This window comes from Micropterus salmoides, unplaced genomic scaffold (assembly GCF_014851395.1).
Source record: "Micropterus salmoides isolate LMB-PRFRI ecotype aquatic unplaced genomic scaffold, ASM1485139v1 Ms_hic_scaffold_4, whole genome shotgun sequence".
NCBI lineage: Eukaryota > Metazoa > Chordata > Actinopteri > Centrarchiformes > Centrarchidae > Micropterus > Micropterus salmoides.
This window is the reverse complement of record NW_024043372.1, coordinates 37,299,770-37,443,948: the sequence shown is the minus strand read 5'-3', so window position 1 is coordinate 37,443,948 and position 144,179 is coordinate 37,299,770. Positions and strand designations below refer to the sequence as shown.

At 41.2% G+C, this 144,179-nt stretch overlaps 5 protein-coding genes and 1 long non-coding RNA gene across 8 annotated transcripts; 2 read left to right on the top strand and 4 right to left on the bottom strand.

Annotated features, from left to right (window-relative positions):
• Window positions 1–19,187: 19,187 nt before the first annotated feature.
• Window positions 19,188–50,518, bottom strand: phf2 (PHD finger protein 2). Of its 2 annotated transcripts, none has more exons than XM_038696532.1 (22): window positions 50,157–50,518; window positions 36,220–36,305; window positions 35,834–35,948; window positions 35,268–35,428; window positions 34,399–34,540; window positions 34,094–34,280; window positions 33,709–33,871; window positions 32,504–32,591; window positions 32,069–32,175; window positions 30,625–30,716; window positions 30,446–30,535; window positions 29,585–29,938; window positions 29,256–29,372; window positions 27,828–27,943; window positions 27,433–27,611; window positions 26,538–26,605; window positions 25,537–25,703; window positions 24,284–24,576; window positions 23,347–23,442; window positions 23,148–23,257; window positions 22,755–23,070; window positions 19,188–21,427 (listed from the first exon to the last, which is right to left on the bottom strand). In XM_038696532.1, the coding sequence occupies exons 1-22, from the start codon at window positions 50,252–50,254 to the stop codon at window positions 21,339–21,341; spliced, it is 3,234 nt and encodes a 1,077-aa protein (XP_038552460.1). In that variant the 5' UTR covers window positions 50,255–50,518; the 3' UTR covers window positions 19,188–21,338. The 2 variants fall into 2 exon arrangements, with proteins under 2 accessions (XP_038552460.1, XP_038552459.1); XM_038696531.1 differs by having other exon boundaries at window positions 24,284–24,597; window positions 50,157–50,516.
• A 1,448-nt stretch (window positions 50,519–51,966) lies between these two features.
• On the bottom strand, window positions 51,967–82,869 carry LOC119886852 (constitutive coactivator of PPAR-gamma-like protein 1 homolog). The gene is made up of 17 exons (XM_038697828.1): window positions 82,101–82,869; window positions 80,988–81,234; window positions 80,815–80,897; window positions 77,276–77,404; window positions 73,817–73,907; window positions 71,211–71,299; window positions 70,864–71,120; window positions 68,323–68,416; window positions 68,012–68,233; window positions 67,620–67,791; window positions 61,183–61,432; window positions 57,473–57,587; window positions 56,314–56,523; window positions 54,991–55,189; window positions 54,664–54,793; window positions 54,470–54,566; window positions 51,967–53,583 (listed from the first exon to the last, which is right to left on the bottom strand). The coding sequence occupies exons 1-17, from the start codon at window positions 82,572–82,574 to the stop codon at window positions 53,266–53,268; spliced, it is 3,177 nt and encodes a 1,058-aa protein (XP_038553756.1). The 5' UTR covers window positions 82,575–82,869; the 3' UTR covers window positions 51,967–53,265.
• Window positions 63,935–95,611, top strand: LOC119886854. Its single transcript, XR_005441557.1, has 4 exons — window positions 63,935–64,067; window positions 72,181–72,441; window positions 93,423–93,827; window positions 93,950–95,611. It is a non-coding gene; the product is annotated as an uncharacterized LOC119886854 (long non-coding RNA).
• On the bottom strand, window positions 89,456–106,292 carry cass4 (Cas scaffold protein family member 4). Its single transcript, XM_038697829.1, has 7 exons — window positions 106,146–106,292; window positions 93,678–94,103; window positions 92,925–93,008; window positions 92,679–92,795; window positions 90,823–92,112; window positions 90,611–90,694; window positions 89,456–90,428 (listed from the first exon to the last, which is right to left on the bottom strand). The coding sequence occupies exons 1-7, from the start codon at window positions 106,146–106,148 to the stop codon at window positions 90,012–90,014; spliced, it is 2,421 nt and encodes an 806-aa protein (XP_038553757.1). The 5' UTR covers window positions 106,149–106,292; the 3' UTR covers window positions 89,456–90,011.
• Window positions 106,293–107,102: 810 nt separating this feature from the next.
• Window positions 107,103–112,802, bottom strand: cstf1 (cleavage stimulation factor, 3' pre-RNA, subunit 1). 2 transcript variants are annotated; one of them, XM_038697335.1, is made up of 6 exons: window positions 112,674–112,802; window positions 112,042–112,261; window positions 111,686–111,963; window positions 111,404–111,601; window positions 110,812–111,202; window positions 107,103–107,814 (listed from the first exon to the last, which is right to left on the bottom strand). In XM_038697335.1, the coding sequence occupies exons 2-6, from the start codon at window positions 112,208–112,210 to the stop codon at window positions 107,555–107,557; spliced, it is 1,296 nt and encodes a 431-aa protein (XP_038553263.1). In that variant the 5' UTR covers window positions 112,211–112,261; window positions 112,674–112,802; the 3' UTR covers window positions 107,103–107,554. The 2 variants fall into 2 exon arrangements, with proteins under 2 accessions (XP_038553263.1, XP_038553264.1); XM_038697336.1 differs by lacking the exon at window positions 112,674–112,802 and adding an exon at window positions 112,535–112,652.
• A 4,443-nt stretch (window positions 112,803–117,245) lies between these two features.
• On the top strand, window positions 117,246–128,638 carry znf831 (zinc finger protein 831). The gene is made up of 4 exons (XM_038697537.1): window positions 117,246–117,745; window positions 119,229–123,576; window positions 125,073–125,326; window positions 126,202–128,638. Exons 2-4 carry the CDS (start codon window positions 119,277–119,279, stop codon window positions 127,105–127,107), a joined length of 5,460 nt encoding a protein of 1,819 aa, XP_038553465.1. The 5' UTR covers window positions 117,246–117,745; window positions 119,229–119,276; the 3' UTR covers window positions 127,108–128,638.
• The last annotated feature ends 15,541 nt before the right edge of the window (window positions 128,639–144,179 follow it).

Genomic DNA, 144,179 nt, shown 5'->3' with positions numbered 1-144,179 from the left:
AGTCACAAAATGAAAATGGGGCTTACTCAGAGCTTAGGCAAGTCTGAACAATTAGCATTGTTTTTTGTTTTTTTTTGTCAGAACATCCAGGGGTAGGAAAGGCAAAACCTGCTCCAGACGTTTGTTTGGATCAGTCCTGCGTAGCTTTCAACATACAAGATTAACCTGAATTGTTGTCATCTGAGTGAATGGAAATTGGCGGATTAGTGCCATGTTGTTTAGACTGGAATTGTCATATACAATAGACACAACAGCTGCTGCAGAGTAACAGGTCCAGGAGAATAATGTGGCATTTCCCTCTGTTGCTGCATTATCGCATTTTGCCAAGTTTCATGATTCCTTTTCTTGCTCCACTCAGAGCCAGAAATGAGCAGACGATTTCTATGAATCTTTAACAGTCCTTCAGCTCACCATTTCCACGCCTGCATTCAATTCAAAATGTGTAAGATTGTTATATGTTGTTGGCCCAGTTCCAGGAGGCCAAATAAAATAAGTGTTATTATTTCTGACTGGACGTTTGAATGGTGGCCTGAGTCCACAGCACCCAGTCTGTGTAAGTGTGTGAGTGTGTGTGTTCAGTAGGCCGTGGAGCGGCCCCTTGCTGGTCGAGGAGCTGCTAAACGGAGTTGATTAGCGCAACTGGAGTATTCAAGAACAGAGCAGCTGCTTTGATTCGGCTTGATTGCTGTTTGAAGGAAATGGCCGAGAGAGGCACTGTTCTGTCAGGAACAGTTTGGCAGACTCCAGAGGCCCCTCCCCTACTCACACACACACAAACACACACACACAGACACACACACTACCGGCAGACCTCCCACTCTCATATTTTCACTCCATATTCCTCAGCCTGCTCATCTCAAACCCTGCCATCTGAATATTAGCCGTGTGTCAAACTAACCATGAAATAATGAGAGTAATGCTCCTGACATTAGCAGTGTGACTCATGCTGGCTCAGAGCACTCGCCAACCAAAATGGCACCCAGAAACTTGAACACACAAGCAAGATTTTTGGAGCCGAGATGTACTGTACTGTTAGGACAAAACCAAACTGTTTCCGTTTCAGATGGGAAAGGGGATACAAACATTTGGATGCTTGGCTTGAGAGTCTGGCAGTGGCCGCTCAGATCTCAGCGCGTTAATGGCAGGCTTTGTGTTCTCTCCCCCCCGATAGCGATGAGCCATCCACACCGAGCTGCAGCACAACCAGCTGCCTGCAGCCAGAGCAGCTGGAAAGCATACAGCAGTGGCCCCTACAGGGCTGCATTTTCCACCCAGGATCCAAGCAGATCTGTGGCCCAGCGAGGCCGAGTGACAAAAGTCAGAGATTTGGGATTCTGATAATGATCACCTTCCAGGTCTGCCGGGCTCACTGGAAAGCTTGTTTTTCAGCTTTCTCGCTGGAACTAATTCTGAAGTGATGAATGCTATATCCCCGATAAGCCTTTTCAAGAGAAATGATCTAAGGAGAAAACGAACAGAGGGTGAAATTAATCCGATTTTGCTGAATTCAGGTGTGGCTGCTTCAATTTCCCACTAACTGTTTTCTTAATCTTTTAAAAGCAAGCCATCAAAGACGCATACATTCATATGCTGTGATGATTTTGTTACACAAAACTCCTGCTCGGATGTTTCAGCAAATAGCCACAGCCCTCCAGCACCAGTGGCGTAGCAGTGGAGCTCCAGTACTGTGTGTACTTTGTTCTGGCAGTCACTCACTGAGCTGAGACACATTATTTCTCCTTCCATGCCAAGTCTGCAGTAATGAATGTACATACATGCTGCTGTTTCCTCTGCCTCTCTCGCCGCTGTTGAAACATGAATGACTCAAAAGCATTTCAGGACATTTATCACAAAACTGCCTTCTCCCCTCAGATCCACTCAATCAAATGCCATTTACACGGAGGAGTAACATGTGGTGAGGTGAATGCAGTGTTATTGTGTAATGTCGCTCACTTTTATTTGGAAATTACCTTCATGCCCCTCAGAAAAGAAAATGTCAGGAGAGGAAACAGATTTTATACTGCACTCATTTGCACTTATAAGAAAATATCCATTATTTCCTTCTCTGTTTTTAGAAGGTCAAGCAAGAAAAACTTTCTTGTTCACATAAATTATTTGTGAAAGGAAAAATACACAGGGAGAAGTTTAAAGGGAGATGAATTTTTGGACTACTACCATTAATAGGTCTTTGTACTTATTCCGCCATGACTCCTCTAAATACGAGGCCATTTACAGCCCATTGCCAACGACAGGCAGTATTGTTAGGTTAAATATGTCTTCCTCTGCGCACGTCAAGCACACAGGACCTTCCTCCAATTTACATCATTAGACCTGGAATTATTGCTTCCTGCAGTCATGGCGGGAACACGATCTAGCGGCAAAAATGAAATTATCATGCCCAGAATGATTCATAGTGGAGAGGGGAAATGTCTTTTCATGGGCTGCTGACACGTTTTTTTTTTTATCTTGATAGAAATGTAAATTTTTTACACTTTTACACTACATTTCTTCATTTAGCTGACGCTTTTATCCAAAGCGACTTACAATTGCTATATATGTCCGAGCCATCTGACGTACGCCTCTGGAGCAACAAGGGTTGAAGTGTCTTGCTCAGGGACACAATGGTGGATGGGTAACAGTGGGGGATTGGACCCGGGTCTCTCACACCAAAGGCATAGTCTTGTCCATTGTGCCATCACCCCCCCACACACACACACACACACACTAAAAATAATTCTGACTGGAAAGGTGTGCTTTAAGATGGATCTATAAGTGTCAATAAGAGTGCAGTGAGGCAAAGGAGGGCTGGGCCATTGGAGGCAGACTGGAGGTAAATAGGGGCAGGACTTAAAAGGGTAGGTTTGTGGGTGGTTGGTTGTGGAGGGGATTTTGGGGGGGGGGGGGCACATCTGAGAGCAATCGCACCGTGTGACAAAATGCAGACATAACAGTCTGCTCCAACACTTGTTACCAGCACATAAACACTTGCCTTGGTGAGATAGCGGGAGAGGACTACGACGGTGGAGGGCTTGTGTCGATCTGTCATTTATCAACCGCTAATTAACTGTTAATTTGCCAACCTTTGGGTTCAAGCATGCAGCCAATTCATCACGCCTAACAAACAGTGTGTTCTGCCGCTCCCAAGGGGTGGTCCCGCTGCCCGCTCACACCATCCATCTGACACCCTTGCTGCACCCCACTCTGACTGCATGAATCATCTGCTGCCTTTGTTCAGCTGCACCGTGATCTTTCCAAAGATGGAGGTGACCCTTGTAACAGGAAGTTGTAAAGAGTGATATTCTTCTGTTTGTTGATTATTGCTACTCAACACATCTGAGTACTGGCATTTTTCTTCAAAGCACGTAGCATATACCATGACACAGACTATATACATGAAGTTAGCCTGATGTATCACTTTGCTGATATAGTGCAAAGTTTTTTAGGTTTCTACAGAACGGATTATTGTTTAGTTTTTTATGGCTGCTCCATGAAGTAGTGTCCATTTATTGAGATGTAGATAAACTTTGAGATGTCTGGTGTATTATTTTATATATTTCCCCAGAATTTAACCTGACACATTTGAGATTTTAGAGATTTTGAGATTATCTTAGTCTTGCTAGCAGTTGTCATTCTAATACAGTAGGTGAATACATTATGTATAATATGTTGTAAGCATATTACTGTATATGCTGGACAACGATTACAATTTTTTTTGCGCACTTTTAATTTAAATGTACTGCTTTAAACACAAAAATCCAATAACATGTGGTTTGCAAACATTGGTGTGTTCTTTTTATCAGCAGTATTCCCTTTACACAGCAGCAATAAAATATTTCTTGTAAATCTCAACTTAAACATTATTGTAATGTATCAAATCAAATATAAAACCTTCTGAACAACAGGTTAACATATACAGGTGCTGGTCATATAATTAGAATATCATCAAAAAGTTGATTTATTTCAGTAATTCCATTCAAAAAGTGAAACTTGTAAAATGTATACATTCATTCCACACAGACTGATATATTTCAAGTGTTCATTCCTTTTAATTTTGATGATTATAACTGACAACTAATGAAAACCCCAAAATCAGTATCTCAGAAAATTAGAATATTGTGAAAAGGTTCAATATTGAAGACACCTGGTGCCACACTCTAATCAGCTAATTAACTCAAAACACCTGCAAAGGCCTTTAAATGGTCTCTCAGTCTAGTTCTGTAGGCTACACAATCATGGGGAAGACTGCTGACTTGACAGCTGTCCAAAAGACGACCATTGACACCTTGCACAAGGAGGGCAAGACACAAAAGGTCATTGCTAAAGAGGCTGGCTGTTCACAGAGCTCTGTGTCCAAGCACATTAATAGAGAGGCGAAGGGAAGGAAAAGATGTGGTAGAAAAAAGTGTATAAGCAATAGGGATAACCGCACCCTGGAGAGGATTGTGAAACAAAACCCAAAAATGTGGGGGAGATTCACAAAGAGTGGACTGCAGCTGGAGTCAGTGCTTCAAGAACCACCACGCACAGACGTATGCAAGACATGGGTTTCAGCTGTCGCATTCCTTGTGTCAAGCCACTCTTGAACAAGACACAGCGTCAGAAGCGTCTCGCCTGGGCTAAAGACAAAAAGGACTGGACTGCTGCTGAGTGGTCCAAAGTTATGTTCTCTGATGAAAGTAAATTTTGCATTTCCTTTGGAAATCAAGGTCCCAGAGTCTGGAGGAAGAGAGGAGAGGCACAGAATCCACGTTGCTTGAAGTCCAGTGTAAAGTTTCCACAGTCAGTGATGGTTTGGGGTGCCATGTCATCTGCTGGTGTTGGTCCACTGTGTTTTCTGAGGTCCAAGGTCAACGCAGCCGTCTACCAGGAAGTTTTAGAGCACTTCATGCTTCCTGCTGCTGACCAACTTTATGGAGAGATGCAGATTTCATTTTCCAACAGGACTTGGCACCTGCACACAGTGCCAAAGCTACCAGTACCTGGTTTAAGGACCATGGTATCCCTGTTCTTAATTGGCCAGCAAACTGGCCTGACCTTAACCCTATAGAAAATCTATGGGGTATTGTGAAGAGGAAGATGCGATACGCCAGACCCAACAATGCAGAAGAGCTGAAGGCCACTATCAGAGCAACCTGGGCTCTCATAACACCTGAGCAGTGCCACAGACTGATCGACTCCATGCCACGCCGCATTGCTGCAGTAATTCAGGCAAAAGGAGCCCCAACTAAGTATTGAGTGCTGTACATGCTCATACTTTTCATGTTCATACTTTTCAGTTGGCCGTCATTTCTAATAATCCTTTTTTTTGTATTGGTCTTAAGTAATATTCTAATTTTCGGAGAAAATTAATTTGGGATTTTCATAAGTTGTCAGTTTTAATCATCACAATTAAATGAAATAAACATTTGAATTATATCAGTCTGTGTGGAATGAATGAATATAATATCCAAGTTTCACTTTTTGAGTGGAATTACTGAAATAAATCAACTTTTTGATGATATTCTAATTATATGACCAGCACCTGTATAAATCTGAAATAGTATTAGTATCATTTTTCTTTTATCAGGGAGCAGCAGAAACAGTTGAAACAGTTGAAACCTGTCAGAGTGAGATGAAGCGGTTGCCTCACACACCCGCTGCTGAAGTTGAATTGTCTTGAACTTTTTGTATGCAACGCACAGCACAAATTGCAAGAGAGACTGATCCTCGCTGTTTGTGACTTTCCAGAATCTATTACTGTTCATTAAATAGGACATCAACAGGAGGGAATTCACATGGCAGAGCATCCCCGCAAAACTAGATGAAGGCCTATCAGGTCAAGTTATGTGGCCTATCATTTTAACTTAAGTTAAATAGGCTACAGCTGTGTAGCGCACAGAAGTCGTTGTCATGGTTACTGTCCATAGAACACCTGCCGTTTACTCGTTGTATCACCGGAGAAGACAAGAGACTACGTTGTGATTTTAAGATCTTCCCCAGTACTAACCAGCATGCAGTGTGCAGCTCTCCACTTCACTGTGGCATCTGATCGCTTGTCTTGCTTTTGTTTATCTACTTCTCCCACACGCTGCATCCAAGTAGTCTGCTGAAGCCTCCTTCCACTGTTTGTCTGGGTGGCTGATTTGCAGGCTGATCAACATCCCACCCCCCTGTGACCCAGGGTTTGACTGGATGTGTATTCAGAGCCAGTGAGCAACGGACTTTCAAAATAATAATAATAAAAACTGCGTTAACGTGCGATAAAATAATTGTCGGCGTTGATAAATGAATGCGTTAGCGTGATAATAACGTGTTAACGTGCCCAGCCCTAGTGAAAATGTCAAATCTGAAGCTGATAGGACATTTTCAGTCATATATTTCAATCATAAAGGTCATCCCTTTCAAATGGAAAAGAAATCCTTAAAGGGGGACCACACATTTCTGCACAAAATCCCATGGCAATTCATACAGTTGTGGAGATCCGATATTTTGGGAACAAGTGGATCAGTCAGACAGATATCCCAAACCAAGTCATAGTTAGCTGCTAACATTGCTAAAACTTTAGCATTTAGTTATTAATTAAATAGTTATTAAACTGTGTCTCAGTGGAGGCTATTGTGTCCCTTCCCACCTGGTTGCAGCACAGGAAAGGTTAATTGATTTGGAAATATTCACGTCAAGACACTGAAAAATCAGCACAATGTATCAGCAGTTGGCAGCTTCAATCTAATAACATCCGTGTTTGCCATCAAATACCCATAGCCTACCAGCGAAAGCCAAATGTACTGTGCACAACAGCAAAGACAACACGCACTTACCACTCAAAAGTGATATGTGATGAAAAATGGCTCAGAATTCAGAGCCAAGTCGTTAAGTTATTCCGGTGAAAAGCTGTCAGCGACTGAAATATTTCGAATCCGGTCCATTCTGATTGTTTTCTTTGCAGTGAGACAGCAGGGATGTGTGTTGGGGATATCTGATAGTGGGTGTTCTCCTGAGTGCGAGAGTGTGTGTGTGTGTGCGTGTGTGTGTGTGTGTGCTGACAGCAGTGGCTGTTAGCAGGCCGATCTAAGTGTCTACCACACTGAGGTGACAGCACATGTCAGAGCGACGGAGGAAATGCTCCCATAAAGCATCACTGTTGACAGCTACGGCTCGGTCTGCCTGGACACCCAACACGGAGCTGTGTGGGTCACGTCTGCTAACATATACACATATACACACACGCACGCCTCGCAGATCAAACCACTAGCAGCCAGGGACACCTCAACAGGTTGCTCTTCACAAAAGCTCAGCCGTCGGTCTCTGCAATGCATTGTGGTTAGTATTAGCTGCAGCACGCACATCATACTCGACTACAGCCCGAAGGTAACATCCTCATTTTCTCCACTGACAACATGAGGCAGACTTGTTGTGCAAATGGCAAATAATTCCAATAATGAAACCAATTTTCCAAACCACTCTGTTGCTGTGCATGCTCCACTTAAGCACAATTACTCTGAAACAGAATGCGCGGAGCTAATCCATTTTAAATTAATCACAAATTAAATGATAAATCTCAAGCTTACATAAATAGAGCAGCCCAATTCGGGCTGTTTGAAATCCTAACTTCCCTGGCTAATCACCTCACGGAGCAAACACAGAGCGGGTTTGATTTCAGTCACAGTTGTTATTAGGGGAAGGTATGCCCAGAGATAGCAAACCCAAAGCTGCCCCCCACCCCACCCCCTCAGCAATTATGCTCACTCAAGCATACAAGTTGAAGCCTGGTGCCAAATGAGGTCTTTTTGCAGCAATTTCACTTCCTCCAGCAAATCTGTGAGGCACGTTTGAGAAAGGACAGACTGTTTACAAACAGCCTCTGATTGCATGTGTTAGTCTGTGAGGGAGAGGAGCGGCACACCTGTCAGACAGCTCTCACACACACACACACACATACAAACTGATCTGAAATGATGCAGGCTTTAATAAATTCTCTTGAAAAAGCTCATAAAAAGGCAGCTTTATCCACTCTGTCAGCTCCCAGGTGAAGACTTTTCCGCACCCTATTTGCTTCTGCCTCACATTGCTATTTGATGATTAACGTCTGCATAAGTAATTAATCCTCCTTACACAGAATATTTTTGAAATAGGTAAATGAGGCCTCTTTTTCCAATTTGGCTAACATATTTATATTAGGATTAAAGCGGCAGCGTTTAGCGGCTGCTGAAATACTGCCTCAGTGTGCTCTCCCTGCAGCTGCGTGCTCCAGAGCCGGGCCTGTTCAGTCTAATGTGCTCTGATAGTCCCACCAGAGGATTTCCTTACACCAACTCTCGGCCGCCGCTCACTTGATCAGGCCCAGGCCTCAGTGTGCTCATTCATCCCGTGGCCCCCGAGCATGTGTGTGTGTGTGTGTCAGTGTGCGTGTGGGTCAGCGTGTGAGAGCTCACCTCGGCGGTAATGACAACCCACTGAAAGGAGACCTGTGGTGAGCCCGGGCCAGCCAGATCTTTTCAAGATGCCTGCAATCAGGCGCTCAGGACCATGTCATTGCTGTGCCCTTCGCGCTCACACAAGCTGGTTCGAGCCCAGTTTCCTCAGACTCCAGCTCTGTGAGTGTGTGGCCTCACTGACGGGGATTCAAAGTGAACTTATTCTACTCCTGGATGCTTTTTGGCCTCTTTGCAGAACTCCAAATTTGCATACTGTTCACATTCAGCTTAATCATAACTGAGAGCTGCTGGATAATGCTTTTTTTGAACGTTCAAAGCTTGAAAGACTAACTGTGGTAAACATCAAACCCATTAAATCTGTTTTACATAATCTGACTCAGAGCAACGGTGAGGCGTATCTCTGAAGTTTATATCCTGTAACACATCATTTAGGGCCAAGTGTTCCCAACAGGTCATTAAAATCCCTATAAAAGGACAAATTGCAAATGTTTGTGCCACAGGCTGGAAAAACAGCGTTCAATCAAAGCACTTTCATTTTAATCACTCGTGTTTCCTTTGCAGTGTGGTGCCCGTGCTTTGAAACCGAAGAAACAAAAAATAAACACGCCACTCCTGGTAAAGAAAACACGGATGAATTCACCCACGCTTTGTCTGTCTGGGTTTGTCTCCCCCTGCAGAAACAGACCACTCACCCACACACACTCACACATCCAGATCAGGTATGGGGAGAAAACTGTGCTTATGCGTATATATTTTTACATGTGTTTTATAAAATTTTTGTCTAAAAAAAGCTGATGAACAAAAAACATGTACAAAAACCTTTTTTTCATTTGTAAATCTTGTAAAACACATATATGCACTTTTTTTTCTCCGTCCTCAGGTCTGCCATGTGAGGTGTTGATGCAAGACTCTGGCCATGTGTGGACACTGTGCAGGCTGCAGCCCTCTCTGTATTATTACAGCTGTAAGTGTGCCAGCCGGGGGAAATTTGTCTGCAATTCACCTGAATTATAAGCGCTAACCCAGCTCTCCCGTGGCACGGCGTAATGGTTTGTTTATTTTTGAGGTTTCGCTTTTAGCAAATCATTCCTTATCTGTCATTTGCTTATTGTCTCATTGAATAGCTCCAAAAGGGGCTGTGGCAAGGAGGTCGCCTCCACACGGTCCTGGAAAGTCCCACCTTTGCGTTTTTTTTAAACAGTCCAACTTTGGAGCAGGTAACACATCCATCCAAGTGCCTGCATGATGGGTCCTCTGCCTCACTCACTCTTGCCTTTTGTTGATCTGTCTTGTTAAGATTACCAACAAAGAAAGACTTTGAGAGAGAATAATGTCACAGTTATTCTAAATGAAAGATTCAAAATGTCTAAAAATAGCCTGTGATTATAAAGAGTTTCTTTCTGCTCGCGCTGACTGCAGCTCACATTGTTTTAGCAGCACAACTCACTCTGTAATCAGCGAGGCGGCCTCTTCAAATCCTCCACAGCAAGCCACATGAATGAGGCCATCAAGATGTAAATTATCACATGATTGTCTATAAATCATGTCAGATGATGCACAAATATGGTAAGGTGGTGAGCATCTTGACTCACATTTTTTATAGACATCTCAAATGAGCATGGGACAATGTTATGCTTGTCAATTTTCCATTACGCATTTTATTTTTTCATGTCAGTCGGAATTGTCTTGTTTCCGTAAACAACATTAAAGCATTCAGAGGGTCAACGGAGACGAGGGCGAAGGAAAAAAAAAAAAAGATGTCTAAAAACGCCCAAAGGGGAAAAAGATCATTAACAGACAAACAAATAGCCATTTGGAGGGAAGTTTAGCGGGAGTGGCACAGCGGCCAAGTGTTTCTTGATGTGCGGCTAAGTGTGTGTAATGGCCCTGCAGATGTCTTTAGCGTTCCTCCCCATTGAGATGTGGTCAGTGTGGGATGTGGAGTGGAGGAGTTTTGTTGCTGGGGTTGAGGGTTTACACAGAGCCGGGCAGCCTTACTGTTCTAAATCAGCCCTTCACACACCACTGCCTCGCTGTCAGAGCCCTATCTGCTACCACTTACTCAGAAATGCAACAAATTTACTTATAATTACTTAAAATTTTGTCGTGCTTGTAAACACTTGTGCCCTGACAGTTCATTTATTTTGTTTGATTGCTGCCGACTATTTATAGTGGAGGGCCTTCTGCATGCAGATTCCATGTGTCATCTAGATTCTGCAATAAGACAAAAGTGGCTGTGATGATTATCCACTATAGTTTCAGGGTGTTTATTTACGCTCTGAGGTCCAGGAGAATGTGGCTGTAATTGACATGTATTCGAGCTTGGGATGGCAATCCTCAGGCTCTACCGGAGTGTCTGACAGCAGCAAAGAATGTTCATTATTTTAGAAACCTGTGTTCTGTGCAGAATGATTGCTTCCCATGGTTTTCTGCTGTAGTTTGATGTCTAATGTGAGCAGATTTCTGGGAGCTGGTGCATGAACCCAAACCACATTTCAGACACAGAGTAGGTGTTAACTGCTCAGCAGTGACAAACAGCATCGAGATTTAGCTTCATGGAAAGAGTATTATAACACTTTTGGAACCTTGCAGCAAATCCACACTGCAGAAATATTTCAGTTTTAACAGCTCATTGACTCCATTTGTTTCCATAATTTTTAGTAAGCCCTTAATACAAAGCCATGTCTACAGTACTTGGGACCATTTGTCACACGTTGCATGTATATGAGTTGTGGACAGTTCAATTAAAGCTGCACTAATCCATGTTTTGATAATAATAATGGATCCTATGTGTAATGTGAAAGAGGTCACTTTTAGTAACACGTGGCTTTATGTTTTGGTGTAAGGCCCACAACAACTGATTTGGTTGCAGCTAGCAGCTATTTTCAATAAAAAGTTCACATAAACCAACTGTACACTATACTACAACTGCACAGACAATGGTAGCAACTAGCATTTAGCTGCTAATGAGCCAAATAATTTTCTCCAGAGTTGGTGGAGAGAAAATAAGAGCTAAATATTTAACTTATATTGATCAAGTGAGTAGAAACACAACTCCAAATGAATGCTCTGTGTCTGCTGGACGTGTATATAACTGATTGTTTGCTAACATGCTTAGCATTAAAAGGTTTATATTATGATTATCAGTTATGTTACAGCTGGGTGCAACAGCGTAAGAGTGACTTTTAAATCCTTTTTAGATGGTTTCATGAACTGAATAATTACAGAGGCATTAAAATCTACTATATAATACAGTGGGAATAAACAAAAAAAAAAGAAGAAAAGTCCTAAAATAAACATAGTTTCATGTGTCAAAATTTTAGTTTCTTGTTTGCCTTCCTGCAAAACAAGACCCCTGCTGAGAACCATGGATTCAATCTATTATTAGGTCCAAAAAAATCCTAAAAGTGAGAATGTGTGCTATTGGGTAGGTTATTTTTACCAAGCTTAAAAAAAAAGAAAGAAAAAACGTTTGATTTGAAAGTTTTGAATAACATGGGACTTTCTTAATCCCCTTGTAGTGAACAAATACGTTTTGCTACCCAATTAGCAACAGACAAATAAATCTGTTGGTTAAAATATGCTTTGCAGCCCACCAGTGACAATAACTGCAGCCTCATCCCGCACATCTCCGCTCCTCCAGCACATGGACAATTAAGCACAAAGAGGTGACAATGTGGCTGCTGTCCATCTCCTGAGAGCCTCCAGCGGCTGCCACGCTCCATTTCAGCTCCACAAACACACGAGCGATGTTTTACTGATTAAAGGCCTGATAGTGTGGCTGTGGATGAACAGCAGCTGCTCAGCAGTCAAACAGGGTCACTGATACTGTGGGAGTCCTGAAGGCAAGATGAGGCCAACACTTATACAACTAAATAATGCTCACAAAAATATTAAAATGCTTCACGGATTGTGCTTTATTGCAATTTCAAAGCTGCAATTTACTTTTAAAAGGCAGGCGTGTCAGAGAGATTCAACACTAACTAGTTGTAATTTGGCATGAAGGATTTGGGCATGAGTCCAGTTTGGATCATTCACATGGGACTGATACAAGGCTGCTAAAACAGAACAAACTCAAAGATTTGAAAAAAGAAAAGTGCTCACACCGTAATCTGATGATTGTGAGTCAAAGAGTTCATGCTAACTTTCTATAAAAATCATTTGAATATTACCATCATGTGCAGAGGATGCACGGTAAACGCCTCTTTCACCATGGTGGCCTCCACTCTGTCTTGTGTTCATTCTCAATGTCTGCAAGATAACTGCAACATTCATCTTCATAATAGAGCCTGGTTGAATTTGTCCCCATGTAAGGAGCCCAACTTAGCCGGGTTAAAGGAAAGCATTACAGCCAGCAGGCATGTGACCGCATAATTTCAGCCAGAGAGGCCTACGCTTCCTCTGTTTGCTGTCATTATGCCCTCAGTAAGCCACATAAAGGCCCAGCCATCTTGTGGAGACCACTGCACTCCTCGCCGCTCCGCCTGATTGGCTATTATCTAAATGAACCAATGTTCTATATCAGGGCTTTTGACTACATAACTACCCTGTTAATATTCAGAGGAAGTGCTGGAGGTCAGGGAGCTCTCAGCCGCTTGACCTTGGGGTCGGAGGAACCTGAGCCGCAGAGTGGCACATGGCAATGAATGAGCCCTAATGATTTAGATGGTATCTGTTACACAGCCCAGAGAAAGCCAATCTCTCCGGGCAATCTGGCCATGGAGAAAAAGCAGAGGTTCAAATATAAACGCCACTTGTTTCAGAGAAGGGCAATGCTGCCTCACCAGCGCAGCACGTCATTGGAATTCCCATGTAGGATGATGAATAATTACACACAGATGACCACACAGCAGCTTTGGATGCACCGCCGGTACATGCAGTGTGCGTGCAGTTGTTTAGGGAACAGAGTCCAGGAAATGCAGCGAATGATTTGGATTGTTTGTTTGTTTACTTGGTGCTTAAGTGACTTCAGCACCTTGTTAAAGAGGCCTTTGACGGTGGGGCCCGTCACAGGAGCCTCTCCAGAGGATTAGGTGAACATTTGCTTCAGTTGGACTAAAAACGGGCCCTTTGTGCAGCCGTTTAAGACACTTGTTGATGCGTGGCGCGGCTTTGAGTTTCCTTAAAATACTCCGGTAAACATCGGGCTTATGCACAGTAACAAAACCATGACCTTAAAGAGTGCTTTCAAAAGCAATTTCCCTCCCCTACTACTGCATGTAAACAGAGTAATTGTACTTGGGAGACTCCCAGTGCCAGCTGAGTGTAATTTATTTCCACGTCATCCGCAATGAAATCAGATCCACGGTACGGCAGCAATACTCTTTATAGTTATTACTAAAACCACTGCTAATGCTATTATTATTACAGTCCAACTGATATTGGATTTTTTAGGACACTGATATTTGAAGTTTACAATAATTATATAAATACTGGTCGATATTTGTTACACAGTGTTGATGAGAATTCCTTAAATTTGATTATTAGATTTTTATTTTACAAAAAATATAACACTAAGCAAATATAACAGTACATTTTTATTAGTTAACTCCACTGGAAAGCTAATTAACAAACTAACAACACAAATGTAACAAAAATACATTACATTTTAGATAAGAAAAGCAAGACTATATATAAAAATTATATAATTATTATATATAGAATATCACAACTATACTGAAATTAATTTATATCAGTTAAAATAGCCTGTTAGTAATGACTACTTCATTAATTTTTCCCTCTTGCACAGGTACTCAGTTTCTGTTCATGTGATGCAAACTGCAGGGAACCCTTTTTTCCCATCATTATGTCAACACATTGAACTCCAGTCAAATAATATGCCTTTTTTTTTTAAAAACACATCACTGATATTTCTTTGCTGCAATTTGTTCTTGACATGTATGCAGATCGTGACAAAATAATATTATTTCCCCAATGTACTGGTTGGCTTTAAAATTCTCATCAATACAACTATTAGAGGGAAGGGGTGTATTTATACTGCAATAACAAATCAGAAAGTCACCATAATCCTATTCGCACTATCACCAATGTTCAAATTACCACTGAGGGTAATAACAATTTCAGTACTAACACATTTACTGTTACCAATCTACAGTATTCTGCTCGCACTGGTTCTCATAAACAAAAATCCTAAAAATAACTGTTCAACTATGCTAACAGATGTTGCATTTGTGTGTTGCACAGTTAAATATGTTGCATCTGTTGTTTGGCTTCTATGTTTACATAAAACCTATCACAAAGTGCAGCTCATAGATGTTTATGTCAGGAGGCCTTGGTGCAGTGACAGTGTAAAACACTTCACTCACTCTCTTCTCTTTGCCCTGCGTAAGACACGCTCTGTGTTCTCTGAAATCTTCGCATTTATTTACCGTGTGCAGCTACATGTGTCCCGGAGTTGGGCCAGCGGTTGGAGTTGGATACTAAAATACAAATAATGTGAACTGAAAAAGATGCAGGAGGTCTGTTAATTAGAAAAGGAAAGCAAATGAAAGAGTCATTTACCTTCAAGGTTCTGTGGACAGATGTTAATGTGCTGCAGCTATAAAAATATGTATTACAAAGCACATGCTGAAAACAAGAAACCTGGACAATCTTCAGAGAATGCTACACATTGTTCTGCTTTCTTGTTTGTCTCAACTAGTTTGTTTTAGCTCATATTGATTAAATGCATCTCTGTTTTGCTGTATTTGTCTGTCCAACTCCCATTTATAATAACATTACATTATTCTGAAATAGATATAACAAATGTCAAGAGTCAAAGTATGAGACTGGAGTTACCACTTTGTTCACTAGGAGGACTAGCTTAGCCAGTTAGTTTCTTTTTTCTCCATCCTGATTGGATCTAGCTACAAGACTGAATTATCATAAAAACATTTCTTTACAATTACAGGAACCAGCTATGAAGAATACATAAAGTAACTTTAGCTAACGCTAGTTGTGGCTATCTCACGAGCTAAGGTTAGCTACCTCGCTGACTAGCTGTATGTCTCTTGGTGGGGATCATGCCATGTTCAGACAGCAATTACAAGCAGCCGACAGGGGGAAATGCTCATGTCTGCCACCTAGTTGTAATTCTAAATCAGTGGTATCAGGAATTTATAGCTAACCTTACCAAAACTTTGTTTTGGACTTGGCAAAAAGAACTACAGAAGTGTCAACAGACTGGCAGCAAAATGGCTGCAAAGCCAGTGTCGCAGGCAGATGAAATAAAATGCTAAATTAACTTTTATCAAGTTAATTCAGCTTATTTATTTATATTTTTAACTCAGGTGTAACGTGTTAACAATCTGCTACAAATATGTAGGCTAGGACTAAAAAGAGTTTAAAGCTATTTTTATGGTGTTAATTAAAGGATAACAGTGGGTGTAATCAGCTTGAAATCATTTTTGAAATTTAGTTTAACATTAAGGTTTCCTATTCTGTTAATAGTGCCTGAACGCAGCATCACAGGCTTGAAATTTTCTTCCGCTTAGTTACAGCTAATTTTAGCCTACTTGTTGTTTCTCATGGAGGTTTTACATTTATGGAATATTTTTATTTAGTAAAACAGTATAACAGTAAATAGTCTTTATTATATACCATTCTTACAGTAAAAAAATCTTTTTATAAAAATGTAATCAAATTTTGGTTTGCTTTCTGCTCTAATGTGACTGCTGTTGATACTGCAGCAGCGCCAGTGAGCAGTCAGTGAATAAAACAACCTTTCCACCAAGGCCTTGATCATGCTCACGTTAGTAATACTCTCATTTGGGTGGGCTCTCACTTCACTCGGGACAGTCGTTTCCTTGATTGGTGTCAAAAATTAACGATGAAGTGTTGTTTTCCAGTTTCAAAATTTCAGGCCTGCCAAAGGTTAAGGAAACACGCCACCATAAAACAGACCCTCTGTGTTTGTCTTGAAACCAGGCAGCATTTACTTGCACTTCTCAAGCTGTCGTACATTCATTTTTATGCTGAGGCAACACTGTGTTTTGTTTGACAACATTTTTTAAGTTTTAGCCTCCTCTCGCTCCATTACTGAAGGATCTTTAAGCTCTCAAATAGAAAACCTTCAGAAAAGTAACCCTTTATACACTTGCTGGAGCAGCAGTATGTCTTGGAAGTTAAACAGGCCATCCTGTGGCCAAAAAGTCTCAATTCTGATCTCAAGACAAGTCACCTGTCCAGGCAAAAATGACATTGAAATCCTACCTGCTGACTCAAATGCAAATATGCACCATGGTAATAACCTGTCAAAAAATATTAGAAATCCTTTGAAGAGTAATTTCATTGATACATTTTGGGAAGCAAACCAAAACACACAGGAAAAAGCTTGTCTATGTGTGTGTGTTTGGGGTGTCGGTAGAAGTCAGACATCTCTCTGCACTTTTGAGTTCCCTCTGAAACACCAGCAGAGGAGTTCCTGGTGGCTGACAGAGCAGTTAATCCACGCAGAGGGGAGCAGCTCCAAACAACTGCAGAGAAACACAAGTCAAGCCACTTTTCATCACCGCCACAAAAACAGGCAACCCAAGACTCTTTGTGAGGAGATCACGCCGGGGTCTCTGTAGCTTTACCAATCTGTTGGCAGAAGAATCACCGCACATTATTAATAATGACAACCCTGAACTCGGAAGAATGGGATGCTTAAAAGGCAGAGCAATGGTGGGGAGGGGGGGCATCATTGCACGGCCACACAAAGGCAAAGCTCAACCTGACATTCCTGTGTAATTAAGACATCTCTCATATGGCACGTTTCTCTTGACCACTTGGGACTCTCATACAGGACCAGAGGGTTTTCAAAGCGACCGAGGGCAGCCTCTTCACATCTGTGATCACTAAGCGAGTGCAACATGGCCATGAATGCAGTTAGACTGTAACACTCTGCAGGCATTGTTTTTAATACACTGACATTTAAATTGTGATCCCACTTGCCCTTTCCAGGGGACCAACTGCACCGGTAGAACTGACAAAGAAATGAGGAAAGAGGGGAGAAAGTGTTCAGGGGCCAATACTTAAGTAAGTAAAGAAGATATGTAGTGGATTTTTCTATATTTTTAATACATTCTCTATTTTGAGTCAGCTACACTACAAACATTTTTTTCTTCTTACAACTGAAAAAAAATAAAATAAAATAACTTTAACCTGTTTCTAATGTAATTTAATGAAACACAATAATAACTTGTTGCAAGTATTTCTAAAAATCCATGTATGTTTACTTTATTCAAGTTCCTAATTTCTAGAAAATTATTTACACAAATTACCTTGTACTGAAAAGAGAAATATTCATCCTGCACTGGCCATTGTGTTCCCAAGTTTTTGGGGGTTTTTTTTGTTTTTAGGCGCCAGATGCAAACAGAATTTAGCCGGCTAAATCAGTTGGATTTTGTATATTACACTCACATTTTGTCCATATAATCTTAATCCGTTTAAATTAGGAAATTAAATATACAAAAAGCACCGGATGTTAACAAAAATCTTGAAAAGAAAAGTGAACCACTTTTTCCTGTCAGTTAAAGCTTTTTATCTTTAACTCCACTGAAAGTCTCAGTAAATCGATCTAACTCTGCACTTTCACGTCAGCGTGTGTGAAAATGATCCTGAGAGGGCAAATGATGGGATTGATTCATTTGCTGATGTAGGAGCACTTCACATTCTTGTGTTAACAATTAGCAAACGATAACAACTCACTCTGATGCTAACCAGGGTGGAAACGTGGTGACGACCTTTAACAGCCCTGATCTCAGATCTCATTCACACACACAGGTATGATTGAGAAATTAAATAAAACGTCAGTGTGGGGAAATGCAGATTCCCATGAAGATCACGGCACACATTTTTTGTGTGTGTGAAATCAATTGGGTCCAGATGTGTTATTAGGCCAGGATTAAAACAACGGGAAACAAGCCGCATAATGTATGAAGGCTTCACCTAACTTCCCTATTAATGCAATCAGTCTTTAATTACACAAAGTAAGAGTTAATTGACTTATTTTTGTTGGAGACACTCATTTTAAATGTGCTGTAGCTAATTTTCTTATAATCTCCTCACTGATGTTCACATCCCTTCTTCCTTTCCTTTCTCTTCTGTAATTATGCTGATAAAAATCTGGATGTAATTGACATAAAAAGAAAACTCTGGAAAGAATCAAAATGTGTATTAAAGCTTATTCAAAAGTCAAATCTTTGCGGAAAATAGTCTAAATATGAGGAGCACAGTGAAACACAACTGCTCTACAATAGCGGGAACCTGTGTTTGTGGTCTGCTTGAACATTATTGCATTTAGTTAATCAGTTGCTATTTTGATAGATTTTTTTTTAACTCCATCTAGTGGCGATGACTTGCTGTTGCTTAACAGTAATACTGGCTGTCTGGGCACAGATTTTTTAGAACCAAATCAAATCTTGTGAGGCAATAAAAGCAAACAGGAGGAAATCTTTTTTCTTGACTGTCAGATCCTGCATGAATTTCAGTGTGCGTTATATTTAAACAGTGCAACACCTGGTCAGGATGGTAAAAGGGCGTCCTTGCGTAAAAAGAGTCTGACTACTTGAGAGCATTTTTACATGAATACATTTTTAATGGTGTTGACTTTGGCTTGGTTTTAATTAATGACTTGGCTGAAGCAGCTGCTAAAGCTCCGGGAGGCAAGATCCTAAAGGGAGTCCAGAAGCTGAAAGCTCATGCTGATTTTTTGTTAAAAAAAATACAGAGCCAGATCAGTTTGTGATCAGTGTGATGTTGGATTTGATGCAACTACGAAGCATGACAATGTGAAGCAGGAAAAACATGTTTAGTCGTCACCACAGAAGCCGTCACATTGCAAGTGGGAGAGGAACACATTACAAAGTAGGTTTTCCACAGTAACTGTATTGCAAAAGTAAACAAGGCTGGCAATCATATCATTCAACGACAATATGCTTGTTCCTCGGAATTTGCCATTTCTCGATGTCTTTAAAAAAGTGAGCCATGAACTCAAACAGAATCGTCTAAATACAGAAAAATATAGATTCAGGTCAAAAAGGATTGTAAATACTTACTAGTACTGTAAATAACAGTAAGGGAAGACAGCTACAACAGGTATCATCCACTGTCCTGGCACAGTGGATGCATTTAATAGGTCGGACATACAAAAAAAAAAAACCCACAACAAAGCAACACACATATTGTACAAATAAAAACCTGAAAATATGTCCCACTGACAGAGTTTGATCATCTCATAATGTATCTGAGAAGTGGACGCGTGGTTTACATCTGCGACTAAAACGGTGTGATGGAGCCGTGGACACAGCTGCTTCTAATTATAATATTAACAATAATAATAACATGTCACATTGGAAATGTTGACCATGATACCATGACATTGAGTGAAGACAGGATGGAGATAAAAAAAAAATGTTCGTGATGCCCCCAAACACACACACACACGCGCGCGCACACACACACCCAAAAAAGGAAAAACAATAATTGTCTGCTAAGTAATTTCACAAGTAGATGAAATATTAAAAACAAAACCTCTTAAGAATTGTACAAGTATAAAAAAGCTACAAACATTAATAAATTACATCACTGACACATAAACACTTCACAAGGTGCTAGTAAAATAATTCCAAAACCCTTCAGGATACTAGAGCTGGAACAAGAGGCTGGTCATAGAAACTTTAAGTGTTTTTTTTTCCTTTTACATCATTTTCCCTCAAAGCTTCGTCTCTTGTTCAAACAGAATCACAATACAATTAGCTTTGTGTATGTAAGGCCATATGACAATAAAATGTATTGTTTCTTCAGTTGTTTTCCAGGCAACACCTTTAAATCTAATGAAAAGAAAAAGTTCAAAATGACTCTCTGCTATTAAAAAAACAAAAACAAAATGAAAGTTAAAAAATTAGGACTATACTGCATATCCACATATATATTTTTATTCATGTATTCATAATTAGCAAAACCGGTAAAAATGTAGAATTAAGCCTTAAGGGGAAAAGATACAAAAAGTAGTAATTTAAAAGGCTATGTACAAGCTACATTCTATATACTGTACTGTGTGAAGCCGTCAAAACGCAGAGATGAGTCAGGTTGGTGGTGCTGCCTGTGAAAGCAAAAGAAGAGAGAAAGTATCCCCATGTAACTGCAGACCTGACATGGATGAGGCTTATCATTAGCTACAGGTCCCACGTAGTGTCAGAAATGCTTTTTACGTCCACACACCAAATCCTGTTCAGCAGGCCTCCATTACCGTTTAGTCCTATGCTAGCCAATGTTGAAGTGCGAGACACATCCTGACAGCGCTGCTGTTTGATACACTTTGTGCTTTACAGTTGTTCCGTGAAGTCCCACAGCCTATCTACGTCTCGACACGAATAAATAAATATCACCGCTGATAGTGCTCTGCAAATGTATAAGTGTTAAAATAAAGAGATAAATGCTCGAGTTGACTCCAATCAAAACCGTACTCTACGATACACTGAGAATCCCGGCTGGGAAGGGAGAAAGGAGGTGATGTGTCCATTTCAACCCGTCGATCATCAGTGTGGCAATGATAAGCTGCATCCATATATGTGTAAAATCCCCCAAACCCTGACCCAAGCGCACATGCAACTGAATACATGCAAGGGATACTTTCAAAAATCTTGGAATGACTGCAATGTACTTCTACTTCATGTTTTAGCAACCCCTGATAAACTGACAGCTGTAGTAAAATGAGACATGTTCTCTTAAAAAATATTTATAGTAGGCTCTGTACACTTTAATATCTGAAAGTTATAAAGTATAAGTAGAGGCAAAAACCTATTTGAGTGATGTTCTTCTTAGAAATCGAAAACTGCATGATATTTTTTTCCATTGTTGGCTTTAATCAGTGAACGGGGGGGTGAGGTTGGGATGGGACCCAGCTCATGAATTCCCAGTCCTACAGCAGTCTGCTGCATGCTACAGGAGGAGCTTTCCGTTTCGATGGATCTTTAAAATCTTTCCAAGTCTCTGTTTGGCTGTTGCCATGCCTTTCTTTAGCCGCTTAGCTGTGAAAAGAACAAGAACAGACAGGTGATAAGACAGGACGTCCAGCCAGAGTGTTTGTGCTGCTGCTGCAGTGATAACTTATAACTCAATGGTTTTCATCGCTAAAATCTGAACTCCTTTATGAAACAAAATAATATAAACAAAAACTAGCCTTGTCTACATGCATGTTTGCAACATAGCCTTCTTCCTCCCTGCCATCATGCTGTAGCATCGGTACGTTTCCCGGCCACCAGCTGTCGACCAGTGGAATAACGTGACACTACTGGCATAAGGAATGTGTACTGTGTCTCCTATGCTCCCTAGGAGGTCTGCTGCAATTATTACGCGATATCCTTGATTATTTGAGCTGACCTCAATCGTCTGCACAATCGTTAGATTCCACAATCAAGGAAATTTTAAGCTCATGTTAGAAATGTTGCAACAAACAGAATGCGAATTAGGTGCGTTTCCATTGAGGCAAACAAACGTCCTGAGCACGGGGTTCCAACGTTAGGAAAAAAAGACTTACTGCTATTGTGCAGGTTCTTTTGTTTCAGCTCATTTGAGACTTTCCCACCAAAATGATGACCGAGACGTGCCAATAACAGGTCTCATTATATAACAGCCAGCAGGAGTTTATCGTGTTTTTCTCTGGCCTGTAAGCGGGGGCGGTCTTTATTAGATTGTGGCGACCATGCCCCCGGCCATTATTTGAGACTGTTGTTTTTTTTAACTACAAGCTTTTATTTGAGGAAATACATTATTAGACTTATACTATACTAGTGGCATAACATGAACAGAAAAAGACAAAGCGTCTTAATTAATCGTCAACAAAAATGCCCTAGCCACTAGTGGTCAAAAATATAAAACATGTCATTTGTGTTGTAATTCCTCTATGTTACCAGTAGAGGTCCACCACATTCACAGATTTGTTAACGTTTCTTTTGACAGATTGCTTTGACTCATGTTAGGTCACTTCATTTCTGATTATAAACACTGATCATCACATGTAGTATGAACATGCATTTCTTAAATCAAAATAAGCCCGATCTATATGGCAATGCTGTTACTACAGTGAACCCGACCTGGTCAGTCCACGCACATTAAGTTAAGGTTCAAAGACTTTATCAGAGGATTTCTCAGAGTACCTTGAAAACCTTGAAAACAAGGTGAGGGTGTAACACTGCATTTATCTGAAGAGCTGCCTCGTCTACATCCATCTACAAATCTACAGTTCATTTTACATTAATTAACTCTAAAAAGATAAACATACTATGCATGCATGAAAGGCAGCAGTTGTTCATTGCTAATAATAATTAATTATTCATTGTATTCACTACGATTTACCTTTGGCGTCTGCTGACCCCACACGGTCCCCCTTCGCCATGCTGTTGCTGTTGGTGCTAGTGGAGTTGGTGCTGTTGTTGGGAGAAGACATGGACGGTCGCCTCTGGCTGAGAAAAACCCCCGGCGCCATGGGCTGTGGCCCTCCCGGCGATTTCACTGTCCCAGTGTTGAACTCGTGGTCTGTCAGGCTGCCATCTTGAGAGTCCAGATTGTGCTCCGGCGAGCTACTGTCCTGAGAGATTTTCGGGGGCTCCTCAATTACTATCGTCTTCTTTTTGGTGCTTTTCTTCTTCTTCTTGGTTTTCTGCTGCTCCTCCTATTGACACACGTTTTGTTGGCCAATACTTACAGGAATAGTCACTATAACTATGTAAAAATATTGTCATGGCATACCTGATGAGAAAGCTTTGCTGCGGCTGCGGCCAGTCCCGTTTCTATGGAGGCCACTCGGGCTCCGTCTCTCGCCGGCCGCTCCTGTCGAGGAACTGAGGGTCCTACACGAGCTGTGATGACATTGAATTAAGGGTTTAGGACACATTTACTACATAAAACTGTGAAGGGTAGAACTTTCGTTAGTAATGCAAGCATATACCTGTCGGGCTGTATGGAGTGTCGTCACTGCTTTTCCGTTTTTTCGATCTGGATTTGAAAACAGGATTATCCTCTTCGGACTCCAGCGAGGGGTAAACTAAAATCGAGAGGCGTAACAGATTATTAACATGTCATGCATGTCAGGTTTTCAATGAGAGGATGTAGAAAATGAAACACTGCCAGACAATTATATGTCACATATGTAAAGCATAGAATGTGACGTGAGTGCACTTGGTTCTGCTTTCCATGCATCTAAAATGGTGGAAGTTTCCAGTGACAGCATGCAGGACAGCTGTGAGACAGCTGCTGACGGCCCCCTTCTCTCTCCTGCTCACAGCACAGCCATTCCAATCTAGACGTTGTATTATCTGATAATTGGATGATCAAGATAAAAAATGGCCTGTTTACAAAAGAAGGCCAGTGTGTGAGAAAAGCTTCACGCTGGCCTGAAGTATTCAGAGCGAGGACGTTCGTGCTGAGAACAACTAATTAGACACTAATTAGAAGTTCAAAAAGCATGTAAAATAACAATTTGGAACTTGCGTTAATGGCTTATTAACAAGCTGGGAGGTTCCAAACAGCTGTGTTTGGATGGGGTTCACAAAGAAAACATTTCAGAGGGGGAAAAAATCACAAATTGGAGCAACACGAAAGGGCGGATTTGGAAAGGAGGCACAAAAAATAAACTTGAACCCTATCATCTACTCCTAATGAAAAGTTCCAGGCCAAATTTAGAATTAAAGACCCACATGTTGATCCACTGGGGTCAATCTGTTTTTAACTGCACCTGTTAGCAGCAGTGACAATCAGGCATGGCAGATAATTATTTTAGAATTTATTCGCTCAAAAAAATAACCGATACACTGGGCCGCCCTCTGAGAGCTTTTTAAAATTCAAATGAAACAGGAACAAGAGGCTCGTTGGCTTTTGGCGCTCACCATAATCTGAGTCCTTGAAACAGGCGTCCATGTGATCCTGGTCGTCATCATAATCCAGACTCTCAATACTGCTGCTTTTCCTGGGTTTCTTCGGTAGCCGTTTGGTGGGCCGCTTGCTGCTGTGGCTGCCGCCGCCAGCTCCTCCGCTGGCCTTCTTGCCGGCCTGCGCGCTGTGCGAGTTGCTCTTCGACTGGCTATTGTTTTTGGACTGGCTGTTGCTCCACGGCTGCTGCAAGCTGTCTGAAGACGACAGGTTGGCCATGGACAGCATGCCCTGAATGGCCTCCTGTGTGCTGGGAGATGCAGGTGGCTGACTGTAAGTACGTCAATAAAAAATACACAACAACACAGCCATTACACAGCAGTCAACACGCTGGCAGGGGTGAAGAGTGACTGAGAGAAATAATTGAAAAAGGCTTTTAAGTGGATGTAAATGTCACCAGTTGTGCTATTAAGCATCATTACCTTTTGACACCGGCAAAATATTACAAATTGTACTGAATCTGGAAGAGCCATGTAAAGCTGTCAAATCTAAATATTCTCCACAGACCTGTGATTACTTTAAGAACAGCTACATAAATATTCACACACCTATTAAGCTATTAGCAGCTGAGCTACAATAACGAGCAAAGTGACTATCAAGCAGTGATATAATGAGCCGTGGTCACTTCATTCCCCACACTCACACTGAGTTCCCTCTTCAAAGCCCCAAAACAATTTTAGAAATTAACATATTTCAGTCGATTTTTTTTCTTTCTTTCTTTCATTGCTCATTTGTAGCTTTCAATGTGGTGGAAACAGACCATCAAGAGAACTTGATCATCAAGAGCTGAACGAAACAGCAAACAGTGAAAGGCAAAGGGAAGAGCCTGGAGCCATGCAGCGTTTGATAGATTAAGGCGGGATGAAACAAACATTGACTTAACACAAACCGCTGACAGAATCTGCGTAAACTGTTGCTTCACCGCGTTAGTTGATTTTTCAGCTTTAAGCAAAGTTATAATATTCAGCTTTTTCATCCAATTATATCATCGTTGAGCCGGCCATTTGTTTGTCTCTGGGTTGCCCCATTAAGGAGTGTAAGACCTAAAGTGAATTTACAGAGAGGAAATAAGGTCCAGTGGGAGCCATTTAGAGAGTAATGGTGTGCATGTAGTGTAACCCAAGTGTGTTTAGATGTAAAGGTTCCTTTAGTGTTGAAGGAAATGGATTGAAAAAGCAGAAACTAATGACATCAGGGCTGGTCAGTCTACCTGTTGGTGCTGTAGTCGATCCCACCCACTTGTTTGCTGGCCTGCAGCAGGTCAAGAATCCCCGCAGCGCTGCCGCCCTTTTTCTTGACCTTAGAGTTGCGACTTTTGACCTCAGGCTTGGCCTCTGTGTCTATGTGCAGAGTCTCTTCATCTGAGGAGTCCACACTCTGATTTTGGAGAAAGTGAACAGAGTAAAATAGACATGAGAGACGCGGCAACAGGGGAAAGTGGTGTTGTTGACGTTTGCAACCAATTAACGTGATTTCTCTGGATTTCAGCTATTTTGGTCGTAACTCTTCTAATGACGGTCTTCCTGCTGTTTCCTTGTTTGACCTCTTCTTTGTGGTGATTTAGTTTGACTTTAATTAATTCAATTAAATTAATTTAGAAATATGCACCAAGTACATTTTGACAGACAAAACATATAATAATACAGACCTAACTTAGGACCTTGGTCACTTCATTTGATATTTCCAAACTCATTTGCATTTACACGATTACCACAATTTAAGAGACCCCAGAGGAATCTGAATACTCGGGGCAGCTGCCTACTTTACCCATTTAAAAATTCAGTCTTAGAAAGTAAGTGAGTAACTATAAGACTATTATGATATGGTTTCCAGTGACCTTTCATCAGTAAACACAACAGCATCTGGTATAAGCCCCTTTCTTCCTCTGCCACAGCTATTTCCCTCATCAGTGTGTGGTGGTCGTCCACAGCTTAGGGAGCTTCTTCTTCTGATTAACCCAGAATGCATTTTTTACATCCTTATTTAAAAATCTGAGCTCGAAAAGGAGCATTTCAGCATGCTCTTGTCCCTGTAATGCCTTGGAACCCGACTGGTTTTAAACTAATTCTGAGCTCATGGGATGTAGCTGGCTGGGCAAGTCCAATGTTTCATCATAGTATAATCACATTGCTACAATTGCTGGAAGTTTGCATCACAATATTTGATTATTGTCAAGGTCTTTATTTAAAAGTGATGTCATGTGATATGTACCTTGGCCACCAAGGGTTGGAACTTTGGTTTCTTGGCTGGCTGAATGGGGTCTCTGATGTCTGACAAAACTGGAAAAAAAATGAATTCATCATTGAGCAATAACTAAAACACAAGTTGTTAATCTAAACGTTTTAATTGTTGATACAGTAGGGCTGGGTATTGATATGTGACATCTGTGCTAATCCAATACCTGATCTCCGGTGCCCTTTGGTCAAACAATACTTAAAAAACAATACTTTATTTTGGTGAATTTAAACATGTTCTGACCTAGCCTGGTAATTAGACTGAACATCCATTTTGTTTACCTTCATTCATTCAGGGGGTTAATTTGCTTTGCTCTGTGCTAGCCCAATCACTCTCTACTGCCACTGGCATTTTCAAAGGCTGTGTCAATCTCATCCATGCTTGTCGCCATGTTTTTGTTGTTATTTTTCAGTGGCGTAGCTAGTTAGCTAATTAGCTATGTAGGAAGATGATGTCTCAAGTCTTTATCCCACCCACAAAGTTTTGATTGGACATTTGTTTTTCCAGGGGAAAATGGCCAAAAAAAACAGGGAAACTGGCAATCAATGAGCACTACAGCTAATCACTGAACAAATATGCACCCAAATGTGCCAAACTGCATCTGTACTGAATAAAGAACTTCACCTAAATAAAATATACGCTAAAGTTAAATAAGTTTCCTGATTTAGACCAGGAAATATCAGCTCATATCTACATAGCTATCTAGCTACACCCACCCAGTCCTAATAATCTAACCGAGCATTTAATACCAATTGATCCTCAATCCTATGGACACATTTTAAGTCTATAAAAAATTGGGGCTTGATACCCAGCCCAAGTTGATAGTTTAAATAAACTGAAACACTACACGAAATAAGTCCAAAATACTCACAGGACTGATCTCTCTTAACAGGGTTCTTTTTCCGCCTGATGGGGAATTCGTCAATCTTCAGCTCCCCCTCATCTGAGACGTACTCATACTCATCTCTCACTGGCTTGGTTTTGTCCTCTTTTAGGTTTTGTAATGATCCAAAAACACTTGAGTTGGTCTGAGGTTTCAGCGTCTTGGAGCTGAAAAGGAAACCACAGGACAATAATGGAGTGATACGAGGCTCAGCCAGGCACTCGCAGTGAGAAGTCCTCGAATTAGCTCTAATGGATATGGTGCTGATAGCCACATAGCTCTGTAATCACCATAATACACCACATGAGAAGGTTAACATGCTCTCCTCTCACAGGACCTTTCATGAAACGTTTATATGGCAATCACAGCCATTCCATACATACCCGAGCATTTTCTTGTGAGACATGGTAAAGCTGAATTTGTCTTTATTGCTTGACAGCGGCGTTCTGTCAAATTTGCACTCTTCCTCCATTTTCAGCAGGGAATCTGGTTTACTATTCTGTAAAGTTAAAAATTAAATAATATCAAAGAAGGGAATTAAATTAACATGATATTAAAAGACACATTGACCAAGTTGACTGAAATTAGAATATCACAGACTGGTTCATCAGCATTTTAACTGACAAGAATGAACGATCCAAGTTTAAAGATCCATTCAGTAGTTTTATATTACAAATGTCTCAAATGAAAGTGATGATGTTAATCTCCACAGATCTTATTCACTTTTTCTGGCCCGATTTAAACTAAACCAAATCTTCTAAAAGGAATGCAAAACAGCTGCCATAAAACTCACCCCTGGGCAGACTGTGTAATTTACTGAAATCCAAGAATATACATTTTCAAATATTCGCTCCTCAACAATTTTGACTCCTAAATTAAAGGCATGTGACGACGCGGTGTAAACTGAAACTGACATTTCACATCGTCTCATGCATTTCTTAAATTGACAATTACAGTACAGGCCTAATTGCCCAGCACACAGAGGAGCTGTGAACTTTTACGTGAATCAACAGTGATCACAAGGGAAGATGTGGTCTCCAGTGACCTTGGTAAACATCTAACAGGGTCTCTGCTCCATCTGCAAATGTTTGGCCTGATGTGAAGAAGCAGTTGGATGGAGATCCTTGGAGGGGCTGCAAACATTCCACAGCAGTTTGGCATTGAAGTTTCCATGAAACTAAAGCCCTCAAATGTCTTCCGTTCAACAAAATTACACTTTTGCTTAGAAAAAGCCTCCCCCTGCTGCTCTGCAATAATGATACAACAAACTTTTTTCAAAAGATGAGGGCATATGTAAATACTTAGATGGAACACAGTGGATATGGACGTGGCGTAATTCCATTAGGTAAACTCTGAGAGGGTGGATGTTTCTGGCGTAGCTCTGATGAGCTGCAGGCCTCAAATGTGCGACTTAGGCCACATCATTATTTTTGCTGATTGCTTTGAAGTGAAGTGTGCAAATCACTTTTGGATGACCCTACATTTTTTTGTTCAGCTGCTCAGCTTGTAAACTTCACAACAGCGTGAGTCTTCTTTACTAAATGCTGGCAAGCCTTCAATTTATGTGAACTTTTAAAGGATTGTGATATTATTTACTTTATTAGTAGCGACATGGACCAATAGCAACAAAACAAAAGTCAGTGGGCTCATCAAAATCTGGAGCTCATGAACATCCAAAATAGATTTTACTGCAGTCTTAACAGTTTTGATTGAATCAAAATACCTCTGACAGATGATACCTTCATGTTCTCTGGAAGCTACTTTGGCCTGTAACAACCATTAGATTAAATCATGAGCTTAAATGATCTTACCTTATACTTCCATTTGGCTTCAGTCTTGTTTTTATTCTGCTCTCTGATTTCAAACTTCTCCATGTTGTTCTGCTTTGATATTTCCTTCTCTGACATACTCAGGACATTCTTAACAGCCTGAAAAATGGCACGTATATGAAGAAAGACACAAATATTAATAGACAAATTCATCCAAGAGTAACTATGGGTTGCTTTTGCCCTTCTGCATGGTTACATCTGAGAAGCTTTCTGCTGGAAGGGATGCAAAAATAAAGTGAAACATAAAGTGAAAACTAACAAAATCATTCTACAAAAAAAGAAATTTTACAATAAGATTTCCATCTGCTCACCTTTGTCTTTTTTGGCTGGTCCATTTTACTCAAGATGTCTTTCGCATGAGACTCAAGAGCGGCGAAGCTAGAGGGTTTAGGAGGCGGCGACAACTCTTTTGCTTTCTTCGCTTTCTTCTTTCCTCCTTCCTTGACCTTCGGCAGTTTCGGGGGCTTGGGAGCCTTGGGCATCTTTGGGGGTTTGGGAGGCTTGGGGGGTTTGGGGGGTTTGGAAGCTTTCTTTCTGGCTTTCTCTCTGCTAGGTGAGGGGACGTGGGCAGGGGAAACGGGCTCTTCAGGCTCAGAGTGGGTGGATGGAGGTTCCTCCACTGGTACCTTAATGCTTGGCTCACTCTTAATGGCTTTTGTTGCATTCTAGAAATAAAAGCAGGAACTGTGTGAGCTATATGAAATAGCATAACATCATTCTGTTTTTCTGTAATAGCCATTTGTCATGATTTTTGGCATTTTGTAGGTGCATGGTCAAAAGAAAAGGACAGATTCATTGATCGTGAAAGTTGTTAGTTGGACCCCTATATAAGATTTTATTGATATCACAAAGTTATTAAAATTTTTTAAATTTTCCCAATTTCAGTTCTGGCGTCAAACTGCTGTCCAACTGTGGACCCGTCTTGTAGGAAGTACACAGGAAGTACGGGGCGTCACTTCCATTAACAAACTTTTTCCCCCCTAAGAACCTAATTCATTTAACTAAACAAAGAGGAAATATTTGTCATTTCTTACGTGTAAAAAAAGGAAAGGGGTCATACGTTGAAACCATCATTTTGTACAGAGCATTAGGTCCACCGAGTGTAAAACTATCTGGAACCTTTAGAGAATGTTTGATCATATTATATTTATGCCAAAATAAAATCAAAATACCTCTGACAGTCTGATCTCTTTGGCAAGATCCTTAATGAGCTGTGATGGTTTCATGTTCTCTGGAAGCTCATCCTCATGTTCCAAGAGGGCCTGTTATGAGGAAAACACACAAAATTGTCATTACCTTTCATAGCATCTTAGATGGACAACTGACAGCTCAATTGCTAATGTGTCCGTACCTGTTTTTTAGTCCAAGCTCTGAAAGCTCCATTGATGATTTTGGCACCATGTATCAGGTATGGGGCTGGTTGCTTATTTGCTTTATGTAAACCTTCAGAAAAACAAATCCAAATGTTTCATTCAACCATGGCGACCCTTAACAAAAAGCTTCATTCTCTGTGTCAGCAGTATAATGAAATAAAGCTTGTTTAAAGGACAATTTGGTATATTCAGTAATTACTTTATATAGGAGTATATATAGTATGTAAGTGGATTTGTGTGTTTTATATCAAACGTACAGTATTTTTATGAGGAAAAGCAGTGCAGACATTTGACATCATCCTGCCTTACCTTAATGGCATTGTCACTTTGTTCATGTTCAGTGTGATGTCTAATTTAAGATTTCTGTGCCGTAAAAAAAATGAATGGAAACCAATGGCTGCCTGAAACAGCAGGAAAAACAGAAACACTTTGACTTTCTGTCTGATGTCTGTACTTATTTGTCCTCAGTTTTTCTGACATGTTGCATCTGTGGTGCTTCCTACGTACATATTTACACCTTAGGAGTTACAATAGTGAACTGCATTTCCCATGTGTACTTGCATGAAAAAAGTTCCAGTGTGCCCTATTTGATGTTATTAAAAGCTTTTGTCAAACATTTGCCTCGAGACTTCATTTTACAGTTGCAAAATAACCTGCCAGTGCTCTCTGTTGGACAAACTATGTAATGATTTCATGAACTCCATCATTTCTATTCCAGTCTAGATTAAACTGCGACAGCTCCAGACCTGATTTATGTGAAATTATGCAAATTCAGTTTTAGAGTAGATCGCCTCTTTCATTTCAGTGTAATGGCAGAAAAGCGGTGTCTGAATATCTAAGTATCAACTGAAGTGGATTTACAACCAAAACAGGAAATTATTAAATCAAGGCAAAAATACCAGCAGCAGTGAAGTGAGTCTTTTTCCTGCACTGAAAGAGCTGACCTTGTTAAAAAGAATAATGGCATATTAATGGCAAGGCCTCGTGGGTTAGAAGTAGTGCGCACCACACACAATTGCAATCTGGCTTTAAGACACACACATACACAGAAAATGGTGGAAACATAAACAGTTGGCCCAAGCCAGCTGAGAGGAGTTTAAACACAGGCTTGTAATGGAGCAAGTGATTCTAGCTGAGCCAAACCTTTTGAAGCTAATCATCTGTGAACTCTGCGATTCACCGATTTAATGACTGAAATAATATTAAAGCATCCAGCTCCTCATCTGTGCAGCAGATATGCAGCCGTACGCTGAGTGTGCGGCTCAGAAAAAGGCATTTCTGACAGTGTTTGTGTTTTTTCTGCTTTCATGCATTCTTCAGGAGAAATGGAGTTAAATGAGGAGATGTAAGTTTACATTAAAATACCACATAGTATACCAAAAATAAAATCTATGAATACAACAAACTGATTTAGGAGTTTACCTTTGAATCGCTCGAGGAGATGTCGTCCCACATACCAGCACGCCGTCTCAAAGTTAGGGAAGGGGTTGAGAGTTTTGACCTTTAGCCGCTTCTCGATTTCATACGCTCTGAGGAGAATAACACAAGATGTTTCAGCTAAACATCGTCCTGCATTACTAACATTATTGCAACAAACTATGCAATTCACAAGGTCTTTCCAAACGTGGAGAATTCAGAAACAGCTTGGTGGAATTTAGAGCTAAAAGTCCTCAACGAGGACCCAGTGGAAACTTCTGTGTAAAATCAGCCAGTCTGCAAGTCACACTAAATCCCCTCAAAATTAGGACATGGCTGTTTTTCAGGAGGCATGGCGGATCACAGCAATTACTTCCAAACACAATGACGACAACGCAGCATGAAGGATGAATGTGTGTGCAATAAGACAGGTGTACAAACCTCATCTGCATCTCCACACTCAGGTTGTGGACGAAGTGTCCAGAGAACGCCAGGCAGTCGACTGGAGTCAGTATTGCATTGATCCACCCTGAGGGGGTAAAAAAAATCCACTAATTGTAAATAATAAAGATATTCATTAATTCGATATTTCTAATGAATGATTAAAGAAAAATCATTATTATTACTTTCTGACAATACTGTTTTTTATATGATTTCCGTATAAAAAACTTAATGTTCATTAGTCAGGTACTTCATTAGCTGGACTGACCAAAGACAGACATCACTGTCCTGTTATTTTATCCATAAAAAAGATCCCTATTAATTTTCTAGAAAAACTGTATAGCAAAACAGCATTGTAATAGGAGATTACATATAATGTGATTGTCCATATCTCCCACTACTAATGAACAGCTTCATCTATCAGAAAAGAAAAAACTTAAACCATGCATGTTATTTCCATTTGTTACTTATTGAAGGGAAAAAACAACAATACAGCACTTAATTAATTAATTAATTAATAATCAATCGAATCCTGATTTTTTTTCTTGAATTTTGTAGCTCTTAAGTTAGAAAACATACACTTGTCTGTCAAAAAAACTCAAAAACTAACTCTAACCGACATTTACAAAGTTAACAATGATATAAAAAACTGAAAAAAAGCTGAAACCAGAATATGTTTAGCATTTTTGCTTGAAAAATGAGTTCAGCGATTAATCAATTATTGACACTAATTCTTTCAGTATCACGTTATATCAAATCAAATGGAAATTTCAGTTTTCATTACATTCACTGGCACCTTCAGATTTTTTTGACTGGGGCTGCCCACGCGGGGCGCTGACTTCTGCACGGGTGGCATGCAGTACGAGTGTGGCTCACACAATTTACCATCATAATCATCTTTAATTACAGTAACATTACGGCTTCTCACATCCTGTGGTGACATTTTTTTATTTTACAAGAAGTCCTGACAGGGAAATTGTACCTCCATTCAAAAATACTCGTCCTGTCTCTGATTGGCAGATAGCCAATTATAGTTTAGGATAAAGGGCGGTCAATCAGATTGCATAGATGGCCTCGATTTACATTACAATTAGAATCTTTAGGATCAAGACAAGATATTCCCTCACAAATGAAACAGTATCATTATATTATTACATGTTCTTCTAAACGTTCAGCTGTGTTCGTGCCCTGAGCGCAGCTCTGACCTGATGGGATGAACAGAGTCTGCCCTTGCTTCAGAGTACATTTGTAACACTTGTCCACCTGGTCGGCAAAGAACATCTCGCTGTGATTGGATGATGATCTCCAGCGCTCGTACAGAGACAGGTTGGCAGAGGTGGGCTTGATGAGGAAGAAGATCTTTTCTCCCTGCAAACACAAACACAATCAGATATTCTGGCATCATCATCATATGAGAGACGGAGCTTAATATCTTCCACATTTCCTCTGGAAACATTCAGAATGAAGGAAAGTCAGTGCTGTTTGAACTGAATTCTCATCATATCAGACGACACTGACTGTCTGATAGCTTTTTGTGTTACATGGCCAACTCTGACTCAACATACTGGTCTAACCGTGAGTGTGACACACCTTTAGGACGTGGTACCAGACGGAGGCGCCCCCGCACTCAATGTGGAAGTCTGTGTAGCTGTCTTTGACACAGATGAGACAGTATTTGGTGACTTTTGGCTTCCCAAGCAGAGCGTCATCAGGCCAGTAGTTTTCTACCCAAGACAACCGCCGCACAATCTGTGGACTCTCCACTATGCTGTTCATCCTGTCCCAGAAAAACAGGAAAAAGAAAGGAACACCAGGAGTTTTCCAGCTTTAGAAGCCAAATCTCATTTTAGAAACTTCATTTCAACCTTCACCATCCTCAGATCCAGTGTGTGTACCTTGTGTCAGAGAACTCCAGGTTGATGACATTTAACACTTTCTTTCTGTTTGTGCTGTAGTAATAATCGACAAACTCTTTGAGCTTCATCTTGCTGTCGGTCTGTTTGGTGACGTCAATGACGTCCACGCCGACATCAGGACCTTAGACAATAACAGAGGACACAGAAGACACGATAAAACAAGCTGAAGGAAAACTAACCGCCTACAAGCTAAACGTTTTCTTTAAACAGGAAACTGGTTTACAAAATATGTCTGTAGCAGTATACTGTTGATATGTAAGAAGTGATCTCATCACTGAGCGCTTGTGCACAGGGAGAAGAAAGAACAGATGCGCCCCCTATTGAAAAGCAAATAGTATAGTGCATTTCTTAACTTTTGATTCTTTTATCTTAAAACACAGATATCAGATGGATGTAGTAGTAGAAGTAGAATAACAAACATTATTAGTAGATATAACAGTAAAAGTAGTATTGTTAGTAGTGGCAGGAAATGTATTATTAGTAGTAATGGTAGTTTTACTCATGTCACTACTTCCAGTAATGTTACTAGTAACGGAGTGGTATAAGAAACAGTAGTAGGGATAGCATTAATTATAGTAGTACTAGTAGTAGTACGTTGATCATTAGTAATACTACAGTATAGTAGCAGCAACAGCAGAAATATTAGTGCTGACTATTGCAGTAATAGAGGCGGTAAAAGCAACAGTTGCAGTAGTGCACTAGTAGTAGTCACAGCTGTAGTCACAGCAGTAGTAGGGGTGGTAGAAACAAAAGTAGTAATTATTATACAGCAGCAAGAATAGTAATCCTGGTAGTAATAGCAGCAGCAGTAGTAGTTACTGCAGTAACTGTCAGCAGTATTTCCTTACCGACATAGTTCTCCACATCACTGATGTAGAAGGTGGGAGCGGGCATGGACATGCCTAGGCCCTCTTTCTTCTGAGCCAGGATTGGCTCATTGAAGCCGTTCTCCTCCAAGTAATCCATGGTCAGCTGACCACCGCTTAGCTTCACCACGACATCATCAGCACTGGAAACCACACACAACCAGTGACACACTGGCTTTTCACCAATTGCAGAATTGAAATAAAGACCTGACTGTTAAACCTGTTAAACTGTCTGAGGACAGATCCTGAAAAGTTATGAGACTATGCCCTCTAGTGGAATTATTAATAAAGTCAGGAATAATATTGCCAGGAGGACAATATTTAAGAATTCCAAATGAAATATCAAGAGGCCAAATCCATATAAGCAATCATTTAATTTGATTAGAAGTGAATTCATTAAATGTGAGCCCAATTACAGATTAAGTATGACTTCAGTTATAAAGATGGTGTGATTATCACCACTTTATCTCACACTGTCACCCCGTTTATGGTGTTGACAGTTACAATAGTAATGACTTGTACAAAACATGTGTCTATAATGTCTTTACCTTGGAAATGTCCTACTGCGAAGCTCCTTTATGAAAACCTGACTGCCGTTCTGAACCGCTTTGATATCTGTGCTTTGCCCCGTGTCATGTTTGCTCCAGTTCTTTTTCTTTTTCACTAAGGAACAGAAAAAATAAAACATAATAAAACACTACCAACATCTCCACACTGCAAGAAAAATGAAAATAATTTCATTTCATATTCAGACATTAAATGTTAGATCTGTGACAATAATTTTCTGTCACGTGACGAAGAATAGTCAACAAGTTAAAGCTGAGAAGAAGTGATATAATCATACCAGCAAGGCAGCTGTTTTACTTCTTTGTCAAGAGAAGTAACTTTCAGTCAGCAACAGTCAATACAACTCACCCTGAGGAGCGCTACTTACATGTGGATTTGCCGTGGGTCTTCTCGCAGTTTGGACAGTGATATATGTCAATATCTGGAGCGTCATCTTCATCCACCCCAACACAGCTGCAACAACACAAGAAACACTTTTTAATGTTTGGGAATGTGACCCATTTTCCCACATGTAGAGGTTTGTTAGGGTTTTGAATGTCTGTTTTTGGTTCTCTCTGCTTCCCTGCAGTATAACACTCAACCTGCCTGAAAGAGAACTGAAACTTGGTTGAGTTTTATGATCAGTCACACTGACATCATGCATGCTTTTATTTTGGTCAAAGTTATAATGTTATCACTGCACTGACAGCAGGGCTGTGAAACTAGTGAGAAACGGCCAAGGTGACGTCTTCAAATTGCTTGTTTTGTCTGATCACCAGTCCAAAACCCTAAGATACTCTGTTTACAATGATATAAAACAAATCCTCACGTGAGAAGCTGGAACCAGAGAACATTTAAAGTAGGCGTGGGAATCACCAGAGGCCCCACGATGCAATATTATCACGATACTAATGTCACAATACTATATTATTGCGATTTTAAAAATATTGCGATGTATTGGAATTTATTATTTTTTTCCAACTTTAAATTGTGTCCCCAAAGGAAACCTCTTCTCAAAAGCAATAGCTGTTATTATTATAGTACCAAAAAAAGTTAAATTCTCATGTACAATTTATATAATAAAAGATCGATACTTGGGAGACTATTAATATCCGTCTACACACTCTAAATGCACAAGTATTCTATATCATAGCACTGTGGTTTACAGCGTGGCTGCTGTGGAAGGAAGTGTTGGTTGAATTGGCACAAGGCAGTTTGCCTCTGTTTGTGCCTTTCATGTAATAATCCCTTCTACATTACTATTTATTTATCTCATAACACTCTTTGTGACTGGAATGTGATCATTGGTGCATCTGTAAAAATCACAACAGCATGAGAAATATAAACTAAGGCTAGAGAGTGAAGAGAAAGCATAAATGTATGTAGTGCAGAACATGCACAGGCCTCAGTGCTGATGCAACAAATGGCATCGTGGGAAACGCATTAAAAACACAAAAATGTCCAGTTGATTGATTTGAAAACAAAACATGTTTCAAATGATGACCAGCGCCTCCCACTGTTTCTCTTTTGCACAAGCAAATTCCTCCCGTTTGGAGCCTCTGCTCCCAACTCCACTGAAGTGGGAGTTTCCCAGAATACTTCCTTTTCCCCCTGTGAACTCCACAGCTTTACTACACCGCCTACTTGCTTTCACTGAAGGCAAACACATGAGTGTGTGGAAATGCTTGTTAATGACATCCTTAAATTGGAGGCCTGGAGAAAAACTCCTGAAACTCTTACTAAACATGAAATGTGCAGACAAACATATGTTAAGACACTTTTACTGTCCGCTTTTTGTCGTATCAAAGAGTGTGGCAGTGAACTCACTTCAATTTGTTTGCTAAGTAGCAGGAAAGCCATGTTTTTGCCAAGTTAGGAGTACGGTGTTGTCTTTCAGTGTCTGAGGATTATAGAAACGTCTCACCTTGACTACAGTAAAGCTGTGGCACAGCTCCAGACTAATTCTGCTGACACGTTTCTGTCTGAGACTAAACGCACATCATAGGATCAGATTACCTCAACTTGCTCTACACTGTTGCCGTGTTGGTATCAAAATTGATTTTATGAGTATAGGGTTTATTTTTAAACCTGGGCCAGGTCTAAACCACATCTGAGTTCTTTCATCACTTTATGAGCTGCACGGCAACGTTGTCCTTGAACAGTTCAGAAAGTGACTTCAACCTTCTACCTACCTCTCTGGGGTGCAAGAGGAATGAGACGGATAAAATATCATCTGAAAAGTTCCTGCACTGTGATGATACATAAAAATTTATGTTTGTCACCGTTAGGTTTTAAAGATTTCCATCTGTACTGTTTGTCATGCCCTCTGAAGCAGTGTTTTGTATTATGTAAAGAACAAGTTTAAACAATGGGATCAAGCTAACTTTTCTGTAAAGCAGTCGCAAGCCAGCAAACAGCGTGACTTTAATTCACGACAAATCATCAATCTAAGGAGTCAAATCAGAAATGCTTCGTCAAATTACACCTCTGATCGTTTGGTGTCATTTTTATCTATTAACACAGATGGACAGTGCATTTTCTGGAGGCTTCTCGCAGGAGGTCCGACAAAGCCTGTGGAATACATTGAGAATTAACTTTTTAATGGATGATTACAAATAGATTCATTTCCTCTGTTTGCGAATTTGTGGTGTGAATTTCGAATAATAATAAGTGACAATGAAATCGAAAGTTTATCTGACATTCTGTGAGGCGTGGAGTTTGGAAGCATTAGCGTTGATCAAGCAGAGAGGGTTTAAAGAAAAAAACTCTAGAGCGATGCATTGTGGGAAGTGTACATACATACATATACTTAATGTACAGTTAATTCGATATTAATGCAAACACAATCCAGCATCTTGCTAATAGTGTACAGTGTTGTTATGACATGGAGTCATATAGGTTTAGGTGCAGTTTCTGTTACCCTCCCTGCCTTAGGGAGGAGCTATTTTGTGTTTGATATGTTCCAGGTGGTGCATAGTGGATTTTGCTGGAGGATTTGCCGTAGAAAGGAACCTGTGTGGAGGTCGAACACCCTCTCTTCCCTTTCCCCTACCTCCCCAGCCAGATGGGGGTTCCGGGGAAACTCGCCCTCTGTTGTAGTTTTTACCCAAGTGCTGGAAGATAAAAGTGTAACTGCAAAACAGTAGGGGAGAGCTGCCACTTATTTTGTTTCCTGGCCAGGGAGTCAGGGTAAGTATCTGTTGTTTTTTTTCTTTTTGCATTTCCTTTGTTGTTAGGGTTAGTTAAGCACACGCCTGTTTTCTCTGCTGCTTGTATCAGCCACTACCGGGACGGATTCAGCCCTGTACGCTCAGACTACAGGGACAACACCATAAAACAACCATCTCACAGCAAAACGTAGATTTCACATAAAAACAACAATAAAGGTTTATGTGCTGAAGCCCATCAGACCAAACAGGTTCAGATGATGTCGAGCAAAAACAAAGTGAGCATTAGTAAAGCTGGCGAAACAGAGAAAGTCACGTTAGCTCGCCGGCTAACGCTGAGCAGTGAAAAGTTGTATCGCTTTCCACATTACTTCACCAACTAACGCGACCCATGTTACTTTCCTGTGTACCACTGTTAAAGTGTTGATTTAGCCTGCAAGAAAGAATGTAACGGTAAAAAGCAAATGTGGTTTACTATCTTATAGTAATGCAGCCACGAGGAGCAAGCTGACGCTACATTAGCTCCGCCCTGCCGCTGTTCGCTTCATAACATTGAGTTTAGCCGGCCCGTCAGATTATTTTGATAGCAGAAAAATAAATAAATTGATAGCGGCTGGTGCTGAAATAGATCTGTCATGACATGACAGGCACATAAGGGGAAAAAGGCGTGCTCTTCTCTTTCTTTTGGTGTGTTGCTTGGCTGCAAGCAAATCCATAAAAATAGCAATCTGGTTTAAAAAAGTATAGATTTAAGTACTGCGTTGAGACGTTTCGATTCTACTAGATACCCATCCCTACAGCTGATACCTACAATACTCTGCCATGATCTGTGATGTCCAATATGGCTGGGAGAGACATTTCTGCTAAAGCTTGTTACTTTAAGCTAAAAGAAACAGTGGTGCAAAGAGACGGATGAAGACGTTGGACGAAGCAAGGAAGAAAAAAAAAGCGTGACGAGCAAAAGACAAGGAAGAGCTAATGTTAGCAAACTAGATAACCCACTCGGATATTGGTAATGTTACTCTAATGGTGCTTTCAGACCAAAAGTGAGGTGAGCACTGGGGGCAGTGTGTTTACATACAAAGTCAATGCAAAGACGCGGAGCACCGCGAGTTCCCGTCGTCAGGTGCAGACGGTGCAAAGGCCTTCATGTGAGTTGAAAATTTTCTACTCAAGCGAGAAAGTCGCATGATGTTGTGTCGCGATAGCCTATCAGCATTGAGATCCAGACGTCACCGACGACTTCAGAGTGTTGTGTGGAGAGTAGCAGGCAGAGCGGTGAAGTAAAACGCAGACGGAAAGCTACTAAGCTGCCGGGAAAAGCCGAGGACAGAGCCGGGAACAGCACTGCAGCTTTTGGACAGAAATATCCGTAGTCGGTCTGGATTATGCTCTGACAACTACGCCTGCGGCAGGAGCTCGAGTAAACTGCTTTTATTAAATTAGTTTTTTATTAGTTTTTGGGATTACAGCGTTGATTTATCTTCATTGCAGCATCTTAGGAGCGAACTTCCGTGCATTTCCAGTTCCACTGTTGTTGTTGTTAGCATCTGTCAGCACCCAGAGCTCTGTTGGACTACTATTATCGGTCAATATGAGCTTATTGTATTTAATCGGCATCGGCTGTTTATAACGGCAGATAGATGACAATTAAAAAAGAAACATAGAGTCAGATCCTTCACTCATGTCATGGGTGTTGCATAGTTTGCCCACCAGAGAGCGACCAGCTGCAGCTCCACAAACACCACAGAAGTTTGGAGTTTACCGGAGCTTACTGCAGCATGTAGAAACAAACATGCAGAGGGCTGTGTTAGTGGTGAGTCGGTCACGTTAATTACATGACTTTTATAATTATTATAGAAACAGACTCCATCACTTCTCATGAAAACATTCATGACTTGCTAACCCTCCTGTTTTTCACTGCACTCCCCGGCGTCCTAGCAGGTTAATGTTACGGTAGCTGGCTGTTGGAAGCTTCGCTACTGACAGACCTAACTTTAACTGTAGATTTATTCTGAAACAATGTGGCCGTTCTAGTGAACGGTTCACATTTGTCTCTAGTTCATCACTTCTAAATATTCTCTAAAAGCATGTAATGTTACAACAGCTCACGCTGCCCATTGCTAAATTAGCCACAAAGCCTATGCCGTGTTTATCAGTGGAGGAGCGCTAACGTTAATGAACCGTTAAACTATAGTTTCTGGTGTATTCTAAATATATCTGCGAGCTGCCTGTCTGCAGTTAGTCTGCATGTCTGAAATGATTAAACCAGAGTGGACATGTAAATAAACGTTAGCTGAACAAGAATCTAACACGGCTTCCTGTAGCTCCTCTTTTTGTGACATTGTAGATGTGAAACGCTGCAGTCAGAGCCGTAACGGCTCTGGTTGTAGTTATAACGTTAGTTAAATGAAATCTCAAAGTTGCAGGTCCTCGTTGTAGAGAGTCATGTGGTATTAGATGCATTCAACAGCAGCTCACTGTATCATAGACGGCATGATTTAGACAGATGATGAGAAATGGTTTCTCGTAGCTTTGGTCAGAAGAGTGCAGGTAAAGGGATCAACTAGATGTGAATATGCTACATTGGAATTATGGCAGATTATGTGTAAGGTGAAATACACATGCTCTCACTCACTCTGTTTACAGATGAAAAAGCTGCACATTCCAGCAAATATTTATTGATGCAATTGTTTACTGTTCACTTTTTGAGACTGTAATCGATTTTATTAACATAATCCATTGAAGAAAAGGTTTTATAGCCCACATACATACCAGCTTTCAGTAGTTTATACAGTAAAGGGGTCTACTATCCAAATCATTCTCTGAATCTAAATATCTGCTCATAAATCTTTTTCATATTATTGTTATTTTTTTAGATCCGCATCGGCCCCCAAAAACCCATATCGGTCAGGCTCTAATATAAACCAGACAAAACTAGACATTATGTGGAGAAAAGAAAGCAAGGAAGTTGACCTACCTAGAGAGTTCAGAAAATATTTGCCTGTATCTTTATTCCAGCTATGTTTGTACTTTACTATGAACAAGCTGGTATAGCATAGCTCTGATCAATCCGGACTCCACCCAGAAAACAAACATTTAAAAAGTTGTTGTTTTGCTGACAGACCTGACAAGGTATGAATTCATATTCAAAAATCTGAATCATATTGTAGTTATTTCAGCATCAGTTTGATCGGTTTATTGCAATTAAATCCCAGCAAAATGTTTATTTTGGATTCATATAGCTGTAGTAATCGCGAGTTGTGTTTATTCACATTATCGCATTGTGTGTGTACACTTGGCAGTAGTCCAGCGATAAAAACTTGCGAGGAAAGCGTTGTGAGGATTAAAATCACATTTGGTCTGAATACACAGTCAGTGCTCTTTCGTTGGTTGCTGTTTATCTTTGTTGGCTGGCCTGCCACCCAAGTTTCAAGCAACATTATGCTGCTGGTGGAGAGCGGAGTGCCAAATCACATAAAACCACATCTTACATATTGTTGCTGTTAAGGTTCAGTATGTAGGTTTTAGTGGCATCTAGTGGAGAGAGTTGCGAATTGCAACAAACAGCCCACAGTGCATTCACATGCTCCTTGGTCCCACTTCCGATTTGTGAAGTCTTTCTTCTGACTTCATGTGCTCTTGCATTTGAAAGTGGAATCAACATGGACGCTACTACAAAGATGTTGCTGAATTAGCATTAGTTTACTCTACATTAGGGTTGACCCCAAATAGCTGAAGATTTGAGGCTTCAATGCGCGGAGCCTGATTCGACTGTCAATCTCAGTCAAAGCTTAGCGGCAAAATGAGGATCGCGCCATTTTGGCAATATGAGGCTACTCAACTTCAGATTTTACACAGAACTACCAGATTTCTCCAAATAGTTTAATAGACAACCTATTACATTATAAATATCAACATATAATGCTGTAAATAAACATGTAGCACAAGCTTTTAAAAAATGTTTTTAAAGTGCGTGTATAAATCCAAAATTACCCTTAAGGAAGGGGGATCAGAGCGCATGTGTAGGCGTTGCGTGTATGTGTATGTGTGTAGCGGCAGAGAGACGGAGCCCCAGCTTCACGGTGTTGTGCAGAGTAGTCCGCACCTCGCGTGACGTTCGGATCACCATTGATGAACCACACAAAGAATATTATGTCGTTTTTAAATAGCACAAGACCGGTGAATGGCAGGCGAGCAGAGAGAAAATGATCAACAATAAGCCTCCTTTTAGCTGTAAATGTACAGTGCAAGTTACAGTGACTAATGAATAGAGACTGCAGCTCTCAAGGTTAAAGTGGATCTACTGTGTGTAACCACTTCTCTTCTTACTTCTAACAAACCAGACTACTACTACTTCTTCTTCTGCTTCTTCTTTTTACGTATTCAACATAGTGACGAAACGCACAGTTTGTCTACGGGCTACTGTAGAAACATGGCGGCTTGCATGTAAGGGGACCCGCAGTGTATGTAGATTGAAATGTCTCATTCTAAGGTAATAAAAACATAACGGTTCATTATGTAAGGTCTTTATACACCACAAAAAACATAGTTATGTATATTACATTTCTGTCAATAGTTAAATGTTACAAACTGGACCTTTTTTACAGTAGCCGAAAAACAGCCAGGACCCTGACCACTGAAACGCTGTGTCAGTGTGGTGAAAGCTACAGATAATCCACTAACAGTCACAAACAGAAATAACATAAGAAAGTAGATTATTTATGTTGCTAGCATGTCTTTATACGTAATAAAGATAACAATTAGTCCTATAGGCTCTTATTACACACAGTTTTGCAAACAATTTCTATATTTTTGGGTGTGTGTAATGTCAAAGACTGTAGTGAAGTAGAAAAATGACGAGGAATAGCAAGTATAGTGGGAGAAAAGGTGTAGGTCTTAGGCTACATCTGGAATAAAAATACTGCTGAACAGTGTGAAGCTTTATGCAATAGGAAGGATTCCTCTAGTACCAAGTTGTACCAACCAAATGATACATTCATAGTTGCACATTTTTGAACATACACCAATCTACTTCTTATTCTTAAATGTGGGCATTTTCCAGTGAAAATCTGTAAATCATTGTAAACAATGAGCCTTACATTTAATACAATGTAATATGTCTTTATTGGGGTTGGTCCCCCATCAAGTTCTATTTGTCCTTGGCAACAGTTTTCTATTGAATGTATTATGGGAACTGAAAAGCACTGCAAAGTCTGGTAAGACTTTCTGATTTCACAAATGGCTAGTGGAGACAGTCAAGTCTGACTAAAACCGCTGGTCTTCATAAACAGACAGCTGTGATTTTTAAATAATATGTTGATATTAGAGTTATGTGTTAACCAAGCATTCATTTTTAAATGATGTTTTAATGGAGGTCCCAACGAGGCAAAATGGTTACATTACCTGACAAAACAGAACTGCGTTGACATCATGGTGGACTGACATTGTATGCAAGTAACTACAGAGAAGGTATGAAAATGCTATGTTTGGCTATCAGTAGCTCCCATGTAACTTTAGTAGTTAATGTTGGTTGGAGGTTTCACTCCTACTTTCTTCTTCTTACATTCACGTACTGTTCCCTGATCAGCTCTGTGTTATCAGAGCGGGAATGAATGAATGGATGCTCTGCCACTGCAAACTCAGCACTTCCTGAGTTTAGTTTCTCCAGTGAACCACCAGAAGGCTTTTATTGTGAAGCAGCTACAGGAAGTGTTAACTTACCAGAGATGGAGCTTTAACATGGGAGTACAAAGCGACTAAGGTAGCGGAAAACCGTCTGGGAGTCGTCTCAAAGCAAATACAGCGACATGCACAGTAACATTACAAGCGTGTGTTATTTGCACAGTACGACATATTTTAATAAAAATACCAAAACACAAACACTGTCAGTAGCATTGTGTTTTTGCTTGGCATGACTGATAAGACCCAATCAGGAAGCTAAACGTGAGTGTCTGGGTCATCGTTTTTAAAGTCCTCCGTTTTTGTCTGTCAGCACTAATACGCTACTCTGGAGTTTTAAAAGGAAAACGGGGTCTGCAGCGTTTCCAAACTTCTCCGTTTTAAGTCTTTGGATTTGCCGTTTTAGTCTGGATGGGAGGTGCAAACATAGCAAAAGCATTTTCAAACACTGTCTCACTTTTACAGGAGAAAAGGCCTTTAAGGATGAGGAATAACTGGATGTTTGCAAATGTACATCAGGTTAACTTCCCCACCTCCACCTCTAGAGCAGGGCACAGGTGCTTTGGTAAACTTTACAATGGGATGCATCTGGAACTGTCTTAGTCAGTACATGGAGCACATCCAATGGGGCTGAAGACCCAAACTGAGATAAAACAAATGTGACTATTGAAATTCCATTGCCACTAATACACACAAATACACTAGTAATAAGTATTTGCTGTGGTAGATAATCATGTTGGGTAATTATCAAGGAATTGCTTGCAATTTATTTGTCAAACTCTACAAAGCTACCAGATGATTGTTATGATATCAAGCATACTGGCTTCAATAAAGACTCACTGTAATGAAGACTGTATGGAAGTGTTCACTATTTGTGTAGGCCCGTTCACGGTGAAATAACTATAGTGATGCCAGAAAGTGTTACTAACAAAAAACACTCAACACAACACACACTCAAAACAAACCCTGAATTTCAAATAAGGATGCAAAGATGTGACTTTCAGTTACGATACTAATACCTGGGCTTTGAGTGTCGACCAATGCTGAGTGCTGCTGATGCATAGTGTAGGAATTGAATTGAATAGACCGGCCCCCTTGTCACTGATACCCCATCCCGCTATCTGAGTCAGTTTCGGGCCAATATTAAATATCAGTATCGGATCGGTGCATCCTTAATTTTAAATGGCATGAACACATCATGGCATTCAGAAAGAGGACTGTAAAATCAAACACATCTGAGAAATATGCTCTTACCAGGAGACAAACGACAAGATCTTTAACTATATTCAGTACATTGATTCCAAAGCCTGGCAGCTAGCTGCTAACTACTAGCTGCATTAACGCACACACATAGTGTCTCAGTTTGCATTCTTCTGCTATTTTCAGTGCATAATTGCGTTCACACTGTTATGATGACGATAACACTCCACCCAGTTGCAATTCGGCATTAAAATGTTAACATTAGCCACAACATTAACATTTGACACATCCAGCAACAACATTTTCACCCCATTGGAGTCTGGCCAATGCTTAAATGTGCGGTAAGTTGAGCTCAACAGATACTGAATTTTTTAGGCTGATATTGATACTTGAGTTTTAAATTATAGCGTAGTCGTTTATAAATTTAAACACTGGCATAAACAACAGTTTCGAGAAGGATCCCATATGTTTTGTAATTAAAGAATTGTGACCAGCTCGCCTGGAATTTCATCTTTTTTTATTTAAATTTTTTTTTTTTCTAATCAGATAATGCTTGTCAATTATCACAACCATTCATCAGGGATGCTGGAAGTCTGTCACAGTTGCTGTGTGCTGACAGAAGGTCTGTCTATAGAATAAAATTATGGAACTAATGCATGAGAGACGAAAGGAGATGAAAAGGGAGAGACAGCGCCTGGATGAGAGAGAGATGTGACCCATGACCAGATCATCAGTTTATTATAATGTCGCGCAGTGAGGATACAGAAGTTTCATAGCATGGATCTGTCTGTCACTGTTAGCAGAGACTCCACTTCACACGTGAGCGCTCTCTTGCTCGTCGACACACAAGATCTCGTCTGACACTGATGAGCATAATGACTTGAAAAGTTGAACATGTTGCTAAAAAGCCCAAACCTAACTTATCTTCTCCCTACTGTCTTCTCTCTTACAGCTTCGGCTGCAGAACCTCGACTAAAGTTGAACTGGCCTTGAGGAGGACGTGGGCTGGTACATAATCAAAGTTGTTTTGTATGACAGGGTGCTCAGGCTGCCCACAGAGCCATTTCTCCCAGTGCTCCCGATGGCCAGGTCGACTATGGTTTCTTGTCTTGCTCGTTCGCTGATTTATCAAAATTTCTTTCCTCAGTTGAGAGTAATAAGAATTCAGAATATCAACAAAAAACACTGGTGTCTAAAAAAACATTGACAGGAAGAAGGCAGAGAGGAATTTGGCGAAATCAGCTGGGGCGTTGCGGGGGGGGGCTTAAGGCCACAAGGCATATTCCTGCTCTGCAACCAAGAAATGTATAGAGCAGGACATTATACATCCATCCATCCATCCATCCATCCATTATCAACCGCTAATCCTGCGTACAGGGTCACTAGGGGCTGGAGCCAATCCCACCTGACATCGGGCGAAAGGCGGGGTACACCCTGGACAGGTCGCCAGTCAAGACATTATACAGTTGAAAATAAACATTGCAACCATTGTTACAGTGATTACGATTCTAATTTACTGCAAACATGTCTTTGGCATTTCTGTACAGAACTGTTTGGTGCACATGTCGGCTGACATGTCTACTATAAGCTAATACTGGCCAGGAATATCAGTGGGGCAATTTTTTAGTTGGGCTCTAATGGTGAGCCCAATATGCTTTAGCTGTGGTTTGGTCTCACCAACTCTTGCGAATAATATCTAGCTCTTTAGCCGCAAGATGTTTGACTTCCTCACCAGCTAGTTTAGTTGCTAACTCCATATTGGGTTTATCAGAGTTTGTCTGCTGAAAACATATGCCTGCTGCTTTTGTATAAAGAGCAGTGAGACTGAAGTCTGCAATAAATTGGGGGGCCATTAAATCAAAAATAATGAACTAAAAAAGACTAAAAAGCTCACTGACCCTCTGTGGGTTTGTCATTACAAGTAACACCTCACATTAATTTAATACAATGTTAATACTGAAAAATATTGACAAATGCAGCTGACTTGCGTGCATGCTGGATTGTTCATTCAACATGGGATAAACAGAAATATATAGTAAAAACAAGACATTGTGGTTTTAGCAGCAGTTAGCTATTTCCTGATCAACAACAGCTGGGCACAAGGAGCATCTTAAAAGCCCTCTCCTGTACACTGCGACTCAAACACAGCCCAAACCCAAGATGGCTCTTGGGTGTAAATAAGAGCTTAGAAATTGTTGTTGTTCGGTTTTGATGAAGCTGAGCTAGCAGTTTCCCCCTGCTGTGTGTCTTTGTGAACCCAAGCTAAACACCTCAGACCAGTACTGCACACACATAGAAACTGATACCAGTTTTCTTATCTGACTCTGTGACAGCAAATAAGCATGTTTTCAACAATATTTGAGTTTTACATAACTACTATGCTCACCACTACATACTGTGCTGTTACTAATGTTATTCCATCTTGTTACAACTAGCGTAATCATATTTCCACACCACACAAATTATACACTTGGTATTTTTTTGTAGCTCGTCTATATTTAATAGCGATTACCGCCCTCTCCATATGAATGTGTGCTACATGTCAGTTAACCGTGTACAGTAACGTGACCCTCTAAGGCAAATACGCTGTATCTCCAGCTCATCACAACAGGGTGTTTAGAAAGCTGGATCACACCGTATTCAGTGTGCTGTTCATGTTGCCATCAGGCACGTGGATCATAACTGCGCTGACGACACACAGGACGAATAGTAGCATTACATCCCATGAACTAAGTACAACAGATCCAGTTACAACATAATATAGGTTTAAGAATGATTCTTCATTTCTGTTCACTCTAAACCTAGTTATTATGGTACAGTCTTTATCAGCTATTTATAGATTATTCTGACATCCCATTTTCAAGTAATTAGTTAAAACTATGGCTTTGAGATTTGTAATTTGATTTAAATTACCTTATTTATTCGCTAATGAAGGTTCAGCTCAGGAGCCTGAATGACTGGATTTTACTGTAAGCAGCTCATGTATGGGAAATCCATTGCAATAAAAAGTAATTATTTAACAGGGAACATAAACCTTCAGGGCATTAACACAGAATTTCCATCTCTGTACATACTGTATATCACTGTAAGCAGCACCAAGCTGGTGGAAGTTTTGTAAATATAACATCAAGAGTATACACTGAAGGATTTTTAATGGGGAAAAATCATTATACTGGTTGTTTGGCTTCTGCTGACGGGTGACTGGAGGTCATGGCGTTTCCCCAGCATTTAATTCACCACTACATAATGTGATAACGCTACAGACAGCCCGGGCAGCCAGGGGAGCATTAAAGGGTTAACGTTCAGGCGCGTAAATACTGTTCGTTGCTCTGAAGGGCTCGTTCACCAAACGAAACACGATTAACAAATGATCTATACCCCAAAAGACATCCCGAGTGCAGCCGAACACCATGAAACATGTCAAAACAAAGACTGCTGCAGGGACAGACGTGTGTGGCAACAACTACAACAACAGGAGGGAAATATAACATGATGGTAACAGGGATTTGGCCGAGATCATTCCAGTTTATGTACGTCGGGGAAAGTGATGAGCGGCTGTGGACGATTCGTCTCGCAGTGAAACAAAATGAGCAATTAGCTATAGCTCAAAGTAGTGACACACCAGCTCAGTGAATGTGTATAACTGTATTATTTTCCCCTCTAAAGCTTAAAGACATCCAATACGGGCTATTGTCAGCCATAGCTGCAGCCTGGCAGGAAGGCAGTAACGTTACGGGGCTGAGCTCAGACTCGCGTCGTGATTTCCAACCCTGCCGTGTAAAACCACTCGGTGAAAGCTGGGAGAACGGCTTGAATTTGACAACATTCACAGACAATATGAGCGAAATGTCGGCCTGAAAGCGGTTAGGAAGAGGGGCAATAGGAGAGAAGCGAGCAGCGAGTCTGCCGAGGCTTCCCCCGCTGCCTCCACCGCCCGCTCGTTACGACGGGAACGCTTTAGTTCGGGGCTATGCGGAGAGGTTAAATACCCATTAAGTGCAACTAATAGACGAAACCCACACCGAAATCACTCTATTAACCACCGTAACTTTTTATAGGGGGAATATGTTCAGTGTTATTCGTGAAAAATGTCACAACCCCGGTCGGCTATATTTAACTCCGCCTTCTTCTTCTTCTCCAAGCGGCCTCTCTTCAGATGTAGACGGGCGACTGAGAGCCACAAAGCTGTCAAACGCACCGAGACCTCGCCATTTTTGTTTGTTTTCCACAAATGCAAACCGTCACAAAAACACTACGGTGAGCAATCTGGGCTTACCTGCCGTGGAACCAGTCCTTGCAAGCATCGCACTCGATCATAAACTGGGTCACGTCGTAAGGTAATCTGCAGATGCAATATACTGGTACAGTCGCCATGTTCAATTCACAACTACGTCGGGATAGACTGGGGGGGCTGCAGGAGGAACAACGTCCTGCAAACAATATGATCCAATATGATCTTCCCCAGAAAAAAAGCCAGGGGCAGACCCGCCGGACACATGAATCTAAACGCACATCTCCATCACACCACGGCCGTGTGGTGGAAACGATGGAGCCTCGTCGTCGCAGGCTTTCCTGAAATGCATTATTATTATTATTACTATGTGCATGCCCCCTGGTGACTGTACGGCACCGAGGCGGTCATATTAGCAGCCAGAAGAAAATCTAGCCTCGATGTCGTTGCGAAAAAAATAAAAAATAAATAAATGTGAAAGTTACGTCAGGCAGCAGATTTAAATCCGCGGACCTCAAATCAGATGAATGAATGTTCGATCAATCGGGATTTTTTTTTTTTCTCACAGAACATTTGAATGCAACACATACAGACAGCCATTACATAATTACTTAATAGACATTACAACATATATATATATATATATATATAGAGAGAGAGAGAGAGAGAGAGATACATATCGAATTATGTTATATTATTAAGTATAATATTATTTATTATTATGTAGTAACAGAAGTCATTCATTTTCTAGACATTTTGGTCAAACTTGGTGACAGAGTGAAATACATGCATTACATTTTATGATTATAGTTCCATTTATTACTGATAATAAACAGCTGTTGTTTACACAAGATTACAAATTTTAGAGTAAATATTTCAAAATGTGACTGTAGGCAGAAAACTAGACTACTATACTGTAGTTCAGTTACTAAATAAAATGTACAATTTAGCTGGTTGGCTTGTCATTATTTCTAATGCTGGCATGCAATGTCTGTATAGGGAGTAGGGCATTACTGTATTCGTCACTGGAATATGATTCACTATAATCACAAATGCTTTGGTCCAGTAGATCCTTTTGCATGCTTGTATTCATTTGCAGAGGCTCAACAATACTGAAGAAACAATTTCACAGATTTTCCAATTAACTGGTTAGTCAAAGAAATCTTATTAGTCTCATATTTTCTTTGGTTGACACTGTCCCAACAGTAGTAAAGCTACGTGTTAGTATGTGGATTGATTGTTTTCAGAAAGGCATAATTTTCAGAAAATCATTACATGTTTGTATTGGTGATCGGTCTCATAATGTTGTTGCAGGTCAAGTTCCCCACACCGGTCAGTCCAGAATTTTAAGTAGCTTTCACTTACGGGTATACTTTCAAGGTTTACAGGTAAACTATGAACTAAGAATCATGTTCTTTGTATTATCATACCCAAGTTTGATGCTGTACTTAATGCTGCCTCTACTTAATGTGTACGGTAAATATATTTGACAAAAATAATTACATTTGCCTATAAAAACTCTGAGAACGTTTTGTCAATTTTTTTTAAAGTGTAAAAAATTTAATTTATAAAGACTGTAGGTTTAACTAGTTAACATGCTGTATTTTGTTTTATATTTCTTCTGTCTTAACTGGTCTTCAGCTCAAAATATACTTTACATATCCAGAAGGTAAAGCCTTACAAGCAATAATGTTGCCTGTTTGCATTTAGAGCAGATTTGCTCACTCTACTGCTTTTAACAATGGATGCAGGGAATTAAAGATGCGGAAAGTCAGCCAGTGAGCAAGGAAAAGTTAAAATATTAATGTCCACATCTGTTACAGTATGATGAGAGAAAGAAAGAAACCAACAACAATTTGTACTTAAAAGAATATAGTTTTATTAAGCATTGTAGCTAAGTTGCCTTCAAATACACCACACCACAATCCATCAACATTCAATCAAACCCAACAGCAGTTCATTCTTTTACAATCCATGAGTTAGGAAGAAACTCTGATCAACTTACATAGAAGGTAACCGATTTAGCTCTTGCGGGGGCGACTGGGGGAATACACCGTTTCTCTGATCACTAATGAAAGATGAGAGGGAGAATTCAGGAGAATTAAGTCAAAATTTTAAATGATGATTCTGGCGTTGAAGTAGTATGAGTAAAAACAACACTAAAGTAAATATCAAAATGGATTACTGGCTGACGGCTAAAGTCTTAAGTGGAAGGTCGAGCACGTTGCTGCGAAAGGGGCGACAATTTTGATTAAAGCTTTTCTAATGCAGAAAACAACCAATAACAACATAGTGTGACTACACTATTTCAAAGTGGCTATATAACTTCTTGTTTTAATTAAATGCAACAGAGTTCAATATTAAAAAAACAAAAAAAACATAATCAAGGTCAGAACAAATCTGTTACTAACAGTTAACATCTTTTATAGGCTATCACTGACATTAGCCATTTCTTTAATTTCCAAATGGTCACAGTACCTGTAAAGATGGAGGAGGACAACATGCATAATAACTACACACCTCTTAAACCATGCAGGTTTTTGTTGAAGCGGTAATGCTACAGCTCTACATTTAATTCAAGAAACCAAGTTGAGTATCAGAGTTTGACGAGATCTTTTGCGTCTAAATTTTTAGAGCCATTTCTTGAAATGTTACTTACAGCTAAATGACTGAAATGACATGGAGCTCATCTGAACTAACTGGCTGCTTAAACATGAACCAAACCCAAAGTGGGGACCAAGTGTTGCATTTTGCTTTTTCTTTATACGTTTTGTTTTCATTAAGCGGTTATACAGTGACAACACAAAATTGATAACCGTATTGTGGCAAACACATGGCGCCGAGTACTAGAAGAGTATTAACCTAGAAGAACCAAAATATTAATAACCAAAATTAAAGCTTATTGAAGCTTCAATTTACTAACGAAAAGGAAAAGTATCATTCTCATAAACATGTAGAAATCTTGGTGATGAGCGAGTGAACAACTCCTTAAACCAGCAGTGTGTCATATCTCGCGTTTACTGAGAGGGATCCGAATTTCATCTCTTTTCTTTGTCTGAGAAGAAAAATGTACATTGACTATACGCTTTCCAAATTTCCAGATATCCTAACCCTGTTCCATCTTTCATCCTTCACCCTCTCTAGAAAAATAGGCTTACTCTTCTTTTTTTAAGACGGCGGCCTCCAGGCCTTCATCTCTGTGGCAGCCGCTGTCTACATTTAGTGCATTTAAGTGAGGATTAGAATTGCACGTCTTGGAGTCACTGCTAAAGGCACTTTCAGGTTGGATGAGAGCCCTGCATTCCTCTTTATCTCCGTTCAGCTGGCCTGGCTCTTTGTCCTCCACACCGTTCTCTGTGGTGGAGCCGTCACAAGGTGCAGGAGAGGATTTCCTCTCCTCTGGCTTGGGCTTCTTTCTCTCCTTAACTGCATCATGTCCAGATGTATGAGCAGGCTTATGAGCAGGCTTACCCTTGGATAAAAAGACAAAAGGGATTTTTAACTGATGCCAAAGACAGCTACACTGCAACAGTGACTGGGAGGGTTCTTCTTTAAGTCATGGAGAAAATACAAATATGGACTGAAAGTCCTGGTAACAAACAAACCACTTGAGGGACGACAACTCATCCCATGTTGATAGCTCAAACAATGGTTGTGTATTCTGCTGTTGCACTGTAATTAAACAGTGAAAAGAGCAACAGCTGTATTTTGATCTTTGTGAAGCACAACCACAGACATGACTACTGCAGTGTCTTAAAAAAGGGACACTAGAGGTTGTTTTCCAGTTTGAGGAATTTATATTTCATTTATATTACCCTTGCCCATATGTCCTTAGACTAGATCTACTAAATGTAACATTTAAGAAGTGTTCCATCATTGTAAGCTGAGCGACACTATACTTCCCACCAGGGCAGCAGGTCTGTAGTACACCCTAATGTATTTGGTGACCCGTAATCATTCCTCTAGCACCACCATCAGGACAGAATTCTCTCAAAATCTAGTGGGCAGCCTACCATTGAAATTACTGACCACATCCATGCTTACCAGAAGATGGAGCCATTTCTTTGGGACATTTCCATAAGCTTTTCACAAGTAAAAAACATTGCAGCATTTGCAACGCTTGCGACATTCTCATAGTGATTCCCTTCCTACTTTCTCTCATCAGTTTCATCATTAGTTCGATCATTATGCCTGCTTATTTCCTAATTTCTAATAGTGCACAATCCTAGAACTACTTCATCGAACACTTCATCCACACAGTTGTGTGTAGTGCTGGTGTGGTGTGCATGTATTGGTCATTGTGACTGCATTGTGAAGGACATGTCTGCCATGTGAACAGTGATTCATCACTAACGTACCAGGTATGCTCCCTGACTCTTGAAGGTCCGAGTGTGGTACCTGCCTCCTCGACCAAACGTCCTGAAGACGGGCGTGGAAATCACACCTCTGGGACGACTACAGAAGACAGAAACAAGTCCACATGCTTTACTAATAAATAATAACAGATAGGTAATAAAGTGCATAGGAAATCTCATCTTCTTTCTGAACTTACCCTCTATTTGGTCCACCAACAGACACCACCTGGACAGGGAAGCCTCCTCTTCCTCGGCTGCGTCTGGCTCCATCCCACTGACCCACCACAGTGCCAGCTATCTCCAGCTTCCCACCCTGCGACGAGATTCCTTGAAAAACAAATGGTGTTAATCCGTGGAAGTGCAATACAAAACCTTTCGCAATCATTTTGGTTTGGTTTGGGGGGGGGGGGGGGGGGGGGGGGGGGGGGGGTGACAAGCTTAAAATTCCAAAGATGGCAAATGTATGAAATGACTTACTAATGACTTACTAAGACCAAATACAAAACTGAATGGGCTGTACTCACCAGGCATCCCTCTGCCTCTCCCCTGAGGAGGCATCATTGGGGGTGGGGGGTAGAAGGAGCCAGTGGGGGGGTAGAAAGGCATCCTGTGAGGAGGTGGAAGTGGCGGAGGTGGGAATGGAGGAGGATGAGGCGGCCGAGTAAAGTTGAGACCTTCCAGGATGCTCTGACGCATCTTCTCCACCTTGGCAACCAGCTCAGCCTGAAGAGAGACAAACCAATCAAGACCTCTGTAAACAAACAGATCATTCGTTTCATTAACACGTTCTAACCGTTTCTACAATCGTTCTACATCTTTAACCCAGATAAGATGTCAGGTGACAGACACAATCTTCTCTCGCTGTCTGAAAGAGGTTGTGCCTCTTGCTTGTAAAAATAATTACAACCAAAAACCATTTATCACGTACTATTTGTAAAAATGTGTAAGGAATAGGGGGCACCATATCACATATCAGGTCATAACTGCTGCTAACTGCCGTTAGCTAGACTAACTTAGCGGTCCTATTTGCTGACTGAGTCAGGAATGGCCACCAGAAGTAGATATCTGCAACATGATAGAAGTCTTAGACACAAGGTCAGAACTGTTACTCTTTCACATTCTGTCAATAATTTTAGTGAATTTTTAAAAATGTTTTCAGCTAACATTCTGGCCATCTCTTACAAATTGTACCTTTAGGCAATTTTTGTCTTTTCTGAAACAGTTACACAATCGGCCGTGGTTTTGTTTTACTGTGAGCAGCACTGATTGAAATTTATTTTAATACTGATTTAAATATTTCCAGTTAAGTCAGTGCAGTTATCAAATCAGAAGTCTATTGTCAGTGAAGTGTTATTTACACAACTAATTTGTAGCCTAATGTGAGAAATTATGTGTGTTGTCTTGTTATCAATGCCTAAAAATGTCACAATTGCTGTAAATTTATCTTTAGCTCTTAGGTCAGAAACTGGTTTCATGCCCGTTTGGCTCGGTTCTGTTCGACCACAGTCAGTTATGTGAACTCCACTTTAGTGTGGCCGTGTGTTCTCAACTTTGAGAAATGTATAGCAGGCTCTGTGAACCGACAGGACAGACTTTTGACCTGTATTTAATTTAGCCAGCAACAGTAACCAGAAGCTAATAGACAAAACTGGAAAAAGGAACAAATGAGAAAAGGGGGGGACCGCATGAAGTCAATAAGACGCAATGGACACAAATCTTGATCAGGAGGCAGCGGGTCTCACGGCAGGCTTTTTGTGCCACCTTTGAGAGGTTTTCTATTCATCCAGCTGTAACCCCTTTAGTCAGAGCATGTTTTGCTGACTAGTGGGTGGTGTGAATGAAGCTACCTGACCATCACAGAGGTCAATGAGCTGGGCCTTCTCCCTGTTGACTCTGATGAGTTTACTCTGAAGCAGCTTGCCATCAAAGTACATCCAGGGACAGCAGTGCTCCCAGGGAATAGGCTGTCCACATGCGTCATTGGCAAATAGAGCCATGTCCACTCCGCTCATGAACAGAGCGGCCAGCTGGACTCCTCGAGGGTCCAGGTTGTTGATCTGTAGAAGAGGAACAGACTTATGAAATGTCTAAATGAAAGGGGAAAAAAGACAATATGCTCCTCTAACAGCCCCACTGAGTATTCAGATGAATGGTGCAAAGCAAAGCACAGAGCAAGCATAAGCAGCCCATTCCCTCATGGCTGCCAAAATACAGTGGTACACAACCTAATCCAGCCAACACAAAACACCAGCAGACACAACCTAGATGTTCTGGCACAGCAGAGAGCAGACAGGGCTACACACAGACAGACCACAGGGATGAAGGCACACAGCTCGTGTGGATGGTTTACATAAACAAAGGCCAAATGAGTACAACTCGGTCCGAAACACAAAGTTGATAAACCATCCACACATGACACAAGAACCCCTCCGAGTCACTCAAAGCTATACAGAAATAAATCTTTTAGTGCAAAGCTACGGCTTCAGGAACATGCTCCTACAAAACTGTGTTTTGTAGGAGCATGTTGCTTTGTCTGCTGTAGAGCTGCAACAATTAATCGATTAGTTGCCAACTATTTCAATTATCGATAAATCAAAGTAATTTTTTTTATTCCAGCTTCTTAAATGTGAATATGTGCTGGTTTCTCTCCTCTATGACAGCAAACTGAATACCTTTGGGTAAAACATTTAAGAACGTCATCTTGGACTATGGGGAAACACTTACGGACATTTTCTGACGTTTTACAGACCAAACAACTAATCGATTAATCGAGAAAGTAATCAACAGATTAATCGACAATGAAAGTTATTGTTCTGGAGAATATAAGGAGTGTCAAGAGAAACAAGAAAACATGAAATCTGACACGGGCCTGCCAATTCTCTCAATCGAAGTAACATTTAGGGAAGTTAAATACATACAGACCAAGTAAACAATTGACAAGATGGCAGATCATGGCCTGTGTGTGTTTCTTGGACACTCCTCATATAATAAACACTACACAATCACCTTCAGTTCCTGCAGCTGGTCAGGCTCATAAAGTTTAGGAGAAAGTGCTTGGGCTAGGAAAGCGTCAAGTTCGTTACGACGCAAAATTCTTACTCCTGGCCAATGTAACATAAACCTGAAGCAAAAGACAGAAGGTTAACAGTATTACAAACACCAGGAACTGATGAGCTCTGTCTTAATAAAGCCTCACTCCCTTTCAATCCACTTCAAACTGGGCTCACTCCTCTCCTAGACAGGGAGGTCTACCTGCAGTCATGGCCAAAAATATCAGGCGCCCCTGCGTGTCTGTCACATAATGCACTAGTGTCACAGAAAATTGTTGCATTTACAAATGCAGGTATTCTCATGTTTATTTCTTTTGCACTGGAACACCACAAAAGAAAACATGAGGGGGAAAAAACATTTCACAAAATGGAGTGGACAAAATTACTGGCACTTAATATCCATTTTACACCTCTGTACTGGAATTTTCTTTTGCCAACTGCTCCAGGTCTGAGATTTGACGAGTACCTTCTCCCAACTGCTGGGAGATCTCTCCACAGGTGCTCTATGGGATTTCCATTCTCCAGTTCTTTGTCTTAAACCCATTTAAATTGCTTTTTGAAGTATGCTTTGGGTCATAGGGCCAAGTGTCGGAAAGCTGGGTCCTGCTATTGCTCCGCGGAATTCTTTAGTAGTCTTAAGATTTCATGTTATGCATTTGGTCAAGACATCCGGTGCCTGAAGCAACAAAGCAACCACAAGCATCAGTGAACCTTCACCATGTTTGACGTTAGGAACCGTGTCCTTTTCTTTAAAGGCCTCATTTTGTTTCTGAAAACAGAAGAATGATGCTTTACCAAAGAGCTTGATTTTATTCTCATCTGTCCACGGGACGTTCTCCCAGAAGGATTTTGGTTTCCCTAGGTAAGTTTAGGCAAACCCAAATCTGTTTTTTTATGTTTCTGTCAGCTGCGGGGTCCTCCTGGATCTCCAACCATAGCGTCCCTTATTATTTAGAATGTGACAGATAATGCGAGCTGACACTTTTGTATCCTGTGCCAGCAGGTCAGCCTGAATTTCTTTGGAAGTTGATTGTGGTTCTTTATCCACTATTCCAACAATCCTTCATTGCAATCGTTCCATCAATTTTTCATTTTCGTCTACATCCAGGGAGATTAGCTACAGTTCCATGGGCTGTAAGTCTCCACATGTTGCACGGAGGACACAGGAACATTAAGATGGTCTTGTAGCCTTGAGATTGTCCATGCTTTTCCAAAATGTTGGTTCTCAAATCCTCAGACAATTCTTTTCTCTTCTATCTTTTGTCCATGCTCAGTGTGGTACACAGAACAAATGTTGAGGCAACCTTTCTCCATTTTAACTGGTTGTAAGTGTGAGTTCTATATTGCAGGCACCTGTGAATTGCTACAGGTGAGTTCAATTACAAATTAAAAGAGCATCTCCTGCTTGAAATACAATTATTTCTGAAGAATTTGAAAAGGTGCCGAATCCGTTTTTAGAGTGCTGTGTGGAATGTCTCAGATTTGTTTTGTGTTTTCTCTGCTTTTTTTGTGTTGTTCCAATGCAAACAAAATAAATGAACATGAGTAGTGATATGTTGGTTTTTTTTCCCACCGATCCAATAGCCAATCATTTCTTCACATTTTTGTAAGAGATAACATTTCAATGGGCAGCACGGTGGTGCGGTGGTTAGAACTGTTGCCTCACAGCGAGAAGGTCGTGGGTTCAAACCCCGGTTGCCCCGACCTTTCTGTGTGGAGTTTGCATGTTCTGTGTGGGTTCTCTCCGGGTGCTCCGGTTTCCGTCCAAAAACATGCAGGCTAGGTTGATTGGTTACCCTAAAATTGTCTTTAGGTGTGAGTTCATCTATGTGTGGCCCTGCGATGGACTGTACGCAGGATAAGCGGTTGACGATGGATAAAGTTTCAATGCTTTGATGCTGCTGCTGTGGCTGTAGCTCTAGTCAGCTGTTCACACGCAGCAAGAATAGTCAATTGGCCCACTGGTTTGCACTTACAGAGACGCAAGTAACTCAGTCTTCTCAAGAAGAAAAGTAAGTAAGTAAAGTAAAATCAATAAAGGTCTGAGCTTATAGATACTGCTATCGAGTGTAGCATGACCTACACTCACCTAAAGGATTATTAGGAACCATACTAATACTGTGTTTGACCCCCTTTCGCCTTCAGAACTGCCTTAATTCTACGTGGCTTTGATTCAACAAGGTGCTGAAAGCATTCTTTAGAAATGTTGGCCCATATTGATGGATAGCATCTTGCAGTTGATTGAGATTTGTGGGATGCACATCCAGGGCACGAAGCTCCCGTTCCACCACCTCCCAAAGATGCTCTATTGGGTTGAGATCTGGTGACTGTGGGGGCCATTTTAGTACAGTGAACTCATTGTCATGTTCAAGAAACCAATTTGAAATGATTGGAGCTTTGTGACATGGTGCATTATCCTGCTGGAAGTAGCCATCAGAGGATGGGTACATGGTGGCCATAAAGGGATGGACATGGTCAGAAACAATGCTCAGGTAGGCCGTGGCATTTAAACCATGCCCAATTGGCACTAAGGGGGCCTAAAGTGTGCCAAGAAAACATCCCCCACACCATTACACCACCACCAGCAGCCTGCACAGTGGTAACAAGGCATGATGGATCCATGTTCTCATTCTGTTTAGGCCAAATTCTGACTCTACCATCTGAATGTCTCAACAGAAATCGAGACTCATCAGACCAGGCAACATTTTTCCAGTCTTCAACTGTGCAATTTTGGTGAGCTCTTGCAAATTGTAGCCTCTTTTTCCTATTTGTAGTGGAGATGAGTGGTACCCGGTGGGGTCTTCTGCTGTTGTAGCCCATCCGCCTCAAGGTTGTGCGTGTTGTGGCTTCACAAATGCTTTGCTGCATACCTCGGTTGTAACGAGTGGTTATTTCAGTCAAAGTTGCTCTTCTATCAGCTTGAATCGGTCGGCCCATTCTCCTCTGACCTCTAGCATCAACAAGGCATTTTCGCCCACAGGACTGCCGCATACTGGATGTTTTTCCCTTTTCACACCATTCTTTGTAAACCACCAACAACCATGCCACGCTCAAAATTGCTTAAATCACCTTTCTTTCCCATTCTGACATTCAGTTTGGAGTTCAGGAGATTGCCTTGACCAGGACCACACCCCTAAATGCATTGAAGCAACTGCCATGTGATTGGTTGATTAGATAATTGCATTAATGAGAAATTGAACAGGTGTTCCTAATAATCCTTTAGGTGAGTGTATAACGTAACGTTATGTCTCGAGAGACAAGTCATGCAATTTAAATCAAAGTGGCTTTAACTTGTAACCTACACGCAGTGTTAAAGCGGGCCCAGCGCTGAAGACCAGTTTGTTTGGCTCTAGCTGCCTGCACTGTCTGCAAGGCTCTATTCAGGCGCACCATCATGAGGATCAGAGCGACAACAACAGCAGCGGCGCATGTTAAAGCATTTTTTGATTCTTATTGGCCAAAATTTCATTTTCAGATATGATTCTGATAATGAAAATATTATCGGATCAATAATTATTGTGCATCCCTAAACATGAGAATACCGAAGCATTTGTAATTGCGACAATTTGCTGGGAGAGGTAGCGCTTTATGTGACAGACATACAGGAGTGACCCTATTTGTGGCCATGACTGTACTTTGTGTGTGAGGCTACAGTCTGCTACTCACCGTAGCACACAACAGAGCACCAAGAGGGGAGTGGGGACGTTGGCAGGGTTCAGCATAGCTGGAGTGTCGGAGCGCATGCAGGCCAGGAATGCTCTCATCCTGCGGTTCTTGTCCTCCACAGCCTTCCCCAACCACAGCTTCTTCAGGTTGGGACAGGTCCACTCCCTAAAGGGCAGAGCCTCCACCAGCTCTGGAGTGTGGGGAGACTTGCCTTTGTAGGCGGCCCACTCTTTGACCATGACATGTGTATCTGGGGAACAACATTTAAAGAGATCAGGGTTTGTCCCAGGACCTCTCCTAAAACAGTACTAAAAGTAATCAAGGACTAAAAGCACTTCTACACCAGAGTAGAACGTCCTACAAGGGCTGCCACCTAAAAATCATTGAAAAGGCTGTTTTTCAACAGCTTAGTGCTTTCTTGGCACTAAATAACTGTTTTGATGTCTTCCAGTCAGGTTTTGATCACACCACAGCACTGAGACGGCTCTTGTTAAGGTCTTCAATGACATCCATTTAAACACTGAAAGTGGCAGAATTGTCGTAGTATTATTGGATCTCAGTGCTTTCGACCACAACATATTACTAGACAGACTTGAAAACTGGGTTGGACTTTCTCACAGTACTACACTGGTTTGAATTCTACTTAAAAGGACAGGGACTACTTTGTGTCTATAGGTAATTACACATCTGAGCTAACAAAAATGACCTGTGGAGTCCCCCAAGGCTCCATTCTGGGGCCTCTTCTGTTTAACATCTACATGCTTCCACTGGCTCTGATTATGAAAAACAACAAAATATGTTACCATAATTATGCAAATGACACACAGATTTACATAACCATTTCACCCGGGGGCTATGATCCCATACGGGCGCTGAGTGGCTGTATTAAGCAGCTCAACGATTGGATGTGCCAGAATTTTCTTCAATTAAACAAAGATGAAACTGAAGTTATTGTGTTTGGAGCCAAGGAAGAACGATTGAAAGTCAGTGCTCAGCTTGAATTGGTAAGGTTAGGAACCACAAACCAAGCAAGAAATCTTGGTGTAGTCATGGACTCAGACCTGATTTAAGCAGCCAAATTAAGACAATTACAAAGTCAGCCTGCTATCACCTGAAGAATATATCAAGGATTAAAGGACTTATGTCTCAGCAGGACCTGGAAAAATTTATCCAAGCATTTACCTTCAGTCGTCTTGATTAGATATCTTGATTCAGAACACTGCTGCTCGAGCCGCTGCTCACTTACCGGCGAACTGCTACTAACTATTTTGCACAGTTAGTGGTCCTGTTAGTCAAATCTAACCTCAAGGCTCAGAGTACCGGGGAAGTATTGGTGTCGTTTACACCACTAGCAGAGGAACTTTGGATTGCTGGGAGTTAGGGGTGTCCCCAACTAAGGATTTACATACAGTCAAAAAAGAACTGTCAAGGATTGCAGTGGGGGGTGTTACACATTGTAGCTCCGCTTTAATCTTGAAAAGCATGAGAGCATCTATTCACAGCTAAACTGAGGCTTACTGTTGACACTTTTCAGCCCTGCTCGCCTGCCATTCACCGGTCTTGTGCAGAGTTGTACCTGCCGACTCGCCGAGAATTGCATGCATGTTGAGGTTCCTCATAGGTCTATTCCAAGTACTGTATAAAAACTATATAATATTCTGTGTGGTTAACCAATGGTGATAAATGATTCGAATGTCCCTCGAGGTTCTATGTGTCGATGTTGATATTTATATCATAATAGGCTGTATATCAACTTATTGGGAGAAAACCGGTAGTTTTCTGAAAAATCTGATGTTGAGCACCCTCATATAGCAAAAATGGTATGATGATTTCATAATGCCACTGCGAAGATTGGTGAGATAAGGAGTCGAATCAGGGTCCTCCTATCTAAGCATCGAATCTTCAAGTATTCATTATCACCCCTACTGGAAGGAAGAGGTTTTCAGGGCCAGGGTGGGGGACCCAGCAGGAAACGCTGCTGGGGAGGGAGGTGGGAATGAGCACCAGAACCAGAGCTGGTTCAGCGTGCAATGGAACCCGACTCAGTAACCTCCCAGTGAACACGACTGTACCAGGACTGAACACAGCTGGACAACAACGGGTTCAGTATTAGTTCTTGTGCTTTCAACAACAAGACTTGTGAGATGTTAAACTGTGTTGAAATGAAGGAACAAAGTATTTAGTCTCCTAGCTGGTTGTACAAACACATTCAGAAACATTACCGCTTGTCGTTAACTGGTGGCTCGCTGTGTTCCTCTTGTAAAATGTATGTTTTAAAAGGTCTTTATTTTCAGGTTCAAACTTGTAATTAGGGTTTCTACTATGCTTTAATGTTCAAAAATATGTATTTTTCTCATACTGTCCAGTGCTTCAGCACCTCTCTTCACCCTGCCTGAACACAACATTTTAGCTCCTGTCTCTTTAAGGCCCCTCTCCCTGAAAGCAAACTTGCATCTAATTTGTCAAATTTGTCAACAGCAGAGGGGCGGGGCCTAGCTGCACAGAGCTGAGTCAATGTGGAGATAAGGCCTGCTATGAGAGACTAGGCCTCACTGATTACTGTACAAAAACAAAGTTTCTGGCTTTCGCTCTGGTGTCCTCTGGCTCCTCTGCCTCAACTTCTGGTGATTTACGGATTTGTATGTTACCGGTTAAGGCTCATGCAGATTACACGTCTTTCAATGTCGGCTGATTGCTGTGCTATTCAGACTACACACCTTGCAGTCTTGTGGCGTCACACACTATACGAGACAACGGCTGTGTCACCCGACGCTGGTCTCCAAACCACGTTTTGTCAAGAAAACAAACATGCAACAGGAAATTAGGCGACACTACACACGAAATAGCTGTAGCAGGGATCTTCTGAGCTACAGAGAGAGCTGGAGGTGAGTAAAAAGTGTTTTATAGTGAAAAAGTAGCTGCCTGCTCCATCTGTTGCCTGCTCTCATTGGCTGGATGTGGATGTCGAGTTGGCCAACTTCTCCAGACATTTAGCATGCTAGATATTAGAGCCCGCCCGATTTATCGTTTTGCAGATATTATCGGCCGATATAAGCTACTTGCAGATAAATCGGCATTGGCGTTTATAACAGCCGATTTATGACTATTAAAAATGAAAAAATTGGATCCTTCCCTCATGTGATTAGTGTTGCATAGTTTTCCCACCAGGGGGCGCTCTGCAGCTCCTCTGTTCCAAACACTGCAGCACCACAGAACAAAACATGACCTGACTGTAGTCTACCGGAGCATGTAGTAACAGCTAGGAAGAGTAGCTCCTGGTAGCTCTCACACTCAGTGTTCACGGTGAGTTGGTCATTCATCACGTTAATTACATGACTTAAATAATAAAAATAGCCCCCATCACTTCTTTTCTGAAAACATTTATGACCAGAGTTACTAACCCTCCCACTTCTCACTGCCCTAACCGGTTTCCTCCCACGTCACAGCAGTGCATTTAATGTTACAGTAGGTGAGTGGTGGAGGCTACGCTGTTGACAGACATGACTATAGATTTGTCTCTGAAACAGTTATAGTGAACGGTCATCTCATTTCTCCCTAGTCTAGTTCTAGTATTAGATTAATACTTAGATTAGACTTAACTAGCTTTGGATAGAATTAACAGACTGCTGGTAAGGGGAGAACCTAGATGTGAATATGCTACATAGTTAAGAAAATAGAAATTGTGGCAGATTATATGTAAGGTAATAACTATTGCATGACAAAATATATATCATTTTTGCCTAAGTAGGAGAGCCCTGTTTATCATTGTTATTATTGCAATGACGTGAGATATGATATATGGTATTATTATTATTAGTATAGTAGTAGTAGTAGTAGTATTTTTTATAGTTTTGTTTCGTTGGCCCCCACAACACATATACTATTTACTTTAATGTTCATTAGTAGTAGTACTAATTTATAACAAAGCAGACATTTTTTAATGTTTTTTGTAGTTTTATACATTTGACTCTTTATCAAAACTTTAATATATTTTGCTGTAATTTTGTTCAAATTACTATTTATAACATTAAAGTTTAACGTTTCTTTTTAAACTGCATTATGTCATGGTATCTTGAAATGGTCTTAACATAGACACATGTGCGTTTCTTAAAATAAGGAAGAAAAAAAACAAACAAAGAATATTGGCCGATCGGTATCGGACTTAAAAATCCCGTATCTGTCGGGCTCAACTAGATATCTGGCTGCCGTCAGTGAGCCGTTTTGATGAGTCATGGAGTAGTTCACACATAAGTACTGGCGAGCGCCGATCAATAACTGATATGCCCCCGATCACAGCCCGATGGTCGGCAAGCTCGGCAACTTGCAAATGAGGCTTTTAAAAGTATTGTGTGAACTAGGCTTAACTTTAGCTGCTAACAGCACTAGCTGCTAGCTACTCAGTTAGCCGTGCAGCTAGCCATCCCATTGCTGATTCTGCCCAGCTCTACTTTTTAATTTTACTTTCAGCAGGAGAAGGATTAATCATAGGAAGGATGGTAACGCCGCTGTCTTGCAACACTTAGCTGCAATGTTAAAATTACGATGATGTGTTGTACTGTGACTAGGGCTGGGGTGATTTGTCGACGTAATCGATTACGTAAATACGCCGACTTGCATTACATGCATCGAAGCGTCGCTGCATCCGGTGTTAGTGGGATTCCCCCAGACAAGGTCCAACTACAAGACCACGCCTTTGACCGTCTAAATTTTGGGAGTATTTTAGACAGCTCAACGACATGCTGCTCCATGAGCTCTGAATTGGAAATAGCTTCACTGCAGCACAACTGCTGTCCACAAATACGTGAAGCAGCATGAAAACGTGAAGCGAAAGTATCCCGGAGCACTGACGGCAGCACCGCAAATCCTGTCTCCACACAAGCTCTGCACATTATCAGCACGAGGACACGTAGTCCGTTAAAATGTATTTTTAAAGTATTTCTTCTAGTAATTTCTGCCCTGCTGCTGTCATGGTAACGTAACGTTACACCATGTGTCATCTAACGTTCGGCTGTTTCAAATTTTAGGTTTATTCAACAGTCACGTATGAGCGAGAAAACAGCTGAAACTAACAGACATTCTGCACAGTCTGAATCATTCCAGTTCACACACAGATGCAGATATACATTTTAATAATAAAACTGCATTACTCAATATTGAAATAAATGTAAGAAACATTTAAAGTTTTAAGTAAAGTAGCCTAATTAATATCTGTTATTATTATCACCACATGGAAATTGGATTAATTTTAAGATACTACTATTGTCATAATTCTAATGTGCTTCATCGGGATGACTGAATAAAATATTGATTTATTGATTAGACATGTTTTTGATATTTATTTTGGATAAATTGGTATGTTAAATTGAGTAATAGGCAACTTTTTTTTCTTTAGAATACACAAAATTTGTCAGATTAATCGACAAATCAAAAAAATAATCGTTGGATTAATCGACTTGAAAAATAATTCTAACCGACAGTGGTGGGTTGGAGTATCGTACAAATACAAAAATTTTGAGCTTAAAAATAAGGTGATTAATCAATTAGTTGATTAAAACTAAAACGACAAATCTTTGGGTTATGGAATGTGGTCAGATAAAACAAGATGTGAAGACCTTGTTTTGGTTTCTGGGAATTGATAACTCAGTTGCAGCCCAACAGAAAATATATAGATTTTTTTTTAAATACTGAAGAATTCTGAATATTATGAATATGAATATAACGCTTTTAATACACTTTTCCCACAGTATTGATACTGAAAATTGCGCTTCTCTTCTCCCTGATAGCTAGTTGACACACACACACACACACACACACCGCTGCAGTGCCCACATAGCCCCGCCTCCTGTCACTCACAGTGCCGTCTTCTCCTCACTTGTCTCCTTCGCTTCAGTTGATTCAGTTTTTTTTTATTATTATGGTTATGTTTTTTTCCTGCCAGAGTTTCAACAACTCCCGCCCTACTGTGTTCTGATTGGCTAGTACTCGTCACTTGACTGTGTGACATATCCTAGTCAACCCTAACTAATCACGTCGTTTTACAATGTTCATATTGGCGCAGCATCTGACATGTATTTTAACTCATGTCCCCTTAAAGGTGGAGAAAACGTATTTCTATAATGTCACCTGGCATGCTAACTTGCTTTCAAGTCTTTGTCATGCACACTTTTTAAAAGCTGATTGGAAACTTGATTACCAGTATACCATGTCATCTCCTGCGAGCACTCAAAATTATCATTAGAGATGATTGATTTCCTAAATTAAGAAATTGATGAAACACACGTAGTCCAGTGGTACATACACTAGGAACAAAAATCACAGACTTTTTGGCATGGTGGACTAATTTCCTACTCTGAGACACTTGATAAAAGCAGGCATAGAAACCTCAGTTCTGGACTTGATACAGTGACATGAAGGAGCTTTGTAACCACAGAACTCACATTCAAGGAGGCAGTTCTTCCTCGTGGTGAATCTCTCAGCCTTCTTCCTGGCATCGGCCAGGCTGAAGAGCACTCCGTAAACATACTGACGGATAGGCCGAAACAGCTGCACTGCTGAGGGCAGGTCTTTGTTAGCTTCATCTTCAATGGTGACCGATAGCTTAATCTCTCCCTGCAAAGACAGTTACCTTAATGCTGCACAATGCCACAAACAACTCACTGTCGACACTTCAGATTCCAGTCTGTGTAGCCGGAGCTTCACTTTTAAAAAGAGACATGTGATGCATTACTTCTTTAGTTTTGCATGAACACAATTTTTAAAAAAAACTGCCATTACAAAATAAAATCTACGAGCAGCTTATTAGAATCAGTCTAGATGAGTCCGCCCTGACCTTGGTGAGAGTATGGTAGATGTAGGGATACATAAGGCCCTTCTTGTGTCTGTGCTCAGCCACCCGTAGGACCTCAGGGGCCACAGCAGGGAGAGGTGGGATGGTGATGTCCATGTGGTTCCTGGTGGGCATGGAGAGCAGGGAGGGGATCTGGGCATTCAAGCTGTGGAGACATATGGCCTGTGACCCCGGGCTCGCAGTAGGGGTAACACAGAGGTCAGCCTGAAGACAGACGGGACACATCAGGTTTTAGTTTAGTTACCTGGTGAGATCTCTGACCAGGTCTAATGTGTTCCTGGTGTTGCACTCACTTTAGTTTGGTCCCCCAGGTCTCCCTCTGGTGTGTTTTCAGAATGTGGAGTATGTCCGTTTTTCTCCCATCCTCCCTTATGGTCACTAACATGACTAAAAAAGACAGCATACATATCATTTAGTTTAGCAAACTCAAGATAAACCATTGATCACCTTTTTCTAGTAGTAGGGGTCAACAACATGCAAAATAAAATAAAAAAATCATATTGTGATTATTTTGACAGATACTCCAATATTAGTCATTATTTTAGTGGGACTTTTTGCTGGAGTCCCTTTGAAAAAAGCACGTTCCCCTATGTCTGGAGAAAACGATTTGTCTTTTATGCTGGGGCATCTTTGCAAAACCACAACATTGTGACACATTTTACCTTGCAAAATTGCAGCTTCTGTGATTTGGAGATTTCACTTCGCCATGGGATTTCGATAATATTTTGATGAATTGTTCAGCCCTACCTGGCAGTGTCCCATAAATAAGATAAACAGCTGCTACTATAGCGAACATCAAAACAACGGCATGTCTTTGAATTAGAAAGTAAGCTGAATGTCCGTGGTCAAGTCATTTCATTTAACTGACACACACATCATGGCTGGAACAGCTGGAATAGAGTTGCGTGCGGGACTGGAGTTTTTCCTCAGTGCACACACAGAACAGACAGCTCACAGAGCGTGAGGATAATCACTGAATTTAACAAAAAGATGTGTACTGGATTAGAATTTGTTACCCCACCTTAATGCAGCATTTAGATGTACAGCCACACAGAAATCATCCAAGTATTGATATTGTCTTAAATTGACACCCATTGCCCTGAAATAAATTCATCCACAGGTAGAAAATGTATAATAATGTCATGTAACAAAATGAACAGAAGAATAGCCCAGCACCACGCTGAGATACTGTTGCACCTGTGGATGCAGCGTCACACTTGAAAGAAGAGTCACAGCACTATTACTAAGATCTGAGTAGGTAAACTGCAACAGCAACATGCTGCACAAAATAAGTGAGCATTTATGGAGTGAAGTGCAGACTGACAAGAACATAAAGATTTCCACTGTTCTCAAGTGTAGCAAACACATTTTATAGATACCCGTGTTTCTGCCAAGACAAATCTTTACAGCTGTCAGGATGTGTTTAATTCAACTCTTCATGACCTTAGGTTCTCCCATTAGCTCACCAGCAAAGCTTGATTTCTGCACAAGTACTGACTTAAACCCAGTGACATCAGATCCTGTGAGCGGCTAAATGTCAAAAGAACTGTGATCCTAACCATTAGTACAGTGGTGCACGGTGCTCTCTCTCCTGTTAGAGACTTGATTCTAAATGAAGGACTGAGGGAACAAACAAAGGAAACTGTGAATGCTATCTGCAGATCTGTGTTTACAGATACACCTACTAAAATCAAGCTTCGTTGGGTATCTGGAAACACAAACCACATAGTGAATCAGAGCAGTTTTGCCATCAGAGATTAGATCCAACAGAGCAGTACAGTTACTGTGTGTTAAAAAAACTATTTTGCCAAACATAAGCTACAACAAATACAGCAAAGAAACAAAGTTTCTGGGAACAAACAGGAAATGGCAAGAAAAAAAGATTTTATGAAAGAAATAATTAACACTGTACAGCCATCTCCCAATACAGTCTTAACTGTATTTGAACTTGTTCCAGTAAAAGCAGGGATAATACAATATGTTGTCCGTGTTAAGGATGATGATTACAAATACTGTCTGTATTCAAAACTGCCTACTTTGCTTGTATGTACTGATTTGGCCTAAATGTAGTATGCACACAAAAGCAAAATCAGCAGTATGCCAAAAATAGCGGTCATACTGATTCAGATCTGCAGTATGCATTGGACCAGTCCACCTTGCGTACTGTGTCCTATAACGCAAAGCGCTACAAGATCACAATCAGGCAGTCTCAACAAGAGGCCATTGTTGAATTGGCAACAAAAAATAAAACTCAATGTTAGATCTAAGTCGTAAGTAACGTTGCCATCTTCATTATATCAAACGTTAGCTTAGCAGGCTTAGCTTAAACGTTACGCCTTTGTTATTGGTAGTAGGACAAATGCAGCTAGCTTTAATGTTACATTTGTTACAGATGTTCTCCTTACACAAGATTTAATTAGAAAGAAAGGTTAGAAGTGGTACTTACATTTATTTTCCTCCTATTGTTTACTTTCACTTTCCAAAACAGGAGACTGGCTAAGCTTTGCAAAATACATAGATTTTTCACACTGCAATACTACTATGAAAAGCAGTATGCAGTACTGCGGTTGCCGGTACTTTGTAATAGGCGGTTCCCAGTACAGTTGCTGTAATAAATGCAGGTTATATGGCTTAAAAGATTGGTCTCCACCGTTTGCAAAATTGCCCTGTACTTCACCTAAAACTTTTTATGCCAGCGTTCCTGGAAAAGACCAGATACGACTACCTGACCAACAGAAGAGGCCAGCTGGGGACCATGAACGTGACACACTGTAACAGCTAAGGAGTGTTTCCATGAATGGACACAGTAACAGGAGTATAACTGTTAAACTCACTTGGCAGTTGTGCCCGAGCTCTCTTCATTCTCCGAGGAGGAGGAGGAGGATGTGGAGGAAGCGTTAAAGAAAGCAGCCTCTGTGTTGATGGGGCTGCCGGCCTGGCCAAGGTTGATGGGAGAGGACCTCTCATACAGCGGTGTGTGCTTCCCTTCATGAGGAATGTTGCTGAAGCTGTTTTGCTCCGGGAGGTCTTTCTCCACCGAGTCCAGGGCCAGGCTGCACTCCACCAGAGGCTCTGGGTACGGGTGCTGGATCTGAAGACAGTGAGGAAAACCTTAAACATTTCATTCTCATGAAGCTGAACCACCTGCAGTATTTCACTGCTTAGTATTTCCCAGTCTTACCCCAGGTTTTACAGGCAGTGGCCCCTGTGGAATGTTGAGCACTTTTGGAGATGGCACTGCTGCAGGCACTCCCAAGTGTTTTGGTCTGACTGTGAAACAGATACACACATTAAAAAAAGAGTCAGCATATACAGTAGACCCACGAGAAGCTGGGCCTGCTGTACAGAGATGTAGTTACCAATGAGGACATGCTCATGGCAGTATTTGTTTCTGGGAATTCAGGATTTTTTAAATGTGGGGATTAGTTGAAATGAAATTCAGAATACTGTTATAGAAATCTGCATTAAAACACAAAACTGGCTCTCAGTAGGTATATTTCAAATTCAAATATTTGCAATGAGCTAAGGTGTACAGAGAGGGGTTCCACAGCCAAAAAGCAAAGAGCTGCCTTCATGTGCATACTTTTATACACCAAGCAGGAACATAGTTAGGGCTGTCACATAAAGGTCACACATAGTTCACTAGCAGCTTATTCCAATACATTTTATAGCATATATGACAGATACTGGATTTCAGGCTGATACCAATTTTGATATTTTAAAGTTTCAGAAATCAGATAATGCTATCAGAGAAGTAAAATTTTACCTAAAAACAATCTTTATATGAATTTTTTACAAGCCACATGCATTTTAAAATGTAAAAATTAGAGCCTGATGTATGACTGGATTTTTAAGACTGATAACAATTCTGCTATGGGGATTTCAAAATCTGCTATTCCGATAAATCGGCCGATATTCTTTTTTATTCTTTTTTCCTCCTTTTTTTCCCCAAACAGTGTAGTTTTGAGACCTCACCATGATAACATGACATACTGCAGTTTCAAAAGAAACTTTTTTTATTGTTATAAATAGAACTTTGAACAAATGTACAGCTGATCATGTCAGCTCATGTTGTTTTGTAACGTAAACATACTTTATTTGTCACATACACATAGCGAAATTCATCCTCTGCATTTAACCCATTCCTGAAGGGAGCAGCGGGCAGCCACTGTGCAGCGCCTGGGGACCAACTTCAGAGTGAAATGCCAGGTGAAGGCTCCAGGTGTTACTGACTGGAGCCTAACATGTTTTTGATGGTGGGGAAAATCGGAGCACCCGGAGAAAACCCACGCAGACACGGGAAGAACATGCAAACTCCACACAGAGAGGCCGGGACGACCGGGATTAGAACCCAGGAACCTTGTTGCTGTGAAGCCCCAGTGCTATCTACTAGGCCACCGTGCTGCCAAAAGGTATTTTTCTTTTTCCCAAACACACATGTTGCCAACAGGGGAGTTGTGGAGTGCCGTCAAACTATGCAACGACAACACTAATAACATGATGGAAGATCTGTCTCTCAGTTTCTTTTTTTATTTACTTATTTTTGTGAAGATCTCTGTTCTACCCATTAGGAGATTTAGATAGACAGATTTCATACAGAAGACATTTTTGAAATTACAATACGTTATAAGATACATCAACAATACAACAGGCAAAGTGAAGTTGGAGAAAGCAGGCAGGTCCCAGGCTGGCTTAGCGTACAGACCAGTCATCCACAGGTGTTACTAATGATGTTAACGAGGCTTCACCAGACTGCAGCCATGATTAAATTAATAACACCTGTATTTGGCAAATCAAAGGCTGCGTCCCAAAAGTCTTTTTTTGCTTAGGAAGGTTCCTAACCGAGTGAAGTGACCCGGAAGTATTTCAGTAGCAACCATGAGAAGAGCTGGTCTCTAAAAGCTAAGGAAAGGTGCCTCAATGCTTCCTTTCATATCTCCTTTTAGGGTACACTGGACTATCCTTTACAAAAGGAAAGGAGAGAATGGCGGCAACATTTAATGCGATGCACGTTCTCAAACCCAAACGATATAATCCGTTGACCACATTTAGCAAAATCCTTGCAACAAAGACGCACATAATGATGTGTAGCGTGTAGGCTCACGTTATGTATTGCCAGCCTTCAGCAATATCAATAATTAATTTTACTTCAGTCACAGATGCCACAATAAAGGCAATGATCACATTATCAACGCTGACCGCCACATTTGATTGTTTTTTTCCCCCCTAAGTTATGGGTAAAATCGTATTTGATCACAGAACTGCAGGCAGTGCATATAGGCCTACTAGGCTATTCGCTCAGCACCCCCTTCTGCCTACCCCACCCCCACATTTAGATGACCTGCATTAAAACAACATGGGGCGCAGTGTCAAAGATGTGCTTTTGGTTGTCCATCTTCAGAACATTGTAGTTTCATCACAGCAGGTCACATCAGGAACATCCGCCGTCGCATAATTATGTCGCCTAGAAAAGAGCAGTCGGATTCTCTTAGACCCGCGGTCCTCTTTTCCTAAGTCCTTATGAATTCTCCGTTCACATCTTTCCTAGACCTCGACATTTTCTATCAAGGTCAAGGAAAGGTGGTTAGGAAAGGAGGATTTTTTTCACTTTTCGGACACAGCCAAAATGTCTGCTGTAAGAAAGCTATAGACTTTCAGGCAAAGAACATTGTACATTCTCAACAAAAAGGGATGAGATAGTTCTCAATCTGTCTTTGTTTCTCATCTCAAACATTTAGCTAACATGTACATGTACCAATAAGTTTGCCAATGAAGAAAGAAACCCACCTAACTGTGGAGGGAATAGAGGGGGTGTGCTGGCCGCTGAGTAGTACTCCACTGCCTTCTTGAAGCGGATGACTTTGTCATCAGTGCACGACTAAGAGGATAACATTAAATGTGATTAATACACACAGAGCACAGTCAGAGGAAAGGGGTCCACAGAAGGAAAACATCTTTTCTACATTCAGATAAAGATCTTTTTCAAACAATGTTTGCCAATGACCCAGTATATGACGTTTCTATTACAGTGCACACCAATCGCAACTATGCAAATACAGCATGTGTGGTTGAAACCATTTTTAGGATGCTATATGCTAAAAGAGAAAACAAATACATTGATATTTTAGGTGGCTAAAATACAAATAACAGAAATGGTGACTCTGGTTGATTGATTAAATCCTTCACAGTGTCAACCAGCCACATTATAAGTTTTACCTATTTTCAGAGCAGCACATTTATGACTCAAATATGTGGCAATAGATTTTTCACTTCCACAAATCTCCAAAATGACAGAGGGAGCAAACATGCAGCTGCAAGCACAACTAAAAACTTTCTATTTACATGGTGTGATTGTTAAATATTTATTTACCCCACCCTGTGTCATGAACTCAGGCCTCCAACTAGGGTATGGATCATGACTAATGCTAATATCAAAACAAAGAAAAGTCATGTATAATTCCATTATTCCATGCAGAGTACAATATAATATACATGGTTATCTTAGACAGTAACGCATTGTTCTCCACAGTATAACTGTATGTATTTAACACTAGCTAGTAATAGTGCTAGATTAGATTGGCTGTCCTTGTGAGTGCAGGCATCGGCCAATTGCAGATTATCTCAAAAATGGCTGATTAATCAATCTGTCACTAGTCATCACTCAATCACACAAAATCACTCCATTTGATAGTTAGTGGAATTCATAGTCAACTTATCTCATTTATATGAAACTAAACAAATTTTTAAGCTAAAAAAAATCAGAAATTATGAATTATTTTGACTAATAGTTAAGATCAGAGGAATTTATGTTGATAGATTATCATGTCAAATTTTGGTCAGAATACTGTTTTGAAACCACTTCATCACTTGTTGTCTGTTTAAAAAGCATAATGTATAAATTATCACCCAATTCTGTGTTACACCTTCTTAGCCAACTTCTTTCCAACTCATAACCACTTGTTTTACACTTATTTTTGTCAAAAAATCTAATTTATATGAAAGTATGCCTGGGCATGCCATAAACTGGCCGTGGCTTCTTTACTGGATTAATACCAGCGAGCATCAACAGACCCAAGTATGCCTGCTGAGGTATTTGATCCATCTTTGCCGTACAAATAATGCCCCTGCTGTTTATCATGTCAGGCAGGAAAATAAGTATTTGAACACCCTGCTATTTTGCAAGTTGTCCCACTTAGAAAATCATGGAGGGGTCTGAAATTGTCATCGTAGGTGCATGTCCACTGTGAGAGACATAATCTAAAAAAACAAAAAAAAAACAGAAATCACAATGTATGATTTTGTAACTATTTATTTGTATGATACAGCTGCAAATAAGTATTTGAACACCTGTCTATCAGCTAGAATTCTGACTCTCAAAGACCTGTTAGTCTGCCTTCAAAATGTCCACCTCCACTCCATTTATTATCCTAAATTAGATGCACCTGTTTGAGGTCGTTAACTGCATAAAGACACCTGTCCACCCCATACAATCAGTAAGAATCCAACTACTAACATGGCCAAGACCAAAGAGCTGTCCAAAGACACTAGAGACAAAATTGTCCACCTCCACAAGGCTGGAAAGGGCTACGGGGAAATTGCCAAGCAGCTTGGTGAAAAAAGGTCCACTGTTGGAGCAATCATTAGAAAATGGAAGAAGCTAAACATGACTGTCAATCTCCCTCGGACTGGGCCTCCTACACGGGAGGAGCTGGTCAATGACCTGAAAAGAACTGGGACCACCGTTTCCAAGGTTACTGTTGGTAATACACTAAGACGTCATGGTTTGAAATCACGCATGGCACGGAAGGTTCCCCTGCTTAAACCAGCACATGTCCAGGCCCGTCTTCAGTTTGCCAATGACCATTTGGATGATCCAGAGGAGTCATGGGAGAAAGTCATGTGGTCAGATGAGACCAACATAGAACTTTTTGGTCATAATTCCACTAACCGTGTTTGGAGGAAGAAGAATGATGAGTACCATCCCAAGAACACCATCCCTACTGTGAAGCATGGGGATGGTAGCATCATGCTTTGGGGGTGTGTTTCTGCACATGGGACAGGGCGACTGCACTGTATTAAGGAGAGGATGACCGGGGCCATGGATTGCGAGATTTTGGGGAACAACCTCCTTCCCTCAGTTAGAGCATTGAAGATGGGTCGAGGCCGGGTCTTCCAACATGACAATGACCCGAAGCACACAGCCAGGATAACCAAGGAGTGGCTCTGTAAGAAGCATATCAAGGTTCTGGCGTGGCCTAGCCAGTCTCCAGACCTAAACCCAATAGAGAATCTTTGGAGGGAGCTCAAACTCCGTGTTTCTCAGCAAACCTGGTGAAAAACTACAGGAAACGTTTGACCTCTGTAATTGCAAACAAAGGCTACTGTACCAAATATTAACATTGATTTTCTCAGGTGTTCAAATACTTATTTGCAGCTGTATCATACAAATAAATAGTTAAAAAATCATACATTGTGATTTCTGGATTTTTTTTTTTTAGATTATGTCTCTCACAGTGGACATGCACCTACGATGACGATTTCAGACCCCTCCATGATTTCTAAGTGGGAGAACTTGCAAAATAGCAGGGTGTTCAAATACTTATTTTCCTCACTGTATCCTTTCAGTTTGCTCTGGTAGAAGCAGCTCATCTGTTGAAGCATATTCCTCATCTTCTTTACAGCTGTCCTCTTATTCTGATAAATCCTTTTCTTCTGGTCTCTCTCCTCCTCAACAGGGTTCAAAATTAATTCTAGAGCTTCAGACACAGTATAGTATGGTAGAGCACGATAGGGAGGCCTCTTTATCGTGTTGTCACAGACTAAAATGGCTAAAAGGCTTCAAAAGCTCAGATTTATAAACTTTTGTTGTAGTTTTGAAAGGCATTTCAAAGGAGTGGTAGGAGCACGTTTACAGGAGTGTACTTAGCTTTGACGTTTTGTGTGTGTGCGCAGGTGTGTTCATCTGCTGGAAAGCACAATAGTGTGATCAATTGACTTTTTGCACCACCAGGTCAAAATTGGCCAGGGAAGAGCATAAGTGTTACAAATTTGAATAAAATACCCACAATTCAATGAAAGTAGTGATAATTTTTTTTTGTTGTTTAGAGCGTAGTGTGGAACCATCCATGTCATTTTGTTGCAATTACATGAAAGAAAACCATATTTTTCAGACAAAAACATTTGAAAACAGGTCAAATTTGACCCGAAGACTACATGAGGGTATCCAGGCAGCTCTACTTTTCATACCTGTGAATGCTTGAAGATGTCCTTAGCAATGGCCTCCAAGTCTGTGATGTCTGGGATGTTGCGGACATAGTCAGCCACAGCCTTGATTACAACATCGCAGGGTGGGAGCACAAGTTGGTGGGCACGCACCTGAGGAATAACACAGACTTCACAACAGACCAACCACTCAAGCTACAGGGAACAATTTCAAATAAACCTCTTTATAGAAGTGATCACAACAACATCCTGTTGCTGTTTAAAATGCTCCATTTGGCACATCTTTCTTTCACACACTCGCACGTAAGTATTCCACGTGAGTTTTACCTTCCTGACAACCTACCTATCCTAAAATTAAAATTAACCCCAAATTGATCCAGAAAAGCATATTCATTTATGTTGTAGTTTGTAAAATCTCTTTCTCTCATCTGCCGAAAGCGTGTGTGTGCTTTCTCTTCAGTAATGTGATGCATTTCTGAGAGGATTTAAATCAAATCCTAATGTGTTCACATAGAAAGCAAAAGCGAATGTTTCGCACGCCGTAATTACATAAAGAGTCAACGCAGAGACGCAAATAGAGACCCGGAGTCACGCCAGATTCTGCTCCATCAGCAGGGAAGAGTATTTTGGGGGAAATTACATTTTGAGACTAAAAATTGGATTTATTTTCACTCTTGCTTTTCAACCTGTCTGCAGCAGACTGAATTACAACTTGTAAAATGTATTTTTGATTTCACTGTTTTTAGGTATTCTGGCCACATTTTCTGCTATTAAGCCGCTTAATGTTCAGAACCCTTTCCAGATACTGCCGAGTGTCCTAATCAGTGAGTAGCCAAAGCTACACTTGGCTTGGCACGTATTGTTGGCTGAATGACCCATAAAGAGAGATTAATAGGTTAAACAGCTGCAGCACGGACTGCAGAGCACCTTGAAATATAAGTTTTTATAGCCTCAATACTTCCATTAGTTTCATCATAGTTTTAGGATTTTATCAAGTATGAACATTAATGTATAGTGCAGTTTTGGTTAACAACATTTGCAGTGTCCATGTGATCATTTTTATTTTTTTGGTGAAGATCAGATTTTTATGTCCCAGCCAGGTTGGATCCTGACTACAGCAACCGATAAAGTCAATAAAGTGAGATTTGTGTAGTGGAAATGTGCGTTTGTATGGTTCTCTTTTTAAATATTGTTATACATATATTAGTAGCTGTCCCACCAGTAAAATGTCACAATCCTTTGGTTATTTAGTTTTTAAAATTCCCTTTTAAAGCTTTTATGACTGTATAAATATATATTTGGGAAAATTATGAGTTCAATTACTTACTTACTTTTTGAAAGACTTACTGGGTGCCACTGATGGAAAAAACGAAAAGACTTCAGGGACAGCAGTAGAAACCAGTAAAGACGTGTGGAGTCAGTGTGTGCACTGTGAAGTCCTGTTGGGTGTCATTTGGCAGTGGAACGTAATGTGTCAGTATGGTGGTAGTTCAGCCTCAGTCGGGCTCCACATGTGAATCAGTCTGCTTTCCATTTAATCACAGCTAGCGACTCAAACAGAGAATGGGGGTGTGGTTAATAGTTGGACGTAATACAATACCATGACAACCAAAAACTGAAGGCTGGAGTGTTCACTAACAATATGCTGTGTTAACATCACTACACTGTAAAGTTTAGTACACTTTACTGTCTGCCAGGAGTAGCTGTTACTTACCCATGATAGAAATGAATGTGCGCGGATCAGCTAACTACACCTGGCTAACTTCGAAACCAACAATCAGACACAGAGAGACATACAGACTGTAAGTAAATTACATGATAAATTGGTTAGCTAGCTCACAACGAAGTTTATCGGTTTGATGCTCCGACTTAACAAACATGACGGCGTGACAGTTTTTAACGAGGCATCACAGCGCGCCTGTTGGAGGATGACGTATGACTTATGGAATTACTATAGTCATACATCACACCCCCGTTTTAACAACTAAGCAACTTTGAGCACAAAATTAAGCTATTTGTCAAAAAATATTTGGCAAACTATGTGGGTAATCAACATTGTAAGGAAAATATGAAATATCAGAAATGTCAAAATACACTGGAGGGAGGCTTTAATAACAGCTGAACCATTTAAACACTGTGCCCTCAAACTGTCCGGCACTGCTGTCATGCAATGGTTTGACTCAACCATTCACCGATACATGAATATATCCTATTTCTGTACGTTGGCCATGCATGAATGATTTAGTCAAATCACTACGTCCAGCTTGGTGGCAGCTGGTGGCTAAGCTTACACTGTTCTCATTATTTACAACTTTGGCAAACCAGCAGTGCAAAAATTCTGTGTCCTTTTCCAGAAAGATCAGACAGTTTCAGATTTGTTGTAACAACTAGCAGATTTTTAGCCTTTTATGTCTATGCTGGTTACAAGTGGGCTGGGCTCAGTTGGGAAAAAGGCGATGTCACATAGTTCTGACACCAAAAGAGATTTAGCAACCTGAATCACAATCTGTCAATCATGTTTGCAGGCAATCGACAGTCAATCAAATGTTACAAAATCCAGATGAAGCAGATTAAGCCTAGTTCACACTACACGATTTTTAGCCGATTTGATGGTCGCCCACCGTCAGACTGTGATCAGGGGTAAATCAGCAGTTGATCTTCTTCTTTGTCTTTATCATTTTTATCTTTTTAATAACCAACACCAGCTGTTTCGTGTGTAGGTTCGTGTCATTTCCTGTTTCACATTTCACATGTGTTTTCTTGACCAAACGTGGTTTGGAGACCAGTGTCGGGTAACTCAGCCGCTGTCAGCTCGTGTAGTGTGTGACCCCGTCACCGATCATTCACGTAGTGTGAACGCAACAACGACTTCAAGACTCCCGTCACATGACGGCAAGTTGTGCAGTGTGAACGGCACGGCCATCGGCCAACGCTGAAAGTCGTGTAGTCTGCACGAGCCTTTAGCAGAGTTTTTAAGAGTTAAACTCTTAATAATAAGAATGTTTTTCCCAAACTGGAGAAAGCTTTAAAAGCTGAACATGTCACTGTAGACCGGAGATTATGGATGTGGTCCTGCAGTTAAGTCTTCATTAAAGGGGTCAAATGATGGACGAAGCAGAATCCTGATTTTTACTCTCTAAAATGAGTCAAGCTCCCAAAACCATGTATCCTGCATTTCCCAAATTGCAACTCAATGGCGTCATCAGGGATTCTTTACTCAGACTTGTCAACACTGCTCCAGAACCACCGAAGACATTATACAACCGTTCACAGGCTGAATTACTACTCCTCGTAAATAAACAGACCTTCGTGTATAAAACAGTTTTTTTTTTAAAGAGACTTTTTTCCTTTCTGTTTGAGAAAGTGTGGTGGTTTTCTGAGAAATCTGAGTCATTCAGAAGGCACACTGCAGGTGAAATGCACTCACTCACCTGTGACAAGAATATTCAGGCACAGTGTGTTCCACTGCAGCTGTCATTCAGCAACAATATTCACAGCTGCCTCTCAATTACGCTGAACTACCAGTCCTGTGATTATAAAGAAATAAGCATCCATATATTTACCTTCAAAGATGCTAATGGGTGCTCTGGACCAAGTAAGCTCCAGTGAAAGGCAGCCAAGTCTTCATCAGGCAGTATGTGATTTCCTATAAAACACAACACAGCATAGTTGTGTCAGTCAACTTCGTCTATACTAACAGTTCCATTTATAGTCTGCCCAGTAGTATCACACCAACCTAACAGTGATGCAAAAATGACAAAACGATTTGGGTTGAGATCAAGCTGCCGTGCCACTTCGTGCATCAGGTACTGGCTGGTGGTGAGGCTTTTGCCGTTGCGGCTCAGTTTGAGGGCGTGGGCGCTGAAGTAGTATGGGATGTTGCACAGAGCGTAGTCTGAATCATAGGCCACCAGGCCATGGAAACCGGTCTCCCTGCATAAGGCTATCACTTCCAGGTGGTGGTCCTCGATGCTCTGAACAACCTGAAGAGTGTCCAAGAAAAGAATTAGGCTTTAGATGGGAAAGCCTCAAAATAAACCTCTTACATAGACATGGTGTATTAGGCACTCGAGGAAAGGCTACAGAAACAGGATTACAAACCAGGTTCAGTTTTGTGTGAGCTACTCTTAAGTGAATAAGCCTTCCACAGCTGATTGGATACTCGACGAATTATAGGCTTTATATTTAAAATGTTATCTAGAATATGTGTCATTCATTTATGAATACTGACACCACACGCATACAATTTACGACAGAACACATCCTGTAGGGCTGGGCGATAAAACAATATTGTATTAACAAATACACTGTATTTACGTTTAATCTGTACTCCACTTAATGCCAATCCAGCAGATCGAGCATCCCAAATTTTAAATAATAGAAAGCTAAAACTGGCAAGTATTCACAATAGGCAAGTTGGAAGTATTTTGGGGCATTTTTGTTTAAATCTTTATCAAAATAGTTGCCAGTTAATATTCTGTCATCTGGCTTATGTTTCATCGTGTGACTGGTTTCTTCTTCCAGCTTCCTTCTTTTCTTTCCTCTAGGACCTGGGAAGTTCGGTAAAGTCAGCTGGTTTTGCTCCTAAGCACACACCTGGCCTTTCATTGATCATCACATGCATTCACAGTCTGAGGTAACTAAATCAGAACAGCACTAAGCATTAAAGACCAGGCCGGTGACTCCACTGCTGACACTCTCAGAGGCACTGGGATTCATCGGCAGAGTGTGGACACCGCTTTTATCTCGGGTGAAGTTGTGATGAGCAGCTAGCAGGCTAACCACGACGCCTGCTAATGTCTGGGGCGGCTCTGGTCAACAGGAATTGCCAGGCCGAGTTTTCACTCACCCCGACGCGGAACCTGAGGAGCGCCAGTCGGATGCAGTGGGCCATGCACACGGGAGGGAGGAACCACACTTTAGGCGGCGGGGTGCCCTTGTTTTGGACGTGGCTGATGATCTGCTGGGCGGTCTGCCTCTCGTTTACCTGTCGCTTGACCCACTCGTGAAGACGGCCTTTCTCCAGGGCGCCATTGAAACACACTAGTAGCTCAATGTTGCCGTTGAAGCAGGCCTTAGAGAGTGCGGCCAGGTAGCCCAGCATGTGGTTCCACTGGCCCCCGCTGACCCAGTCGGTGTAGAAGCCTCCGTAGAGCCGGTGGAGGCAGTTCTCGGCGTCCACCAGCAGTCTCAACGGACTCTGAGGGGATCTTTGCCGGCCGCCCCCAACCATACTACCCCGGGCCAGCTTCTGGAGCTCCACCGGCACCACCGCGCTGGGGCAGTGCTTTTCAATATACTCTTGGAAACCTTGAACACCCATGTTGCGCGTCTGTTAGAAAAGACGAAGTGAGTGTTTAAAAAAGCAAAATATCAGAGGATATTTAACCGAAAGGGGTTGCAGTGCGCCTCTCCCATTGACTGTGACTGAACACCGGTTTGTAGCTGTGGTTATTGCAGGAGTTGAATAATTTAGGAATTAACGTAATAAGGCTGCTATTTAGGCATCGTGAGTTGTTTTGGGGCTCATGGCTGCTAGCTGCCATGTGTCGCTTCACGGAGCCATGTCTGCGGTTGTGAGTCTACCCGGAGTGAGAGGGAGCTGGAGGGGAACACATGACGACATGACGCACAGGGATACGTGGAAACCATAGTCTGATAAGAAAGGTGGAAACCAAGAGTGTTCCGTGCTGCGTACTTCCGTATTTGCTTAATTTCAGTGGAGAGTGTAATTTCACGCAGCTAAAGCCAAAACCTTTGCTAAGTCAGTTAAGAAACGATACATGAGTTCCCTTGACAAAATTAATGTGTGTATATATAATTTCTATAAAAGTCAGCGGATGTTAATTTGTCAAAGAGGAAGTTTTATGTGATCTGTACAACCGCCCTTTACAGACAACTTTAGCTAACTCCCATGAAGGGAAGGAGTTTCATTTTTATTATACAAACAGCAATACAATAGGCAAGCACAATGTATAAATAATAAATAAAATAAAATGAGCATAAGCAAATACAGGCACATCTGTCTTTCTTTCAGCCTAAAGAAAAAATAAAGTTGTAAATAAAAGGGCCATTTTCACAGCAATAACAACTCATACTACTCATAAGAAAAAGGGCTCTTCAGTTTATAATGGCATAGCTGATTAGGATGTCGCAAAAAGTGAAACATGCTGGAAAGCACTCTTAAAATGTCCGTTTGATCAAGTTATGTTATGGAGTGAGGTTTCCAAAGGTTGGATGGGAACCATCTTGACAAGGTTGAATCTTTGGGTTTGAGGGTTTTGTTTCCTGACTTGTGGTGTGATCACACCATAGACTGTATACAAAACGGTCACACTTCTGTTTCGTACTTGCTGTCAGTGCCAAATCCGTGCCGCCTGCCAGATCCGTTCTGCACATGCGCAAAAGTGGTTCTGTCGAACCGAAGGTTACCGCAAATCTGCCCATTCAAATTGATCCAACAAATCTTTCAAATCAAGATAACAAAATGTTTTTTAATCAATGGAGATTAGACTGTTCACTATGATGTAATAGGAATATATTTAAGTTATGAAAAACCTTATACAACCGTACATTTTTAATTTCTAGCCGCAAGAGGCAATGATCGGGATCCAAGCAAGTCCTGAAAAATACAGCATTTGACATTTTTATGAGGAGAAGAACAGATGCAGATGATTTAAGAGATTAATGTGATGAAGGAATTTGGACTTTGAGATATTGCTGAATTGCAAACTTGATTTTTACAGCATCACCTTGAGATCAAAGTGTATCATTATATGCATCTGACTACTGGGTGAAAAGTTCAACCCACCTGCCACATTTTGTGTTTCCAAGTTTTAAAGTTTAAACTTCATAAACACTTTTTAGCAGAGAAAAATAACAAGACAATGTCACGGGATCCAAATAAAATAGAGAACTTAAGCATCACTCTGAACACCCCTGTTGTCAGCAAGTCTGACTTGGTCACCTGGGGATTTGAACCCTGGAACTTCAGGTTGTTAAAGTAGGTGACTTATTGACTAAGCTGCTGGTGAGAGGGTATTTCCATGCACCTTCTCGCGAGTTGAGGTGGTGACGTCACGTGTGCCAGATGTGGATAGTTTTGTCTGTTTAAACTAAAAACACTTACAACAGTCAAGATGTTGGTGAGAAAATTCTGATAACAAATCACACATCATTCTACTGGTTTTGGGTGTGTTGTCAATTATTTTGATGGCATTTGATCCAAAACTGAGTAAAAAAGAAAATGTTATGTATACTGTACAAGTTATAGCAAGATACTGAATATCACTGCAGCACTTGATATCAGCCATCCACAGAATGTCTGTCTTGATTTTGGTAGCGTTGGAACAAAGACTGATGGAGATATAGATGTTAATTGATTTAGCATATTCTGAAAAATATAGAGTGACTGACTTCTGAATTGACCATAGGTTGAAGTGAGGCAAACGTTTGTCACATATCAGTGGATGTGCTGAAAAAAAGTTCAGCTCTCTAGGACATGATTTTCTTAGATTTCTTAGAAGTTTGGACTGAGAAATGTCTAGAAATTTACATTTGTTGTAATATGCCACGCCCACTTTGAGCAATCATTCCAAAATTTTATGCATGAACTGAATAGTGACCCTAGATTGTATAGTCCGAATTTTGTACGAATCCATGCAGCAAATTACAAGGTATAAACTTTGCAAGTGTATGGAAGAATATCCCAGGACTAATCAGCAAAGCTCGAATTGAGCATCTGAACAGACGTGTCAAGTTTGGTTTCAATAGCTTAAGCCAATTTTGATTTATAGGCATTTATATAAAATAAATAAAGACAGAAATGTAAAAATGTATGGGAAAAAAAACAGATGGACATATCAAAATTCTTTTGATAACTTTTGATCAGCGACGTCCGTAGATGATCCAGTCAAAGTTTCAGGTCAAATGGCGAAACCGTCTGGGACGAGTTTGCAATAATAGATATTAGAAATCAATTTGACATTTTTAGAGCAGAAGACCATTGGAGCAAAGATGCAGATGAATCCAGAGATTAAAATGATAAAGAAGTTTTACTTTAAACAAAGCCGTTTTCAAGATAATTACCAAAACGTAAAGTTGATTGTTATAGCGCCACCATGAAGTCTATGAGTGCCATTTGGTTTTTTTTTGCAGAGCTAGCTACTAGCGCTTCCGGTCTAGACAGGGCATCTCAGACAGATGCGCCCGGGGGAATCTCATACGTACGCCGAAGGGTACCTTGTGCAATCAAATAACGCTTTGTCAGCCTTTCTGAAAGCGTCAGTATTTGAGGCCCTGAGATGGGAGACAACAACACCCGAGTAATTAAGAACAGGCACCTTGTGGTAATCTTCTTTGACAGACAGGACCACTTTTACGCATGTGCAGATAGGGATCCGACAGGCAGCACGGATTTGGTACCTACAGTGGCTAACTAGCTGTGGTAACATATCGCGAGGAAGATGACCAAAGATGACTTGTGAGAGAGTTCCTGTGTTTCCGCTTCCTCTTAGCTATCATGCTTCTGCTAACTTCAAGGCTAGCTAAAATAGCTAGTTTGCCCTAGCTACATCATGACTTTCCGGCATTTGCTATCTGGTTTAGGTCTAGCTAGCAATACTACTTCCCTTGCAGGCTTGATCACCCACAGTCAAGGTACCTACGTTGGTTGATATAGTTGCTGGCTTTTTTGTGACACTGCGTCCTAAGCAGACATCTAGTGTTACCAGTGCCCTGATGGCATAGCACACTAATGCCACTCAGGCTTTGTCACTAGCTAGGCTATAGCTGGCTAGCTGTTTCATCACCTAAGTGTGAAGTCATTCTCCAGTTACTTTTCTCTCATACTTGAGACCAAGCGGCTTAGCCTTGGTTCCCGGTCACGAAAGGTTTCATCACCGAATTGTGGTCGACCTGTTCATAAGCAGGGAAATAGTGCATAGTGTTCTCCATGACCTCCATAGGGGCGGCTGTGGCTCAGGAGGTAGATCGGGTTGGCCGTTAATCGGAAGGTTAATCCCCGGCTCCCCCAGGCTGTATGTCGAAGTGTCCTTGGGCAAGAGACTGAACCCCGAATTGACAGGCGGCTGTTCCGCCAGTGTATGAATGTGTGTGAATGGTGAATGCAGATGTTGCGTAAAAGCGCTTTGAGTGGTCGAAAAGACTAGAAAGGAGCTACTGTATACAAATATGGAGCATTTACATGGTTCTCAGTGTCACTCTCCCACTGGAGGTGGACATTTTCACTCATCCATTATAGCCCTCTAGCCTGCTCCATGTCTTCCTGCCTCTGAGGCTGTTGATGCTGTTGCCTTGTAGAATCAAGTTGGAGTGGCTGTCAAAGTGGTGGTACCAGGTGGTACTGGGTGATGTAATGGAAGGTTCACACACTGTGGCTTTCTACCTGTTGCTGTTTCCCCAGTAGGAACTGCAGGCATTTTTTGGGAAATCTTTCTTTCTGGACTGTGGGCCGAGGGGGCTCCCCTGATGGCTCAGAGGCTAGCGCTTAGTCGCCTGGTATGATTTTGCACAGGTTGTGAGGCATTGGGTAGTGCTCCCCAGATGGGGCCAGGAACACTGCCCCATCAACTGAAGTTTACAGGAGTGTCATTGGAAGAAATTGTTTGGCTACTTTGTGGTTTCCCATTTCTAGTGCTGTCATATCTCAGGGTTATGATGTCTGGTTGTATGTCTTACTCGGTGCTAGATACAACGACTGGGGGGGGGCACCATCCGTGACTTACACACTCAGGTTACACTTGGTTTCAAGCTTGATGGCATGTGGCTGGACTGTGCGACCCCCAGGCAGGCAGTTCTCAGTAGCCTGGCCACTTACTATCCTTTGCCCAGTCAGCAGTTGGGTCCGAGTTGCTATATGGACGGATTTGGGCCCAGCTGGGTGTACATCACAACCCTAACAGCCTTTTTCCTCGGGTGGTAACAAATAGCGAAGCCTGTTAGGGCGTACTACTTACGTAATAGTATTAATAATTCATTGAGTTCTATGAGTAGTGCTGAGTTCAAAAGGGAGATGAACTGCTGGTGTTATTTAGTATGGGGTTGCTATCTCATGACCTCATAAGAGGTGAGTGCAAAGATCGGTCTCTGAAAGATCTGAGGTGGAGCCTCGATGGGGTTAACCAGTAGCAGGCCTACTAGAAGGCTATGCACATACTCATAGAAATAGAGTTACCTCCAGTAACTACTATTCTTAACTCCAAACCTTTAGTGTGAACAATTTTGATAATATGTAATATTGATGTTTTGATCTGAACAATTTCCAAGTAGAGAATATTTACATTTTGGTTTTTATACTTGTATTAAATTGAAAGATGAGAGAGCAAAACACATAAATTGTATTCTGTTAATGAAAGTGACTTGATGTAAACATATATACATAGGCCTATATATTCCATTGAATGATAAATCAGTCATGAAGCGAATTCCTGTTCTGTCCTGTAGATAATCTGAAGTTCCTTCAGCCTGATTAATGCCACGTTAGAGACCGGTTGGAACTCCAGTTGAAACTTCTGACCTCAATGCGTTGCAGGTGCATGGTGGTGTGTGACGCCGAAAGTAAACGAAAACCATGGCTGACCGTGACAAATTGTGCACACAGTTGCACCCTCAGCAGTGTTTTAGGTGTTAATTAAAAGAATGGCACTGACATAAATAGCCTATACTTTACTAGTTCTGTGTACCCCTCTAGCTACATCAGTTGGTAACCCTCAAGTCAGTCAATGTTGTAGGTTACACTTCCTAATGTTTTTGCATTTTTAACAATAACTTTTAGGAAGAGAAGATGGCTTTATGAGATTCTTTACTGTAGCCAGCTACCTACTAGGCCTAACATATTTCTACATCAATGTACATGGAGAACAGGTTTTACTATATGACCGTATGTATTATTTGAATTTAAATACATGCAAATATACTTTTTACTGCTTTTTTGTTTATGGTTTACCATTTACAGTGTGTGCATCCATGGGCGCTGCCATTGTTTTGTGACGTAATTCAGCTGCTACTCATGAAGTCGGGGTACATATTTTTTCTCCCAGTTCACAAGTAGGAAATACGACTTCAAGTGGGGTTCCAGGGTAGTTTTTCTAGTTCCGAGTTGCCTGGAACGCAGCATAAGTAGCAAAAAGCATGTGATTGAAGTCATATCCCAACACTACAGCTAGAGGGCATCATACAATTATGAACTGCTTGCATGTGCATCAGTCATTCAGTAGTGGACCTCTCCTTACTTTTTTGCAAACTTTAACATTTTAGCTAATAAAGTGACAGTAGTAGTGACACAGAGCAACCATAAACCAAGGATGCAGAATAATGCCACGATTACAAGTGCCAAACCTGCTGAAGTGTGTATACTGCACACCATTTGCTTTACAAGAACTGAAAAGTTCCCATACTCAAAACTGACTCTGTGACAGCCAGACACACTTGAAGCAGAGCGGAAATGTGTGCCTCTCCGATGCTCTGCTTTAGATACATGTACAGCAGCGGTGATCATGTTATTGTACTGACACTGTGTGCTTTCTCTTTTATTCTTCATTACTGTACTGTAAACTTAACAGTGTTTTGATGTTTAACACTATTCCTTTTTGTTAAGTTTTGGTCATACTCTTGCAACCAGGATTGTAATCATAGCGACCAACCATCTGGTCGGTTTGATTTTGGTGATGCTTAAAACTGAACCTTCAAGACAGTGAATATTTGGGGTACTAAACTATGAAAAAGTGCACATTTACATTACAATTTATTAGTTAATCTATCCAGAAATACCAGATGTTTCTGATATTTCACATTGTGGCACAAAGGCAATCAAAACATAATTTTAATTAGAGAGTCAAAATACAAATAGAAAATACAAATATCAGAACTGCAACTATAAAAAAAGATATTTTGCCTTGTTTGCAGTAAATTTAGACATACAGCTTTCAAGGTTTTATTACATTGTTGGGCCGTCATACCGCCTTCAAGGTAGGGAGTAACGAGATATTTCAGACATTAGTTGTACATTGCTGTCATTGTACAGGGTTATTTTACTGACAGGACTTTCTTTTTTAAAACTGTGTGATCAATATATATATATATATATATATATATATATATATATATATATATATATATATATATATATCACATTTTCATGTAGTTTTCAGTTTTTGATATTTATATGAATAAATACAACATGTATTGTATTCAGTCTTTTATCAAGAAAAGTTTGGGAATGCATAACATATTTTTTTTAGAATATTTACATAGATATTCACAAAACGTAGACTATATCAAACTACTACCCTGGAGAGTATACCCTTCACAATAAAGTAATAAAATACATAAATCCTCATAACAAACAATATTCAGAAAATATAAAATTGTTGTAAATTATATAAAACAATTACATTTTATACTTTATATTTAAAATTACATTTTAAAATTGGCTTGAGTACAGTATCCTAAATGTGCAATTTATTTTAGAACTCCACTATGTCGTATTATTTAAGTACAAATACAACTCCATATTTGAATTGTTCTGCTTGTCACAGCGACTTTTTCTAACCAAAAAACAACACTTTAACCAGTACCTGCATTCATTAAGATAACAACATTCAGCAAAAACTAATTATCTTTTTGGCTAGTGAAGCTTGAAGGTGGCTGAATATGAAATCAATGAAAAAATAAACAGAATGATGATTAAACCACTATCTTTTGCTGTACAAACAAATCAATATGCTTGATATGCAGACTCTCAGAGGTCAAGCGATATCCGAAAGTGCTGTGCTCTTTGGGCCAGTTCCTTTGCAAACTCTTGAGCCTCGTGCAGAGCTTGACTATCCGGGAAATGCAGTGCTGCCTTCTTGGTGGCCACAGCCAGCTGCTTAAGGAGGGCACACAGGTGGTTGCTCTTACACAGGAGGCTCTGGCTGGACCCTCTACGTTGGGCCTCTCTGCACAAGGTGTCCACCAATCTCTGGCCTACCATGATCACCAGCTTACTTTGTGAGATAAATTTTTCTGGTGGCTGGCCATCCTGAAGACTGCTCACAAATCCTCCAATGGCCTTCTGGAGAGCACCAAAGTAAAGCCGGCAGTGCTCTGACAGAGGGGATGGTTGATGTTCTTCTGTGCCACTGCCGAACTGAGAGGAGTCGCGCTTGTTATCAGTCTGAGCAGTGATGAAATGGAACAAAAGGAGGTGAGGATGGCCACATATTAACATTAAATCCTGGTTAACATTATAGATGGATGTATAAAAAGAACATTTTTTTTTTTTTTCAAGAGGCAACGGTGTTTTTATCATGCTCATTAAATAGGAACAAATCTCTTGGATTAATAGAAGATACTCACCCGTGCCTTGTTAGAGACTGGTGTGACATTTTCTTTTTGTCCCTTCTGCGCGTCATTTTGATGCTTTTCAAAAGCATTCTTAGTCTAAGGAAAAGTCAATAGCAAAAACATTAGTATTAGTACGCCTTGGGTTTTCCTTGGTTACAGCTCATCATTCAGTTAACATGGTAACCTATATTATTTAGAATGACGTAAAAGATTAGGAGCATCACCTGTAGCTCTACATAGTCATTGTCGTCTTCCAGTATGTCCCCTCCTTGTTCACTTCCATCAGGACTTTTCTTTGTCTCTGGATCTTTCTGAGGGACTCTGAACAGAAGCTTGCCATTGGCATTGATGATGGACACTAGGCGCTTGATGTCCTCTGGAACAGTGCGCGCCACCATAACAAAGCGCTCCAGTTGGTCAGGTATCTGGACCTGCCCCGGGTCCTGACAAAGCGTATTGAGGGGCCAGCCAGCCATGTTCAGAGCACTAACTGTTTGTTGTAGGATCATACCTGAGTCTTCTACGATGGACAGCTGTTTATAGAGCCTTGTCTTAAGGTTGGCATCGGTCAAACGGCGGGCATTGCCTTTAACGTCCAAGGAAAAGTTTAGGAAGGACGTCAGAGAACATGTAATGTCCTCAGCTGCTTCTCTGATCTCCTTCAGGTGTTTCTCCAGATGTTCTTTGATCCTCCAGTGACTGCTGACAAATTCCATGAGTCGGGGCACGGCTCTGCAAACGGACTCATGCAGGTCTAGAAGTTTGCGGCAGGCCTCGTCCTGGCTGAGCGTTACTTCTCGCAGAGGCTCTGGAGAGGAGGAGCTCAGAGCCAGGGAGTCACAGGAGCTGGTGGAGGAGCTGGAGGCCGTGCTGATTCTTTGACTGTCTGCTGCAGAGAGACATAAGGTTCTACCTCGCTCGTTGTCCTCCTGTGCCAGTGACTCCCCACTTTCTGGAAGGTTATGGAAAGACGTACAGGCCAGGAAGTTTCTCATTCGCTGCAGACGCACCCTTGTGTGTTCATGAGCATTGCTTGAGTCCACCCTGCACTCTAGGGGTATATGATCACTTGGGGAATCACTGAGAACCCGGGTGAGGGATTCCTCCTGGGGTGGAACCACAGATACTGATTCCTCTGGGAGCCTCTGAGTTAGGGGTTTGTCATAAATCGGGACCCTTGGCAGCACTTTGGGTGGACTTGGGATGTCAAGAGAACTGGGTTTTGGTACATCATAAAGTGCGGAAGTTGGACTGCCTCTTTGAATGGGCCAAGCATGTGCTGGAAGAGTGTCATAGAGCTGCCTGCAAACAGCTTTGGAGGGCATGGTATCATAGGAGCCTTGAGGTGGACTTTGTTTCTCAGGACCCACTGGCACATCATAAATCCACTCAGGCTTGTGGAAGTTGGGAAGGGTGTTGTATCCATTGATTATTTTCTGTTTGGCCTCTGTGGCTGAGGGAACAGGGATGTCATAATTTGGGTCCTGAGGCAAAGGGGGTGGAACAGCATACACCTATGCACAACAACAAAGTTGTCAATTTCACGGAAAGAAAAGAACTTTAGAAATGAAGCAGACATTCATTTCTACTTAGTAGAAAGTAAGTATGCTTCAAACTTAGTGCTTGTTGGATCGTCAAAGAGCGCCTCTTCCCTACACCTTTCTGATGCAGGGGTATACTGTGAAAGTGCAAAAATTGTGTGCGTGACAGTCAGTTATGGTTGTTTTTTTAATGTAACTACATATGCATTTATTCTTTTCTTCTCTTTTTCTCTTATCTTCTGGTTCCCTTTAATTCATAAAAACAAAACAGCACAAATCTCATTCTGACTTCCTGAAAACAAATGAAAAGATGTCTAACATAAATACAATGGTGATATCCGTTTGGTGGTCAACCGGCCCAGATGGCCAGTATATGACACAACCTCAGAATTGGGGGGTTGGTCATGGTTGGAACATCTCTCTCATGCTCTACTACTACTTTTCATGTCTAAAAAGAAGTTCAAATAAAGACTGCATTTTAAAGTGAGCACATCATAGATTCCTTACTTCATTAATCCCTCCAAATGTCTGAAACTTACGTAAGAGTCTCCTGGACTGCTACACCTTAAACTCTCCGGAGAGTCAAATCTTTTCTCCAGCTCCGAAACTGGAGGCAATGACTGTGTTTGCGGCATATGTCTTGGAGTTGTTGATGCCTGCAAATAGAACATCACAATAACAGTAGAGACATCAGACCAGTAACCACTAAAGTGGCACAATATCCACAATTAGTCACTAGTCACTACTTTTGATGCATTTTATTGTGTATATTTTCAAGAGCTCACAGTGAAAGGAGAAGCTCGTCTTGCTTGGCTTGGAACATCATAAACCTCCCCTTTTGGACTGGACGCCATGCTGAAGAATGAAGGCTGCAGACAAGACAGACAGGCTATAATATTGAGGCTGACTGGCAACACTTGCACTGCTTTGATCAAAGCTACATCTACCTCACTGACCTCTACTTCAACGCATTTATATGGACAGTGTTTGCTCTGAAGCCCGTTGAGAGTACCGGAGAACCCCATCATGCATGCACTTTGCCAATTAACGCAGCTCTATAATAGAAACCATGCTGCTCATTGAATATTAGGTGGCTACTGCAGAAGGGAACACGACTCCCCTGGAGCAGGAAAGGAAATGGTGAACATGTGGGTATATTTCTTCCCACCTTCTGCTGCATAGGCAACCATACAGACACTTCTGTCTTTCTGAAGTCTCTGGCGGCATGGGCTGCTGTTTGCAGTTAAAAGTGTCTGAAGTCTGTGTCTGTTTGTCTTTTACAGGCCCATAAAGACCATGGTGCTGCATGCCTGTCCCCAGGGAGAGGCCAGTGGTCCCCATCTGAAAGCTCTTTTGCCAGCAGGGGTTTCACAGCATAGCATTTCTGCAACAGTCTACCTCTCTAATTGTGAGAGTGAACACTTCCCAAGGAAAAGGACAAACTTTGACCCCAGAGAAATACACAGACTAATATCTGCTATTAGGTTTTTGCTCTTTTCTACATAAAGTCAATCATACTGTACAAAATTAATTTGTACCTTGTTTCTCTCCGGTTCTTCTGTGTTGTTCTTAAGTGCTGATAGGGCTGGACTTTTTGAAGCTGATAAAGGAGTGGACGGGACCTTGTAGATCATGTCCATGCGTTCATAAGCCGAGCTGCTGGACGGTCGGGGAACACTTGGGATCTGGTAGATATTTTTCACACTGTCATCAGTTTTAACATCAATTGATCTGAGATTTTCTGTGACAAGGATTGAGGAGCCTGCAGTGCTTCCAGTTTGCACTGTTAAAAGCTGCAGTCTATTTGCAGGGGCCAGGCCATGCCGTCCATAAAGAGAGCACATCCACCATCCGCTGGTGCCGGCCACATTTTGATCCATCACCGTGATGATGTCCCCTTTTCTGAAGGCCAGCTCATCTGCACACTCTGCAGTGTTGTCATACAGAGCCTTTGCAAGTTTGTTCTAAAATAAAGAACAGAGAAAATGGAAATAAAACGTAGGGTGAAAACAGCAGGTCGTGTGTGGCACATTTTAAATGACAGAAGTTTTTTTTCCTGCTGAAGGCCCATGACAACATTTCCTTTTGCAAAATGTTGCTACGAGTTGCACATCTGAGTCCTCATCACATTCACAAGGAAGTATTGCAGTCATTTCATAATAATCATAATAACACACAACTAGTTGTCACAAAGTAACTATTTCCCATTTATTTAAAGTGTTTGTGAAACAACAACAACACAAGTGGAGCTCTTATTGTTTTGAATGACATCTTTCCTTCTCTGTATTTTCACTTCCTAGTTGTGCTTCCTACAGAGAAATAAATGGAAAACAAGTTCCTTCAAAGCTTCCTCTTACGTGCTTGCAGGCGTCCTATCTCCTCAATCCAAAACTACATATACATATTTTTAATCCAAGAATGATCACAGACTATTATGCATGGATGTCCTTTGTATGTTTCCCTGTAAAGTTGCTGCCATGTTTTGAGGCATTCTTCACTGTCACGAAAGGTAGAGCTCATAAACTGCCCAGCTTTTTTCTCGATGTGACAAATCTAAATCAGACTGGGCAATGACCACATACAAGGAAGTGTGAAATTTTCTTTTACTTCAACCTCTCTGCTGCAGTGGCTTGTTGTGTAGGTAGAGACAAGCTGTGACTAATAAAACATGCCTTGCAACCAAAACCACTAGGCATAGCTGAATTCACACCCAGCAGGTTGTGGTTTGACTTACTGCGTAGCTACACAGAAAGAATGGGTGTTCACACTCAGTGGGAACAGAACCAATGTGTCCCACACCAAAGGCATGGGTCTTATCCACTGCACCGCCATCATCCTCCATCTGGACATTTCAGCAGCATTTGACAGGGCAAACCACCAGATCCTCTTCTCCACCCTCCAGGAACTGGCACTGCACTCTAACCCTGTTCACATCCTACATCAAAGACTGCACTTACAGGGTAACTTGGAGAGAACGTGTGTCTGAACCTTGTAGCCCCCCTTCTGGGGTCTCTCAGGGTTCTGTTCAGGGTCCTCTCCTCTTTTCTCTCTACACAAAGTCAGTGATATACTTGATAATTGTTTGCAATTTTTGGGTCGTATCCACATGGTTGAAAAGCACTTACTGTACTTTAGATGAAAGTCAGCTAAATAAATGTAACGCAAACATTTTAGCTCTTTAGCTTATATTGTTTGATTATTATTACTGATGCATTAGCATATAGATATAATTTTATGTTGTACAGGTAGTGGAGCTAAATTTAACTACTTTATATACTGTTTGATAGTTAAATTCTTAATCTATAACAATGCTTTATATTTTATCAGCAATAATATGTTTGTTTGTAATCTTAATCTACAAAGTAACAATAACTGTCAAATAAATGTAATGGAGTATAAACTATTAACTAAAATATGTCCCTCTTTAACATAGTGGACTAAGTATACAGAAGCATAAAATTATACAATACAAGTTCCTCAAATGTGTACTGATTCCTGAGTTAAAGTACTTGGTTACATTCCACCACTGACACGTTGAGAAGTGCAAGAAAATGAATAATTATATAGAATTATACCCTCGACAAAACAAACACACACCCCACCCTCAGCTGATAAGTGTGTGTCTTTGTGTCGGGGTGGGGGGTTCTTAGGCTCTGCTATCTGAGGGTGAATCCTTTGTAACAAAGAGCCCATTCACCATCAGAGCCCAACAACACGCTCAGCACCTGTTAGGATGCAAGCCTGTAGAGCACACTGACCGCAGCAGACTATGCCCCCCCCCCCCCTTCAAGCACACGCACACACACAGCCTCAGCAAACTCCCTGCCTAATCCTCTGGGTCATGCTACAGACATGCAAGCGAAAAAAACATAGGGTCAGATGACAGTCAGCGACAGCACCACAAAGTTTACGTTATTGTACTTCCTCATTTGGAATCATGAAAGTGCACTATCCTAAGATGACGTTAGCAACTGACATTAGCAAATTACTTGTGTTGCACAAAATGTATTTTATCCACCCAGACATGATGTGTGTGTAAATAGCCTGCAGAGTTTCAGAGCCTGTAATTGCAGTGGGCCATGTGACCTGTTAATTGGGAAACTTTACTTTTTGTTTGGTTTTTCTTCGTTTCCAACCACGCCTCGTCACGAGAAACTGAAATTCATATCACTTGTCCTGAGCAGAAGTCCTGGCCTTGTGCTGTCTTTGTCCGGCTTTTCGGTCTGTATGTTGATCACCCAGTACAGTAACAAAGTCAGATTCAGCTGTGACTCTTTTGGATTCCTGCACACGCCTGCTTGTGCAGATCAGGCCCTCTGACAGCTGGCCTTCAGCACTTTAACCGCACAGCTGTCTCTGCCTCTCCCTCACCTCTCCCGTCTCTCTGCTCCATCCTGTTCACAAATTAACATCGGCCGTCAGACACAACGCAAGAAATGCTTTTAAAAAGTCCTGGAAAGAAGCTTCTGTTCAGACAGTAAGCTACCTCCAAGCTACCAAATTAAGCTACTTCAGGCCATCTCAGCTATATCGAATAAATAGAAAGCTGGATGTGGAGTGTTTGCACTGTTTGCTCTAAGGCAGAAAGAATACAATTCTATTTTTAACTCACAGTAATATGATTTCCAACTGTTACCCTTTCACCAAACACTCAAGTTGGACTTTTTGATTAGTCACTCTAAAAAATTAAACAAGAAAACAACCAAAAATTGCCCCACTACTAAAGATTGAAATTACTTTTTTGTTCAACCAACACTCCAAAATCAATCAATTTAAAGCAATATAAAAGTGAAAAGCAGGAAAGTTGCACATTTGACCAGAGAATGTTAGGCATTTTTGCTTCAAAAATTACTTAAAGCAAGACTGTGTAGCTTTTGCTGACTTTTCCAGTGTGAAAATTATGGGATAATGCTGCATTCTAAAACCTAGTGTAACAGTAGCACAAGTGGACAAGAGTCATAAAGTCAGAGAACTTACTTAGTAATAAATAATAATAATAATAGTAACACTTTTCAAAAACAAATTTACAAAGTGCTTTACATGGTTGAATCAGGATTGACACAGGCAATCAAATTAATACAGAAATAAAATTTAAAAAACAATAAAACGATAAGATAAATATTTGAAAAGAAATCTAGTAGCAGCTGTGTTTTGAACTAGCTGAAAGCATGAGATAGTTTTTTTGGCTGAAACCTGAATACAATGAATAACAGTAATTTAATCGAGTTGATATGAAACCATGCATGGCCTTCTCAAGAAAGATGAGATTTGAGATGCTCCTTAACTGATAAAACATGAACAAGTTTGCAATTTGTTTTTCAAATGAAAGTTCCCCGTCAAATATCACACCCAAGTTTCTGGCAGCAGGTTTGATAATTGAAGACAGGGATCCAAGATGTTTCGGTAAAATAGGGATGGACCTTGGGGGACCAAAAATAATTATTCCTGATTTGTTGAACACTTTTCTGACAGCCAGGATAAAATACTTTTAAAATTGCATTCTTCACTGGTTTTTAATGGGACACAAATTTGTCTGACATCTGCATAACAAGACTGGATTGTGTGTTTATTTATGATATATTCCAGTGGTAGCATGTACAGAAAAACAAGGGGCAATGGATGGAGCCTTGGGGAACACCACATGTCAGAGGGGCTGCCGAAGATCACTGAGAAAGTCTTGTTTGATAAACAGGATATAAACTACTTAGAGCAGTGTTCCTGATGCCAACCCTACTTTTTCTAATAGAGTGATCCACAGTGTCAAAAGCAGAGCTCAAATCAATAAGAATTCAAATCAAACCAGCAGCAGTTGGATGAGAGCAGATTCTGTCTGAAGTAAACAGTCTTCTCTAAAACCATTGATAAAAATGGTACTTTGGTAATAGTCATTTAGATTTTTCCAGGTGCTATGGAGTCAGGAATAGCTTTACATTCATTGTTGAAGTTCTTTAGTATTTGTTCGGCTCAAATATTTAGATTTTTGGTTACTGCGATATGTAGATGTAGTGGTGAAGGCCTTAGGAAATCTGTCAGAAACAATGGTTATCACTGGACTAACGTCTGTGACACAGTAATATTTACCTAAAGATAGCTAACATTTGTTAACATAAGCTACTGGTCATAGCAGACCAGTTAAGGCAGTAGCAGCTAAACTGAGTGAATTGAAAGCGGTAATGGTGTGTTTTATTGCTTATGAATTCAACCCTTTAGTAAAAGAAAGGATATATTATATTACTTTGAAAAATGACATTGAGGTTTAATCAATTGATTGATTATCAAATAGTTCCTCGCTGAAAGGCAAGGAGTGGTGATTTATCCTCAGCGCATTAATATTCAAACTGACCATTACTGGTGTTTCATCATATACTGTATGATTCATATAGTTAGGTAACTATTATGCAGCCACTGAAGTGCATTAATCAGGCATATCTTAACAAGAATCAAAATCCCCATTTTTGAAAGTATGATTATTTTGGGTAACTTTTCCCCACATAATGAGAAATCACCTGTGGAGACACAATATTATGTGAACTTAATAAGAGTGTCCAATCCCCGAGACCCACTGGAACAGGAACCAGTCCAAGATGTGGATCCCAGTGTGGGAATGGCACCTCACTTTGACCTTTTGCCCCTTGACAGCCTGGGTACGACCCCGGGGGCAGGTCAGCATGGACACATGCCAGGCTCAGCACAACACCCACAGTGGCAGTGAAGAAATGTGTCACACGTGACTAAAGGTTTCCTAAAATATTGAAAATGCTTCATTTTCCCAGACAGAGTGGCGGGAGCAGGGTGTTCAAGATGAGGCAGGCCACATAGTTAACATAATCTCTTTTCTTGAATTTGGACAGGAAGTCACTCTGTAAATATGACATATTAGACTTTCCCACAGTATCTTAGATACAAAGACAGGGGCAGGGGGAAGACGAGAAGGACAGACAGGGAGAGACAGCCAATCAGAGGGAAAACACAGAGAGAGATTTGGAATCCCTGTAAATGATTGTCTTAGATGTTGGGAATTCGTTCCTGGTCGATCAATTTTATCATCTCAATGATCCTCAGACGTGTTCCATGGAAAATTACCTTTGTCAATCCTCTCTCCAACCCAAACAAATCCAAGAGGAGGCTGTGGAGACTAATGCAGGCTCTGTGGCAGTGACATTGACTCGCTACAGCTGCCCTGGTATTTCCTGTAAGGGAACTGTTGAGAACTTTGTCTAAATCTCATACACAAAGGCACACGACTAAAGAAAACTTCCTAGGACCTCTTCTTTTCAAAACTAAACAAAATAGCCTATTAAAGGTGGGCACATTGATGCAATGTCCAACAGATTATTTTGTTCTTTGTTGCATGCAGATCTCAAGATTTGCTTTACTCTGATCAGTTTATGTGCTGTTAATGTTAAAATAATTTAATTGGCAGTTCTTGGCAGTTGAAATATATCAGTTTGTCTTGAGAGGAACTGAACATACAGATGTGCTCACATTTGTTGGTACTCCTCCGCAAACGACAACTTTCTTTTAAATACTGTAACATGAAACTGACACAATTGGCATCCACCATTGCTTGTTCCACATTTAACAGAAATCAGAATTTGCTTTTGATTTTTTATTCAATATAATATTTTCAGTAATAAAACTAATCAAAATGACATGGACAATAATGATAGAACCCTTAACTTTAGGCAATCATTGCAATCAAATGTTTTCTGCAGCTCTCAGCGGGACTTCTGCACCTGTTAACAGGTAGTTTGGCCCACTCTTCTTGAGCAAACTGCTCCAGCTGTCTCAGGTTTGATGGGCACCTTCTCCAGACTGCAAGTTCCAGCTCTTTTCATAGATGTTTGAAAGTATTGAGTTCAGTGTTGTTCTTAGGCTGTATTCACATCAAATCAAGCATTGTGGCAGTTAGAGCAGGCTTGTGCAGCAGTGTGGGAGTGTCACTACGTGGCCCATCTGTGTGACGTGTGTGCTGATTGTAGCACAACTGGAAATATTAACCAGAAATCCCATTTCAAGAACGATCCAACGCCAAGTAGCTGCACAGCAATTAATGTCTTACTCATAGCTTACTACTGTGTACTCCCTCATAGCAGGTCTGTCTGATCAATCTCTGTCTTTGGTATGAATGCAGCCTTATCCATTCTTGGGTGCTTTTAGCTGTGTGTTTTGGGTTGTTGTCCTGTTGGAGGACCCGTGACCTTTGACTGAGACAAAGCTTTCTGAGAGTGGGCAGTAAATTTTGCTCCAGAATGCCTCGACAGTCTTGAGGTTTCATTGTACCCTGCACAGATTCAAGACACCCTGTGTCAGGCGCACATCTCTGGTCTTTGTTCAGTGTTGTGCACACGATGATATCGGCGTTTATAACAGCTGATTTATGACTATTAAAAAAGGAACGGAGTGTGGGATCCTTCGCTCTGCTGCTGACAGACGTGATTGTAGATTTGGTTCTGAAACAGTTTAGTGAACGGACCTCTCATTTCTCCCTAGTTTATCTCTTCCAAATATTCTCTAACATCACTTACAGCAGCTAATGTTGCACATAGCTAAATTAGATTAGCCACAAAGCTAATGCCGTGTTGATCAGTGGAAGAGCGCTAACGTTACTGAGCGGTTAAACTATAATGTTTAACAAATTCTAAACATGAGAGCCGCTTGTCTGTAGTTACAGTCGGTGCGTCAGAAATGATCAAACCAGAGGTAATATGTAAATATTCGTGAGCTAAGTATCTAACACGGCTTCCCGCCTAACAAAGTTATCTAGCTCCTTTTTCAAATGTGCAACGTTAGTGTGAAATCTCAAAGTTGCAGGTCCTCAATGTCGACAGTCATGTAGTATTAGATGCATTCAAGAGCTGCGTTTCCTCTGGGTCACTGTATCATAGACGGCATGTTTTACGCCAGATGGTGGTTAGGGAAATGGTTTCTCGTAGCTCTGGATAGAATTAAAGCGTCCTGGTAAAGGGATAAACTAGATGTGAATAATGCTACTATGAAAATAGTCATTGTGGCAGATTACGTGTAAGGTAATAACTACTGCACTTAGTAGTAGTACTCTATAGTTTATAATGGATCTTTTTTGTAGTTTTAAATATTTGACTCTTCTTTATAAAAACTTTGATATATTTAGTTATATTTTTGTTCAGCATGTTATCTTGGTGAGGTCTCATAACAACAAATTTTGTTTATAATTTTAATTTTGTTTATGTTATGTGTTTCTGATAAGAAGGGAAAAATATCGCCTGATATATCGGCATTTCGGATTAAAATCCTCAAATATTGAAATCTGTATTGGTCTTAAAAATCCCATATCGGTCGGGCTCTACACTAATTAGGCTGAATGACTCATTACAAGATTGAAGAAGCTAAGTGAAGTGTGTGTGTCGAAGTGTCCTTGGGCAAGATACTGAACCCCAAATTGCCCCTGGTCGGTGAGTGAGTGTGAATGTTAGTTTCCGTTTGAGCACCAGTGTGTGACTGGTGAATGTAGATGTAAAAGCGCTTTGAGTGGTCAAAAAAAGACTAGAAAGGCGCTATACAAGTACGGAGCATTTATAAGCAGGACTTGACGATTCTGATTAGATTATGTAAAGTAGTTGGTTGTTTCTCAGTAACAGTGGATGACAGACTAGACAATGTGAGCAGCAGCAGATAAGATGCAGGCTGCAGACTCACTGCTCTGTGGCAGGAACTTATCTCACTGCTGACACTCTGGTTTATTTATACCCAGTCTGATCTTCTGCCTTTTGTCACAGTGAATATATGTTAATACATGTGGTCACTTTGTTGCTTTACTTTTAGCTGTTACAGTTACACTGTTAAAGAGCATGTTGGGTGGTTGATACTGTGTTTGAACCAATTTTGACTTACAGTCAGTGGTTTGTTTCAGTGCAGGTCTTTGTTGGGTTCTTGTTGTACACTTTCTAACTGCAATTTAAATGAGCTGCATTAAACATTTGAAGATGACCTCATTCTATTTGAGACAATTCTATAATAATGTTAAACAAATAAGGAAATTTAACATTTCCTACGAGCAATTCCTACGATTTCCTAATACGGCTTTTGACTTTGTTGTGTAACATGATATCCTGTGGAATTTTCTATGGAGCACTGTTTTGATTGTAGAAAAGTGACACATGACAACTGAGCAAACTCCATTTGCATGGGAAGACTACCAGTAAAAGTTAGTAAGGGGACCTTGACATTGAATTAAGCTAGCTAGCAAACATGGATTCAAAACGTTCAAAAAATGTATGCAAATGTTTTGTTAGGCCACAAGGATACACAAAATGCAGTGAGAAACACTGTTTACAAGGAGACTTCAAGGAATCTTTAAAATCACAAATGGAGATGGCTTTACAAACGGGCCAAAACATCTCCAACATGCTGCAGCTTCAGAAACTATGCCAATTCTTAACACATATAAAAATCTAAAACAAACATGAATTGCCATGGTGCAGAAAGCCAGAACAAATACTTTAACAGCAAACAAGCTGCCAATACAGAAACGATGCACACATACCCCAAAAATAAATGCAATGAAAAAATGCTGCACGTCCAGTCAACAGAACCACTTAGCGCGGAGTCCCTTAATCCTGCATTCTGTTGAACGGACAGCAGGGGGCGACTGTTCTGGTTGCAAACAGAAGTCTGGTTCCATTAGAAATGAGCCTACTTCTCACCTGAATAATTACCTCAGTAAACACTTTCCTAATGAGGTTATGGTCTCAGTTTCATGTCTTCTTCAACACAGCATGATGTTCGTTTAGTAAATGGTCCCATTTAGAGGAAAATAAACCAGAAAGCAGAGGATGCTTCAGGGCGGGATTATCTGTGATTGACAAGTTGTTACCATGGCGACCTGTCAGTCAGGCTAGAGTGACTTGTACCCACGGCACTGTGTAAATTTAACCAGCGCCGTTGGAACAGCTTATTAGGAGTTGGCTGTTCACTTTCTCTGGTGAGTACATTTAGTTTTAAGCCTGTTTTTCGTTAGACAAAATTATCAGCCCTGTTAAAATGACAGTTAGGGTGAATTACAGATGTAATGTTACAAGCTAGCTAGCTCCGCATACGGCCGTTAGCTCCGCCGTCTCGTCCAAATATCTATCAGCCAAACCAAGTAAATCCAGCTGCAGCAGGACCCTTCTCAACACAAACTCGAGGCTTCAAAACGGCAGTCCAAAAACGGGTGACGTCTTCTTTTATACAGTCTATGATTGCTCTGCGTTTGCCTGCCCTTGTCAGCCACACTACCAAACACAATGTTTAAAGTAGCAACATTATCTTTGCAATGAAAAGCAAAGGCTTTATGGGATATGTGGTTTGAGGCTCAGTACGACACACAAGCTACCATGCATGAATGCAACACTGACATATTATCATCTTATCAAGTTGTTGTGGAGTTGTGTGTCTCACCACCTAAGTCCAATATTCAGTCTCCTTTCAACTGGGACCCATCCACCGTTGTGTCCCTGAGCAAGACATTTAGAGGCGTGTGACCTCTGACATGTATAGCTTTGGATTAAAGCGTCAGCTAAATGAATAAATGTGAGTAGTCAAGAACCAAACATCATAAAACCATAAAAGTAATCAGTCAATAAAACCGAAGCACCTATGGAGGGGAAAACACACGATTGTATACATACAACAGCTCATGGTGAGACAAAGGCCTGTTTAAATAAAAAAGTCTTCAACTGTTTTTACAGAGACCACGGAGGTCTGAGGGAAGAGCGTTCCACAGTGCCTTTCACATTAGACATAGTAATTTTATTGATTGTTAATATACAAAAATCTATTAGAGCGGCTTTAAAAAGCCACAGCCCTGCTTTTCTGCTTAACCTCCCACTAAAACCAGAACTGATGTCATCAGCTTCTGCATTCAGAAAAGTGGTTGTGGAAAGTCCCTGTGTTGTTGCAAGCCATTAATGTGTTAATCCATCTATTTATTAGTACCATACAAGTCTCAGCTCTATAGACCAGTGACTCAATTCATTTAGATTTCAGAGTTGGTGATGTTAATCAGAAGCCAATGGTCCAGTTGGCAATTATATTCAAACTCTTTGGCTAACAGCATGATTGATGGGGGCCTCTCACTTTTGAAGTAGATTAATAGTCCTCAGCAGTTAAACACATGGTGTATGGATAACATAAACGGCATATGGTGAATTAGACGCAAAAGAAAAGTGTTTCAAATTCCTTGAGTGAGATGTGAAGAGGATGCTGCCACTTCTTCCTGCAGCCTCCTGATGTGTAAGCCCTCATGACTGTCTACGGATCCCTGCTCTCAGATAAAAACAACACAGCACACGAGGCATTCCAAAATAGCTCTATGAGCTAAAAAAGAAATTCTAATTCGAAATAACCGTATACATCGGAAATGAGATTGGTTAAGCTGACGGTGAGTCAATAACCAAACCAGTCAGTTTTTTTAAAGAAGTGATGAATAAGATGAGCTCAGTCACATTATTGCTTTGCATGGGAAAATGTCTGGATGAGGCATATCCGTTCCCTCTACTGTGAGCTACCGATAGGACTTGAGAAGATAATACTTTGCTGTTACATAACTCATGACAAGGCTTTTCAAACATTTTCCATCAAATAAATTAAATCTGTCAATACAAGACTCAACAAAGACGTGGAGAGACCGTAGAAGAAGAGACATTCTCTTGTATTAAGTTTAATCTTTTTTGCAACATCTTGAGTTTAAAGAGGCATCAAGCTGGACAGAGAATATGAGGTTTCAACAGGCGCACATGGGAACCGAAGCAGCCACAAAAGTTCAAATAAAAAAGTGCACTCCCAGCACAGCAACACATGCATGGAGTTTGAGATCAGAAATATGTAGACCCATTTATTGGTTTTATCATTCATAAATCAAGCGGTGGGGACACAGGGGCTCAGATTAAGGATGTGAAGTGACACTTAGCTTGCAAGACATCACGATTCGCAATATTAGGTTCACAAGAACAAGACGACGAGCGGGGAGGTCTGGGGAGACCTCCTCCAGGAAATTTTAAGATTAAAGATTAATTTTAAATTTTAAAAACTTCCTTTCCTGCATTCTGGTGAAAGTTTATGCACCAATTTATGGTGGAAATGTTTTTATTTATGTAAAAGGAAACAGAAAATACAGGTGGCATTTCAAAATATATAGATCTAATATAATCTAATGCAGTGCAGCTCTCAGTCATTCTGTGCAGCTTTTCTCATGTAATATCATCCCTACTGAGGCAACACATAAATTGGCGTGATTTAGTCTTCCCTCCTCTTTTGTCATGTTCACAGGGAGAGAGCGGAAAACTTGGCCAAAAAGAAACTGTCAAGAAGTTGTTAAAGTTACTGATTGGTGTTTCACGTTTTTGGGTTGTTTTTATAATCAGCAGCTTGTTGTTTTTTTTACCTTAAGTTACTTTTTCTGGACAATGCACATTTGTTTCTTCTATATTTTAATTGCATGTTTTCTTAATGTGCAAATTAACCTTTCTAAAACTATTTATTTGTTATTTCACTGCAAGCAATATTTCAGAATGTTAGTTAACAAATTTTGCTTTAAAAAAAGTGGTGGGGACATGTCCCCAGCGTCCACAGTGTAAATGACCCCAATGTAAGAACGGAAACATCTGCCTAACATCCTAATTATCTGGTTCCGTGCAGCCTGACTTGATCATCTCACTTCTAAATGCTTGTGTGTAATGAGGCTCATAAAGTTTCACTCTCAGCTCTGTCAGGATTGACCCTCTCAGATTACAGCCAACAGCAGAGCAGGTCAGAGGGGCTGTGTGTAGAAATAGGCAGTAGCTGACACTGCAAGCTCAAGTGAAATCCAAGCAGGTGGTCTGCAGGGACACTCTGGACAAGCAACAGTAGCCAACAGAGTAGATACAAAAGACATGACAGTATGCATTACAGTATCAAAGCTGAGGTTAGAAATCATTCAAAATTAAAGTTGACTGATTAATTTAAATATAAATTAAAGGTAGTGGAGCAGCTGCAGGACTCACCATGTTTGTTAAGCAGCTGTGTTCACAGAGAAAAAGATCCGTCCACAGAGGGTCAGTTTTCAGTGAACCATCTCAACCACAAGTGTGTGCGAAAACTTCAGTCCTCCTGTCTTATCAGCATATTGTCTGAGCTGCCGCTGAGAGCCACACTGTTTTACACCTGGGGCGGGGCAACTGAAGTCCATGTCATTGTCAGAGCCGCTTTCCCGCAGCCCCATTGGCTGGAGACACCCCCTTCTTTGCAGCTGCCCCACCCCTTCACTGTTTCTGTGGGTATTTTTTCATTCAGCTTCACTTCACTCTACCCCCCGCCCCCCATATCTTCCTAGAAAAGCAGAAGTACATAGCTTGTAACTCATTTTTCCAACTAACTCAATGTTTTCCCATTGCATTTTGCTTCCTTTTCTTATAAACTTGATGTATTCCTCCATATGTGATACATTTTGAGGCAGGTTGGAGGGGGTGGGGTGTCTGAAGCAGAAATTCTTGCGGCTTTATTCGTTGTTGTGTGGACAACACAAACAGCAGTGTCTGGGAGAGTTGAGGTTTGGGTGGGGGTGGGGGGGGAATGCAGGAGTGATGGGGCTTGGAGTGAGGTGACCCTCAAGTCTGAGGGTACAGGCCGGAGCCGAGTACGACATCAGATTTATGAGCATGTCATGAAACAAAGTATTTTAAGATTTGAATGTTTTGCAGACAGGAAGCTCATCCAGCAGGGTTAGGGTTAGACAGAAACAAAAAACACAATGTTTGTACCTCTGTTGTTGTCACCATGAGTGCTTACTCATATGCATATCTACGAGTGTGTGTGTCATTACCCATTTGTTTTCCCTGCAGGTTGCTCTCTTTGCAGCAACAACTATGGTCTTAAAATATCTACAGGATATTACCATAGCTGTGGTTAAGAGCTTTGAAGGGGACTTTTCACCATCAACTTTAATAAAAAAATTAAAAAAACACTTGTTCCTTTACTTGTTTAATACAAATATGAAATACAACAAAAGGACACAGATAAAATATAAATGTGGAAAAAGACAGCAAACCACCTCTGATGTCATTTCTGACATACAACTGAGAAATACGGGCCGTTGGTTAACACTAAAATTGTAAAGGTTAGACTTAAGACATAAGTGTTTTTATCAAAAAGAGAAGCCATTTGGGGAAACATCTTCTCTTTTTGATAAATCACTCTTTACTCTTTCAGATGGTGCAATGACAACGTTTCTGAGGGTCTGTACAAAAATTCCACGGCACAGTTTCAAATGAAGTAAAAATGAAAGACACCACAGATCAGAAGAAAGTGACGAGTTCACTGAGGTTACGGAGACGGCAGAATCCATTCAGAATCTGTTTGTCTCTCAGTGAGAGGAGACGACTCGGGAAGGGAGGCGGCAGAGTAGAAACGTGTCTCAGTCTGTGGTGGTGCGGCGGTACCAGAAGCGGGCCCGAAAGTCATCGCTGCAGGTCATGAAGCCAGGATTGGTGGGTGAGTGGACAATGCAGCGGACGATGTTGTTGTGACCCAGAGACAGCAGGTTTTTCCTCTCGGCCGTGCGCGAGTCCCAGCAGCACAGGCTGATGGTGCGCTCATCTGGCAGCAGAACGTAGTCCTCTGTGTGGTTGAACACGCCCTGCGTACGATGCATCTGACGGCCGCTCAGCCCCGCCCCTATACAGAGAACATGTCACTAGGAGGACTCCATACACAACTAACGCCACACAATTTAAATCAAAATCAGGGCTGAATGCCAACATTTTAATTTACGATTAATTGACCATTTGCTAATCCTGCCCCCTTAGTTACTGTTGCTATACGTGTCAAGCATTCCATTTTTTCAAACCTACAGTTTCTCATTTTCTATGCCATTCAAATTAATAATAATGGTGGCTGATTTACCTCTGAAATTCTTAGTTTTCCAAAGAAGAGGTCCTTAACAGAGTTAGAGAAAAACAAGCTTCTTGTGTCATGTGGGCGACGGTCAATTTGGTTGGCTGACGCTATAGATTTTATCAACAGTAACTAGCAAGCTAATTAAGCAAAATATAGCTCCACGAGTTGGTTAAAAATGTAAACCGTAATGATCTAAAATATGTGCATGTGTTAGGCAAAAGTCAGCATGTTGAAGACACGGAAATAAGGGAGTTCTATTGTTCTTGTATTGCAGTGTAGAGCTGGTTTTAATGAGATAAAATGTGCCTGGCTGGTTACCTTACATACTTTAATGAGCAGATGTACAGAGCTGCTAATGTTAGAATGTAGGTCCAGGACCAGCTTCCACACAGTTGGGGAACACTACGATGGATGTCCCAGTACTGAACTGGACTTCCCAACCTGTACAAACCAAATGTAGTGTGAAACGCCCCCCCCTTTGTATTTTTTTAAAACAAAAATCTTTTAAATTTGGTTATTAAAGAATTGTGACTGAAATGTGTACTGAGTGGGAAATTCCACAATGTAAAAGTAAACTTGTCAGTGCCTTCTGGTGGACAAACTATGCAATGGTGACACTATTTTCTCAAATCAATATTTTTAGTATTACAGTGCTGTTATTTCTTGTTACTGACATTTAGTAACAACCGGTCACGGTCAGTCAGCGTGGATTCATCAAGAAGTCACAGCAGCATTGTTTCACCCACTGTAGCAGTGATGTAATTAACTAATTAAAGTATTTTAAGATTTGAATGTCTTGCAAACAGGAAGCTAATCCAACATTTCTAGTTTGGAATCTTCTAAATGATTGATGAATTTAACCACAGACAGAAACAAAAACCACAATACTGTTTGTAATTCTGTGTGGATATTGTGTTGGCTGCTTCCCCCCCCCAACCTCTCTCGCTCGCTCTCTCTTTCTCACCCCCAAACGGTCTAGGCAGATATCTGCCCACCCCAGTCACGGTTCTGTTCAAGGTCTCTCCACCTGTTAAAAGGAAGTTTTTCCTTGGGCCCTATCGCCAAGTACTTGCTCATTGTGGTAACTGTTGTAATCTAGACCTAGACCTGCTCTATAGGAAATGTGCAATGAGGTAACTTTTATGAATTGGTGCTATATAAATAAAACTGAATAAATAAGTAAATGCATATCTACGAGTGTGTGTGTGTCATTACCCATTTGTCTTCCCTGCAGGTTGCTCTCTTCGCAGCAACAACTGTGTTCTTGAAGTATGTCAGAGGATATGACTGTGGTGTTGCAAGTGGGTTTGGGCAGTATTAAGGTCTACCGGAGTATTTAGAACTCCTGACAGTGTGAATAACACGGAGATGCTGTATTGATTTATTGTATTGTTCGCCCTCGGGACAACCGCTTGTAATTCGGGACAGTCCCAAATTACAAGCAGTTGTCTAACTTGGTTAATGGAAAAAAAGGTTCTAATCACACTTGGCATTTTGTTGTGTGCATTCCTAATTGACAAATAGGTTTTTGCATTTTAAGTTGATTTTCAAACACTTTGTTTTTGATGATGACACAAGTGCAATAACTGCATTTCATGCTTCTAATTCTGCTTTAGTTTAACAATGTTGAAATCACCAAATTTAGATGGATGACAGTCAATACCCAAATTGAACTTTAGTGAGTTTACTCATTATGTATCAGCTTGTTTATTATTGTTGGTGTGACTGGAAATATAAAATACACCCACCGGCCACTTTATTAGGTACACCTGTTCAATTGCTTGTTAAGACAAATGGCTAATCTGCCAATCACATGGCAGCACCTCAATGCATTTAGGCATGTAGACGTGATCAAGACAACTTGCTGAAGTTCAAAGCGAGCATCAGAATGGGGAATGATGGGGATTTAAGTAACTTTGAACGTGGCATCTCTGCACGCACAACACGTCGAACCTTGAAGCAGACGGGCTACTTCAGAAGACACACAGCGGGGGCCACTCCTGTCAGCTAAGAACAGGAAACTGAGGATATAAGTCACACAGACTCACCATACCTGGTCAACCGAAGATTGGAAAAACGTTGCCTGGTCTGATGAGTCTCGATTTCAGATGGTAGGGTCAGAATTTGGCGTAAACAACATGAAAGTATGGATCCATCCTGCCTTTTATCAACAATTCAGGCTGGTGTTGTGGTGAGGGGGATATTTTCTTGTCACAGTGTACCATCTTCTGATGGCTACTTCCAGCAGGATAATGCACCATGTCACAAAGCTCAGATCATCTCAAACTGGTTTCTTGAACATGACAATGAGTTTACTGTACTCCAATGGCCTCCACAGTCACCAGATCTCAATCCAATAAAGCAAAAGTGGGTCCAACCCGGTACTAGCAAGGTGTACATAATAAAGTGGCCAAGGAGTGTATACATTTCCTTTATACTTAGTTGCTTTTAGTCAAAACGCACCCTTTGTGATTGATGTGCAAATTCAAACAAACATGGATGAAGCCATGTACATCTGTATCAGTTTTGCATTGGCTCATGAATCATGTATAATGATACGTACTGAATCAGATGTAAGGGGAAAAAAAATAAAATAATAAAAATCACTCTTTGTACCGTCTTTCACTTTGAGCACTGCTTCCCAAAAAGCATAAGGTCAACTTCTACAAATTCCCCAGGCATGTTAAATATATCAGCATAACCTGTTCAAGTCAATTTGAAACTATGACATTCTCTTTAACCCCCCAGTCTGAACCTGGCAAACCCACCCCTTACCTGTGTACTTAACCAGTGTCCGGCCTGCAGAGATCTCCCACAGTTTAACCACGGAGTCTTTGCCACTGGACAGGATGTACTTTGAGTTCTTGGAGAAGATAGCGGAACAGACCTCAGCTCCGTCGTGGGCCTTCTCGAAGGTGGTTACACAGCGGTTGGAGACGCCATCCCATAGCTTGATGCTCCCGTCCTTGCTGCAGGTGACGTAGCTATTGGCGGTGGGGTTGTAGCTGACGCCGCTGATAGTGTCTGTGTGCTGATCCAGCGGGTTGCATGACACAAAGCACTGGAAGGTGTTGACGTCATAGAGGCGGAGGGTGGGGTGCTGTGTTCCCACCAGCAGGAAGTCACCCGACGGGTGGAAGGAGATTGAACGGAGCATTTCAGCTTCCTGCAGGAAAACAAATGAAGGGAAGATTGGATTACAACAGAATTACAGTAGTATACAAAAAAAATCTTCTATTTTCCAAGCCTTGTATGTTTTCTATGTAACTGGGCATCTCCACTTACAGAGCAACTGAAAGTTTTCCTAAACCTATGACAAACTATAAATTGTGTGGAAAACTTAGACATTTTGTGTACAAAATCTGACCTGTATATATTTAAAGGCTCTTTTTGCAGAAGGCTTTGAGTAGTCGAACAGTTTAAGGGTGTAATCTCTTGAGCCAGAAGCCAGAATCTGTTCAGTTGGGTGGAAGGCGAGGCAGGTGACTTCGTCTACGTGGTCATACAGTGTTCGAATCACAGGGTGATTCTCCATGTTTTGCTGCGCTGTCTCATTCATCATCACCTGACATAAAGAAACACAAAAGAAAACAGTAAACATAAACCACTGGGTTAAAAATGCTTAGTGTACTCTTTAAACCTGCCTCACCTCAATAGGCATGGCACTCTTGGCCAGCATGCGTTCAGTATCCAGGATCTTGATGGAAGCGTCAGCTGAGCCAGTGGCAATCAGCTGACCATCACGACTGTATGAAGCGACACGGCATGGACCCTTATGGGATGTTACATAGCAAGTCTCATATTCTGATGCCTCTGGAGACATGGTCTGGACATCAGCATCAAATTCCAGATCGATACCCACACCGGGTGCCACCGTATCTGAGCGCCCAATGGCATACTGAACTGCACTGTCATCATTCTCCATCCCTGAAAAAAGTTGGTAATGGTTCAATTGAACCCTCAAACATGGCTCAAACATGCACACATGGAGAAAACAACTCTTACCTGTCTTTGCCAGCTGCATCAGCTGCTCAGAGGGCGACACTACACTCTGTGGTTTGACCTCATTGATGAGACTGTTGGCGATGTTGGTGTATCCATCATAGAGCAGCTGGCTTATAATGAGCTTGTAAAGGTGCTGTCGGTCCTTCAGAGTTGGTTTTGGACGATACATGATGGGTCAGTGTGACCAGACGCGGGCCGTCAATACTGACAACTTAGCTGGCTGCAACAAAAGACACAAAGTCATCAATTTATCTTTTCACTACGTTAGCTGCTGTTAAACGATCACCGTTTCACAATACAAAAACGTTATCTAATGCAGTGTTGTTCCAAACAGCAAGTTTGTTAGCATATCTAACATAAGTTTCACATATGCATCGTTAGTGCTGGGACCGTGCTAACGCTGTGGCCAGCTCCAACAAATGAATGGAGCTTGTGCTTAGCGGTGTTGCTAATAATGTTAGCTTCAGTTAAGACACAGCAAAAACAACAGTACCGTTACGTTAAGCGCGAATAAAACGCCAGCCTGCGTCGACGTCTGTACTATACAACAATGTCATAACGTGCCGTTTAACGAGAGGAGTTGAATATTATTACTCGCTAGTTATGTTAAAACGTAAAAATATTTAACCCACTTCAAACTTCCAACGGCGCTCCTGGACCCAAACGTGCGTTACGCTGTAACGTTACGTATGTGCGTCCTACGTCACAGAACTGAATGACAGGGAAGGTGTCCTTCATCGTAAACAAACTAGACGAACTGTTCACAGGGCTATTTAAAGTTCAGTGTAGGCCAGCGGTTAATAATTAAACTTCGGCGTAAAACTTCATCAGGGAAGGGTACAAGAACACTGGTTTCTGGTACACCCTAAGCTGTAAAATGAGACGTTTGGGGGCTGGAATGGTACACGAATAAAGTTGACATTTTTTGCTCAACTAAGCGACACAAAACAGCTCTCTGTCTCTAAAACAAATAAGCTCTTTAAAAATAATCTGAAGGTGCATTTAGAAAGGTACATGAAGGCAACATACCTTTGGTGCAGGCCAAAACATTCACAAGCCCAAACACGAAGATTTTCTTTCTTTCAGGCGTTAATTACCCTTGAAATAATTAGTTGATTAACATAAAATGAATCAACAACAATTTTGTTCATTGATTTATATAAGTAAGCTGATATTTAATACAAAATATGCAAAACAGTTGCTGCTTCCAACTTCTATATTGCTAGAATTTGCTGCTTCTCTCAGTTTTATATAATTTTGTGGCCATACTAATTCCACAGGCCTGAGACCCAGATCCCAACCACATAATAACCAAAAAAACAAAAAAGACCTCCTTGGACAACATTTTCCACAAGTATTTTAATGAAAGAATGCCTCTTCAATAAAAGGTTAAAAAAAAGAAAAGAAATAAATAGGGAAGGGGTTTTAAATGAAAACAAACAAATATGGGGCAGCAGGCAGCAGACTGGTGTTGTAATGTTTGCTCAAACAACACTAGGCTGCTTTAGGCTCTATGTCCACTCTGAACTAGATACTCTATTGCCTCCAATTGTAGATAAAAAAGACAACAAAAGGGGTCCGAAGGGACAGAGCTACCAGCTGACTTTGTCTATGAAAGTGCTTATTGCACACATACAAACAACATACAAATGCCTCAAAGAGCCCTGTGTGTGCAGCCATCCTTCTTATGCCTTCCAGAATGGGCGTCATCACACCCTGATTGGCCCAGTGAGGAAATCACCAAGCTATATTCAATCCCTGCTGATAAGTCAGTTCCCACACCCAGTGCTACAGGTGCTCTGGATGATCCTCTAATCAAGAACCAGAGTAATAGCCAAACTAATGGGGAAAAATAAATTAAAATAGCAGCAAATGCATACGGACTGTGACAGATTTATAATGTAAATATATAGAATTGTAGCTCAGACAATAAAAAGCAATATGAAAAGGGCACATTAGAATCTGAAATTGTGATGGAAAAATCTCTCTTGTCTAACATTGTATCGACTAAATGATTATTTGAAAAATAAATGATCAGATTCATAGATAACATACAATATCAGTTACTCAGGCCAGCTTTAAATATGTTCATATGCTTCAGTATGTGATGCACTGTGTTTCACTAACCGAATTTTACCACACAAATAATTTATGCGTATAAATCCTTTTTCACCTCAGATATGTGGGCCTGCACTCGTACCCCAGCAGAGGGTGCACGAGTACAGCATCTCAAAGACATCAAGACAGAGGAGCTGTAAGCCTCTGCCCAGGTTTTGATCTCAGCTTTGCTGCTATCATAGCAGTCTTGGCTTTGCAGTCTTACTTGCATGTCTTAAAATGCTATTTCTAAGCTACATGCTGAATACATCAGCCAAGACTGCATTATGGATTAAAACAGAGAAAATATTTATGTTTTTAGTTTCACACTGACAGGTATATACACTGTGTTTGGCAGCTGGTAGGAGTGGTGTTATTGGTAGTGGTGCTGAAGACAAAAGTGGGGCATGAGACTACTGTTTTCTAGCTACTGAAAAGGCATAAGCAAACATGTACTAAGTGGATATAGGCCTCCAGCAATTCAGCACCCACCCACACACAGTCTCTCAGTTGCCACTTCCTGCAATGTGGCTCATCAGTTCAAATGCTGGCCAAAAACACAGAAAAGTGTTGTAATACATACAGATGTTTATCTGACGCTTTTATCCAAAGCACCTTACAATTGCTATACATGTCAGAGGTCACATACCTCTACCCCTCTACCTCAACTAGGCGTTAAGTGTCCTGCTCAGGGACACAAGGGTGGATGGGTCACAAGGGGGGATTGAACCTGGGTCTCTCAAACCAAAGGCATGTGTCTTATCCATTGCACCATCGCCACCCAGGATAACAGTAGCTTAGCGCGTTGGACAGATCTGTAATTTCTCATATCATGTGTAAAAATGCAGCAAGGGACCCATTCAAACACTAATGAAGTAAGCTGGATATTTCCCGTGGGTACCTTCAATCTAGGGCCATAACTTGAATGAGCTTGTGAGTTGCAGTGTGCAGAGGCAGACAACTTCACAGTCATACAATTATGTAAAATTTAAGAGTGAAGGGTGAGAAACAATTTTTCTCAAGTGATTGAAAATGTACTTTAGCTTGTATGATAATATTAGCTTTTTAGGCTGTTGTATTAAGAGGTGTTTGTTTTGTTTGTTTTGTTTTTTAACCTGTCCTGCCCTGGTGCACAGTATGAGGAGCTGGATACCATGTTGTGCCAGACTGATTTTACTTTAACAAGAGAGTTTTAATACTACATACTATATTAAGAGTTATTTGTGACTACTGGGATGTCAGCATCAGTGGTATGATTAAACATATGTCTGACAAATCCACTCCATGGCTAAAAACCGATGGACTGCCATTTCCACATGGATAAATATCTAAATAACTGCAACAAAGCAACTACATTGTTTGTACGATGCAGAGGTTCAGCAACTGGGAGGCCAAGAGGAGTGGCAAAATATTTTGTTGGTCTCTCGTCACTGCTGACCAGCAGCTGTAAAACTTGACTCAAAACTCAACTTTGTATCCTAGTAACATGGCCAACATATCATCTGTCAGAAACATTAAACTCCTGCTGACTGTTTTGTAGAAGACAGCTGTACAAATCCATGTAGACTACACACATAGCCTGCTGTGATTTAAAAACAGTTCTTCTGACATGCGAACATGCCTGAGACTTCCACCCTGCAGCACTGTGAGCTCGGCGGTGGAACACATGCGTGGTAGGTGGTTGTGTTGTTACCATGTCAACACGAGACATGCTCTCAGCGGACCAGCCTGCAGTTGCCTTGGAGACCAACTAGAGTCTGAAGCAGTGAAATGATATAAAACTATTTGTTTTCTTTCAGCAGATGTCATCTGATCATCGAACGGTCGATCCCACGCGACGACATATTGTTTAAAAATTCAGAGCTGTGAAAACATCACAGCAGAGGTTGTTATTTTAATTTATTCACATTTAAAAAGAAAATGTAATAAACTTGTATTGACAATGGATAGTGTAATATGAAAGTGGTTCTTGATGAACCCACAGAGAGTTCTGTTCTGCAGCTCCCCTCAGCTCTATGGTGTGTTTTGTCTTCTTTTAACTCATTGTTTTGGTTTTACAGCCTGCAACTTTACTTTTTCGGTTCAGTCTCACCGCCCCTTAAAACTGAACTACTATGCACCACCTGCCCAACACCAAATGGCAGACAGACAAAGCTAGCAACTACCATTTAGCCAGATATTCTTCTCAGGAGTTGGTGGAGACAAAAACAGAGCTAAAAGAAGGTTTAAAAAATATAACCAAGTGTAGTCAGGGTGTAGACATGCCCACAGCATAATTTTATGAATTATATTGTAACAGGCCACATGAGTACATCTGCAATGTGTAACCTACCACTCAGACAACTAATCCTGCCAATATTCCTCTTCTGTAATGCTGTTAAGAAAGGTACACAGTGATGTCCCAGCTGTGTCACTGGCACTGACACTGGTCATTAGCTGACATGTGTAAAGGTATGTGTTGTGCATTTGTCTATTTGTGTCATCATGAACTATAAAAATAGCAATGATGTGTTCAAACAAATGAGCTGGTTGCGTGTAGCTACATACCTCTGGTGCAAATTTCACCATAATGAACATGACAGATGACAGAAAATTTGATTTGGTTTTACTGTACTTGCTGAGAGGCTGCGATACTTTTTGTTCACTAGTTTACTCTAGGACAAGTTAAAGAAAACTGTTGCCAAAAATAACCTTATAAGAATCCTCAGGAGTTTTAAACAGAGCAATATAATCTGTATTCTTTTTCTTACATCCACAGTTTTGCTGGTCAAGACCAGCTACATTAAACCCAGCATATATCCAGCAAGTGTGAGCACAAATTAGACGTTGTGATCTCAATGCTACTGTACTGCATGGTAAGCATGTGTGGCCTGAACCGTTGTACTACGGGAAAATGTTGCATACTATAAAGTGGATGGAGGTTGGAAATTCGCACCGGCCACTCACAACTCATCCACTTGTTCTCTGCCTGAGAGAGTGAGAGCAGTGCACGTGCAGCCAAGCGGCAACATCAACATTAGCTTTGCTGCACCCTTGTCTATGTGGGTGTATGAAATGCAGTGAGTGGGAGGAAGTAGGTAGGTGGGGGAGCGAGTATATAAGTGAGCCAGAAGTCCTCAAACTGTTGATGGTAATGTCAGTCAGTCAGCTAACATGACTGTTGAAGGTAAGCTTGCCTCTGTCACTGCACTTCCTCTGCCAAGCAGTCGCTTTCACTTCTGCACGACACTTTGTATTAGCCTTAAATCCTTCCGTCTGTGCTCAGGGCCTCTCCACTCTTTCAATCTATGTTTTCAACTTGTCCTCCGGAAGTCTTTGTTTGACAGCCACACACCCACCCAGCCAGCCCTTCTCCTTCCCTCACTCTCCTCCTCTCTGCCTCACCACTTTCATAGTGCATCTTCTCTCTCATTTGCATTTGTTCTGCTTCCTCGTGACAAGAAACAGTTCATGTCAAAGAGCTGCGTGAGAAAATCAGATTGGAGTTAGATACGCCCTGGATGACAGTACAGACTGAAATGAGCAGGTACACTGAGGATGGGGCTGTTCAGAGTAGAAGACTTTCTGAGCTGGATAATTGTTGCTGATTGAAGTGTAAAGCAAGAAGGTAAGTGACTTCTGGTTCTGCTGTTCCTCTTAACGGTTACGCCTGAGTTTTGGCCTAGTTACAGCATGCTATGGTGTCTTGTTGTAATATTATTCCTACACTGTGTGATGGCAACACCATCAAATATTTCCTCTTTTCAAACGTTCCCTTTATGAAGTCACAACAATAGTTTAATGAGAGTAGATAAGATGAAACCAGAATTTTTTTCATAATGACAAACAAAATCTGAAAAATCTAGAAAGTTTTCTTTTGTGCTTATATTTTGATGCTGCCTGTTTTTGCTGATGTTTGTTCTTACTACAAGCAGAAGCTGTTTTTCAGTACTGCTGGACTTCTTTCTGAACTGAGGACACACTTGTACACGACTTTAAACTGACTGCAAGTGCTTGTTGGAAATAATTATAAGATCCACACTACAACTGTATTTCTTTAGGCAGTTGCAGCTATTTACATAGCTGTAAGGAAGTGAAAGTGCATTTACTAAGTAAATAATGTTTGAACAATAAAATTATTAAAATACAATTACACAGTGCTTCTCCAATATGAACAGAAACAAACTTTTCTCAGTTCAGAGAACCACAAAAAGTAACATGGTCGTGCTCATGCTGACAAAGAGTGTGCTCCATGCAAACTGTACCGTGAATTATGCAAAATCACAATACATGTAGAAGTAGCATCACAGCAACAGGAAATTGAATTTGTTTGATCTAATGTGAAGCTATATCTTTTCATGTAGGTGGTGTTACGCTTTGATTAGATTACTACACAAATGTGACAGTCTGTCAGGAGACAAAGCCGCCACATGCTACTGTGAACATCAAGGATATGCCATTTAATTGGTACAGACTGGTGACAGAGGCAACAGCTAATGTCAGTAGACACATTTCATTTGGGGAGATAAAAGCCTCTGCTGTACTGTACCTATTCTCACTCCCTCGTCCCTCTCCTGATGTGAGTCACTCTCCTGTATCCTCCCCTGCCTCTCTCTACTGTATATATACATTTCTCTCCATGTTTTGTCTCATATATTTCCATTGTCTGCATACATAACATATCTTAAAATATCCAAAAAGTATTCCTGCACCACCGGCTCTTGAAATTAAACAGCAGAGATTGAAATGCCTCTACTTTTCTCTGCACTCTGTAACCATGGGTGTTGTTGCTCACCACAACAATGATATCACGGAGATGTAGATGTGCTTTATTTTGGTGCTGTAGAATCGCAAAACGTCTCCCTGGATTTTATCACCATGCAAAATACAGACTGGATTAATCGCTTTATTAGCCATCTGTCCTAAAGGGTACTGCAGTAACTGCTTTAGTACATTTATTCATCCACTGGTGCAATAACAAAATATTCTCCAGGAATGAAATCTCATTTTCTCAATATTTTATAAGCAACATCCCAGCTCAGATAGACAGATCTGCCCCATTTAATCTAAGGCAAAGCAGAGGTCTAATGCAAACTGTTCTTATCTTACAGGTAATTAAAGACTTGGCACTGGAACATCACGACAGCAGCAGTGTTACCATGGAGACTGGCAAGCCGGGATTGGCGAGTGCTCCAGTGCACATCAACTCCGTCGCAGCACAGACAGAGAAAAGGATGGACATCCAGGCCCCGCTGACGGCTGTTTACATCCACACAGTGCCTGCTCTACCAGCACAGCCTTTCCCCCAGCTTCCTGCAGCTGCCCGGGAGCCAGCCACACTCCATCTGGCCATGCCGCAGCTCTACTCCAAGGAGACGCTTCCCCTTCTGACACTCCATATTGCTGGTGGGCTGCAGTCTAAGCCGGGATTGACTCTGGCAGCCACTGCTCCTGCAGCCAGACCCAAGGCGGCAGGAAAGCACATGTGTCCTCACTGTGGACGGGACTGTATGAAGCCCAGCGTGCTGGAGAAACATCTGCGCTGCCACACTGGGGAGCGGCCTTACCCCTGCACCACTTGTGGAGTTTCTTTCAAGACTCAGAGCAACCTCTACAAACATAAGCGTACTCAGGCTCATGCTCGCCTCTCGTCTGAATCGGAGCAGAGCAGCCTGGGCAGTCTAGACAGCATATCCAGCTCCAGAGAGACTTGTACCTCCAGTTTGTCTCTGGATGAGCGCAGCGAGGAGTCTGGCAGCAGGGAAAAGGATGCCACACTAACTTCTGCTGAGATCACCTGTCCAGCCAGTACAGCAAAAGTCTGCTCTGTAATGACCCATGGTTCTGTCAGTGAACAGAAAGAGCTGACCCCTCCAGGTCATCAGACAGAACCAATTGAAAGATCACAGGTAACAACAGAAGGTGAAACACAGAGAATGGAATATGAAAAGCCTCCAGTGACTGCAAGTCGACATCTTCCCCTTCAAAGACAAGAAGCCACTCTGTTTTCCAAGCAGTGGGAGAGCTCCGTATCCAGAGGAAAATCACAGAGCCATGAGAGCACCGACTCAGGCTTCAGTGAGAGCAGTGACCACTACCCAAGCCCCGGCAGCGCTTTACCTGACCACAGTATGGATTCCCTCACCGAATCCACCAAGGAGCTTGATGAAACCACCAGTACACAAAAACCTTCAGAACGAGGCCAAGTTGGACAGGAACCCAGATATACCGCAAGGGAGCAAGAGCAAAAGACCCTGGAGGAGCGAATTTCTAAGCTCATTTCAGAGAATACAGCCGTTGTGGAGGACAAACAGCTGGAGAACGTAAGGCCGCGGAAGACAGTTCTGTCAAAGCAGGGCAGCATTGACCTTCCCATGCCATACACTTACAAGGACTCCTTTCACTTTGACATGAGGATTAGTAAGACTCCGAATGTTGGATTACAAAGAAACAGGAATCCTGGCTTCTACAGCTCTGTGCCCACTCAGTGCTCCACCACCATGGAACATGCCTCCTTAACCCGCAGCAACTCCCTCCCTTTCAGCGTTACCCTCCTGCAGCCTGAGAGCAGCAGCCCAACCTCCTCCTATCAGAGTGATTATGTAACACTGGTCCGCAGGGGAAGCTCTGGCCAGATCCATCCAACAGGTTTTGCGATCAAGCCTGTGAACCAGCAGTCATCCACCCACCGCCCACTGGTCCGGCAAACAGCCGTAGACTGCAACCACGCAACAGACGGTCCCTTCTTGAATTCATCTGTGGAGGAGGCGTGCACCGGCAGTCTCAGCTGCGACGTGGATGGCGGTGACATTTGCGGAGAGCCAAGCAACAGAAAGTTCCGGAGGAAGAAAACACAGAAGTTTGCCTACAATAAGTGGTACATGTACGGCGGAGGGACATTTAAGAAGCTCTACAATGCTGAGAAAGGTGCAGATGACAGGAAATGTTCGACAAACCCAGAGCACGACACTGTTCACGGCGTACAAAAAAGGTTGCCAGCAGTTCATAAGGAGACAGTAACAACAGCAGGCTCAGCCATAAACTTCACAAGCAGCAGTGCAACAGTGTGCCATCCAGGTTGCCCTCCTGCCAAACTACCCCTCGTCTGTCCTGTGGATTTTAATCTAAAAACTAGTCAGGTTCATACGTCATGCAGCTCTCTCAAGACCCCACTCCGGAGAAATCTGTCTTTGTCAGTACTGCCATTACCTTCACTTGGTTCTCTGGTTAGCAACAGAACAGACAGCATGAGCGAAGCAGAAGCAGGGAGATTGATTAATGAAGAAAAACATACTGACTCCAGCTCGCAGCTCTTTGGAGCCCGCATTCCTTCTGACAGGAAAAAGCAGAAAACTGATAACAAAATAATTTGCCCTCTGGAGATGGAAACCAACCCAAACACACTGACTCACCCGCCTCCTTCTGTCACTGGCAGTGCACCTCAGCAAGATACAAATCTCAGTTATATCAACCTTCAGAAAAATATAAACCATCCACAGCTCAAAGGAGCTCTCTTCCCACCATGCATAACCAATATAAATGTTAGCACCTCGCTAACCACTGCCATCCCCTCCTCTGCCAAGACCAGCTTTCTACCCAAGTACCAGCTAAAGTTACCTAATGCTGCTGAACCTGATTCACATCTTTCACCACATCTTGGGGACAAACCAGCAGGAGCCGGCGGCTGCACTTTCTCCCCTCCTCTGTCATCTTCTCACAATGAGCAAACCTCACCCTCGGTCACAACATGGAAATTTTGTGATCCTGTCACCTCACCGTTGATGCAGAGTTGTGACATCAAAAAGACAAATGCTTTCAGCTCCACACAAGGCCAGCTCGTCTTGCCTTGCACAGCCACAACCCTTTGTCAGCTTGAAACATCAAGACTCAATCAAAATGCAACTTCTAGTCTAACTGTAGTGCACAGGCAATTTGCAGCAACCACAATAACCACAACCTGCCTACAAGATTATCAGGCAGGATTATGCAGCACTAGAATACAGCCCTCAAAATCTGCAGGGGGCTCACCCAGACCTGATGCACCCGTGGTTGTGAACTTCCCTGCAACACCTACCATAACGACAGCAAACAATCAAATATCTGCTGCTGCAATTACATCTTTCTCACAAGGTCAACTTAACCTTAACCCCCCTGTGTCGCACACACAACTCTCACCAGCATCAGACCAGTTGAGCCCTGTAAACAAAGCATATGCTAGCTCAAACACCCCAGCTGTACCTTGTCACATTGTACCGTTTGACCAGATGCAGCCAGCTGCTCAGAACGTTTTTCATGTTCACACAGCAGACCTCCAGATCTGCCTCCAGATCATATCTGATGAGCAGCTGGCTCTCATTGAACCCCAGATCGAGAGGCATGAAAGTAGCGCTCTCTCACATAGATGTGCGATGGAAGCAGGGGTTCCAGAATTGATCCAGAATAAAGCTCCAAGCTCTGTCACCATGGAAAGTAGCAATGAGGGAAGTGACCATCAACAGCCAGGACATCCAGAGGAGTTGGGCCAAAGTGAGTCTTTACCCACACTTACCGTGGAGAGAATAAAACCTCCACACTCTTTACAGTTTGTGAAGGCAGAGTCAAATCTCCACTTGACTGAACACAGTGAGTCGACTCAGGCTATAGTATCAGCTGATTCTAAGCCTCCTGAAGCACTATATGGTCATGTAAACACGGTCACTGAGACTCAGAGCTCTACGGGCATTGTTGTGTCAACTGCACTCAAATGTGTAAAGTCAGGAAGGAGCCAAGCTTCAGAGGAGGATCGAGCCCTTCCTTTGAACTGTTGTGCTGAGGAGCAACTTTTGCCAGACAGGAGAGTCAGCCAAGGTGGACTGGTCTCTCAAACAGTCTCTGGTCAACACAAGCTCAGGGTAACCTCTCTTTCTCCCAGCACAGTAAATCAAAATAGCATGAGAAGTGAAGTTCTGGGCAAAGAAAGCCAACACAAACTTAAAAATCAAGGAGCCCCATGTAGTGTAGGAACAATAAAAGCCAAGGGTGGAGCCTCTACAAACAAAAGCAGCAGGTTAGAGAGTGGAGAAGCCCACCCTCCTCTGAAGGTTGGGCACGGTCAGGCCTACGTTGCTGCATGTGCTGACGAACTCTCTGGTTCAGTTTCTTCATTTTCAATCAATGAATGTAAAGCACCAAGACAGTTGTGCCCACAGGCATCCAGCTACTGCAGTAATCCAGTGGAATGTACATTACCAGAGGCTCTAAATTCATTTAAACATGCCAACATGGGATTTGACAGGGTGGGATCTTCGGATAATTCTCCCCCTTCACAGAAAATGACTCTAAGTGAATCACAGGACGTAATCAGTTCATCCAACTCAGAAAAACAACTTGGTCAGCTTACTTCAGTGTCTTCTAACGTCCAGGTGGAAAGATCCAAAGACATCCCAGCAGTGCTTCCAAGTGTTCAGAGCACTACTGCGGGTATATATGACAATTTTAATTATATGAAATATTTATACTGAAGGTGATCTGAAGGAAATGCAGTGCAGTATGTGAATTTGTCATTGATTTGGCCCTGTACCCCAGTACACTGGATATCCAATGTATCATTTTGTTTTTTTTATTCAATGAAACAATGACTATGGGGGTAAATATCTCACTTTAGGTTGATAGTGGTCACATCCGTATTGAGTGAACACTTCAGGTCTTGATTATTTATATAATGTAGCAAATACTCACAACATAGTTTTAGGCAGAGAGGATAATGTACAGAGGGAAGAAGGTGGTGATAGATGTGGGTCATCAGGGACCCACAGCTCATTTTTGCCCAGTGACTTACAGTAACATTTAATTTATATAATACAGTTATGTGTAAAAATTTGCTACGACTGTTCGTGTGTTGTGGATGCAAATAGCTTCAAATGAACCTCATAGGCTCTTAAACCTTGTACTCATTGTTTAGGTTCCAGTACAATGAGACAACACAACAAAAATGTGTCTAACCTGACACTCATGTAAAGACTGGACTGGATTTGCTTTACTAACAGACGGAGACAGAAACCAGTTTTTGCCACAAGATGGCAGTATATGGTCACCAGATTGATAATGGAGGCCTTGCGTGAACTTGGATTTGTGTACAGCAGAACCACCAAAACCTGCAATTGATGTCTTTTTGGTCATGGGCAGTAATTAAATGCACTATCAGTTATTTTTATTTAAAAATAATCAAATTGTGGTTTGCTTAGAAATCTCACCATGGCAAAATGAAATCATTCTATGTTGTTTTATTTTGGAGCAATATTGTCTCCTTACAAAGACAATTGCTGTGACATGTGAGGTAGTGTCTTGCATTATTTGAGTCATTTGATTCCTTTCAAATACAAACACAGATTTACCCACTCTTCAAGTTAAAGGAGGGGAGGAATAACAAAGTTAAAAGGCCAACCTGGGGAGCACAGGATAAACAAAAGGGCTGCCACTGACCTCCATCCAGAGTTTTCAATTTCAATTTCAAAACACTTAATTTATCCCCATGGGGATAAGTACAAGTTAAATAAACTGATCTTTAATAATAAACATGGCCTAATATATTAATAAATAAATAAATTAGACAGACATATATCAGCGTTGCCACCAAAGTCCAAAGCAGCATTACTAAATGAAATTTTGCCAAACCAAAGAAATTCGAATTCTAGGACGTCTACAAGCCCATGTCCAAAAGACAATTGTACATACCACTGCATATTATATCTGAATATCTCAAGAATATATGACACAAATAGTATATTATTATAATATAATTTATTCTTTGAATTTTATTTTATTGTGCTTTCATCCAAATATAATTGTAACCATCAGCTAAAATTTCTACGTTCAGGGCTTTATATAAGCTGTATTATCTCCACTGTACTGATAAACATTGCTATTGTAGATCTGCCATCTTGAAGAAAAGTTTTCATTTGTTTTTCTTCCCCTAGGGCTTGTGGACGGAGCCTCCCTGGCGGGATGTCCAGCCCAGAAGGAGCCACAGAAATGGGGTACAGACTGGAGGCCAACGCAGATCCAAGAGGCTGGAGAGACAAACCACCAATGCATGGAGGCACAGGCCGGCAGAGGGGAGGTGGGAGAGGAGAAGAACGGAGGAATCAAGACAGACGAGGTGCCAGGACAGCGGTGCAAGGCAGAGACGACCTGCAGATACACATGTTTACAAGACGTGACAGTGCCAGAGGTGAGACGGAATGAATTTATTCACTGCCCACTGGATGCATTTTTACTATACTATTTTTATTTTTATTTTTTCACTGTTTCACTGTTTACATTCCACACATTGGAATAGTACGACGCTCAAGGCGAAAACATTGTTTTTACATGCACTGGCCAACATTGTGACTGTTTAACACACCCTTTGCTCTATTTATCTACCCACAACTTCCTTCTTCACGTGTATACAGTACATACACTTCCGCAAAAATCCTCTTCAACAAATGAGTCCAAGTGTACAGGATTTGCTCCAGTTCTGCATTCTCTTCAAATATGTTTTATTGATTAATTATTATCAAACTCCGCTAAATCTTTTAACAAATCCCTCACTGCCAGATATATTCAGGCTGTCCTGATCTGGGGATCATGTCGGAGCAGGTATCAGACATAATGGGTTGTTACATCACACAATTGTTTTTCCTTTTAAAAGACATTTACCAAGAGAAGAGAGACACCCAAGCCAGAAAATGTTTTTCTCTTGAAATATTTGCATAATTAAATACATCATCCCCATGAGTAACACAACATAACAAACGTGCTGAACAAATGTATGTTCCAACGCCACATACATGGTGGCAAGTCAGATATAAATTGAGGCTTTATGAGCTTTTTGCAGAAGTTTAAAACATCAGTAATCAGTTATAACAATAGCAGAAGTAGACAGCTGACAGCAGTTACATTGTTTTTTTGGTAGGATTTGAACTCACTGGACACATGAAGCTTTGTGGTATCTGAGCAATGCAGGAAGGTAATAAGAAGGTTTACTGAAGGGATAACAATGACTGTATTATTGTGATGATATGATGGTGCTATTCCTCCTCATATTCCTTTTTTTTTCAACAGAGAGAAGACAGAAAGGTCCAGGCAGATTCCTTTAAGACCCCTTGGCCATCTGAGCAGCATCTTCAGCATCTTCCACAGACACACTCAGGAATGTCTGAATACCCTCCACAGAGCCCTCAGCAAGCTTCAAGCATGTCAAATAACCTTAATTCACCTGCCAGCAGTAGTCAGACCAGCCTTTTCAATCCTCCACAGCCCCCATTGGACATGAACAACTTCTATTTCTCACAACAACACTGGGAAAGCAGCAGCATCCATACCCAAGAAACACAGATTACATGCGAATCAAATTCAAGTCAGCATATCACAGCACAGGCCCAGTTAGCAGAAACACAAAGTGCCCTTTCAAGAATTGAGTCCAGCTCTCAACAAACTCAAACATTTTCACACCAGGACCAAAAGCAGACGAGCATCCCTCTGTCCATTCAGCAAGGAAATACTACTGCAGGTAACAACGTGACAGCAGTAAGCGGTTGTACAAAGTTAACATTAGGAAGTAACAAAAATCCCTCGCCTGATGTCAAAACATCATTCTCCACATTCCCCTGCCAAGTTTCTCATTCTATCCAAGTCAGCAAAGCTACTGCTGGACTGACAGAGGACACCCAAGCACCAAACAACAATGTGCTAGATAATAATGCTGTGCTGTCATCAAAGCCTTTTACATTCGAAGGAACTGATGGTTATCAAGACACCAAGGCTAATGCACCATATGACTTCACGAGTCCGAGCAGTACCTCTGGGAGACCTGACATTACCAAATCATTTTTCTTGGCCGGCCAGCTTCATGGCTACCAGCCAGCCGACTGTCTGACCAGTGGACTAAGGCCTGTGCAAAGTTGCCAGGACTACACAGAAGACACCAGCAGTAGTGACGATGAAGGAAAGCTTATCATCGAGCTTTAGATGAACATGCACATATGCTATTTGGAGTTTTATTGCTGTTTTTCTGAGACAAAATTCCTCTGGAGGCAGAAATAATATCAATGACTGAGTTAAGTTAGTGGTCAGAGCCAAAGAACCAAATGTCTAAACTCAAAATAAGTTACAATATGAATAATAAATTAAAGTCCATGGGAAACTTTGCAAGAATAGCTTAGGTTGAATGTGAGCCAATGCTGCGTTCATGTCATATAGTACCGTGTGTGATTACAAGTGGCCAAGTTGCAAAAAACTGCTCACGTCAGCCTCCTAGTTGAACTTCCAAGTTGGACCATCAGGAATTTCAGCTATGATATCTCCCACATGGCAACAAAGAGCCACAGAAATCAACAAACTACTCACAAAACAGCTGCAAAGCCTTCCACGCTGGCAGTTACAGCCAAATAAAATCCTATAAATCTTATGCAGTCTATCATGGCAATTAGAAATGAGGGCACACTGTTTGTATCTGGTTTCAGTTGTTAACAAACAAATATTTGGGATGTTAAACCTGGCTAATTTAGGCTTACTTTCCATTTACCTGGTGTAACTACAAAGCTAGCAATGGTGTTAATCATCAGGGATTAATGCGAGAGCGACCCCTATTCTATCCTGTATTCATTGTCTGGTAACGTATGATAATATAAATATCTGAAATTAACTGTCACCATTTAGGAATATCTTGCAATCACTCGAAAACAGCATGGCTATTTTTTTCATGTCTTTTTGACCTGGCTTCATGAGTGTTGACAGAATAGTTGTGGCTCCTTCTGCTATATAACCCAACCAATGAGATTACCTCTGCCCCAAAGAAACGCTGTATGACTTCCGTTCTGCTCACACACGCTTACACACATACCTACCTATCTTCCCACACTCACTCGCTCCCATTTATTGCACTTTGTAACCTTCCCAGACAACACCTGTGTGTGTGAATCATGTACACATGCTGCCAAATACTCATTAAGTTGAGCTATGCTGGCAATCAGATCACCCGGGTGAGGCAGGCATTGGCTGGAGGGGCATGACCCTTTTCCCAGTCTGGGATTTGTAATGAGTCAGCAGCTAAGATAAGGCACCGCAGCTCACGAGAACAGGAAATGGGTGTAAGTGAACATTTCTGTACATAAATCCACAGTCGTAGCTCACACGACTTGCATGTCAATCCTCAGCCCATTAGTGGACTTGACAGGTGTATGTGTGCAGGAGTGCTGACTGAGTTTTATCTCCAGTGCATCTGTTCAGGCCTGTTTTATTTGACATTTGACACAGCGGAAAAGCAAGGGCACGCAAATGTACAACAGTTTACTTGGTCAAGTTACAAGCTGATTTATTATGGTGTTGCAAATTTTAATATTTTCTCTGTTTTCATTTTCTAATTTCGTATTCTTGTTACTGATTGGATATGCATAGCTGACAAAGCAATTAATTTATCTCAAGTTAAGACTTTGTGTTTTCAACAATTTTAATGAAAGAAGGGTTAAATTAAACCATATTTAAAACCATTTTCCCCTGATCTTATTGTGTGGGTCAATTCTTCAGTTAAACCTCTAACTTGGTGTGGCTTATAGATGATAAAGTACAAACAAAACTACAACTGAGAGACACACAACTTCATCTTCTTCATCAAGTTGTTCATGTGTTAGCAAACAGTTCCTTACTTACACATCCAGCAGACACAGCATTACCATTTAATGGTGTGTGTGATCATCTGATGAATAGTAATCACCATAGTTCTGAAGAGGGAGGAGCTGCTGGTCCCAAAGTGTTTTTACCCATTCTGTGTTCCCGTGTTGTCTTTCAACAATATTGTCAATGTTTCTTAACATGGAAACACACGATGCCGGATGATGGCTTAGGTAACATCACTCAGGTTAATGTTATCAACACCAGTTTTAATTCATAAGTTTCTTGTTTCCATGAAATTGTGTTTTGTCCATAGGTTGAATTATGCTTTTTGTAGAGCTGCATCATTTGGGGGGGCAACAGACAGTGCTCTGTCTCAATCATCTGCCTTCCTACACCCATCCTCTCAGACATTAACAGCACAGCCATCTCATGTGCTAAAGACAGCAGCCTGTTGTTGGCTAGAAACATGTTTAATGAGAGCAGTAAGACTGAACATTACAATAAAGGTGTCATAAAACCAAAACACTAAAATGCTTCATAGAGCTCATAGTGGCCCTATTCACATTCCCATTTGTTATTGGATTCATTGTTAATATAAAGCATTCTGATTTAAATAGATTTTTATGTTGCTCACACAGGCCATGAAGGCAAATAATGATATGATTTATTTATCATCTACCCCCAGCATCTGGTGCAAACACACTAAAATGCGTGATCAATGCATTAATTGCTTTTTAATATCCTTATTTTAATTGTGGACATGTTCATCAGGTACCCCAAACATTTTAGAGCATGCAGAAGTAACTTTTAGATCTCTGTTGTCACATGCATGGTTACCTTTCCAATCCTACTTACTTTAAACCAACCTGGTAGCGTCAACACCCCAGTATCAGACAATCAATAGCTCTTTGTATTGAAAGATCCACACATTTTCTATCGCTCTGTGTTTCAGATTTGATTACAATGTGCAGGCCCTAACCCTATCCTACAAAACAGATCAAGGTCCAGACATTCTGTGAATTGTGAAAAGCAAATAACATAACTAAAGACAGATGTCAATGAAAGACAGCACATCAGGCAGTGATTTGTCTTCCATGTTTGAAACATTTTCTCCTGTTAATCTCTCATCTGAAAAAATGACAACAGCTGAACTCTCCAAGTGGAGACTCCAAAACTACTTCGGTTGACTGAGTTGAAAAGCTGAGCGGACACATTAGCAGAGAGGTGCTCAGAAAGAGAGCTATGTGTCACAGTGATATGGTCATTTCCTGCTTCCTCCTGTTGCTTTTGCCTGAGCATGAGTCTGCTTTCATCTGTCAATAATTTGCTAAATCTCAGATTATGCTCAGGAAACAATGTTGATATTTCATCTTTTTCTCATCATCAATACTTCCCCTGAAGAACCAACAGTGAATTTAAAATACTATGAAGTATAGTCAAAGTCTGATATAGCTGATGCCCCAGTGCTATTTTGATTTGATTTGTCATTTTATTATAAAAATAATATTTTCTGAAATTTGTCTTGTGTCCCGGGGCATACACTGTTTCACATACATAACAAAAACAACTAAAAACATATATTACATTAGACATTACAAATAAGTAGCTCCATAGTTGTTTTTAATTCAGTGAAGGAAATCCTCCAGATAAAGGGACGGTGATGAGTCGGCCTACAGACGGGAGGTTGATCAGCTGGCTCTCTGGTGCGGTCAGAACAACCTGGAGCTTAACACGCTCAAAACTGTGGAGATGACCGTGGACTTCAGGAGGAGCCCCCCCACTTTGCACCCCATCACCATACTCAACAGCCCTGTCTGCTGTGGAATCCTTCAGGTTTCTGGGATCCGCTATATTCCAGGACCTGATCATCAAGAAGGCCCAGCAGAGAATGTACTTCCTGTGCCAGCTCAGGAAGCTCAACATGCCTAAGGACCTGCTGATCCAGTTCTACACAGCCATCATCCAGTCTGTTCTCTGCACCTCCATCACTGTCTGGTTTGGATCTGCCACCAAAAAGGACAGGAGCAGACTACAACAGACAGTCAGGACTGCAGAAAAGATCATCAGTGCCAACCTGCCCTCCATTCAGGACTTATACATTTCCAGAGTCAGGAAATGGGCAAGAAACATCACTGTTCCAGCTCCTCCCCTCCGGTAGATGCTACAGAGCAATGTACGCCAAAACCAACAGACTCAGGAACAGTTTCTTCCCACAAGCCATCACTCTGATGAACAGCTGACTCTGACTCACAGTGTCAGGAACAATTCCTGTGCAATAACCCAGAAACTCTGTCTCTAATCAGCACCTGTTTACTGGTTTCCACTTATTATTTATTTATTCACCATTCTCTATTTCAGTGCTGTTCATACTATGTCATATTGTATATACTGTATACCAATACACCTACCTCAGGTCATAAGGTCATAGGTCTTATTTATTTTTTCCAGCATACTTTGCATTATGCTCCATCACACTGTGTACATGTGTACATGTATGCATGTATGTGTACCTGTATATCACATCCACCTTCAACATGTACATAATGAGAATAGTTTACTCTTGCATCCTTTGCACTCTGATTACTGCACTATTTGTCAATATGTCTATATTGTTTTGTTCATAGCGTGTATATTAGTGTTGTCTATTCTGTAGTTTGTGTCTGATTTTATTTTATTATATTATTATTTTATTATTGTATAAGTAAGCACATCGTGAGCAATGTACAATCCTGAGTCAAATTCCTCGTATGTGTACACATACCTGGCAATAAAACTGATTCTGATATACATACATATATATGTATATATATATATAGATATAGATATAATCCCCCTCTCACCCCTTGCGGGGTGGTATGTGTCATCCTCAAGCTCGGGTCCTCTTCCAGAGGCCTGGGAGTTTGAGGGTTCTGTGCAGTATCTTAGCTGTTCCTAGGACTGCACTCTTCTGGACAGAGACTTCTGATGTTTTACCTGGAATCTGCTGTAGCCACTTTCCTAGTTTGGGGGTCATGGTGCTCTGATTACCACTGGCAGTACTGTTGCTCTTACTTTCCACATCTTTTCTAGCTCCTCTTTCAGCCCTTGGTATTTCTCAAGCTTCTCGTGTTCCTTCTTCTTGATGTTGCTCATGTCGATCAACACATGTCTGGTTGGTTAGCCATCAACATTTTGTCTGTCTGGATCTTGAAGTCCCACAGGATCTTAGCTTGGTCATTCTCAACTACCTTAGGAGGTGTCTTCCATTTTGACCTTGGGGCAGACTTCCTCCAGCCCATTCTCATGGCAGATGTTACTGTACACTATGTCAGCTACCTGGTTATGGCGTTCCACGTACGCTGTTCCTGCCAGCATCTTACACCCTGCTGTTATGTGCTGTACTGTCTCAGGGGCACCCTGAGACAGTACAGCACAGCTGGCAGGCAGTTTCTCCAAACTCAGCTGAGGTCTCTCACTGTAGACAGGCAAAAGGAAACAGGTTTTAGCAAAAAAGACAAGCAAGAATCACTAGGGCAGTTGACAAAACTCAGAGGACCAGAATGCGTGTTACCACAGTAGGTTAACTGACGAACTGGCATGGAGTGACTGCAGAGCCAGGGTTTTAACAGAGAGGGTTGATTGCTGATGACGGAGAGAGGACTCCTGACAAGTCTAAGGCAATGTTCAGACTGCAGGCCTTAATGCTCAATTCCAATTTTTGCCCCAGATCCGATTTTTTTTGTTTGACAGTTCACATTATAGTTTAAATGTGGCCCATATCAGACTCCAGTGTGAACTTTCCGCGGCCTGAAAGTGACCCACATATGCAGACGACTAACACGATGTCACACGCAGCACGCTGTTGCAGGCTACAGAAGTAAACAAGGAGCAACATAGCGCCGGTTAGCCCGCGGGGGACTCCCGTTTTTCATTGTCCTCTCACGGGTCACATTTCTCCCGAATTATGACAAGTGTTCACAACTTTCTGTTCTTTTCTGGCGCCGTACAACACAACTGCCCCACAACTCATTCCCTCCGTCTCTCTCTCTCTCTCTCTCTCTCTCCCCACTGTGTCCGCTTGGACAAGTAGCATGCATGTAACTCACAAGAGCTCGCGGTCCGGTTTTAGGTATAAGAAAGGGAATTTGTGAGCAAATGATAGCGAGGTAGAGAAGGAAGAGAGCCACATGTTTAATTATGGCTTTTTGTGGAGCTTTTTCGTTCAGTGCGGCTCCGAGTACAGCAGAACAGCTGCTCTACAATGACTTCAAAGTCGCATCAAATGCGACCCGAATGTCCAGACTGAGGTCGCATTTGAAAAGATCCGATCTGTATCTGATTTGGACCACATATGGAAGTGGCCCAATTCCGAACTGGAAAAGATCTGATTCCATGTGACTTGGCCTGTTCACACTGTCATAAAAAGATCAGATCTGAGTCACAAGTGAATGCCACATCAATTTGTCTCAGTGTTCTTAGGGCTGTTAAAACGGTTCAATAAAGCAACATGTAAAGGCCTTAGACCATCATTGTTAATTTAATTATTTTTACATTTAACAGATAAGATACTCCAGCGGATTTATTTCCCACTTTTTTTGTGTCATCAGTTGAGTTATTGGACATTTTGGTGAAGGGCTCTCTCGTTGTTGTTAGCCGAATGAAGCGCCATAAGAGAGGGAAACAAGCCGGATCGCTTGTCATTGTTCTTAGTGACTTTAAAAAAGGAAACCTCTGCCAAGAACTTCCCAAATACAGACAGTTTATTAAGTGTCCAACCAGAGAGGGGAACACTTTGGATCTCTGCTACACCACAGTTAGCAGTGCCTATCACACCGTTACACATGCTCCACTGGGACACTCTGATCACGTGATGGCCCACCTGATTCCTGCTTACAGACAGAAATTGAAACTCTGTAAACCTGTAGTGAGGACATCAAAGAAATGGACCAGTGAAGCTGTAGAGGATCTTCAGGCATGTTTGGACTGCACTGAATGGGATGTTTTCAGGACTGCTACCAATAATCTGTCGCTTTGAAAGACAATGGGACAAACCTGACACCATCCCCCGTCACACCACTGACCGGCCACAGTCCACCATCTCATCCCCCACCTCCTCCCCTCCTCTCTTACCATCCTAGAGAGGGATGTCAACGAACTGTTCAGGAGGCAGAAACCTCGCAAAGCAGCTCTGTCTCCCCATCCACTCTGAAGCACTGTGCTGATCAGCTGTCTCCGGTGTTCACAGACATTTTTAACACCTCATTGGAGACATGCCATGTGCCAGCCTACTTCAAAGCCTCCACTATCATTCCTGTCCCCAAGAAACCAGGACCACGGGACTAAACGACTACAGACCCGTCGCCCTGACCTCTGTGGTATGACGTCTTTGAACGCCTTGTGTTGTCCCACCTTAAATCCATCACAGACCCTCTCCTGGACCCCCTGCAGTTTGCCTACAGAGCCAACAGGTCTGTAGGTGATGCAGTAAACATGGCCCTTCACTACATCCTCCAGCACCTGGACTCCCCAGGAACCTACGCCAGGATCCTGTTTGAGGATTTCAGCTCTGCTTTTAACACCATCATCCCGGCCATGCTGCAGGACAAGCTCTCTCAGCTGAGCGTGCCTGACTCCACCTGCAGGTGGATCACAGACTTCCTGACAGACAGGAAGCAGCACGTGAAGCTGGGAAAACATGTCTCTGATTCCAGGACCATCAGCACCGGATCCCCTCAAGGCTGTGTTCTTTCCCCCCTTCTCTTCTCCCTGTACACCAACAGCTGCACCTCCAGTCACCAGTCTGTCAAGCTCCTGAAGTTTGCGGACGACACCACCCTCATTGGGCTCATCTCAGGTGGGGATGAGTCCGCCTACAGGTGGGAGATCGACCATCTGGTGACCTGGTGCAGCCAGAACAGTCTGGAGCTCAACGCTCTGAAGTCAGTAGAGATGGTCGTGGACTTCAGGAAGAGCCCAGCCCCACCCTCCCCCATCATCCTGTGTGACTTCCTGGGCAACATCATCTCCCAGGACCTCAAGTGGGAGCTGAACATCACCTCCCTCACCAAGAAGGCCCAGCAGAGGATGTACTTCCTGCGGCCGCTGAAGAAGTTCAGCCTGCCAAAGATAATGATTGGGCACTTCTACACCGCCATCATTGAGTCCATCCTCACCTCCTCCATCACCATCTGGTACCATACGTATCACGTATCATTCCCATCCCGGCCACAAACTGTTTCAGACTCTCCCCTCATGTAAATATCACTTCATGTCACATCATGCACGAACCTGGCACATTGCACATATTTGTTGTTAATTGTAAATTGTTGTTGTTCCATTGTTATTTTTATTTATTTTTTTATATTGTCAGTGTTATTTTTATCTATTCTTCTATTATTCTTATATAACTTGCATTTGTTTATTACATATTTATATATTTCTACATCTATTTATGTCAGCTGTATGTCTGTCTGTGTGTAGCACCTTAACACCAAAGCAAATTCCTTGTATGTGTAAAACACTACTTGGCAATAAAGCTCCTTCTGATTCTGATTCTGATTCTTTGGTATTACCTCAAGCAATCCACACATGTAAAGAAATCCAAACATTGAAGAATATAAAAGTTATGTGCAATAAAGTTGAATGACACAGGTAAAAAGTATTGAACACGCCAACTTCAATTTATTCATTACTTACATACTTTAAAAATTACAGGTTTAAAACGCCTCCGGTAAAAATAAATTAATCAGCCGCGGTATTCAGGTGTAATTTTGTTGTTGTCTTTAAATCTTGAAGATTCCCGGGGGCCCTCTTGTGAACCTTGGTCTTTTCCAAAAATGTTCAATTGGATTCAAGTCTGGTGATTGACTGGGCCATTCGACACAATGATTCCAATGCTTGGGATCAATATCCTGCTGGAAGATCCACTCACATTTCATCTTCATCATCCTTGGGGATGGTAGCAGATTCTCCTCCAGAATCTCCCGGTAAAGGGCTCCATTCATTGTTCCTTCAGTTATTTGAAGTCTGCCAGTACCATGCAATGAAAACAGCCCCACACCATGATGGTTCCACTTCCAAACTTGTGTTTTTAGGGTGATGTGCAGTACCATTTCTTCTCCAAACATGGTGTGTAGTATGACAGCCAAAAAGTTGAATCTTGCTTTCGTCTGACCAGACTACACTTTCTCAGTATTTCATTGGCTTTTGCAAATAAGATGTAGCAAACTTTAAATGAGCTTCGACATGCCTTTTCTTAAGTAATGGAGTTTTACAGGGTGAGCAAGGTGACTCTTCTGACTATTCTTTGGACTCCCTGGTCAGAAATCTTGCGAGGAGCTCTGGTGCGTGGCGGATTGATGACTGAGTGATGTTGCTTCTACTGGCGGAATGGCACCAATGGTGCTGACTTGTAGATTTAAAGGTTTTGAAATACGTATGTATCCAATTCCATCAATATATTTCACAACAATAACGTTGCAAAGGTCTTAGGAAAAGCTCTTTGCTTTTACCCATCATCAGATATTTTTTGTGTGACACCTAGATAACAAAAAGCCTTTTGTAAACTGTCAAATTACTGACCCAGCTGATTACTTTGCACTGATAGGAGGTGTAATCACTTTCTACTAACTATTGATGGGTTTCAGCTGGTTCCTTGCCTTACCTTGCCTTGAAAGCCAGCTTTTTCTAAGCATGTTCAATACTTTTTTCATTCCACTTTTTTGCACATAACTTTATTTGTGGTCTTTAATGTGCTGATAAGCATGACAGAAGTAATAAATAATTGCAGACAAAGCATTCCATGCTACATGCTCAAGGTAACATGTGAAAGACATTCCTTTATCACCAAACCACCACTGCCTGTGTGTTTTCTGACAAAATGCTACTGGACTCTAGAGTAAACACTGGCAATAAATGCAACTGAAGGTAAGATCTACAAATCCTCTGTTAGTGAAGATAAAACTCTTAATGGCTGACACTGGAAGAATAGTTATAACCTGTCGGATGCCCAGGTTTGGTTTGAATCAAGCGGGAAGCTTCTGGTCAGTAATCTGATGCAAACGTCAAGTCCCTTAAACCTGCATTCTATCGAACAGCCAGCAGGGGGCGTCTCTTCTGGTTGCAAAAAGAAATCCGGTTCCATTAGAAATAATGTGAAAATGACCCTACTTCTCAGTAGATTTATTACCTCAGTAAACACTTTCCTAAAGAGTTTATGGTCTCAGTCGCTAGTTTCAGGTCTTCTTCAACACAGCATGATGTTCGTTTAGTAAATTATGGTCCCATTTAGAGGAAAATAGACCATAAAGCAGAGTATGCTTCAGGGCCGGATTATCTGTGATTGACAAGTCGTTACGATGGCGATCTGTCAATCAGGCTATAGTGACTCGTACCCACGGCACTGTGTAAATTTAACCAGCGCCTCTGGTGAGTACATTTGGTTTTAAACCTGTTGTTTCAAAAAATCAACATGGCGGCGGCCTAAAGGCCAAACTCGAGGCTTCAAAACGGAAGTCGACAAACAGGTGACGTCTTCTTTTTATACAGTCTATGGTTTGAATTGACCATCTCTTGGCTTGTTCATACAGTGACGTTTACTTGGGGCCAGCTGGAAACTTTCTGATATGCTGGAAGCTTAAGTTGACATTCAAAGCACAATTAGAAGTTGATGTCACACACAGCAATATATAGCGGAGTGATCCCCAGTGAAAAAAAACAAGCACTTCTTGTTAAAGTTAAAAAACACCACATCAATGAAAGAAGGAAATATTTTTCCTGCTTCTTTGGAAAAATCTACAATTTCAAACAAATTACACTTCTGGTTCCCATTACTCACAGTTTCTTTGGGACCTTATTGTCAACGACAGAAATACAGTATTGATTCCAGGCTTAGAACATCAAGCAGTTGAGGTTAAAAACAAACACAAACAACCAAAGGTCTGGGTTCACATTATTGCATTTGATGCTGACATTGTTGTTCATTTGAAAAAGGACACTTTACCAAAATTGGTTTAAAGATTAGTTTTTTGAGGTGGACCACATCAAGAACACACGAAGCAGTGCTGGATTTGAGATATGAAAATGTAGAAAATGTATTTTCATTCATTCCAAAACAACCAGACAGACAAGTAATAGAGCATGATCCAAGGAGAAGCACAAACTAGTTCCCCTTGAATATAAGAAAACAGAAATTACAATTCTGTCCACATAGAAGGATTCAGTGTTGGACATAAGGATGCATCTCATCTGTCTGTTTTTGAGTCACCTTCATGTGTGTGGATAGTAGAATTTGTGATTTTCACGTTTTATTCACGTCAGTGTTTTCTGGGCATGGAATTGTGCAGTATGTAAGAATACCCATCTGCATACTCAGGGTACCCCCAGGTTTCTCAAAGTTAAATTTAAGACTTTTTAAGACCTTTTTAATACCAACAAGGATGAAATTTAATACCAGCTTCACTGCCGTATAATGGAAAATTTGTATAAATATTAAGCCCAAGAAATTTATATATATATATATATATATATATATATATATATATATTTAACACACTATAGCTTTTTGGGGTGTGTTTGTACTTTGATAAGATAAAATAAATCAAGGACGTCACTTGGTGTTGAAAAGTGGTGGGGACATAAGGGTTCAGATTAGGGGTGTGACGATACACTTAGCTCACATGCACAATTCACAATATTGGGTTCACGAGAACAAGACAAGAAGATATTTAACACTATTTGATGAAATATTCAATGCTGAAATATAAAAATCCCCCATTTATCTGGGGGTCCGCCCCTACAAAGTTTACCTAGTTTGAGCACTGAACACTTCATTTCCTGCATTCTGGAGACATTTTCTGTACCAATTTATGGTAGAACTGTCCTTATTTAAATTAAGTGATTCAGATTTTCTTAGCTTAAACTTTTTTTGGACAATGCACAATTGTTTCTTCTATCTTTAAATTGCATTGCATGTTTTGTTATTATGCAAATAAACCTTTCTCAAAGTATTTTCATTTGTTTTTTTAACATTTCTTATTGTAAGCCATTTTTCAGAACATATTTAACAAATGCTTTAAACAAGTCATGGCGACATGTCCCCAGTATTCACGGTGTAAACGACACCTATGAAATGAGTACAATATTTGTGCACTAAGAACTCTTAAGGGGTGAAATCAAACATACAAAACAATTGTGTGGTATGAGTTGTTGCAATTAGGTACACCTTGGCTAGATAAGGTAATCTAGGTAGGTGCATCTAAAGGCTGTGTGAAATATCGTGTTATATAGTATTGGTTTGAAAGCAGGGGGGATAAGGAGTTTATATTTTTTTGTGATGGGAAGGCCACCAGTTTGTAAGGTATAGATAAATTATGTTTACACTCCCTAAACAGTGTTTTGGTCAAATGTGTGTAATATGTGACTGTATTGTAACTAAACTAGCCACAGTTTCAAACTTAGAGAGAGCAATATCTGTGTATTTAGATGATAAAATAGAATACCATATGTTAATTTACATTTTACATTTTACAGGCCAGCCATGTCTAGTTAACACCAAGGCTGGAGCAAAACTCTTAAAACTAACTTTATCGTACCGTGATGGCAATTCGAGTTTTCAAATAAACAGCTCAGGCAACACTTGAGAGAGCTGACTGAGCCTGTGGGAGTGAGCCTTGTTAAGCAACAAGTTTGTGATGAGCAATAGGTTTGCCTCCGAATGTTAAAAACTGTCCACAATCTCACCCAATGAGCTGCGACTATCTGTAAAAATGTTTACAGTTTTGTCTTTTGCATTTTCACATGCTTCCGTCTGCAACTCTGCTGCTTGTGCATATTATTTTCAAGGTAGTGGTTTTGCCACATTTGTCTCATGCAAAGTAGTTACGTAATCAGGATCCAAAAAAAAAACTGTTTTCCGTTACAGTACAGAAAATCAATTTGTAATCAGATTAAAGGTACATTGTGAAAAATCGGGGATCCGATATGATTTTTATATACAGTCTATGGTACATGTACATGTGTCTGTAAAAACCCAAAGCTAGGGAGGGACATGTCGCAGATATTGATTGCCGTTTACAGTCGCCAGTAGCACCGAATGTGTGTTACCCCCCACCCTGTCATGCAGACTTTGTGTGGACTGGTTCTCAGTGAGTGAACACGGCTGCCAGACCAAGACCGAACACGACCTCCGAGGCCGACAGAGGCCATTTTGACCACAGGGAATACAGTACCGAGGTGGTTTTCTTGCCGGTTTTGGCTCTTGGCACCCCGGGGCTAAGTGAGCTAATAACGTTAGCAGCACGGCTAACCGACTGAGCTAACAGATATGCAAATTATTTTATTCCTTCTGCCATCAGGCTTTTAAATACTGCTGATGGCTGCAACTAGACATGTGCCAGGTATTGTAAACCTCTGTATTTATTTATTACTTAGTATTTATTATCTATTTATTTATCTTCTTGAATTATGGTTCCTGCTTGGTCCATGTATTGCGATCTGTGTATTTGCTGCTTTGCTCTGGTACCCAAATGCCTATATGTAGTCATTGACAGGGTTTCTGATGTGGATTGAGTAGTTGTTTAGTTAGTGTTTGGTCCTGTTCATGCCGTGTTCACTGGAAAGCTGCTGAGCGAGGTTTTGTTACCCGCCCGGCTCCGGTTCCTAATCAGGCACCACACCCCGTGCAATTTAAACACCTTTATGCAGTCCATGGTAAACACTAACACTCCCCCGGGGTTCCAAGCTCCCAGTACAGGCAGAATAATTATAATATAATAATCGTAGTGGGTTTTCCAAAAATCTTATAACCACATTGCTTGCTGTCCGATATAATTAGGCACTCTGTTTTTTAGTCCGCCTCACTGTATTTGAAATGAGACCAAATATCTAAGGACCTCTTTCTCCCTAGCATGTTGTGTTCATCACCACAGAGTTTGCATCCTCCATAGTACAGTAACGTAAGGGTCGGGCAGTAAAGTTAATAAGCTGGCATCAACTGAATTGCATGCTATGCAGTTTTATAAGCAGCCTGGACTGAATGCAGCAGGTGATACAACACTCATTATAACCACGAGAGACTTGAGACTTGACTTGGACTCTAGTTCAGAGACTTGTGAGTATCTCTGCTACAAAACAAAGTTTTTTGTCATTGATGGGCCAGATACAGCCATGTAGTGGTGACATAGTGCAAAGCATATCATATAAAAACATTTAAACATGGATTTTGGAAATGGGAGATTTTGTTATTCTATGTTTCTCTAAAAATACACTGAGCAGATAACGCATCATTGATACTTGTCTTTTCTTCATTTGCCTATTTGGCATTGAAGTATTCCAAAAGTAACTAAAAATAATCAGATTACGTTACTTTTATTTCGTGGTACTTGGATTACATTACTGATTACATTTTTAAACAAGCAATTAGTAATTGTACCGGATTACATTTTTAAAGTAATCCTCCCGCCTAAAGGTCATCCATCCTAGTTCTCACTAAAAAACTAGAAATCTAATATCTTGCCCTGCCACAATCCTTGTGTTCAGGCATGTGTTTATATGCGTCATGCTTCAGTGGCAGCATGTGTGTCTGTGTGGGTGCTCTCACGTGATTTATGTGTAGGATGTTATGTGTAGCTGCTGTGTCCAAACAAGAATGTCCCCCCCCTCCAATCAATCATCCATATGAATATTTTCATTTCATTCCAATCTCTTCAATCTCTAGCACAGTGTCCAGTTATTTTTTTAAAGAAGCGATACCCAGATATGCCACGTCCTATTCTTCTGTCTCTATGACCACGACCCCTGGCTCTTCCCCCGTGCTGGTTTTCGTACACCATCAGCTGTGCCGTTTGCAGCCTGTGCAGTCTGTGTGTTTTTCCTCTTTGTTTTGTTGTTTGAGGAATTTTCTCTGTGTGAAACATCAAGATTTCCAAAATCCCAGGTCACACAGTTGTGTTTCACCACATCACTGACTTCTGGCTTGGTGCCACTGATGGTGGGCTTCTCAGGGGGCAATGGGGTTTGTTCCTGGTTCTTGTGAGCCCGTTGTGTGTGCTGTGGATTTCTGAGTCTGGTTTAGATATTCTGCTACATTGTCATTGTCCTGCTGCTTACAGGCTGATATTTTGTCCAAAGTCCATTCTCAGGGAAAAATCTGCTTTTATTCTCTGTAGCAGTGAAGCAAATCCTTCACCTCCATTTTGGATCCGAGGAAAATGTTCTTTGTACGGTGGAGGAGTGAGAGTGACAGGTTCCCCCTGTCCCTTCTCCTGTGGCCTCACCAGGGTGTGGAGTTGGGGGAAGATCTTCAGAACAGCATTGGCTTCCTGTTTTCTAGCTATAGTTTTTGCACTGACAGCTGTCTGTGTTACTGGTAGTAGGGTGAGACTGATGCAGGCTGGTGCTGTCTACTGGGGGCGATGGACCGGGTCCATAAAGGAGAGGGAAAAAAGCAGAAAGCACAATACCACCTCTTTAATGTAGTATAGCAGCGGTCCAGAGTGTTAGTGTCCCTGGTGGGACACTTAATATGCTGTCTGTACTTTGGAAGTTCGTGGCTGAGGTTTGCTCTGTCGAAGTCCCCAAGAACAATGAATGGGAGTCTGGATGTTTTTTTTCCATGTTATTTGAAGTCCTGTGTCCTGTGTTAGTGAGCCGTTACTACATCTGGTTGGCCAGATGTAGTAACGGCTCACTAACACAGGTCTGAGGTGGAACGGAGACGGCGACACTCTTTTACCCAAATGTCCAGTTGGTCAGTGTTTCGGTTGCCATAGTTGGTGATCATGTAATTAATATTAAGAGAAGTCATTAATGGAATTAATGGAGGTTAGTTGAACTAATTTTCTTTGTTTAGTTTTCAAATCCCAAATTACCCAAATGTAATAAAAATGTCTCTCTTCTCTTTAGGTCTTTAACATTAGAATTAATTTGCTCTGAATATCCTTTTGTTTTAAATTTGTGAGGTCTGTTTTGTCTTACACTTCTAAGGACCTTGAAGCCATCAGCTTTTTGTTGTCCGTTTGGTTATTATCATTATGTGTTAATCTCTTTGTTGCTGTCCTGTTTAGTTTATACTCTAGCAGTTTAGCAGTTGGTCCATGTTTTCTGTTTTTGGGTTTTGTTCCTTGTCTTGTGTTTTCTGTTTAGCCTTGTTTGTTCCATGGTTCATTTGCATGTTCAGTGTTTACTCACTTTGCATCTGTGCTGTCTTGTATCATAGGTTTAACCCTGCTTTTTAGTTCTGTGTCTGAGTTAATGTCTTTGTATTTTCTCCTTGTTCTGGCGTTGTCTGCTCTGTTCTGTTTTATTCTAGCTTTGGTCTGTTTTCTTAGTTCTGTGTCTTTGTTCATGTCTTAGTGTTTACTCCTGGGGCCTGTACCTCGAAGCGAGTTCAACATACCCGGGATAACCCTAACAATCGCGATCGGGATAAGCGGTACCACGAAGCTGGTTATCAACTCGGTAAGTCAACTCAGGGTTTCCCAATCCAGCCGGGAGCACGTTCACATAAAAGAGGCGGTGTTAGCAGCAGATGACCAATCACAGACGTGAACAAGTCCACTGTCAGCAGAGCGTCATATCTTACAAACAAGGATTAAACTGTAACACTACAGAAATACGACTTGGTCTAAGTAGCACGCCTGCATCTGACACATGCAGGGAGACAGTGTGAATGCTTAAATGAAAAGGCGCAGTCTATAAAATTGCGTTGATTGTTGTGTTCTTATGAGCTGTATGAAAAAATAAGCCTTTTTCTTTCAGCTCGGCTGTGTGTCACCCAATTAAAATGGAGGCTCTGCCTTTATTTACCAATTGCCATGGTGAATGGTAGTATTGGAGCTCCATAGATGATGGCTTTTTTTCATCCCCACGCACGCGTTTCCATCTGGCTCAGCATACTCAGAGTTGACTGAACTTATTCTCAACAGCTCAGGCAAACACTTGTCTTTCTGTGAATTTTATTCAAGTCTTCTGCAGAGAGACTCACAGCAACACACATACGCCCTATACACTCGAATGAGTGAGAGCTGAGTGAGCCTGTTATTTACCCAGCTTTATGGTCAATCATATCATCCCACAGACACGTTGTCCCTGAAGTCTGCGTAACACAGAGAACAGAGATATTTCGACTGTTACGTTTACACAAATTCAGCCACATCAGACACAAGTCTCCCTGAGTGCAGGGTCACATGCAATATGTTTGGAATTCCCATTACAGTAGCCTGTAGATAGCTGCTACAGTAACCTACATTATTTGGTCATGGCATTAAGGTAACTTAGAATTATTCATGTACTTCATTTCATGTAAATCATTTTTAATCAATCAAAAGAGAGAGAAAAGAGTGGTTACTTTTCTAAATTGATAATTTGTGTAATGATACTATTCTGTGTTTGTGAGGGTTATCATCTGCGGTTTTAGCAAAGTTATAAATATGTTGTAATACTGTATATTG

Bases quoted from the DNA above. Each gene is read 5' to 3' on its own strand.
- phf2 (XM_038696531.1), bottom strand. From the start codon at position 50,254: ATGGCGACTGTACCAGTATATTGCATCTGCAGATTACCTTACGACGTG. The intron at 35,429-35,833 runs GTAAAGACATTA...TGTGGTTTCCAG, and splicing joins CGCAGTAGGACATTTCCAAG to TGCTGATGATGTCGTGGTGA. The intron at 27,612-27,827 runs GTATGTATGGAA...TTTCCTTTTCAG, and splicing joins TCTCACAAGAAAATGCTCGG to CTCCAAGACGCTGAAACCTC.
- LOC119886852 (XM_038697828.1), bottom strand. From the start codon at position 82,574: ATGGGTGTTCAAGGTTTCCAAGAGTATATTGAAAAGCACTGCCCCAGC. The intron at 77,405-80,814 runs GTAAATATATGG...GTTATTCCTCAG, and splicing joins ACCCATTAGCATCTTTGAAG to GTGCGTGCCCACCAACTTGT. The intron at 73,908-77,275 runs GTATGAAAAGTA...TTATCCTCTTAG, and splicing joins ACATCTTCAAGCATTCACAG to TCGTGCACTGATGACAAAGT.
- cass4 (XM_038697829.1), bottom strand. The intron at 92,796-92,924 runs GTGAGCTCTTGA...TTCTATTTGCAG, and splicing joins GACGAGCTTCTCCTTTCACT to GCATCAACAACTCCAAGACA. The intron at 92,113-92,678 runs GTAAGTTTCAGA...TGTTGTGCATAG, and splicing joins GCAGTCCAGGAGACTCTTAC to GTGTATGCTGTTCCACCCCC.
- cstf1 (XM_038697335.1), bottom strand. From the start codon at position 112,210: ATGTATCGTCCAAAACCAACTCTGAAGGACCGACAGCACCTTTACAAG. The intron at 111,964-112,041 runs GTAAGAGTTGTT...AACTTTTTTCAG, and splicing joins GATGCAGCTGGCAAAGACAG to GGATGGAGAATGATGACAGT. The intron at 107,815-110,811 runs GTAAGGGGTGGG...TTCTCTGTATAG, and splicing joins GACACTGGTTAAGTACACAG to GGGCGGGGCTGAGCGGCCGT.
- znf831 (XM_038697537.1), top strand. From the start codon at position 119,277: ATGGAGACTGGCAAGCCGGGATTGGCGAGTGCTCCAGTGCACATCAAC. The intron at 123,577-125,072 runs GTATATATGACA...TTCTTCCCCTAG, and splicing joins TGTTCAGAGCACTACTGCGG to GGCTTGTGGACGGAGCCTCC. The intron at 125,327-126,201 runs GTGAGACGGAAT...TTTTTTCAACAG, and splicing joins AAGACGTGACAGTGCCAGAG to AGAGAAGACAGAAAGGTCCA.